The following is a 116,185-nucleotide window of genomic DNA, read 5'->3' as shown; positions in this document are numbered from 1 at the left end:
ATTTTTGGTTTGTAGTAAAGTATCAATTGGATGGATTGCCACAAACTTTGGTACAGACATTCATGTCCCTCTCAGGATGAACTGTAATAACTTAATTTCACGTTTCATCTGGCACCATAATCAGGTCAAATTTTTTAATTTATCCAACACTTCCAGGGGAACTCTGTACAGGATGTACAACTAGAAGTAATGAGACAGTGTTTTTTGTTATAATTTGTGTGAAGTGACCCTCATATCTTCTTCACTAATTCTAAAAAGTACATGTCCTACTGACCCCATGGTATATGTATTGTATCCCCCTGAGACTCACAAACTTGTCTACAGTATACATGACATTGTGTCAACTCGCACCAATTATGATGCAGAAACCTCTAGCCTCAATGCTGTTTGGCTTGGATTCTTCAAGTCTATGCACTCCACATATTTATTCAGATTATTTCTATTTGTCTGTATACAGTATGTAATGTATCTAGGGAGGTGGTAGAGTTTAGTGGGTTTTTCCATAGATGTTGTAGTAAAAAGCAGAATCATGACAGATTTTACACATACTTTGGCACATACTAATATTTGTATGGGACAGAATCCTAGAAATAAAATAATCAATGCACCAACTGCATGCCAAATGCAGCCACAAACAGAAACATTTCATTTGCCAAGCACAATCAAGGTTTTTGAATTTCTAACATCCATGCAGACAGTAATTGGCAGCTCCCAGGATTTTGCAATAAAAAGCCAGTCATGGTACAAGCATGACTGTGTAACTATTTGTGCTCAACTCTGTGTGTTTTGTGTGTATTAATCGTCTCACTAAAGTCCTCTCAGAGCCGGAGGTGACCTGATCAAGATCTGCTGTGGCTGGCTGGCTCCTCTGTGAGAAATGGGCCAGGCTGACATGTGTCAGCCATGATAAATGAGCAGGTGTTTGGGTCGGTGTTAAGTAAATGGAGTCATTATTGATGACCTCAGAGCTCCCTGTGTGTTGCTAGTATCAGTGATGACTTCCAGGCCCCCACTGCAGTAAAAGGGGATGTTGTGATTCTCTGGGTCAGGGAAGGACTTGCAGCCTCGGGGCCAGGCTGCAGTGTCTGCCATGGCAGGGTTAAGTTGAGTTACTTGGACTAATGACCTCAAGGAGGGAAGTTCACTGGCACTGTGTGGCAGCCTCTTTGTGCCTGGCTGTGACTTGCTACAGTCATGATGGTTAGAGCTGAGAGTTACATTTACATTTTACAGAGATAACCAGAAATGTAGTGATGAAAAAACATTAATATTCATTACGAGTGCACACTAAAGCAACTGTATTCTCTCTCTGAGTAACACAGAGAGACTGATGCATGCTTTTATAACTAACATGCTAGACATCTGTAACACTCCCACTTTCTGGTCTTCCGAAGACTACAATTAAGTAGCTACAATTAATTCAAAATTCTGCTGCACATGTGCTGACTAAGACCAGAAGGAGAGCACACATTACGCCTATTTTTAAGTCTTCACACTGGTTACCTGTTAATTTTCATATATTCATTTTTCATTTATTCATTTATCTATCATTATTTTACTCTATTATTATTAACATTTTACAATTTTACTATAATCTATTGATTTTGTGTAGTATTTCACAGTTTTATTTTTTATTGTATTTTTATTGCTTGTATTATCCTTTATTATTTATATTTTATTATCTTAACTATCCATCTTTTATTGTTGTGTTATTCAATCATTTTTTTCTTTTTTAATTGCTATGGTGTGCATTAGGCTCTAAATCAATTTTTAACATCCTACATTGTATCAATTGCTTGTAAAGTACTTTGAATTGCATTTTATTTGTTTGAAAGTTACTATATGAATAAAGTTTGATTGACTGATTGATTGTATTTGCCAACATACTAATGTCAGCACGCTTATCATATTCATCATCTTAGTTAAGCATGTCAGTATGCTAATATTTGCTAATTAGCACCAAACACCAAGTACAGATAGATATATTTCTATGAATCCTAATGACTTTGGTGATCTCCTCATTTTTCATCTAACGCCATCATCAGGTCAGTGTTTTAACTTATCCAGTGAAATATCTCAACATTTACTTGATGTATTAGCACATTTGATACAAGACATTCATGGTCCCCAGAGGATGTATCTTAATGACTTTTATGATCCCTGGAGTTTTCATCTAGCGCCACCAAGAGGTCAACATTTGTGGCACAGCCATTCAGGATGAATTGTAATCACTTTTGAACCATCTAGCACCATCATCAGGTTGAAGTTTGGAACCCATAGCTGCTAGCATGGCTGTAAATTCTTACTCTTGTGGATCTGATGATGACAATGAACAGTCAAGAAATCACCAAGGTTATCATTCATTCTGAGGTGAACACAAATGTCTGTACCAAATTCCATGACATTTAATCAATGTCAATGCATTTCACAGTGGTGTTAGAGGAAAAGTCAGGGGATCACCAGAGTCATTAGGATACATTGTCGGGGTACCATGAAAGTCTGTGCAAAGTTTGTCCCAATCCATCATATAGATGTTGAGATAGTTCATTGGATAAGTTATAACATTGACCTGCGGTGGCACTAGATTAGAAGTTGGGGGTCACCAAAGTCAGTGGGCTTCATCCTCTGGAGACCGTGAATATCTGTACAAATTTTCATGGTACTCCATCCAATAGTTGCTGAGATATTTCAGTCTGGACCAAAGTGATAGATCCCTTCAGATTTATGTCCACCAAAAAAATTGGTAAAATGTATTCCACAAATAAAACGTCTGAAAACTGATTTTACATGAGTGTACCCACAATTCCATCCCTGTAGATAGCCTGTTTCCATACAGGAAATGCGTATGTGGAAAACCTGGATGGATGAGATGTGATACTGTCATTACTCTCTGCAGCAGTCTCTGTTGTCTTTCTCCATATGAAAAACACAGCAAGCCCTCTGTCATTGTCATCTGTGGTAGATACTGTTATCCAAAAGGACTGAAAGTATTTATCACCTTCAGTTTGATAAGTATAAGCGTGTCACGTTGTTACACGTCTCTCAGGATAATCTGTGATTTTAATTTATTTCAATATGATTACATAACATGCTCCATCTGTTGCCTCTTCCTAGCACAGGAGGGAGACAAACATGCATATCTTTACACAGACAAGAATCTAATTATTCAATTAGGGACCGTATTGAATGAATAACTGATTCACCACAGTTTACATAATAACAACACAGATCATTACTGGCTCTGTAATGCAATTTAGGTCGACAGTGGTGGGCTCATCATTCATGGGAATGTACACTTTTTTTGCCCCCATTACCCTGTAGTAATCTGAAAGTGGTATCATTAATATAAATGACTGCAAATGGATTGGCTTTTAATATATATTGCATGGCTCATATTGATGAAATCAAGGAATCACATATCATTTGCATTCACTCACCCATTAAACAACATATCCTTTGTGACATAAATCTTGCTCCTGACTCTTAATGGACTTGATTAAAGAAGTCTTCATGTTCTGGTGTGAGAAAAGCTTGTTGTGTAAGTGAGCGCTTGGTAAAAAAAAAAAAAAAAAGGTGGGGGTAGCCTGTAGTTGGGAGGCATAGAGGTGGTGGTGGTGAGGGGGAGTAGACAAAGCATGCTGAGCTCCAGAGGTTAAGTCCCACCACCACCAGGCCCACAGGAATGTGTGTGTGAGAGAGTCCTGGAGGCTGCATTGTTGTCTGTGGTGCATCCTGCTCTGCAAACACTGCAAAGCTGCTCCTCCACGACTCTGAGGCTTGGACTTGAGAAGGAGCCTGTAACTTGGGAGGTCTGGATAACAAACAGCCAAACAAGGCATCATGAGATATAGTGTTGCTGTGTGTTGTGTGAAAGAGAAGATAACTTCTGTAGTGCAGTTGATAGTCATAGATGAACTTTTTCACTCTTAAGAGAAAAAAAATGCTTTGATTTTATTTGAACAGGGTGAACACAACAAACCCCCAGAACAAATAGAAACTAGAAGGCTAGACCATGGCAATCATTGCATTTTAATTATCCTCCTTCCCATCTTCATTGTCTCCAGTTTTATTGAATCAAGCACAGTGTTTTGAAATCCCTGCTTTCTACATCATTGTCTAGACTTGTCTGGTTTGTTGGTGTTTTTCGTTGCTTGGTAGTACCTGAAGAATTAGGCTGCCAGGCTGCCATACAGAGCATCAGTGAAAGAAAAGATGTTAACAGAGATGTGATCAAGACTAAAAAAATGGAGTGAATGAAGTGAACCTGAAAGCCTATCTAAAATGAAAAAGATTACATATTCCGCTCTACCATACTTAACAAACTACAGTCTTTAGGTCTGGGGTGATGTCGTACTTGTCCTGCAGGTATAACGTTTACCATGTTCACCATCTTAGTTAAGCGTGCTAGCATGCTAACATTTGATGTTGAGCTCTGAACACACAAAGTACAGTACAGCTGGTACAGCTGAGGAGAATGAAATTGGTTTCCCCAATTTAGCATTACACCTCTACAACAGTTGTCATACAGTCATAAAAAACACAATTGTCTTTTTTTACTCTACATGCTCTCCATCCTGGATGAAAGCATAGATCATTACATGAAGCGTTGCGTCCTTGTATTTAAAATAAGTCCCACTAAAACTGAAACTAACACAAAGCAGCCTGTAGAAGTCTAAATAAGTTGGTTTCCAGAACTGAACATTTAAATATTTGTGAAATTCATTAAATTGTTAAATTCAGACACAGGGAAAAGCTAGCTTGCTGCAGCCAGTGCTAGCAAGCTAGCTATTACAGGCTAACATTAAATTGGGATTTCCTTGGCTTTTCTATGTACTGCCCTTTCAATGCAGCATCAACATTCACTACTTTGACTTTTAACACTAAAACTGTTGACTTTAGCATCATTACCTAACCTGTGATGAAGTGTTTGCCACAGACGTACCCCACAGTTCACCATTTTCATCCTCTCTGGCCTGAAGCTCCAGATCTCTTCTTTTACTGTCCTTTGCTCTTTGAGGAAGTAAAGGAAATCGTAAACTGGTTGTTTGATATGCCAAATGCAACATAGCAGCTTTTAGGCATGTTGCCACCAATTATTCCAATTTGGCGCCAGCACTTTTACATAGTGACGTGATGTCTGCTCTCATGTATACAGTTCAAATCAGTGAGCCATGCTTCCAGAATAAGGTTGGGTTTAGTGGAAAAATCTGATTACTGACCTGCTGCATGTACAAAAGAATTTACACTAACCGAGGTTACAGTGAATGTAAACACACCGATTGATTAGAACATAATAGGCTAATGTTGAACAGCACATTTAAAACCTGACCATGTCTGGTTGGATTATAAATGGATTTTTATCTACATCATTTATTCGTTATTCAGATTGAGTGGCTGCAGTGTGTCATGGATCAGTTAAACTGGTTCTGGGTCTGTATGAAGATGATAAATTATTCAGATATTACTTCTATTTGGATAGACCAGAGAGATTAAAGTGGGGAGTGTTGGATGTTAGGAGTGACCTGGTGAGGACCAAAGTGGTAGACCAGCCAAACGCCTGGTCATCTGACATTTCCATCCATGCCATAAGCTTGAAAATCAAAATAGGCTTTCTGTATAAAGGTTGTCTGTCTTTTCTCAACTGTAACACTGTTATTCATTCAACTTTTATGTTTGCATTTGATTACAGAGACATTCTGTATTGTCACACTGTCCCATCATTACTTCAGCAACTATCATCAAAGTGCACTACGCTTTGATAAATGTCATACTCATAACTGCTCTCTGTATCACAATGGACTTCCTTACTGGCAAGGAGAAATAACCATCTTATGATATTCATCTAAAAAGCTTTATTGTTAAAGTTCCAAACTACCTCAAATCTCTCCACTCCTTTAAATCTTATACATGATCCATAACTACTTAAACTTTCCAAATGTACCTTTGAATGGCATGGATGGTGGCATAGATTTTTAGATTGTAAAGCTTTACTATCAGATTTTTTTCTGACTCTTTTGATTATTTGTTAATTTTGTCACTTTGTTGTTGGTTGTCTGGCTTTGAATGATTAAAGTTACCTTATAAATCCTGCTCTTAAACAAAGAAAACTCAAAAAAAAAAAAAAAGATGTGTCAGGGGTTTTCCTGCTTCAGCACTATCTATAACCGTGACTGGTTCCTCCTCTGCTGCACTTAATAGTGTTAAAGTCAGAGCTGTTTGTGCATGTTAATAGTCTTGTCAGAGGACTCTGTTTGAAATGTATGTACACTTAAAGCGACTGTTAACCACAGCAGCACAATTGATTTGTCAAACAGAGTAGTTCTCCACATTTCCCTCTGTGTCTCCTATGTCTGCTGTACAAGTGTACTCTGCAGCACTCTTAAGCACTTCTGGGTTCAAGTGAAGGAGGTGGTGTATTTAGGAAGAATTCAGGAAGATGGAGTTGGAGGGAGTGCAAGAGGTGTCTGGTCTGACTTTCAGCTCAGCACCGACAAGCTGCACTTCACCTTCCAGCTGCTCTATGTCCCTTTGGATTCAAGGCAGGGGAGGGAGCAGGGGCCACAGGGAGGGATGGAGGGAGGAGGGGTTTGGGTGGTGGTGGTGGGGGGGGGGCACTGGACGGGTGGGGGCATGCTCTTGGGCGGACAGGCCTTGGAAATTTCCGTTGTGTGTTTCAGCTCTTTTCAGGATAGGAGGGGTTTGGAGTTGGAGTTTGGGTTGGGGGGGTGAGTGGTTGGTTGGGTTGGGGTTTGGGGACTTGGCAAAGAGCCAGCCACAGCAGGAAGCTTGCTAGTTTCACACGGACAAAAAAAGCAGTCCTGGACACTGCCTAGCTATCTGAGCGTAGCACTCAAGTCATCACCCAAAAAAACAGGAACTCAGAAATGTGGTCTGCACGGGTGGTGGCACAGATTGACTGCCGCTTACTCACAGCTGCACTCCACATTTTTATTTCCTTATTTTATGTTGACAAAGTAAAAGGCATCAGCCAGAGAGGATGCATTTCCCGTTTTTCCTTTCAGCTGAGTCACTTCCAGACTTCCATTTGATTATGTCTGATTCTTCAGGTCTCATCAATTCACCCTATATGCACCTGACTTTTCCACTACGCAGAAGTAGCCTGAGGATTCAGTATGAGTTAATATTAAATTAGTCATGTGTCAAGTAACCTTGTTTACATTAAAAATGTCCCATTTGGACCTTTCAGCCGGACTCAATATGTAAACATCCTCATTTACTGAACCTAAACAGGCAATCAATCACATCCTACTTTAAGGGCATTTCACAATAGGGGATCTGACATGGATTTAGAGTGAAAACAACACCAAAAGCTATTTATAGGCTGTGTGGAAACCAGCCAACTCACAATTAAAAATCAAGTGGAAAAAAGAACAACAAAACAAGCATGTTAACTGTAGCATGAAATGTTTTTATAGACTGAAAGATGCCGCAAGTCTATAAGGGTTGGCAAAAGTCCAGCTTTAAACCGGAGGCAGGAAGAAGTGGAGCAGAGCAAGAGCCAGCAGGCCCAACAGCAGGCCTGGAGAGCAGGAGGTGCTGCTGTGCATCAGGTGGACGGGATATGTGTGTGTTTGTGTGTGTGTGTGTGTGTGTGTGCTGAAGAAGGGAGGGTTGCAGGGGGCAGGTGGACACTGGTGCGGCTTGCTGGGGGCTCAGGGCCCCTAGCAGGTGGATGCACAGAGAATAGAAATTAAAAAAAGGAGGGATTAAGGGGATGAAAAGAAGCCAAGGATAACTTGTCTCCTTTTCTCTGCCAAAGATAGGGTAGAGCCAGGGGTCTCATGCCAAAACATCTATTTGTGGGTGGTGGCAAAATGATTACCAATAATGTTCATTGTTCACTTTTAACATTTAGATGATCAGAAACTGTTCATGTTTGGGAAACCAATGTTCTAAAATAAGAATTGATAAGTAGTAAGATTTTCCATCATGTATGGTGGCTGTGGTGAAAAGGCTGGTAATCAATGGCCTCAAATAGATAATCATCGTAACATAACATAACATAACATAACATAACATAACATAACATAACATAACATAACATAACATAACATAACATAACATAACATAACAAAATATAAAAACTCACCATAAATGCATGTTTACAGGCTGCAACTAACTATTAAATTTATTATCAATCTATATTTACACTAATTGATCAATCATTTAGTTTGTAAAATGTGAAAAATAGTGAAAAAGTCACAATTTCCCTGGGCCCAAAGTAATGCCTTTAAATTAAGAAATAAATTAAAAACTAAAACATTAAAGTATAAGAAATTTAAGAAAAAAGCAGCAAATGCCCACATTAAATAAGTGAATATTTGTCATTTTTGTTTTTAAAAAATTTAAAAAATTATTATTTCATTATCAAAATTATGGGGCATTAGTTTACATTTATGATAACATACAATATCGTTTATGCAGCATACATACATTTTATATTGTGCACAATTATGTTTGCTGTAATATTCATACCATAACCATTTGCAACATCTTATAAAGGTCAATAAACTCTTAACTAATAAAATGTGGGTGGAGTGAAATTACCCTCCTCTACATCCCTGCCCACAATCTTGCAATGAATGAAGAAATTGACAGCACATTTGGAATAAGAGAAACTCTTCAAGTTGTGTCTCTGCCTCTTTTAATCTGACTGAAAATCAACATGATCTTATCAAAATTACAGTTAAACGTCTCTACTCCTCCACCCCCACCTTGGTTAATTTGTTTCTGTTGTGTATTGGTGAACATGGCCTCTGTGTGGATCATGGTGCATTATTTATTCATGGCGGGGAACGATAGATGTGGTGCAAGCTTCTCCTGAGTATTGTCCATCTGTTAGCTGGCCTACTGTACACACTAATGTAATATGTGAGTCCTCGGGAGGCGCAATAATAGCCGCTCATGTGTTAACACTTCACACTATTTATCTGTGTAATAACACTACCGTTAATTATACTTAGTGCCTTGTCGTTGGAAAGTGATTTATCTGCCCCTGAAGAAGTGCAAGATAAACAGTGAGTAAAGTGTGACCTTACCAGTTTTATTTGATCACCACTGTGCTGACAGCAGTTCACCCTCTCACAAGACACCTGTAACATGGGAAAACCTCAGGTCTAATTGCTCCCTATAAGACACTCTGTAATCCGTCTCCGAGGACTGCTGTACACATCATTTTACACAAAGCTGCAGATAATTTAATTTCCACCCAGGGAGCTTTCAGCATTAGCCTGTAATAGAAAAGCAAGATTGCTGCCAGATTTCCAACACAAGTGCCTCTGTATCACTATGATCATGAAAGTGAAACAGCAAAATCAGTTTTCCTTTATTGTTCTTCTTCTTAATAGGAAGAAAACTATACTAAAGTTATTCAAACTTCCCTAGAGATTCAAAGATTACAGAGCAATATGTGATACTATCAATCCCTGTATAGAACTCTGTGTTTTGAGCCATGATTAATAGTCTCTTACTTTTAATGTTGTACTTTTTTTGCAACATATTAAGCCTGAAATATCCATAAGTTGTGCATATTCAGTACAAATTACTTTGAAATTGAGCACACTGCAGATTTGAATGCTCAAATGAGAGGAACACCTTTGCTTTATGTCGCTTCCATCTGTCACCAGATGCTGTAATTTATGTTGCAATGAGAGCTGTAAAAACCCCTCCTCTCTTCAAACATAAATTATAAGGAAAAGGTGTCAGAATCAGCTGTCATTTAATGAAATGTATCAACAAAGTGGATCGACTGAGGACAGTGTATAATCACTTTTCTTTGGTGGAAAGATAATTTTCAGTTTCACTATGCATCAGTAGACTACTCTGCACAGACAGATAATAACATGCTTTATCGTGTACTGTAATGCTCCAGATAGCTACACACTGCAACATCTGATCATCTCTGGGGACTGGATCTGTGTGGCTTGCTTCCCATCTTCAGCTTAAAAAAAACACACAGCTGCTACAATAGACTGCAGTGTGGAGGGGTGTCTCACTTTGATCTTTAAATACCCTCTAACGTTAAGGCACGCTCATTGGCTTTGATTTTTTTTCTACAACTGCTGAGCAAAATGCAGACGTTCCCTTGAATCCTCTCCTATGTAGCTGTAGTACAGCAGAGAATGCGAGAACACCTATCCGCTCTTTTTTTTTTTCCTCCTCAAACACCACCACCACCACCACCACCATCTGTCCCTTTCTTCCATTTCATGTGCTCAGGCAATATCCACACCCCTCTCATAGCAACAGCACGCCGCCGCCGCCCCCACCACCGCCTTGCAGTGAATTTTTTCTTCCCCTGGATCTTCGTCTCGCACAATGCAGACGGTCCCTTGGCCCTGCCTGACGGTTCAGTGTTCCCCCCTCCCCCACCAGCCGAGCTCCTGTTTCACTCAAAGATGGCGTCGGCTCTAGAGCCTCTGGTCTCTGGCTGCATTTTTAGGCTTGTTGTTGTCTCCGTTTCGCACGGTTTTGGCACCTTCTCCTCGGCGGCTCGACACGAAATTCCGGTGAGTAGCAGCGGGGAAGCTGGACAAGCAGGGGACATTAGATTTCTGTTTTTTTACACGGTCAGCTTTACCCGAGCTTCCCTCGGAAACCAGAACCGGACCAGCTCGGGCTTTCTGGGTAAACGCGAGAGGTAGAGGGAGAGCGGGGTACGGAGGGAGGATGGTCGCGGAGGTGGGTGGGGAGGGGGGGAGCCGAGGCCCAGCCACTCCGCTCCAGCGGCCTTGTCTTCACCGCACCGCAGGCTGTAGCGTTACGTGGGAGGGCGGTTGGTGGAGGGAGGAAGTCAGCGAAGGTGGGGACCGCTTGTAAGGACGCGTCTGAGCGGGCAGAGGATCCTCGCCCATACCGACGGCTGAGAAGGAGGCCGCAGAGCATGTTATACTGCAGAATCTGCGACTCGGATATCTTCATTTTTTGCACTTGCCCGCTAGCCGAGATGGCCGTCTGCAAGTTGCATTGTGCCTTTTTTTACAAGGCCGCGATCTCACGTTAATATGTGAATGACATTCGAAATGAGATTATTGGCTGTGATTGCTGCGGTGTAATGGTTTGTATTGTCTGAAATATTAGCACGAAGAGTGAAATGTTGTCGTTTTTGTGCTGGAGTGCCGGCTAACTGTTCGTTTCATGCTGTTTACGTTTCGGGTTAGCGAGTAACGTTAGTAACATTATCGTAACGTTAGCTCGCTGGCTAGCTGTGGACGTTAGCTTGCTAAACAACAGCAGTTAGCGGGAAGGCTTGTTGTCAGATACTTAGCTGCCTAATATCACATCAGTGAGAGTAAACAGAACAACAGGAAACAGTTTGCCAATGCAGCAATTGTCTTGGCTTTGATTTTTAGCTAGCCTCTCAGCTAATGTTTGCTAACAGTCTGTGTTTTGACTGCATCATGTTTACGTTAGCAACCCAACTAGCCCCATAGTCAACTTGCTAGTGCAGTTTTTAAGATGATGTTGTTTAGCCCTTTTATACCTCATACTTTACATCGTAATATGTCATGTGTGCCATTTCTAATGGTTATTAGAGGTTATGGCTACATTTGTTAGTTGAAAATACTTGTGTATAAATGGTTGTGGTTTTGGTAGTGATATAAATGTAATCTGAAAACTGCATGAACGTTAACAAATGATAAGCAAGCTGTTTAGATGTAACAGGTGTCAGTAGGGAATGCTCCTCTTCCATATGTTCATTGTTGTTAGTGGTGTAAGTCTGGCTTTGTGTATATATCTTTGTGAGGGCACTGTATGGTGTGCCAGTGTTGTTTTAAAATCTGCACCCGCTCTAAGGTTGTCTGTGTCTCACTCAAACTACTCCATCAACTTTATTGCTTTGTTTTTTTTCATACAAATTAAAAAGTGTGCTATTAATTTGTGCAAGGTTTCACTAACCTCTGGCTCTCTGTGATATTTTCTTTTTTTTTTTCTGCAGGTTGCGTCTACCAAAGTGCAATAGGCATGAAGGTGATCAGTCCTGGCTGCTCCCTGGGGTGAGATATCTGTTCCGTCCCAGAGCTGAGAAGCCCAGACTGCTGGATGAGCATAAGACAGCGAGAGAGAACAAGTGAAGACAAGGGAACGTGGATGCAGAGAAAAATCCTCATCTTGTGGAATGTTATAATCCTCAGAAAACATCTACTGTATTGCCCTGACCTTTATCATTGAAACACTAAATTCATGTTTTGGAGACCATGTTCATCTTTCACAACTCAAATTGAGAATTGGCTAGTTTGCCAGTGACAGGAAACTGACTGAACAGGTTTTATTTTCCACATATTGGTATTTTGTCACAGACAAAGTGGGAAACACCTTATTTTTGTGAAAGCCCCTTTTATCTTTAAGATCTACTCTACCTTGTGTACTGTGGGAGTTTCAGTGTTTAATAGACCTGCTACTTCCTCCACACCCCCTACTTTCCGCCAGGAACCTTCACCTGGCTGGGAGTGGGTGGTGGGTGGACCAGATTTTACCGGGTGGAGGGTTGGCTCAGGGGGGTTGTGCTATGGTCAGCTGCTCCCTACCGTGCTGCTCATACTCAGCTTCTGAGGCACTCTCTGTGCGGCCACAGGACAAGGGATAGTAAGCAGAAAGAGGGCTAAGAAAAAGAGGAGGCGGCGCTACGGCGCAGGCCAGGTGTTTTCCTTGGCCAACAGTTCCTATTTTTTGTGTGCGGTCATTGCAGTAAGGCCCCAGGGCCCCCGCAGTCTGCTAGACCGCAGCCATGGTGAAACTGGCCAACCCAATGTACACCCAATGGATTCTAGAGGCCATCAAGAAGGTGAAGAAGCAGAAGCAGCGACCATCAGAGGAGCGCATTTGCAATGCAGTCTCCATGTCCCATGGTCTTGACCGTAAAACGGTTCTGGAGCAGTTAGAGCTTAGCGTCAAAGATGGCACTATTCTTAAGGTCACCAACAAAGGTCTAAATTCCTACAAGGACCCTGACAACCCCGGGCGCTTGGCTCTGCCAAAGCCCAAAGGTGGCAGCAGCTCTGGAGGAGGTGGAGGTGGAGGTGGAGGTGGCAGCAGCAGCAGTGGCGGTGGTAGCAGCTCTCACTCCCATTCAGGGAAGAAACCAGGACTCGACTGGAACAAGTTGATCAAACGGGCACTGGAGGGGCTCCATGAGCCTGGCGGCTCCAGCTTAAAAAACATTGAGCGCTTTCTCAAGTGCCAGGCTGATGTTGCGGCCTACTTGTCGGGCAGCGGCTCCATGGGGCCTGGCCTCTTCCACCAGCAGCTGAGGGTGGCCCTGAAGAGGGCTGTGGCCCATGGACGTGTGGTAAAGCAGGGTCCACTATTCCAGATTGTCAGCCGCAGCAGCTCCCAGGATGACGGGACCGGGACAGTGTCCCTGGAATCACTACCACCTGTCCGCCTGTTGCCCCATGAGAAAGACAAGGTAAGATCTAAGCATGTATTGCACACCACAGAAAAGTATAAAAGTGTGTGCATACACATCAGGCTCACACACATATACAAAATACAGTAAATAATAAACACTTGATCTAATTTTTGATGGGCATTGGTGTATGTTGGCATGTATCATAGATGTGACATTTACCATTTGGATATTTCAAGATGCTTTTTGAAATTTGTTAGAAAACACAACTGAGTCTGTTGCTGATGAACATCTGAGCTGTGGTGGAGATAATCAAAGTTTTGTTGACAAAAGTTAATTAGTGCAGTATGTAAACAGATAAATGGGCGTGAAACACTTTCGTCTGCCTCTGATGAGGTCAAGGCCACCTGCTGAAACAACTGTAGTTGAGGAAATGGTGACATAAGAAATCAGATGTGCTCCTTCCTCGGTTAAAACATTTGCAGCAACAGAAAGAAAGTGTGATCTATGAAAGTAACAGATTAGAATACATCCTGTCTTGGTCTTTTTGCAACCCACACAACACACATTCTACTTGCATACAAGCTGCTGCACACGCTGAATTGTCCAGATCTATCTACTGGCAATACCTGAGACATTGGCACTGTAGCTTCTTGTTCAAATTGCTTGTGGCCCACAAAGCTGTAATTTACTACATGGTAGTGAGACCTTTGACTGTGTGAATGTGAGTTTCCATCCAGCATATGGTGTAGTGGTTTAGAGATAGCACAGTTATTTTAGAAGTGGTTGAGAAGGGCAGGGCAACAGTTGTGAAATCAAGCAGATGTAAGTGTGAACATCTTTTCAGAAACTGTGGTATGTATGTTTGAATGTTCGGGCAACCAGGGGTATCATGTCAGCATTACTTTGCTCTAGTAGGTGCATGTATCTCAGGTGTATGAGCTGTGGTCCAGGCGGGTGATACAAGTGTGATGCTGCTGGGTGAGCGGTTGGCGGGCCAGTTTTCAGCAGAGGAGGAGGTCAGGGGAGAGAGTCACATGGCTCCCAGCCTCCTGCAGGGAGTGTGGACCAGCTGCAGGGCTGCTCCCTGTCAGGAGCTGTCAGGAGATGGGAGGAAGGAAGAAAGAAAGAAAGAGAGGGAGAGAGGGAAGGGGAGGAAAACAGACAAGAGCGCGCGCAAGAGAGAGGTGGTCTGTAGTGTTGCCAGAGGAAGAGGCCTAGATGACGCAAGCCACAGGCCTCTGTAACCAGAAAGGAAGAGAGAGGTAGAGACATAGAGGGAGAAGAAAGTGAGAGAGACAGAATGAGTTAGAGAGAGGGAGAGGCAGACATGCCGGCGACAGAGGAGAGAGGGAACACACCCACTTTTGTAACCTGATCAGAGAGAGCAGCCGGGTGCTAACCTCTGCTTCTAAGGGCCAGGGACATGTACACACACAGATATGAAGCCACACTACTGCATGCTAAGATAGAAACACAGACATAAACACAAACAGGTCAGTTCACATGTCCACAGACAAGCAAACGTGCATTTGAACAGCCAGCATGTAAAGTTAGAGCTGCACACTACTATCTGCCAGCCTAGTGGCCCATCATCCGGTCATCTGTCGGCCAGGTCAGACAGTAGATCTGGAGAACAATAGATTGGTCCTAAATACTGTTTTGACTGGCGACTGGCTCCTGGCTTTATCTGGCCCCTGTGTGGGTGTGTACATGTCTGTGCAGGCACAGAAGCTCCTGGTAAGGACACACACACACACACACACACACACACATATATATATATACACACACACACACGCACAGAGTAGGATTAGCCTAGAGAGCAGGCTGGAGTCACATGGGGTCTGCCTAACACAGTGACCTGCTTGGCTGCAGATGGTCCACCTCTTAAGACATCCAGTGATCAACCTCCTCCTCTCTTGACTCAGCTACTGATCCTGCTCTGCTACACTGCCCCACACAACCAGATGAAAACACAAGTAATGCGTCCCTCAAAAAGCAAAGCAATGCTTCTTCACAGGTGAATTAGTTTGTTTTTTATGTAATTTCATATTGGCTCCAGAGAGCATCAAATCCTGTAAATTGAAACTAAATTCTGGCAAAAGTGAATTTAAGCAATAGTAATTCCGCTGAAAATGCCACCAGGTTGCAGCCGGGATATTATTAATTGTTAGATTGTGAATTAACAGTTTGGACATGAGTGGGGAGTTTTTTTGTGAATCCCCTCTTCATGGAACTGCTACTGCAGCAGTGAAGAAGTTGACATTTATGTCTGTCGTCACACAAACCTGTTTACTCTTCTTTCCTGCTCCTCCTTGTGATATCACTTTGATAAAACTCCACCCTGCATACAGCCTTATTGCTACTCATTCACGTGTGTTTTGTGTGTGACTGTTGGTGTGTTCTTGATGTATGATAGTCTGTGCCTGCTTGAGTGGCGTATGCGTCAAAGAGATAGAAACTGCGTGCATGAAAGACGTAGATGGCTGTTGCATGATCACTCTCCTCCACTCTCCTTCGCCTCCACTGGTGCATCATTGCCATATTGCCCCGCATGATTGCTAACAGTTATGATTTCCCAAGGAGAGGGGTAGAGAGAGAGTGTGTGAGTGAAGGCAGAAGGGGGAGGAAAATCAAAACAAATGGCTAAGCACCGGCTTTGACCCCATTTGTGGGGAGATTTGTGTACTCAACGCCCTGATATTTGTGTCAGAGCGCTCCATTCAAACAGGATCCCAGACCCTATTTCTGTCTCTCTGTCTCCCCCCTCTCACCCTAATAGGGTGCCATTGCCAGGTCATGAAGGGGGAGGTGATGGGGGAGCGAAGTCAACCAGGGGTCATGGATATATAGATGGCAAACCTCATTGCCTCCCTGAGCGCCCGTTAGCACTATGAGGCTATGGCCATTAGGTGGGATGGGCTTGATGCTGAGCTTTTGTGTGTATATCCGTGTGGGTATATAGTTGTGTGTGAGTGTGATGTTCATCCCGTCATAATAGGCAAGAGCAATCTCCCTGCCCCGCGATTGCCCTCTCCTCAACAGCTGGAGCGGAGTGAACCAGAGTTCTCGATGCCGACATGCAGTGTCATGGCGAAGATGTTTGAAAAAGCGACTCATGAACAATGTACACACACACACACATTCTCTGTTTGTACACAGTGTTGTGGTTGCAGTGATTTCCCTCCAAAATGTCCCACTGACCCCTTAACTGGTTTGGCTAATGCTAGTATGCTGCATCTAATGGTTATTTTGCTGGTAGTGGTAGTAGAGCTGCTACATTAAGCATCGCTTATTATGTACCCTAATGGATATATTTATCCAGTGTAATTCATTCCACTCTGCCCATATTGGATCGACCCCCACCTGTCTTTCTAACATCACACACATTACCTCTTCCTGTGTTTGCTCAAGGTGAAGACATCACGTAGCGTGAGGACCGTGAATACAAAATGCCCCCCCGACATGCCTTCCTCTTCGTCTTTTTCTCTCTCTTCCCCTCCCATCCCCCGTCACTGCTACATCATATTATGTAGTCACAGGAGAGGATTTTGTGTGTTCGCTGGGTGGATGGAAAGATTCTCTTCTCACCACAGGAATGCTGGGAAAGTGACTTAATTGGGTGCCATGAAATGGCCTCCTTCAAGTGTATTTACTTTTCTTGAATTTCACATTTTTGACTGATCCATGTTTTCAAGGAGGAGGTGAAACTTGTATAAATTCTTCATTTCAGCCTCTAATTGCTTGGCAGGCATCTGTTGTTTGCGTTTTGCCAGAGTCTTCTCCTCAGTTGACCCAACATTAGTGTCTTTAAGTTGAAAGGTTTGCTCCACTCTCTGATGGCACTGGCTTTAACCTCATGCTGCGCAGCTACCACACTCCCTGTTATTGTTTGACATTTAGTGCTACACACCAGCAGAGAAATGGATAAACTGTCTGAGCATTCATTTATTTAAAGAGTCAGTTCACACAAATCATAAAAGACTCCAAACGATTAATCGATTATCAAAATAGTTGGCGACTAATTTAATAGTTTGCAAATAATCGATGAATCCATTAATAGTTGTAGCTCCAGTTAGAATAATTTTCTCTGGTTGCTGCTTCTCGCTATGTTTTGACTGTTTGTCAAACAAAGTCATTTGAGGACATCACATTTGGCTCTGGGAAGCTGTGACAAACTTTTTTTTTTTTTAATTTTCTGACATTTTATAGACTAAACTATAAATAAATTGAGAACATAAACTGCAGATTAATTGATAATGGATCTGCAACAATTAGTCTGTTAATCAAGTAGTCAATCGACAGAAAATTCATCAAGTATGTGATAATTAATGAATTGTTTTGAGTCAGTTTTTACAGTAAAAAAATCAAAATTCTCTGATTCCAGCTTCTCAAATGTGAATATTTTCTAGTGTATTTAGTCCTCTATGATAGTAAAGTGAACGTCTCTGCGTTGTGGACTGTTGGTAAGGACAAACCAAGACATTTGAGGATGTCATCTCGGGCTTTGGGAAACAATGATCAACATTTTATTGACCAAACAATCAAGTAATCAAGACAATAATCAACAGATTTATCAGTAATGAAAATAATTGTTCATTACAGCCCTTAATGATAATACTGTATCTGTAGTAGTATTTTAGCCATGCAGATACTTTTTGTTTCATGTTGCAACATTTTGTGATGTCCACCTTGCAGACTTCTGTTGCCAGCCCAGTAGAAGTGATCAGAATGGAATATTGTTTGTAGTGCTTAAAGTAGTGAAAGATGACATTAAAAAACACAACAAAGTGTCTTTCTAGAAACAGTGTCCCAGTTACTTAAGATGATCCACAGACGTCTCTGTCAACATTTCAATTGGACTATTTCTTTAGGTGAAGAAATGCCAATAAACTGTCTGCAGTGATGTCTGTGTCTTACCTTGCGTCACTAGCGTCTGCTAGCAATAAATGTCACACACTAAGTAAGTGCAGTGCAGCGTGTGAATACAATGCCAGTGTTTTAGCATTATGTAGCTCCAGCCTTGGCCATCATTTGTCTTTCAGTGAAGGTGTGCCACTGACCCTATTGGCTGCAGAAGAACAACCAGGGACAGAAACAGCCGGCCAACAGTCTATAGAAACAGCATTAGCAGTAGTGTCTGCGCCCAGAGGGAGCAGTTACCTCAAGCTCACCAGTGACTGTGACGTGAATGGCATTTGGCACAGGGAGCGTAGCTGTGTGAGGCCTTGCGTATGGCTAACCTCACCACCCCACAAATAGAGCCAATGTGTTGAGCAGCTGTGGAAGTGACGGCTGGAGCACGGCCAGCCTGCTCCGCTTGATGCAGTGATTTAGTTCTGTGCTCTCTGGCTAACCTCGATTTTTAATGGAGGATGATGCTTGGCTGAAGGGAGGGCACGTTGGCACAACACAGGGTCTTCCTCAGGCTGTCTTAGTAAATTCACATCAGTTCATTTAAAGTGTTTAATTCTCAGGGGCTACAGCGGTTTCAAATGTATTCTTTTACCTAGCGCTCAGTGCATCTAGTGACTTTTGGAAGAAGTACGTATGCGTGATAGGGCTGAACAATAAATTGTATTTTCATCTTCATCATGATACGAACATGCGCAATAAACACATTGCAAAATGCCTGGAACATGATGAAAAGTCATTTTATTTACACGTGCTGTGCAGGCAGAGTGCTCCATTGTGTTATGAACATCATGTCTCCAGCAGTGGAGAGCAGTCTCTCTGCTGCACTGTTAGCTCTGGGGAAAGATATTGCTGTCCAAGACGCTGAGCGGGTGCAGGGTTTTTGAGGTGAAACAAACTGAGCACTTTCTTTTCCTTCACCTCAGAGTTGGTTTAAGTTGTTTAATGCTGCAGTGTGTCGGTCAGCTGGTCTCATTTGTTACTGCTGGAGTTTGCTGTTCCACTAAAGTTAGTCTTTGAGTGACGGCATAGAAAGTTCACAATACACCTCACGTTTGTCTTGCAAATGTAATTATTGAGTCATTAAATCAAAAAATGCTTGCAACCACTTCATTTGCAAGATGAACTCTAGCGTATGCTCGCTGTAGACTGTCTAGGTGCAGCTGCCTTTGCAGTCGACTTCTGCCTTTTTTGTTCCGTCAACATCACGTAATTAACTAACATTTAGAAAATTGATTTTTGACAATTGCGAACCAAAACCTGGTTGATATTTTTTTTCTGATTTTTTTTCTAATTTTCTCTTGATTTAGTGGCCTTATTCTATTTCAGTTTCCCCCCTCATACTATAGATCTCTGCACCTTGTTTGGTGGAGTCGACGGCCTTGATGATTGTAATGGGAGACGTTACAGTTATTATAAATTGCCATGTTTAATTTATTTCAACAATGTATGGTAGGGCTGGGCAAAACATTGATATCATATCGATATTGTGATAGGAGACTACATATTGTCTAAGATTTTGGATAAACCTAAATCCCCGTTTATCGTCTTTTCCTGGTTTTAAAGGCTGCGTTACAGTAAAGTGATGTCATTTTCTGAACTTACCCGACTTTTCTAGTTGTTCTATTGTTTGTTTTTACCCACTTATTATATCCACATTACTAATGATGATTTATCAAAAATATCATTGTAAATATTTTGTGAACGCACCAATAGTCATCCCTACAATATTGTCACAATATTGCTATAGAGACTTTTTTGTTGAGTGTAGAAGAAATTAATTTAAAGGGAGCAGGGGAAATTAAACTTCAATTTCTTATAGTTATAATGCTTGAATCAAATTAATGTTAAATTTGTTTGTTATTCATGTGCAGTTCGTTCAACAAAAGCATGTTCAAAATAATTTATTTCATTTCGTTATTCAGTGGGCATGGACTATTCAGTGTTTGGGGTCTATGTTAACAGTGTACCTATTAAAACAGAAAGACATAGGAACTGTACAGCTAATACGCACACTTCAATATTTGTCTATTTATCGCATGTCGGTAATAATCATCATTGCACTATTGAACAACGTTATCGCACATCGCAGATTTTCCTCATATCGTGCAGTCCTAGTATGTGATTGTGTGTGTTAGTGTGTTGTCTCTGCTTGCATGGCATGTCCTGTAACAGTGATCAATGAGTTTGCGTTTGGGGTGGGGGCGTCCATAAAGGAAGTGCGGTGTTGCTGATGGTGATGGTGGGGGGGGTTGCTGAGATTGGGCTCCCATGTTAATGAGATCCTTGACTTGAGACGAGACAAGGACAACAGCAATGCTTTTCCCTCTTTCTCTGTTCTCTCATTGCCTTACATCCTTTCTCCCCTCCTCCTCCTCCTCCCTCCATCTCTCCCTCTCCTTTCGTCCTTCCTCCATTGTTGTCTCCTTCCTGTCTCACTCTCCTGTCCTCTGTCTTTGGATAACAGGGGCCAGTTGCATAAAGGGAAAACTGGGCCACCTCTTTAAACTATTATCTCCCCATACAAGGTCTCAGACAATGCAACGTGTTGCCTCAAGTGTTAATTTCGACCATTTGAAAAAACAAACCGAAGAACTAGGCTAACACCGGAGCACAGTGCTACAGGATATGGAGTGTGTTTAACAATGTTGTGCTTAAGTGATCCTTAAAGCGTGGGTGGGTGTGTCAGCTGGGTCAGACCTATCAGAGTATCTTTGCCTGTGTGTGTGTGTGTGTGTGTGTGTGTGTGTGTGTGTGTGTGTAGAAGAGCCTGTAAGTTATACTTGACATGTTAGCATGGACTCAAAGGTGGCATTTCAAGTCCACCCAGTCGATGCAGCTTGCCACAAGGCGTGTCTATTTGGCTCGGAACATCGTTTTGTTCCTGAATCCTCCTTGCGTTGGAAAAAGAAGAGCACATGCCAAAACGTGAACACGCAGGGCTTAAAATAGACAGTGCACACACACACGCACACATCCCAAGTCAAATGTCGGCCATGATACTTCACTCAAACAGCCAGTCGATGTGAGAAATTTCTAGAGCGACGCTGTGCTGTAAGAGCAGTCCTGGCAGCCAGTGCTGGCTGAGTCAGAAAAGGCTGAAACAGGGAGGAAAAACCTCTCAGGAGGAATTTGAGGGTTGTGTTTTGCTGTTCCAATATCCCTGTCATGGAGGGAGGATTAGCTTTTCGTTTTTTAGTATCTGTTGGGGATTCATTTACAGTGGCAGCCAGTAACTGAAGCCACACTGTAATGCATGTCTCTATACAAGGTGTCTGTGTGTGTGTGAAAGGCGACGCTCGTTCTCGGCTTGTGTTTACTCGAGCGCTGGCAGGGTGAGCGGGAGCAGTTGACCTCCTCCAGCGGGGAAGGAGTTAAGCGTCAGGAATGATTGAGGTGTTGGTCGCACGCAGGCAGCTCAGAGGACTGCTGCTGCAGATTTTCTTTCTTTACGCTTTCCATTTCCCTCACTCTCTTGCCCTCTGGATTCTTTATTTTTGTCCTCGTTCTGTCTTTTTTTCACAATTCTCTCCTTCTCGTTTCACTCTGCTTGTTGCTGACTTTGAATCCTACTCAGTTTTTTTTTTTTTTTTTGTCAGACCAAAATTGCTGTTCAGATCATGTAGAGATTATTGATGATCAGTTTGAAATCTTCTAGTAAAGGCAGTACGTGATCACCATTTTGTTATTTTCACCCTGAGAACACGTAAAATGAGAACACATGACATTTATCCACAAGTACGGCTCTATCTTCCTCTGTCGACCCTACATGTCTATGCTTACCCCTCTCTCTCTCTCTCTCTTCCCCACTCATTCTTAACAACCTTCTTCTCTCTGTTTACCTCCTTCTTCCCTTACTCCCTCACTCCATACCTTTGTTTCTCTTTCTCTCCCTGTCCCTGTGCTATGTTGGGTGGGTGGGTAGTGGGGGGTTAGTGGAGGGTGTTGGAAGCAGCCTGAGTCAGAAGGAAATGAACCCAATAAATCAAGCTCCTGTCCCTGTCTCCTCCCTGCCAGGACCTGCTGCCAGCCAGCTCTCTGCAGCTATGTACATTTACACTCGCTAACCAGCAGAAAGCGCTCAATGAATGCCATGTTGTTGTGTTATCACATAAATATAAAGGATTAGAATAGTTATAATGTTATGACCTTGGGTATGTGAAAGCATCCTACAAAGTTTTTTTTTTTTCATTTTATGATTTCAATGGGATCAGGATTGATCTAAAATATGTACAGATTAGTACTTTGTTGTAGTCTATTTGTCATGATCACCAGGGATGAGCTTGAGAATGAAGTCTTCCTTTTTAATTTTTCATGCACAGTTAAATAATTTTCAGCTGCTGCCTTGTAAATTCATAATAAGTGCTGATGGAAGTTATGCGCACACATGCACTCACATTTGTGTTAATGACCAGTGGTTAGATAATGTTATAAGCTCATCACCACCACAGAGTAAAGCCTCAAAATTGAGTCATTAATCAACACCTGACTGACAGTCTCAACAAAAAGTAAGCATATGTTCACAGCGTTTGTTGCAGGACTGTTGTGTATTAACAACAATGTTGTGAGTAAAAATCACTCCGTCAAAAGAATATTTGAACTTGCTGTTAAGGGGTTTCCCTTTATAAAAAGAGCAACTTATACAAAAGCTGTTTTATTATGAAATGAAAGGCTTTCTACACTTCTCTTAAAAGGCATTCACAGTCCTTTTATTTGCTATTGAATTACTGTGGATTCATTAGCTTCCTTTTCGTCAGTGATCAACACAAAAAGACTCAAAGTCAAATCAACGAATAAAAGCACAAGCTCAAGTTCAAGCTCTGTAAAGGAGGACTGAACAGCGGTTTATGCCCACAGCGTTGCTACCATGCAGCGTTTGTGAATCACACCAAACATAAGAGTACAGTATGATGGCCAGAAAGCTCCAGCATGTGAAGGTTCCTCACTTTGTTTCAGAGTCTCCCACATGCCTGCTGGCAAACACCAGCCCAGATGTCATGTGAGTTGTTTTCAACAGTGGCTTTCTCTCTGCTGCTCTGCCATAATACTGCAAATGTTGAAGCACTCAGGCAGCAGATGTTGTGTTCACAGCGTCTCCCATCTCAGCCACAGAACCTTGTCGCTCCTTCGGAGTCTGGGTTTTCCCTAGGTGGGAAAACCCTGAACCCTGGCGGGTTTAGGTGCTGTGGTTGCAGTAATTTCATGTTATTTGACTAAAAACTATGCATTTTCACATAATTTTGGACTCTTATCATTACGGTATTTAAAAAAACAACACAGCTTTTCACAGTACACTCAGACGTTAGCAAAAAGAAAATTGAAACAAATATGCTCACTGATAAAGAATGTGCTCTGGCCTGAAGTAATCCCTCACATTTTTGTTAGTGTGCCATAAAAATAATAATTACAAAATAATTTTGGTAAAACAAGGCTTCTAGTGAAGGGATTTGAACTGATCCTCCCATAGCCAGGGTCCATACTCTTATCAGTCTGGTTCTTTATCAGTTCTCTTACTTGTTCTTTTTCATTACTAAAGAATACGTTTTTTTATGATTATTTAAAAAAAAAAAAAAAATCAGAACAGGATTAGAATTGGTTTATATTTTAGATATAACTAACTATTGTTTCTAGAGCAGCAACAGTAATGTTTACAACAGCAAAATCACTATATACTATAAACTCAATAACTCATTGGAAACAAATCTAAAATGTCAATAAAATAATATTTCACAGAGCACCCTGGTAGCTGAATCATTACTGGCTCTACATGCCAAAAATTCAGCCAGTAGCTAAATTTACAAGAATGTGAGTAGTTTTAACATACGTCAGGAACTAAGCTAAACAGTTAGGCTACATGCAGACAGCTTTTGTTGTAGCTTGTTTGTAACAATTGGCTATTAGCTTAATCAGTGAGCTGTGGTCGTGTAAAACATATCGGCAGTGGATTGGAGACTGTGAGCAAGCAGATGAAAATATCGCTTTTCTACATGTTTCTGCTTGTTTTGATAAATTACTAAGGAGCATTGAGTCGTCGTCAACTCAAGTAAAATGTTACCTTCACCTGATTCACTGTGTCCACCGCGGCCTCTCTGCTGTGCTGTCCGCTCTGTGTGTGTGTGTGTGTGTGTGTGTGTGTGTGTGTGTGTGTGTGTGTGTGTGTGTGTGTGTGTGTGTGTGTGTGTGTGTGTGTGTGTGTGTGTGTGGACAGTTAGTTAGCAGCAGCAGCAGCTCGACATGTGCAAAGCTGTTAACCCAGCTGTATTCTTGAAGGATGCAGACTTAACTAGTTAACTGTAGCATAGCTAACAGTAAAAGCTAATCCGGCCAACAGCTCATGTTATATCCAGTCATTAGGTGAGGAAATATGTACTGTCAGGCTGTAAATCAATAAAGTGAAGTCAAATTTTATTTCTTCATACACAAAGCAACACAAAGTGCTTTACATAAAGTGACAATACAATTGCAACATAGTTCAGTCATTCAGTTATTTATTTGTCAGAAAATATTTGGCAATTAAAATATTTGCAGTGGAGCACCTTTATATGTGGTATTATTTATTAATTACTTTTTTTTAACCTCCCACCCCACTGGTCAACTGCTGCCACAATTAAAGTGTAATTCTGTTTGATACCGCTCAGTTGTAAACTATATGTTTGTTGAAAATGACTTGTGGTATACTCTGAGGCAGCAGTAAGCCACCACTTCCCCTCAGGGCATCCAGCCTCCAGAAACTTTCAATGAGAATCAGCAACAGCCCCCTCCCTCTTATGTTTTTGCCTGTGTGAAGAGAAGTGCACCTGCAGTGCTTCAGGGATGTGATCTTTCAGCTTTATTGGACACACAAGTCCTATTTGATGTCTAACAACATGTTAGGTCTTTTGTTTCCTGGATACAAACCTGACGTAGGCTTGTGCTTGAGCGCATATCCGATAATGTGTTTGTTTTGTGTTTGAATACACACCTTCTGACAAGGTTTGTGTGTTCGGGGACACAATAAAAGATTTATGCAGCCCCAGAGCTCAATGTCTGATGGCATGTTTCAGAATGAGTGTCACAATGGGACACATTGCAGTGGAATTAAACTGGGAAGTCCTCTGCCAGTACAACCAAAAGAAACTGAGTTACAGCGTTTGATCAAACAATGCAGGAGTCAACAGAGACATTGAGGCATGATGGCAGCCTCTAACATGACATGTCGCATAAATTATACAAGCTCACTCATCACTGCAGCTCTCATGCTCTTCATTATCCTAAACACTCATTCACAGATCCACATGCTCTGTGGTGTCATTGTAGTTTTCAGTCTGCTGTTAGCTTGTTAATACACACAGCAACAGTCATCCACTATGGCAGGACACACAAGGCCACTTTGTTGTTTTCATTTGTACAATGAAGCTGTTAAGTTGACTGACAGTCTCCACTTTCTCTCCTGTGTCCCCTTTCCCTCCTCCTCTGTCCCTCTGCCAGCCGGTGGCAGAGCCCATCCCCATCTGCAGCTTCTGTTTGGGGACCAAGGAGCAGAATCGCGATAAGAAGCCGGAGGAGCTCATCTCCTGCGCCGACTGTGGCAATAGCGGTAAGTGTCCATTTGAGGAGAGCTGGAAAAGGACAAATTTTTGGACTATTTCAGCCATTTGAAACAGTTTAAATACTGAAAGAAGTTGAAGTGGAAGCCAATATAAAGTTGCAGTTAAAAAGGCAGTACTAAAAGAAGTTTTGTTTAAGTGTAAGCACTGATTGAAGTTGAAGTGACCTGAGCTTCTTTAAACTATCTTAGCACTAGTTTGGATAAACACTTCCAGTTTTGTGGCAGAAACAGTCACAGAGGAACAGAAGCCAATCAACTGCTTGCAAAACATAGATTTGACTGGTTTAAATGTAGTCTGAAGTCTGTCATCTTAGCATAATTGTTTTTAGTGAAAAGGCATTTGCAGTGTAAAAAACACATATGCACATATATATATCTGGAGCTATACAAAGACTGCTATGAAAGTAATTTGAGTAAGCTGCACACTTCGACTTTCTCTGGTGCTGCATCTTCAGCTGACATTTCCATTGCTTTCAACTCTTATTCTTCAACTGCTTTTAGCACTTACAAGTCAACTGACAGTTCAGTTGCCTATCTTATTGTTTAACTGAGTAAGTCTCAAGGCTTAACTTTCAAGTCTCAAGCAAGTCCCAAGTTACTACGGTGAGAATCAAGCAAGTCGAGTCCCTGCCATAAGTCAAGCAAGTCACAAGTCAAGTCATATAAAAATTGTGACGATCTACCCCAGTTTCCACATTTGAATCAATTAAAAGTTGAGTTTTCTTTTCAATATCAATGACAAACTGTTGCAGCCTGCTAACACCTTATAAATCTTATTGATATTTGACATTTTGTGGCAATCGATAACAAGCTTCCTAAATGAACAACTACAGAGAGTTGGGCTCTGAAATTATATATTGTAAAATAGCCTTAGTAACAACGTAGGCATCAGTAACTATGTACGCAGGTGACACAGCTTTCCAACAAAGAAGCATGAGAAATGGAGATCCATCATCCCCCCAATGTGCCAGCAGACAATTTATTTCAGCGTCTGTCCATGGACTGTTGTTCTGTGTTGGCCTCCATACCGCTCTGCTAGTAGCAGCATGGATTCTGCTCAGCCACTCAGATGCACTTTGTCACTCTGCATTTGATGTCATCGTTGTGTGTTGCGCTGCAAGAGATGCAGAAGACACTTTGAAATCCAATTTGAGAGGCCAGCACATCTGGACTGAGACACATCTGTAGAAATCCTATTGGAGTCACATTTCAAACCATCTCCAAATGTGGTTTGGATGTGATTTACGAAATCATTTTGCTGTACAGACTTTCTAAAATCAATCTGGATACAATCTAGATATGCCAAAAAAAACTGATTTGGGCTGGCAGTCTGAACAAGGCCTGAGTTGAGTCTCAAATCATGAATACAAAGTCAGCTCTTTGTCTTTTATCAATGTTAGTCAAGCAAGTCTCAAGTCCTCAAATTTACGACTCGAGTCTAGTCATGTGATTCAAGTCCCCCACCTCTGCTGATTACAGCTGACACTTCAGCTCATTTTCATTCAGTTTTTAATTCCTCTCAGTGCTAGCACTTCAACTGACTCTTCAACTCCTTTCAGCAGTTTCATTTCAACTGATACTCACACTTACATTAACCTCACACTTCAATCAGTGATTACACTTGTAACTGAAACTTCTTTCAGCACTTCCATTTTAGCTGCCATTTCATTTTTTCACTAATTGCATTTCCACTTCAACTTCTCTCAGTATTTAAATAATTTCAAGTGGTTGAAATAGTCAGAAAATGTGGCCTTTTCTACTTCTTCTCAAATTGTTCTTTGTATGAGTTTTAGTTCATTATTTTGGTTATTTTTCTTTCTGCTTTTGGTCCAGGATACCATGCTTAAACCTGCAGTGTGGAACTTTTGTCTCCCCCTTCTGGCAGTGAGAGTAATGACTCAAACACTGTCAGCATGTGCTTATGACGTATACCCATCCCTCATCTCCCCTGTGCCCAGGAGTGCTCTGCTGCTGTAGCCTACTCCGTTGCCACTGTTGCTCCCCCCGAAAGCTCTGGCAAACCAGTCATTGCTAGCTGACATAAAACGCATCACTACCGATACGCCAGCGCGGGAAAGTTGCCACAGACACCAGATTTAAAAACTCTGGTATACTGTGAAATACTGAGAGATTTACCTGGGGTAATCAGGCTTAATCAGCAGTGTGGGAACTCATTCGGCAGGGGCTTGAATGTAACAAATGTTCATTTATATGTAAAAGTCCTGCTCTCCAGCTTTAAACAGATAGTTAAGTAAGATAAACACAATTATTGAACACACAGATACTGGTACTGGTCTATGTATTCAGAAAAATCAGAATATAATGATTATTTCCCTATAAAATCTTGTTTTCTCTACCAAGAGTCTGGCTAACTGGGAATCCACATAGGAAATGAGATGTGAGCGGTGCGTAAGTGCTTTCAGTCCACATCGACTCAGACCTGTGTTCAGCGTCTCTGTCCACAGAAGCAGCCGTCTGTCAGCTGCAGCTCCTGGGGAGCTGAGAGGACAGCGGCCATCCAAACTGCCTTCACCAGGCTGACTGACAGCAGAAATTTACTGAACCAAAATAGCGTTCATGTTGGCTCCACGGGAAGAAATTGACAGTGTTTGTATTTATTGATCCATTGATTTTATTTCCCCACCCACTGTAGCGAGTGAGGGGAATGTGCCTGTAGTGAAACAGGCAAGCTCACAGACAGTCCGGGAGTCCTGATCAAGCAACGTAGATACGGTTAATAAGTTCAAAACACATATACAGCGGGATATTAGTGTGATTTTAAACAGCTGTCTGTGCAGATTACACTTCACTAAACGTGACATAGAAACAGACTCGAAGTGTAAAAAAATACGTGGGGGTCTCTAGGAGATGTGCGCTCACTCGTGCATGTCTTGGAGTCAGTGTGGATTGATACATTTAGTAAAATGGATGCGTATCTGTTTTAGGAGGTGCGTGACGAACATCAAAAATGCTTCTAAAACATTTTCTATGAGAATTTTGCCACAAGACCAGACACTGTTTAGCGAATGCAGAGAAGAGATTGTGTTCCTTTTCTTCCCTCAATGGGTTTGTGTCCCAGACAAGGCTGTCTTGCTTGCTGCTCTTCAGACATAGCCAAAACAGAGCTCTCTGAGATTATCAATTATCTTTGAACACTCTCTTTGCAACCAGGTTTGATTCAGTGAGGGTTTTCAATTCAAAAAGGAGCTTTTTTTTTTTTTTTTTTTTTTTTTTTTTAATCCTTCTTTAATGATGCAAGTGGGTCACGGCTGTCAGTCACCAGCCACAAAAATAAAGAGTGTGATGATGACGCACTTGTTTGTGTATGCGTGTCTACCTACCTGCAGGCCACCCGTCCTGTCTCAAGTTCTCCCCAGAGCTCACAGCGCGAGTCAAGGCGCTGTGGTGGCAGTGCATCGATTGCAAGACTTGCAGCAGCTGTCAGGATCAAGGAAAGAATGCGGTGAGTGGATGAGTGAATATGGCGGACTGGCAGCTGAACAGTGCCTGTGAACGCGCTCTTCTCTGCTTAAGTGCCAGATAGAGATGCTGATAGACATATCTGTGGTCCTGGGATCGAGCTATTTTAGTCAGCCTCGGCATGTTTTCCCTGTTTTCTTTTACTTGTCAAGCGAGGAATCATTGTTATTCAAATGTTTGTAGTGAGGTTGATAGAAAATGCAGAAAATACTGCTAAGATGCACACTGATAAAAATACATTTATGAGGATTGAGAATAAAATAAGGAACAAATAAGTTGTTCAATCCAATTGTAGTGGATTTTTTCAAAGTATGCTTTAAGTAACAAATTCATAGTGAATAAATTAGAACAGCCAAATATTTAAATACATTTTTATTTAGTTAGGAGGGGGAAATATCAGTAAAATGTGTGAATTAGACTCAGAGTTTTTATCAGTTCTCCAATAAATGTCTCAAAGTGCATTATATGTATAAACTTATGTTCATGATTTACAGTGTATCATTATTTAATCATGTTACTGAGAATATGTCTTGTCTGAAACCCATGTAAAGCCTTTGGTAATCATCAATACGTGTGTGTGTCTGTGCTTTACAGGACAACATGTTGTTCTGTGACTCGTGTGACCGGGGCTTCCACATGGAGTGCTGTGATCCTCCCCTCATGCGAATGCCAAAAGGTAAATAAACAGAACTGCTCCTTTAACTCATAACCTGCCTCTTTATTACCTATTTACAGCCCCTCATAAATTCAACTTGTGTCTGTTCTACCTCTGTAAGACTTTGCTAGGCTCACGTTTCTGCTCTGTTTAACCATTACAGCCACACTGATAGTTGGACAAATGATTAAACCATCTCTTGAGTTGTTGCCTCCAACTCTAACAAAGCACTTAATGCTTCAACAATAAGTGCTAATAAATTAGATAAGTCCCAGAGCATTTCAATATCTGCACTGAAGCCTGTCTTGTCTAACTTCAGTGTATGTGAAGCTGTGTGCTTTCTCATTTTCTCCCAGGCATGTGGATTTGTCAAATCTGCCAACCCAGGAAAAAGGGAAAGAAGCTTTTACACGAAAAGGCAGCACAAATCAAACGGCGCTACAACGCACCGCTGGGACGGCCGAAGAATAGGTAAAGAAATGCTTTCAGCCAAGGACGCCTTCTTCACTGTCAGCCCAGTAGAGAGTCGCAGTACAGTGTCATGTATCAGAGTGCAGACAAGCTAATAGTTACAACACCTCATAACCCCAGAATAAGTTTACAGATTTTTACACTGCCATTTCTCTGTGTGTGTGTAGTTATTATATAGATATAATGTATGTATTTACGGATGTATATGTGTATATGTACCTACTGGGCATATGCGTTCCCAGACGTAATGCTCTCTTGCCCCCTGACAAAGTTCTAACCAGACCCCTGACTTCCTCTGCAGGCCAGGGCGGCCCTTCAAGAAGCTTGGTGGGCGCGGTCGGCGGAAGCGCTCGGCCTCAGCCAACTCATCCTCCAGCTCCTCCTGTGAAGGTTACCCCGGCGACGACAGGCTGCTTTTCTCAATGCGAGACGACGACGACATGTCACAGGGAAGCCTGCGCTTCAACAACAAGACCAAGGGGTTAATCGACGCCCTCACAAAGTTCTTCACACCGTCGCCTGAGGGCCGCAAGGCACGGCAGGAAGTGGTGGACTACTCACAGCAGTGCCGCATCAGAAAGAAAGCCAGTCGCAAAGGAGATGGAGATGACAGGGGGGGTAAGGAGTCGCAGTGTTTTTCTGCTTGTACACACAGCACCATGTAGTCAATGCAGATTGAATTTTAGTCTGTACATAAACACCTCAGCTTCAAACAGGAGTCGATGTCAAGATTATATGTATTGTATTATGACAAAAAGGTACAAGATTTATACAACATTACTATTATTATAAACATACTTTACTGTATCCTCATGCAGCTCTTACAACCAAACTTGATGAAAGGTTGTCAACTACATACTTGGCAAACATAGATACTGCCAGCTGTTGTTGTAAGAATAGACAGCATATCAGTGTTCTTTGTCCCGTTTTTAAAATGATCCACCCCTGATATTCCTTATTTGGAAATTGCAGACCGAGTGTAAAAATGGTGTGGAATTGATTTGTCATTTTCAGCCTGAGAAAATAGTTGCTTATGCATCAGAAGAAATAGCTTTGTAATTCGAAGTGGCCACCTGCAGTTCTATTTCCACTGAACTGTCTGAGGCCAAAAACACACACGCAGAGTGTGAAGTACTGCACAGCAGAGGAGAAAACAGAGCAGACAAAGCACTCCCCTTCAAGTTTCATTTGCACCGACGTGTGTTTTGACCCACTTTGAAAATTTTGTTCTACAATGGATAAGTGATATTTCAGAATCAGGTTACCGTTACGATCATGTAGAAATAAGCAACAGTAGCTATACTAGCAGGGTTATAAATGTGCATCTGTGGTGCTATAGCTAAAAAATATCCATATATCATGTTTTCCTGGTGTATTCTGAAAATACGTCAGGCACAGTAGTAGGTGGTCCGTTCACCCTCACTGATTAACATTAATAGTAACGTCTGTGTTTGAAGGCCAACTCTGAGCTAGTTCCAATTGGACTGGTAAAATCCAAGCAGAGCGGGAATCTTGGTTTGCAATTGGGAATCCATATATCACAGAGGACATCCCCTAGCTTCATGTCAGTCTGTCACCTCAGCATCAATCTTGGCACCCTGTCTAGCAAGCCTCTCACTAGTTTTGTATAAATTTCGACTCTGTGTTTCAATCCTCAGACAATCAGGAAGGCAGCGACTGGCGTGATGAAGACGACAAACTGCCGGGGCACGAGAACCTGACGGAAAAAGACATCGAACTGTTCAGACACATCCAGGAGCTGGCACTACAGGTACACAGATGGAGTGCCAAAATATAAAATGCAGGTGGGATAGGTTTTTCAGAGATGAAACAATGAGAAGGAGATGCTAAAGCTGAAAATAGGCCAAAAAATATATACTGAGGCAGCAGCCAGGAGTCACTGATATGTAAACTCTGAGTGAGCAGAGTGAGGGTTGATTTTCAATGGCGATAAAAATGTGGTTGGAAAGAGCAGTCATCAGCAGCCACGTTGTAAAAGACAAAGTTGTAGGATGTAGGCATGTTTGTGGATGTAGAAGTCAATTAGCTGTGAGAGACCATTGTGTTTCAGCACTGAAAGAAATTAATTTTCCATGGAACTGCCAGATTCAGCATGTATATTAAAATCACCCATTAACAACGATGCAGGGTGATGAATATGAGGATGAAAGGTTTGTTTTTAAATGACCAGTAGATGCAAATAACATGGGGTGATTGTAGAACAGCAGCTTCACTAAAATGTAATTGATGTGTAGTGTTAAAATTGCTTGACTGTCACATTGTATTTGTGATAGATGGCAAACTCTACTCCATGTTTAGAAGGGCAGGGCTGGTCAGTTTAACTATACCAAGGAGGCACGATATAGTTGAGTGTTTTGGGCCTCTGCCATGTCTCAGTTAAGTACATAAAGTCAGTGTTGGTGTTAAGAGAAAGTGAACAGTGTGTGTGGCCAGTGAAAGAATGTATTTTGACAGTTCCACTTGAAGCTCTTTAGTCATGTTAGCAGGTAGCCAGGTCCCTGACAATTCAAGAGTTATTAGAACGTGTAACTTTTGGTCACTAACTCTATCAATTAGTTTTCCCATACTAGTGATATGTTTTTGGGTATGTGTGTGTGGACACTGAGTGTTACCTGCCACGCTGGAGTGTAAGGCTCTAGGCCAGTAATCCCTGGTGTGTAATCTGTCTGCTGCCCTCTGATCTACTAATCCCTCCAATAGTAAACCTGGACTTGACCTTCTGTGTTTTCCTCTCCTTATCTTCTTTCATCACTCTTGCTCGCCCAAACAGAAAGTCGGGGTGACAGGTCCACCAGACCCTCAGATGCGCTGTCCATCAGTCATCGAATTTGGCAAGTTTGAAATCCAGACATGGTACTCCTCTCCCTACCCACAGGAGTACAGCAGGTAAGCAAATGCACCATAATGAAACATATAGCACAGTATAATGTACTTAGCTCACATTTCTGCATGCACACTTGGAAATTACCACCAACATAATGGTGCTTAATCGTAATGTCGTTTACAGTAGCACCCACTTTGGCAAGTAAGCAGCCATAGCCAGATACGGGTTTTCTAAGGGTGTCTATTACATTTATTCTATTATGTAACATTTTGTACTGCTATTCTAACCAAATCTACTTTCCTTAGATATTTCAGAACTGTAAAAGATAACAATTATTAGAAAAACAAAAGATTTTTGACACATTCACAAAAAATATCTATCAACCCTAAAAGTTAATGTTGCTCAGCGAGAAACCACATAGCATTATTTGCCTGAATTTGACTCTTTTGTGAAAATCTGCATTTATTTGCCCTAAACAGTTGATGTACCAGTTGTACAGACTTGGAAGATCAGCCTCTGGCAGATCTCAGAACTCACCAGGAACTCCTGTTTTTGTTATTTTCCATACAGTCTCTCCTTTTTCCTCTTGTCTCTATGTTTATGAAGTAGATTTATAAAGGGGCATCAGGAATTTTTCAACTCATGCAGACTAATCTATGTGTCAGTTCAAGCTGCTCCAGGCAAATTCACATTTAATCGTGCTCATTCGCGTGTGTCTATCAACTTTGGATGCAGTTGTACCGCCTCTAGAATTCACCTTGTATTCTGTTTGAGCAATCTTTCTAGACAGGCATTATGAGTGTTTACAGCTCTTCTTCACTCTTCCATCTTTGATCATACTCCACCTTTTATTTCCTTTTCAGACTACCCAAGCTCTACCTGTGTGAGTTTTGCCTGCGCTACATGAAGAGTCGCAGCATCCTCTACCAGCACATGAAGAAGTGCAACTGGTTCCACCCACCTGCCAATGAGATCTACAGGAAGGATGAGGTCTCTGTATTTGAGGTAAGGAACTACCCAGAAAGATGGCCAGAACGATGGTGATGGAGTTGAAAGAATGAATGAACTGAAAGACCAGAGGGATGATAAAATGGTGTGAGTGAGTGATGAGGGATGATGCTGTGATGGAGAGAGACAGGCTTGTGCTTAACCCGCAAATCACAGCGCAATATATTACCAAAGGCATTTTCTTCTTCTTCTCTTTTTTCTGGCCTCAAAATTGCACCAAGTGTTCCAGTTATTATCCTGGTTATCACCTCAAGCTACACAGACTACCCCCAGTATTGACACAGTACAAACCATTTAATACTTTGTTACTGTCCCTGATCAATTTCCTAATGGTGATTAATTGTTAATTGATTAATCACTAACATCCCCGCTATAGTGGAATCTCCTTTTAGGTTTTTGCACCAGGGAATGGCAATGGTGTTATTAGAAAAATACATAATTACCAATCTACAGTTAAGCTGCTCTTCTGGGTCTAGTACTGCAGTGTTTTGAGTAGATTGTTGTCTGCAGGCCATGGCCACTGCAGCTCCTGTTTCCCAGCTCTGCAGTCCATCCTCACTCAGAGGAGAGCAGAGATAACTGGCGAGCTGCCAACCTGAGCCTCCCTCCTTTTTCTTTCTCTTTACAGCTCTTTGTTTCTCTCCTCCACCCCTCTTTATCTGCTAGGGTCTCCAGAGACTTGGCTGAGATCATTGCTTGACACTAACTTCTACTCCATTCACCTTTGTTCTGTTCCACAGCTCTCTAACAGCAGCTGAAATACATACTTCCACACAATAGTGTTCCTGGAACTGAACAGTCATCATTTTGGAAATTTGCTATCATTTTGTTGCACTGATGTATGCTTTCCCTCTACTCCTTCCAAAAGGTTGATGGAAATGTGAGCACAATCTACTGTCAGAACCTATGTCTGCTGGCCAAGCTGTTCTTGGACCACAAGACCCTCTACTATGATGTGGAGCCCTTCCTTTTCTACGTCCTGACCCAGAATGACAGCAAAGGTTGCCACCTCGTCGGCTACTTCTCCAAGGTACGGCCATCCATTCAGTCTGAATTCTGAAGATGTCTCAAGTCCACACCACCACTGTGACTTCATTTTTAAGGAATGCATACCAGTGATTGTTGTAGTTCAATAAATTTTAGGTTCCCTGCATTTGCTCAGTGTATTATCAGATCTTGCTGAAACAACTACCTGAATCAAAATGTAGAGAAAAATGTATTCAAATTATTAAATTAAAATGCATTGGCAGTAGCCCACATGGTGAATTCCTACAAACATACAAATGCTTGATTTTGTGTCCCAGATGAACACCGGGTGCTGCAAGCACTGTTGCCCTTCTGGTGTTTGCATTTGCAGGTGCTCCCATTAACATGCCACCTTGCTGCCAAAACACAGCAGTTAGTAAGCGGATGCAGCACTATCAACACCCGGCTGTACGCCCACACAGGCCTGCTCCATTATGCAGCTCCGTTATTTCTCCGTTTTTTTCTAATGGTGGAATGTGTGTCTGTGTCTTTTCCCCCTTCTTCAGGAGAAGCACTGTCAACAGAAATACAACGTATCATGCATCATGATTCTTCCACAGTATCAGCGCAAGGGCTACGGACGCTTTCTCATCGACTTCAGTAAGAACCTCAGCTTTAAACAAACACATACACGCAGTGACAGCAGCAAAAACTGAGAACTACTATGTGTCTGTTGATGCTTCCTCCTTTGGCTAGAAACTGTAACTAAATTAATACATTTATAAATTTAAAAATTACTGTGGTGTGAATTTGTAGTTTTTTGCTGAAGGTGTCTATAATTGGTGTATTTTTCCCTCACTGCAGGCTATCTGTTGTCCAAGCGTGAGGGCCAACCCGGATCACCAGAGAAGCCTCTGTCAGACCTAGGCCGACTGTCCTACATGGCCTACTGGCGCAGCGAGGTGCTGGAGTGTCTCCATGAGGTCCGCGATCAGCAGATCACCATACGACAACTCAGCAAACTGACTGGGATCTGCCCGCAGGACATCACCACAACCCTGCACAGCCTCAACATGCTGGAGCAGCGAGGAGACAGGTCAGAGGACAGGACCTGCATACACACAGACACGCTTAATTATCTAGTCTCATATCAAATGGGTCAAATATGCACTCAAATGGATCCCACTGTTTGTTCCACATAGTTGGAAGTTCCTCATAGATTCTCGACTAACCCAACTCATCTAACCCAACTGTAGCCACACCAAACTGTTACCTAACTGCAACCATTTGCAACTTTAAAGGGGACCTATTATGCTCATTTCCAGCTCTGTATTTTTATTTTTGGACTCAATTAGAGTAGTTTTGCATGATTCAGTGTTCAAAGAATTCCTTATTCCTTCTTATACTTGCCCTTTATGCACCTTAGGTATAGCCTGTCTCCTTACAGGCAGTCTTAGCTCCTGTCTTTTTAAGGCCCCCCTCCAGATGAGCCCACTCTGTTCTGATTGGCCAGCTTTCTGGAAGCCTGCCAAGGGGCAGCCGTATCAGAGTTGTGTTAAGTTACCACTGATGCAAACCCAACATTTCCTGCTTTACTGCTTCAATTTAATTAAAATTAAAATTAAAAGCTTTTAAATGACTAAATATAGGGATACTTTCATTGTGAAGGATTTACAGGTAGTGAAATGTGTTCCTCATGAAGTTAGCAGAGCTTGGTTAGCAGCGCTAAAAACCGGTCAACACAACAACATATGCAGATATTTGGAGTTATTTGTTCAGCAGATCAGTTAGAAATAATGCAGGGAGGAAATAGTACAAGTAAAAACAGCCATAGTGAGAAGTTTGATGAAGAGATGCAGACGACCAGCACACCTCCAACAGGTAAACCACTTATTTTACTTTGTAGTGCTGTGTAATGGAGTCATGGCTCGGTGTGACTACCCCCAAAACAATGCAGAAATGCCATAATGTTAGCAGAGCAGAGCAGTGAATTTGCGCACTGTGCGTGGAGAAGAAGACCACATAAAGAAATCTGTCACAAGTAGAGAAAACGTTGGAAACTGAGTGTTCAAAGAAGTCTGTAGCTGGTGATTTTTTGCATGCAGGAATTATTTCTACATACGTTTATTTTTTTGACACGTTGCCCACTTTTAACATGAACATTTGACATTGTAACGTTATATATATATATATATATATATATATATGACTGAAAATGAGGAAAAGCATGATAGGTTCCCTTTAACCTAAACATACTTTTAAACTAAGCTTACACATCTAAACATGTTTAATCTTATCATTAAAACAAATATTCCAGTTTGGCAGGCTATTGACAATGATTCTACCATAAGCCTGACAGGGCCCATAATGGTGCATCAGTGGCTAGCTCTTTTCCTCCTTTTCTGATTTTCTAATAAAAATATTTTCATCATTATTTTCCCTGCATTAATACACCATATATCATAGCACATGAAACTGAGTATGACCAGTAGCCAGGCAAACCCTGTATGTAAACATAGCCAGTGAAAAGCTTCTAAAGTAGACTTGTGTTGGATTATAATAGTCCCTGTAATGTCACATAAAACCTGACCATCAGTCTTGGTTTAGTGTCCTACTGCTGACTTCTCAATTTTTTTAAGAAGTCAGCCTTTTAACTAATGAAAGATCTTTAATTAATGCACATGTTCTTGTTAAGCTTTTTGAAGCAGAGATTATTTATTTATATTATTTATTCTATTTGAAACACTTTTTCTGAATAAAATTCTTTGTTACAGTGAAATTTTGGTTTTTGCTGGAATTTTTCATCGAAAGCAGTCATAACATCTCGAGATGAGGTAGCCTGGTGTTCACATAACACTGACATGCTACCATGTCTGCCTAATATTAAGCCAAATTTCTGCAAAGGATTGAAAGGGAAGCATAATGGGCAATTGTCTAATTGTAAATAAGCTCTCTTTCAGTTTACACCAGTGAGTAGTAGTCTGACTGTATTGACCTAAGGTTTTTGTCTCGCAATATAGAAAAGATAACAGTTGCAAGATGTCACTAACTGGTGGCCTTAGGAATCTCTAAAACACTCAAATGCATACAGACATAATAAAATAGACAAAAAGACATAAATACACCGTCATAATGCTGTTGTTTCCTTTTGTCAGGCTGGTCCTGGTGCGAAGGGAGAAACTGGTGTCTAGCCACATGGCTCGTCTCAAGGCTCGGCCACGGCAGCTGGAAGTCGACCCAGAGTGTCTCCGCTGGACTCCTGTAATTGTAACCAACACTGTGGTCTCTGACGCTGATGGAGATGATGACGAGGATGAGGACGAGGACGAACCAGGGGAAGACAACCGCAAGGAGGTAAATATGTTGAAATTGTATATTATAGTGGAGGTGATGGACTGGATTGGTCTCAAAGTTGCCATTCATTCTTATTGAATAATTATTGATTTTATTATACTTTGTAAATAGATCAAGCCAAGTCACAAGGTCCCACCAATGTCCTGGCACATGCGCCAAGGAAAGAAGAGGGAGGAGGAGGAAGATGACGATGATGAAGAAGAGGAAGATGAGAGAAAGTGCTTCCTGGGGTTTCCCATGAACCAAAGCTCTCCAACATCCCCTCCTGTCCGCTGTCCACCACCTGTCCCAGAACCACCACGACCACCTCCCCCAACAAATGGAGAACGCAGACCACGGGGGCGCCCACCCAAAAACTGGCCTTGGGGTAAGGTGAAGGACAGCCAGCGGGTGGGACGGCCACCTAAGATCCGCCCAGCAGAGGACGAGGACGATGAAGATGAAGAGAGGGCAGAGGGAGGGAAAACAACAGGCTCTGCCAGCAGCCCACCCTCCCTTTTCTCCCTGGATAGACAAGCAGAGTCCACAGCCTTTCATACACTGGACATGGCCAGGCACCCCTCCATAACCCCCACTCGAAGAGGGCGCCCCCCCAGGAAAAAGAGAGGCCCCAAGCCAAGACGAACGGAAGGTCCTGGAGAGGGGCTGGCACAGTTTCCTATGGTTTCCAGGCTGAATGATTCTCCTCCTCTCAGGAAGAGCTGCTTCAGTGAAAGCAGTGAAGAAGAGGATGATGAAGATGAAGAAGATGACGAAGAGAGGAGAGCATGCTCTCCCCCCATCCTCACCAAGCCTGCCATGGGGCTCAAATGCAAGGTAAGAAACTAAAAGTGTTCAAATTTACTAAAACTGACATAATGTTAAATTTAGATTGTTGTCCTTATCCTTAAGATAAAAATTACTGGAGCAAAATATAAATGAGCATTTACTTTACATGGCAGCACACCTAATTTCCCATCCTGTTTTACCTAGAAGCCCTTGAGGAAACGTCGCTTTCGCCAGCGCAGCCACCCTCACAGCAGCGTGGTGACAGAGACCATTTCTGAGACCACAGAGGTTTTGGACGAACCCTTTGTAGACTCTGACTCTGAGAGGCCCATGCCCAGGCTGGAGGAGGAGACGCCACTGGGCCACCCTCTGCGCCGCTACCCCCCTGCCCGCTCAGCTCTGAGGTTGTCAGACCCAGCACCGAAGAGGGGCCGGCACTCCAACATCACAGATTCAGAGGAAGACGGTGAGTAAACAGGATGACAAACTGATGATGAAACACACAATTTAGTGAGTACTACTTGTATATACCCAGGTATGTAGGTAGCTTTATGTAACACTTTCTTATCCTTGTGCCTCTTGTCAGAGCTAACTCCTGTGCTGAAGCCTGTGGCTGCACTACCAGCAGCTCCCTCAGAGACCCTAGCGGTCGACCCTGAGGTCCCAGTCAAGAAGAAGAAAGGCTGGCCCAAGGGAAAGAGTCGTAAACCACTGCACTGGAAGAAACGAGGACCTGGAAGACCACCTGGCAGTGGGCCCAACCAGCGAGCAGCCGCAGATAGCCAGGCCCAGAGTGGGGATCCTCCGCCCCCCAAAATTAAGATGAAGCCTGGGCGCAAGCCTCGAAGCTGGTACCTGCAGCGGGCTCAAGAGGAGGCAGATAGGCAGGAGCAGGAAAGACAAAGGCTGTTGGAGCAACATTTGGACAAAGATCCTCAGCTGCTCTCAGCAGATGACCGTAACAGCAAACGAGTCTGCAAAACCAACACTGACAACAAACAAAAAGACTCTGATGAAGAAGACGACTATCTCCCTAAGCCTGTAGAGCAGAAGGTCCCCAAGAGGCGAGGGAGACCGCCCAAGAACCCTGCCCTCCGCCAGCCACCCCAGCCTGCACCCAAACCACCTCCCACCTCTGAGCCAGAGGAGGAAGAGGAAGAGGATGAGGAGGAGGAGACTGAAAGAACCTGGGAGGAGGACAAACCCAGCCGTCCACCGTCCCGTCCCCTGCTGTCCCCTTCTTCCTCCTCTTCCACCTCAGGGCCCCGGGCCCCACAGTCCCGGCCTCAGGACACAGATATGGGTGACAGGGAAGAAGACGATGACGATGAGGAGAGGGAGGAAGAGGAATGCGGCAGCTTGGGCAGCGGTGGTGGTAGTATCAGCAGACGAGCAGCAGCAACACCAGGTTCAGGAAGCAGGCGCAGTGAGGACCACGATGCAGATGATGAAGGTGACGGACACTTAGAGGAAAAGAGCAACAACAGTAAGAAAAGAAAAAGTCAGGAGTCTGAAGATGAGGATGATGATGAAGATGAGGAGGAGGAGCCTGCCTCCCGTGCAAGCTCTCCTCCAGTCAAAGAAGAACCCCAAGGCGGAGAAGCTTTTTTAGACATGGAGAACAGCGTGGCCCGGGACTATGTCAGCAAGCAGGAGGAGGAAGAAGAGGAGGAGGAGGAGGCTGAGGAGGAGGTGCAGGAGGCAAAGTGTCGACCCTCCTCAGCTGACTCACAGCAGGAAGAGAGGCGGCGCAGGGAGCAGGAGGAGTCTGCTGCAGCAGCTGCGGCAGTGGAAACAGTAACGGCCATGTCTGTTCCCTCTGAACCTATGGAGCTTCAGCCTCTGCACCCGGAGGACAAGGATGTCACGCTGTTAATGGAACCCCAGCACACACACTCACACTCCCACCCTCACCAGCACTCTGACTTCAAAGAGGAGCTGGGCCACCATCACCCACACCATCCCCATCACCACTCCAATGAGCTGGACCTGGAGACTGTGCAGGCTGTCCAGTCCCTGACACAGGGAGAAGCCCAGGACGAAGAGACTGAACCTCACCCACACCACGGGGCTTACCAGGACTGTGAGGAGACCCTAGCTGCCTGTCGGACCCTGCAGAGTTACAGCCACACGGGGGAGACAGAAGAGGAGGCCCTGGCCTTAGTGGAGGAGTGTGGGGCCTCCCAACACAGCAGCCCCCTCCCTAATCCCCCAATGCCCCCCCTGCCCAGTCAGTCTGTACGATCAGTGAACAGCCCAGGTTTGCCCTCGGGCATCATGGACACAACACCGGCAGGGCAGAGGGGAGGGACACCTGGCCCCACTGGAGCAGGGGGAAGTGGTGGAGGTGCTGGAGGTGGGTACACCCAGATCACCCCAGAGCATCCCAGTTCTCTGTCAGCACCCTCCCAGCAGAACATGGAGACATCTCCGATGATGGACGTGCCGTCTGTGTCAGACCACTCGCAGCAGGTGGTGGACAGTGGCTTCAGTGACCTGGGCAGCATAGAGAGCACTACAGAGAACTACGACAACCCCAGCAGCTATGATTCCACCATGGGTGGAGGGGGCAATGGAACAGGGAATGGGGGGAATGGAGGGGGAATGTCAGCTGCTGTAGTGGCAGGAGCGTCCACAGCTTCCTCATCATCAGCCTCCTCTTCCTCCAGCTCGGCCACCCCATCCTCCTCCTCCCAGTCCAACAGCTGCTCCTTCGTGCCAGCCCCCAGCCTCACATCTTCCACAGGAACCGGAGGATCCCAGCTAGGGATGGGCAGCTGTAGCCTCATCCAGCAAACAGGACCGGGGCCCAACAGTGGACCAGGTGCCAGTAATGTAGGCAGTGCTGTGCCACAACCCCCACCACCCCCACCACCGTCCAACACTCCCAGCTGTGGTATCAAGTCTCCCCAGAGCTGTGGTGTGATTGAGAGGCCTCCTAGCACCAATCAGCAGCAGCAGCAGTCCCAAAAAAAGGTTCCACAGCAGCCTCCTCAACAGCAGCAGGCCCCCAACTCCCAGCCTCCACCCTCAGCTCCACCACCTCCACCGCAGCAACAGCAGCAGCCCCTTTCTCAGTGTAGCATGGGCAATGGCTTCGCCTCCACACCCATGATCATGGAGATCCCCGAGAGTGGAGGCGGCGGAGGGGGCCGCACCCTGTATGAGCGCATGGGTCAGGACTTTGGCACAGGGGGCTACCCCCAGCCCTCTGCAACCTTCAGCCTGGCCAAACTCCAGCAGCTCACCAACACCATCATGGACCCCCATGCCATGCCCTACTCTCACTCAGCCTCCGTCACCTCCTATGCCACCAGTGTTTCCCTCTCCAACCCTGGGCTGGCCCCTTCACCCCACACTCCCCTCCCTCAGGGCCAGCCCACTATGACCCCTCCTCCCAACCTTAGCTCTGGCTCCATGAACCTAGGCTCCCTGCAGCTGCAATGCAACATGCCCACCACTAACATTGGTCTGGGTCCCCCACCGCACACGCAGCGACTGCAGGGCCAGATGGCTACAGTCAAAGGCCATATTTCCATCCGGTCCAAAGCCACTCAGCAGTTGGCTCCAGCCCCACACCAGCAGCAGCTCTATGGCCGCAGCTCAGGGGCCGTGGCCATGCAGGGCACACCTCGCACCTTGGCTGTGCAGCGTGGTATGATGCCAAACCTCATGCCAACGCCGGCACCATACAATTCCATGAACATGACACCGCTCAATGCCATGTCAGCTGGCTACCGAATGCCCCAACCCATGATGAACAGTGGTTACCACGGCAATCCCCCTTACATGAATCAGCCAGCTCAGTACCCCATGCAGATGCAGATGGGCATGATGGGAGGGCAGGGTTACCCGCAGCAGCCTATGCAGCCCAATCACCATGGCAACATGATGTACACTGGTCCCTCCCATCACAGCTATGCTGGTGTACCAAAACAGTCACCTTACATGAGCAGATGAGCAGCAGGGAACTAAAAAAGGAGACATGGTGCCAGAGATGATACTCGCTGTACTCTAAATGTCCATTACTCCTATTCACACTCTCCAGTGCCGCAGCAGGCACCAGGGAGAGGTGGTGATTGGAGGCAGAGCGGGTCTTTGGGTTTCCTGTTTTTCTATGTTGTCATTTTGTCCCTTTTTGTTTTTGGGCTCATGTCCCTTCCCCGCTGGGAGCAAGTCGGGAGAGATTCGGGGTTGGGGTGTGTACACGGACCTCGGCCATCCCGTGCAGCTTCAGGCCAGGCCTACACAGTCCTCTGTAGACAAGCCCAAAAGTCTCCTCTTCCTCTTGATGTGCAGGAGGAGAGTGGGGGAGGACAAGGATAACGAGGAAGATACACAGAGAAAGACAATACAGGAGTACCTTGCTTTGTCAGACTGTGAATGAAAAAACAGTGGTTAACTGATTATATTCAACCATGCACACAATCTTTTAATTGATATAGGAAGCCTTACCTTGAAAAAAAGAGACAATGAAACATTGTAGGCGGACTCTCATTTTGTTTTGTTAAACTTAATGTTGAACCTTATTTTTGTTGTTGCTGTTTTTGTTGATTGTTTTGAAATACTCGTGTGCAGTCCGACCTCTTATATGCTTTGGTCTTTATATGTGTGGCATTCTGAAATGGTGATAACACCCTCTTGCTCTCTCAGAAATACCCCAACATCAGACAGCTTTTCACCTAATTCCAGAAAAGCATAGGAGCGGGGCCTCCAGTATTCAAGGTGTTGAGCCGTTTCCAGAATCTCTGTCTTCCCGGATGGACGGTGTCAAACCAAAAACACAGCAAAGACACAGTGGAGACGAGCGTGTTACTGTCTTATATGTCCATGAATAAAATGAGTAGCATTATTTTCCAGTTTGCCACCACTCTGAAACGTTTGGATGTAAATATTCTGGTACTTCCCAATATCCAGCAGCACTCACTCACACACACACACACACACACACACACACACACACACACACACACACAGACACACACACACAGACACACACTGGCTAGCTGTCGCCAACTGGTGGCTAGCTCAGGAAAGTACAACATTCAGCTGTTCTTGTCCACACTCCACTGACAGTGTACAATGTCAGCCTTTTTTAGCAGTTTAGGATACAAATGGTGGGATTGCCATTTAACTGCTTTAGGGAAAGTCGGATAACTATTAGCTGACTCCTCCTTAAGTGTTAATGACCCAAAGAGGTCGAGGAGTCTGCTTTTGAATGGTGTATTTTGTTAAAACTGTATATTTTTTCCTTTCTGCAAAATTCTGCACTCACACTGGCTAGAAATACGGCAGTAGACAGTTAGCCTTTATAAAAGGTGTGCCTAAATGCCTGATCTAGTGCATGGTTTGGCCCTCACATAGAGGCACACTCGTATAGAAGCAGGGTTGGAGGTGAGGAAGTGTTTGAGGTCCTGTTGGTCATGGCGTTCAAATGGCAGAGGTGAAACAGTTGACCCGGTTGCTCCATGTACCAGTATTCAAAGTCAAAAGAGGAGTTTTCATTTTCTTACAGACCTGACATTGCATACTTTATTTGTGTGTGTTGTTCTGTTCTGTACTTATTTTTTTGTTTGTTTCTTTCTGAATTTTATCAGACTGGGCAGCTTTCTTTTATGACACAAGCTGACTCTTTTTGGACTTTAGAAAACCTATTGTAGAGAAAATGTTTTTTCTATAATATAAAAGGAAATTCTGACATTGATATTGGTACTGTCATTTTTTTCACTTCTGTTTCAGGAAAAAAAACAATACATATTTTTTAGCTCGCCTCTTGGGTAATAATTACTAAGAAATTCAAAATTTAAAAAAATTACCACTCACTTTTAGTGACTTTAAGATGCCTTTAACCTCTCCATTCCATCTCATCTCTAGAGTTTTTCTATCTTTGTGTAGTATATTAATGCTATTTTAAACAAAAGGACTACAAATATCTAAAGGTCACTTGGCATTCTTTTCTTTTTTTTTTACTTGTGTGTGTATAGGATGACTTCCTTACATTTAAGAGGCATGTAAAAATGAGCTCAGTATATTTCTGTCTGTTTATATCGCTTCCCTTTTTGTATCCTTTGTAATTGTACATGTTGCGTTGTATGCTAAGAGAGAGCGCAAAATAAAGAGAGGAGTGACAGCTGGGCACACAGTGAAGGTTGATTTGCGCTCAGCGGCCTCAACTCTCTACTCTGTCCCTGTATGTATTTCCATTTATTCGTTTGTTTTTGTTTTTTTTTTTCTTAGCAAGTACTTTCAAAGAACTCTGTACATTTTAACATAAAATGAAAATAAATTATGTTGAGCCATTCATGTTTCACTTGAGCTTTTTAAAGTTGCATCTGATTCAGTTCTACATTTAAATTGTTGTAGTTATCAACTCAGTCCACTCCCTCAAGATTTACTGTAAAGGGACATTTATTGTTCAAGACTGTGCACATTTACCCACCTGAAAGAGCCTTCTTCCATTATCTTATTGGAAAACTCATTTTTACACACATAAATCAGTTTACTAGTCACAGGGAGTCTAAGAAATTATGTCATGATGATGTCATCAGGGTTATCTCTGCTTGGGCTTGGAGAATACAGATTTATTACAGAAAGCCTGTCTGCAACCTGGAAATGGGGAATTCAAAAGACAGTTAAGGAAGGACTCAAGAAAATATGCTACTGGTTGCATTATGGGAAATGTAGGATCTGTATTTTTTGGAGCTTCATCCATGCTAGGCACTCAAAATCATATCTTGGCTTCTGCCATTTTGATGTTGAATCCCGTTTCTTAGAATCTGTCTCTTGTGAGTCCCTAAACTTTATGAAAGTGCAATTCTAAATCATTGTAAAACCTCTTTGATGTTTTAATTGTCAACCAGTCTGAATTATACTCCAAATATTTCACATAATGTTCAGTACAACATGCCAATGTTGCAACCTAAGTTCAGGACTAATTGCAACAACATAGCCTAAAAGAGAAGATAAATAATGCCAGTTGGTGCGAATGCATAGTCCAAATCACCATACACACTTCAAAAGCATTAAACTACACTGGACAATTCAGGCTCCTTCACTACCAGTGAGGATGTCTCATACCTGAGCTGCTGTATTGATGAAAAGCTTTCTCTGGGTGACACTCATTATGATGTGTAGTAAGTAGATCAGGGGATGACCAACCGTTTTATTTTAAGGAAGTCTTTTCCACAAGGCTTAATACCACTATGAATGAATTGATTGAGTTTTACTCCATATTCACCACACATTGATATTGAACTTTCAGGCATCACATGCAGTCACTACATGTCACTGCAGTACATGAGCAAGTCATGTCAAAATCTGTCAAAATCATCTTCAACAAAATCCAAATCTGCAGACTTTACCACCTTCCGTTTTGCTGGATTGTGAATGAAAGGGACTTGTTTCAGTGTAATATCTCAAACTCCCACAAGAGTCACATTTATCTAACCTACGCAATGTGAAACCCAGTCATCCATTCACTGATGTCAGTACAGTTGGTGAACACCTCTTAATTGAACCACTATACTGAATCCTCTAAACATTTCACCTAAAATACATTGTGAAAACAAAAAAAGAACATCATATGATCGCTCAGTCACTGACCCTGACTCCCAGTCTCATGTTTCCATCTTGTATAATTTAACTTGCTGTAAAAGGGAAAAATGCTGACTGGGTGAGTGCATTTAAAAGTGACCTCTTTGTGTCACATCAGCAATATGCATATTAACAACCTGTGCTGATAAGTAGCACTACAATCAGCTTCACTACACTGTATTGTGCATAGCATTTTCAGACTTACAACCAGTCACCAGAGTGCACCGTGAAACTCTATGATCATACCAGACGGATACGTCTATTAACTGTCTGTTGTCTCTTGCCTTTTTCTGTTCCACTAACATTCACTGTAAGGGTTTAACCGGATGACACTGAGGGTAAGATTTCTCCTGACTTCATTGTTTACATATGTGTTGAAACTTTGTCTTAAGGGTGTGGACTGCACTTGAAAAGGTTACTCCCAGACCTTAGAGACTCTGAGACAAGTTATTCATTGTGCACCTAGTTTACATAACCTGCTTGTGAGTGAAATAGGCCTCTACTGGTTAATGGTTTTGCAGTTTTTTAATCACTTTTTTTTTTTTTTTAAGAATAGAAGGCCTACATGTATTTTGCATCTTTGTATTGTGCTTTTGTTTTTGGTCCAAATAACATTTGGTCATTTTTACACAACAGTTACTAAAGTGGTTAGCAAGAAAAATGCTACACATATGTAATTTTATTATTCATATTTAGGTATGATGTACTTACTGTAATCAAACTGGACTTTACATTTCACATCCCTCGTTTAATCCCTGCACTTGCACTTTCATGTATTTCATCAAACTGGACTTAACATTGTACATTGCATTCAACCTCCACCATTACATAATTTTATAATCTATTGCACATGTCACATTTAAGTTTTGCATTTGTCAACTTCATATATTTCATACACTTCATTGCTTGGTCTGTAGTGAGTCCATATTTCCTTTGTACAGTCAATTTCATTTCAAGTTTTATATCCCATTTCAAAACAATTACTATTCCATTCCGTGAATAGATTTTTTATATATAGTATTATATATAGTTTATTTCATTATTACCTCACTCTTGTTATATTTTTATTCTTCTGTGTTGCGTTTGTGGGAGCAAACGCCAAGACACATTCTGGTATTCTTGGATACTTGGCTAATAAACAGATTCTGATTCTGATGCCAACATCTTCAGATTGATCCACAGAATCAGCAGCCTCTCTCTCTTGGTATTAGCCTACATGCATTTTGCATCTATGTGCTGTGCTTTTGTTATTTTTACACAACAGTTACTAAAGTGGCTAACAAGAAAAATGCTACACATATGTAATTTTATTAATTATATTTAAGTATGATGCCAACATCTTCAGATTCATCCACAGTATCGGTTGCCTCTCTCTGAATATTTGTACAATCTTCATGTTTGCCTGTGGTATTTAATTACAATTTCTTATTTTGGAAAGATTTTTTTTTTAAAAAAAAAGTAGAGTTGGTGTTATATTACAAAATGAGGAGTCTAATGAATTGTATGCTGCAAACTGATTTTGAATGCTTAGACTGCTATTAGACTGCTCTCATATATAAATCACCTCTCCTGTGTGTGTTTGCTGTGAATGAAGAGGAAGCCCACAAGATGAAATCTGATACTAGAAACAAAATGTCAGACCAGCTAGCCCCTTAGGCCAATCATCGGACAGTTTTTACTGGTGTTTACTGAAGCTCTGCCTCCCTGCTCCAATCACAGCGAAGTCACGAGCACCAGCTTCCCTATTGTTAACCTATGACTCTACTGAGTAGGCGGGGTTTGTCTGTTTTCTCGGCTTCTGATTGGTCGGCTCTACTCATCTGTGCCTTCTCACATCAGGATCTGATCCACCTAACGGGAAGGAGCGACGGCTGCTTAATCTTTCATTGGGGAAAAAAGGGTGAAAAGGCGAGACGAAAACGCAACATTTGTCTTCGGTGAGTCCGTTTTAACTTATAACTGTCTCATATATGACAAAAAGTAGGTTTTAATAAGAAAAAAACATCGTTATTTTGTATGTATTTTCATTCCTGCACCGGGTGACACGGCTTTTCCTCTGTCATGAGACTGAGAGGCAGCAGGATGGACTGATGTAGCATCTTTTTATTGCACTTTATGGAGATGGAGGCCTTCAACTGCTATGCGATATAGCTAGCTACTAGCAAGTTGGTTAACATAAAACGTGTTAACACGGTAATAATTATATGTAGCTGCAGTTTCCGCAGGGTCCCGTAGCTTTGAGTTGTAGTCGTTATATCCAGGCCGAACTCGATAGCTTTGCCGCATATTTAATGAATATTCCGGTGTCATCTTTCTCAGCCACCGCAAGTTAGCTAAAGAGGACTGAAGTAATATTGCCTGTTGAGTTGTTGCTCAGAGTAGCACAAATGTCCACCACCACAACTATTCCTCGTCACCATTTAAAGATTCCCTCCAGAAATTTTGTATATAAAATACTCTCCTTTGAATAATAATTTGTGTCTGATATGGTTTTTCCGCAAAAACAAAAGTTAAACTATCTCCCTTGAAATTACATATCTTCCTTCTTCCTCATTAAAAAATCCAGTATCTATAAATATGTAAATATATTTAATTTCAAAAGTTTAACAGCAGGACACAAGATGTCTCCTACTTCACTGTAAAGTTCATTCTCAGTGTTTGTGCACTGGAGGCTTCAAGTTTCCACATCACACTAAGTTTAATATTAGACTTTTAGTTTGGATTGGCTTCCAAACTATATGTGATGTCACCAATCATGCTTGTAGGTCCAGCACTTATAAATTTGATTTTCAATGAGCACAGAGAAACTTTCCACTTTCAGCAGATGAATGTGAAAACAAACTCTGCACATACATCATTCTGCACAGAGAAGCTCAAACATTCAACTGTAGGAAGAAAACATCTTAAAGTGGAGGACTTTAATAATGATGTGTAGGCCAAACACCACTTAGATAAATATGAGTTTTATGTTGACACATTTACGTAGACACACAATAATGAGTGTTTCATTGGAGCCATTTCTTCACATGTTTGTACATATTGTTGTTTTATTTCATATTGTAAACTAGATTTTTGATTGTGAATGGCGTCTGTGTGTTTAATGGGCAAGGAGGATTCAGACTGAGAAAGCATGTGGAACATTAGCTTCACGTATAGACTTGTGGAGGAAAAGAAATACAAGGCTGCAGCAATTATTGCTTTGCTCTTTGGCACATTATTTAAAAAACTGCGCATTTACATTGTATCTACATGATTAAGATAAACATAGTTAAGATGTTCAACCGCATTCTCTAATACAGAGGTATGCACATTGTATGACCAGTCTTTGTGAATTATCCAGAGCGTGAAACTGTCTTTTATCCACCAAGAAATGTGTCATGTGAGGGGAGAGGGGGCGGTCTGTTCAACAGCCCACTAGTAGACATAGATAGAGTAGCATGGTATGGAGTTATTGGAGGCTTTTTGTTCTAACACTTCATAAAGGTGAGGCCAAGTTGAGTTGGAGTTCATTCATTCATTCATTGAATTATTACTTTCCACACATTGTGTACAATTCAGGCAACAAGTCAGTAATTACTTTATTCTTGATTCGTAATTAGAAGCTAAACATTTAGTATATATTCAGTTATATTCAATGAATTGTTGTTTACGTCTCATAATAGCAGTGAACACAGAAAAAAAGTGATTGCATCAAGTTTTTTTGCTTGAAACATCAAGTAATTACATATTATTATGTCATATGTGCAGGTACAATTTGAATTGAAGCAACCTTTCTTATAGTTGATTAAAAATCCAAAACCTCTAAATTTAAATGCGTTGGTTTTCTCTTTTTATCTTTTGCCTTTAGCCAAAATGATCCACAGCTTGTTCCTAGTTAACGCCTCAGGGGACATTTTCCTGGAGAAGCACTGGAAGAGTGTGGTCAGCCGCTCTGTGTGTGACTACTTCTTCGAGGCCCAGGAGCGTGCCACCGAGCCGGAGAACGTCCCACCAGTGATCCCCACGCCACACCACTACCTTATCAGTGTGCTCAGGCACCGCATCTACTTTGTGGCTGTCATCCAGAGCGAGGTGCCGCCGCTCTTTGTCATCGAGTTTCTGCACAGAGTCGTCGACACATTCCAGGTCCTCCTATGTCTTCTCATATACTTGCTTCCTTGCATTTTCACAGCCCACTGTCAGATTGATGAAATGTTAATGCTGTGGTCTCTGGTTTGAGTGTACATCCTCTGTTCTCGTCTTGGTTTTCTTCCTTGTTCCCTTCTCAGTCCTCTTTTTGAGACTTGTGTCTGATTTACAACGTGCTTATACTGCTTGTGTTCTTTGTTATCAGGACTATTTTGGGGTGTGTACAGAGGCTGCCATCAAGGACAATGTTGTAGTGGTCTATGAACTATTGGAGGAAATGCTGGACAACGGCTTTCCCCTGGCCACAGAGTCCAACATCCTTAAAGAGCTCATCAAGCCCCCCACCATCCTTCGCACAATGGTCAACACCATCACAGGTACAATACACTGACATGTTTCAAAATACATCAGACACTTTGGCTATTTATTAGGCATTAGATGTTTAGAAAATGTTGTCAGGCCATGATAATCATATTAGATACAATCCATCACAATGTGTTGGACACATCAGTCGAGGTTATTTGTGCGTAAAACATGAGGGGAGCCATTAACACTTCAGTCACTAAAGATTGAACAGTTACCAAATTAAACCTGCAGTTAACATATAAATGAATGTCTGTTACATTCAAGCCCTTGCCAAACGAGTTCACACAATGCTGATTAAACCTATCAGCGCCAGATAAATCACAGTATGCAGTTTTTAAATCTCATGTTGGGGGTGACGTTCCTGCTCTGGCCGTTAATTGTGTGGCTCTTCTAGACTTTCCAAATGTTATGAGACTAAATGGATCAAATTCTGATAATCAAACGAGTCATTTTATGGGGATTGTATGACGCTCACATTAATTAATCCACCGTTTTACAGCTGCAACAGTTTGACTGACCATCCGGCATACTGGGACTGTCAAAAAGTGGATCAGTGGACTGTCAAAAAATAAATTTTTGGGCCGGTGGACCGTCAAAACATATCTGTTTTAACCGGCTCTCTCTGTGTGCCTGTCATTTGGGGTGTGCTTGAGAGCGTGCTGCATGCCTGTGTCTGGCAGTATTCAGACCAAATCAGGCGTTGTGGTGCACCACTGCAGGGTTGAGCGGAGGTGTGTAGAGCGTGCGGTTGTGTTTGTGCTCTTGAATGTAACCGCTGTGAAACAATCACAAAATAACATTTAATTGATCTGATTCACCGACTTTCTCTTTACCACTATTCCCTCTCTTCATTCACTCTCTAGCTCACTCGCTGGTGCTCTCAGCTCTCTCTCTCTCTCCCCCTCTCTTTTTCTCTCATCTTTTTTAAAATGAGTTGGGAAGCCAACAGAAAAGTCTAACTTTACTTTCAACATTATCAAACAAAGAGAAATGTCCTCCCCTCGTCCTAGTAACGTCTTTGTACTCAGGCAATCATAGCCGAGCGCTCCCCTTTACTCTCACTGCCAGAAGGGGGAGACAAAAGTCCCGCACTCCAGCTTTCAGTTATGCTTTTATTCATGCCATGCTGTGGTTATGGTGTTGAGGTTCCAAGCTTTTAGGTTTGCATCAGCCTTTTATATGCAAAATGAGTTAATTATAATGTCACTTGTTGGGAAAGAGTATTCTTGAGTTATCAATTTTACATTGCCTGTTGTCAATATGATGCACTGTGTATATACTTTAGAGACAAATCTCATTCCATTTGGCTCATGTCTGTACCAGGCAGCACCAACGTGGGCGAACAGCTGCCTACAGGCCAGCTGTCAGTGGTGCCATGGCGACGCACTGGAGTCAAATACACCAACAATGAAGCCTATTTTGACGTGGTGGAGGAGATCGATGCTATCATTGATAAATCAGGTACTGTTCTTAGTCTGCACTCATTATTTAGACATAGGCAGTCTGACTTTGTTAGAAATTGAAAGTCAGCATAAAATATCAATTTTACTCCAAAAATAACAGCATCTACCTCAAAAATTAATTTTGGTGAAACCCTTGTTGGTTCTCCTCAGGCTCCACTATTACAGCAGAAATCCAAGGAGTTATTGATGCCTGTGTAAAACTGACCGGCATGCCCGACCTCACTCTGTCATTTATGGTAAGGTTACAGACTGTTTTTCAACACTTTAAAGCATCTTGTGGATTTAAGCTCTCAATGGAACTACATTATCAATCTAGTACAGAACATTAGCAAATTGTATATACATGATTACAAGTCAGCCTAACCCAAAACTCTAACCTAGAGTTAACAAAACCATTTTATATAGAGAAGCTTAAGAATTATGTTTATGAGACTTGATTGAAATAATTTTATCCACTGTGCTCAGATATCACCTGAATGGAGAAACTCAAAAAAAGTTTTTTTTCTATCAGTGTCATAACTCTAATAAATATATATATATAATAAAATAGTTTAAAGAGCTGGTAACACAAAGAGCAATGGCATGATGAGTAAGCACATTTTGTTTGACTCACCCCCCAACCAAATTTTCCATTTTCCTCCCTCTCCCAGAATCCACGGCTGCTGGATGATGTCAGCTTCCACCCGTGTGTTCGGTTCAAGCGCTGGGAGGCTGAGCGGATCCTCTCTTTCATCCCCCCTGATGGAAACTTCCGGTTGCTCTCGTATCACGTCAGCTCTCAGAAGTAAGTATTTTTCATTCTAGCTCTGTTCATGTCACACTGTGACAAAGCCACATAAAGATGAAACAGCCTTCATTATGTTAAATTGTGTCCTCTGTACAGTAGTTGCCAACATATCTGTATTGTGCGAAAGATTTGTTCTGTGGTGATGTTCCTGTGGGAGAAAACAGAATCATGAAAAACATCCTCAGCTAAGTCCAGTGGCTTGTATGACTCTGACTCAGGTTGTGTATTGTCCTGCTTCTTCTCTAGCCTGGTAGCTATCCCAGTGTACGTCAAGCACAACATCACCTTCCGTGAGGGAAGCTCCCAGGGACGTTTTGACTTGACCCTGGGCCCTAAACAGACCATGGGCAAGGCTGTGGAGTCAGTCCTGGTCAGCAGCCAGCTGCCCCGGGGAGTGCTCAACGCCAACCTCAACCCCTCCCAGGGAACATACACCTTTGACCCAGTCACAAAGGTACTTAAAAAATGTGTCCGTGTGTGTCTGTGCGCCTAAAAGAAGGGAGGAATACATAAATATAAGAATGAAAAGTGATGGTTAGAGGTAAGCTTTGTTACACAGAAGCTGCAGGACTCCAAACTGACACCAATCTCCCGTAGGAGCTTGCTTTTATTCAGGATGCCATAGTGTAATATAAGGTGTGACATTTTTCCCAACTGGTAATGATCTCACATTTGCATTTTGATGTGATGTGTGTTTTGGCCAGTTGTTGTCATGGGATGTTGGGAAGATCAACCCCCAGAAGCTTCCCAGTCTGAAAGGCACCATGAGTCTGCAAGCCGGGGCCTCCAAACCTGACGAGAACCCCACCATCAACATCCAGTTCAAGATCCAACAGATGGCCATCTCAGGTACACACACACACACACACACCACATCATCACCACTTAACCTCACAAGGTTCTTTCTTAAAGAACAGTTTTAGTGGTTTAAATTCTGTCAAACTGCAGCTGGTGTGCGTTCCTGCTTAGACCTCGGGTCATCTTCTATCATTAACTAATATATGCCATTTCCTCTTTTTAATTCGACCTCAACCTCCATACATAACAGCAGCTTTCATCACGTAGCCTGCTCAGCTGATAACCACCTGACAGTCTCATTGTGTCAGCACAGCAACACATCAGCCATTAGATGGCGCCAAATGCCATAAATTCACATCCTCACATGACATCAGAGAGATAATTTCAGGATATTCTGTGGTAGAATTGTTACATTTTGATAAACATAATTGTACTTTTTAGATTGTTGACTTGTTGATTGCATTTTACATATATTATTATACCATTTGCTGTTGATGATGATCTTCAACTTTAGAAAAATGTGGCTTAGTTAGCAGTAACATTGTGTAGCATGCAGTTATACAGGATCTTCTGGATCTAATGGGTCTGTGTACCCACTGTCCAAAGCTGTGTTCAACTTGTTTGATAACAGGATAAACAAATATACAATCCATCAGACACTTACAAAACCACTTATTTTTTGGCTTTTATTGTTATATCTATATGATCTGCCCCTACCACATCTCTACAAACACATTGTCATTGGCTGTGCGTGCTATAGCCTAGATAGATAGATAGAAACTAGGACCCTTAGAGACACTGACAGACTGACTCACCTTTCTGTATATCCCTGCTTCTGCTGAGTTATTGTTATCCTCCTCACAGTGATTTATGCTGCTTCAGTTAAAATAGGCTATTTAAAAAAAATCTAAGTAAACTGCTGCAATGTCAGAATAGTCTATATCGCATACAACAATAAAATCAGAAATTCGCTGTCAGTGCTCGTGTGATAATAGAGAAGACATCATGCCTAGGCTATGTGATGACGCAGTAAATGGAGCAGGGGTTGCCTCCTTCCCTGCTCAGAGATTTGCAGAGATGTGGGTGAAAGAGGAGTCGTATTTTCGTAGAGGTGCAACGACCAGTGCAAGCAGCCCTCTGACTGTTTGGTATTTTCCTGACATTGAAACTTGCTGTGTGCGTCTGTGTGGTATTTTGGTGACCAGCGCAGAGAGCATGGTGTACAGGTGGGAGGTTCTTTCAAATGAAGCAGTGCAAAGACAGTTGTCGTATTTTGGTTGAAATTTGGTCCTAGATGTTGCCCTGAAAACAGAGGTTCACATCTGTTTCTGGCGCAACGTCAATTGGCTGCTGCTTCGGTGATTTTATGAACAGGATCAAACTAAATACTTGCCGCAAACATGCTACAATAATGGAGTAATGCTAAATCATAAATAATTTATTTCAATGAAACACTTTCCAACCAAAATCAGCACAGAAAAAAAAAACCGTTAAATGTGGTTAAAGCAGGAAAGTCAGTAAATCAGTCTGCATTGATTTATAAATGAATGTGTGTGATTCTTACTGTGTCTGCTGACCACAGCTGTTTATACTGTATACTGCTTCTCCCTCAGTTCATTAAATCCCTGCAGCATCTGAAGGCAGCAGGACTGATATGTTGATAGTTGACTCTGATTAGAGAAGTGCTGCGCCAGAGTGTATCAGGCTGCTACAGAATAACCACACACACCTCTACACACATCAGACTGGTCAGTTAGAACTTGATATGCAGCCTCTTTTCCAACTTTCTTTTTAGCAAAAGTAGTGTCTCATTTTATTCTTGAAACACATTGCAGTGTAAACACTGTGGTATAACATTACTACTGAACTATGAGACCATTTACGAAGTAAGACGCATCAGAATTATGGCTGAAATAGCGTCTGTCTGATGTAATCACATAAATGGTTTCACCAAATTCATTTCTTTTTTTTTCTTTTTTATTTCTATCATTATATATATATATATATATATATATATATATATATATATATAATATTAGGCTAATTGACTTGTGAAAAAACCTATACATCTATCTTTAGCTTCAGATTCGTGGTGATGTGTGTTTGTTCGTGTTCATGTGTTCATTGACGCTCTGAACCATCCACACATTTCCTGAAGAAAAGCTTTCTGTTTGTTGAGCTGTCGTTATCACGTTTCACTGTGATTGGATCAGCTGTTTCAGAGCTATGAGAGCAGAGATGTGAATGGCTGAGAGAGTATTTTATAACCACACCCGATCTATATTCTCCTTCATCCAGCCTTTTTGTACTTTGCGTTGTTGCACATACATGAACTAAAATAGCAGGTGCGCATGGAGACACCCACACGTGCTTGTTGTTGCACTTGTGCAGTTAAATTAGGGCCCTAAGTATATTGATACGTCTGGCCAAGTGGCGCGATCCACGCTATTGAAAGGAGCGTTGAGGGATTTAATTCTGGCGTGTGAAATGATCATTTAACCTTTTGATTTGTTGTATATGATCACATCTCCTATGTGGACAAGGCACGAACTTCACATCACATTGCTGAGAGTGAAAGTATTGCACTAATTGAAGAATTAAATTTTTAAAAATGTATTAAGATATTCCTGCAAATTCAGTGGTCAACTTCAAGTTTCGTAATTGTTTTATTAAAGTTTGTAATTATGTTATAAATGTTACTGTAACAGCTGCAAGAAATAGCCCAATAGGCTCCGTAGTCTATATGGGCCCACTGTGGTTGTGATTTATTTTCATGAATAAAAACGTTTCAAAAACATCCCCCCTCTGATTTTTTTCACAAATCCATCCATCCAATAGCAAGCACAGCCAATGACAATGTTTTTGTAGGCATGCAGTAGAGGCAGATAATGTAGATATAACAATAAAAGTTTTGGTTTAATTTCTATTCCAACTGCTGATTTAAAGACGAAAACAGGACAAGCATGTGGATATCTGTTTTTTGTTGTTTTTTTTAATTCACATGAAATAGGAAAAAACAAATAATGCATTGTATATTTGTTTATTTATATTTGTTTATTTGTTATCAAACAAGTTGAACACAGCTTTGGACGACGAATCGATCAGGCCCAGTTTGTGCGTCTCATTACATTTGAGTTAGTTAAAGCACAAAAATTTTGTCTGCAAGATAAAAAAAGCTCTTAAATCCCTTTCTCTGTATTTCCTGTCCAAGCAGCCTGAATGTTCTGTTTTTGTAAAACTTTTCTATGAAAATATCAAATAAAGGAAAGAAATATCAATAGTTATACTAATATAACTGATATTATTATTTTTCTTTGGTTCACATTGTACAGATTTATTAAGGAGATACTATGTGTCATTTCTGGCTACCATCTTTGTTTGGTAGAGGCACAACTTGGGAAACACAAACACACACACACAAAAAGATCATGCATCCGGATTATTAGAATCTTTGAGGATTCTGGAAATACCTTTTGAAAGGTCGACAGGTCAACACTTTTAGGAAAATCAGATGCTTAACACTGTAGCTTGAATGAAATAGTCGTACATGAGAGGCACAGACTGGGCTGTGATCAGCACTGACAGGTTATATTGAGTGAGGTAGTGTAGAAACCTTATGTAACTAACCAAATATTTCTGGAAGGTCCTTAAACCCATCAACAACCCCCACTGTGATTCACCAACAATCCTCAAACATTCAAGTCAGATTTTTGATTCTCATGCTTGTTCAAATCAGATTGTGTGTATTGATAAATTATCGGTAATTGTGTCCTTCAACAGGGCTGAAGGTGAACCGGCTGGACATGTACGGTGAGAAGTATAAACCTTTCAAAGGCATCAAGTACATGACCAAGGCTGGCAAGTTCCAGGTCCGGACATAAAGACTACTGCTCTGTGACAACCGGACCAAGCCACCATGAGACTGAGGGGTGATGAGACGGGGTGAAGGGGAGTTGGTACATTCCCTGTGTATATGCATTTAAGGATTGACCTACACAAATTGCAAGGCTCCTTGTAGCAGTTAAGAACGGACCATTGCACATAGAAACCTCAGTTGAAGTAACAGCATCAAATATCCAGTAAACAGGTTACAGCTTTGACTAAGTGCAGAGTTTGAACCAAGAACATGTCCATATCTGTCCAAACTAAACCTGGAACAAACCCACCCGAGCCCAATATTGCTCATATATGTACATGCAGTATTTCCAATGATATACAGCATTAACAGCATCTTTACTGATAATTTAAGCCCAGCAGCTACCAGAGAAATTCATGCCAATTTGAAATCTTTGAGGCTCCATCACGTTCAGGCATACAAACCAACAGGCCACAGTCTGATGCTGTACTGTTTCATCCTTAGGTGTAAGCTTTGAAACTGATTTGTCCACCACCTTTCCAAGCAGTATTTTATCATCTGTGGTATGTTTGTCTTGATAGATATGTGCTGGTGACTGTTATTTACACTCCAAACAAGAGACATCGGACCAATATTCTATCAAAGTAGAGTTCCCCCTATAATAAATTGTGATAGCATGAGCTGTATAGTATGAAAGAAATTCAGTGTTTTCACACATCAAAGGAGCTCTGCAAGATGTAATTGATGCACCAAACTGAAACTAAAGTCCAGAAAAGGAACATAGAATAACTCACTGCATTTTTTTTTTTTATCCTCCTTTTCCTCTCCTGTTTAGATTCTCTTCTCCAGCGTTTATGTGTTTTCTGTTTGCATTCCAGTCCGTTCTATTCTTGTGCTCCTCTTTTCTCATTGCAATCAGTTTTTGTCTGCAGCACTGGAGTCAGCACACTGACATTTGAGAATGTGACACTGAAGCCGTCCTCAATCATGCACTTTCACATCTGCTGGTACTAACATCTACATGCAAGTGAGACAGGTGTAGAGTTACAGAAGCTGTGCAGGCTATTTATTACCATGAAAGTTTCTGGGAAGAGTTTCAAGTACACATTTGCCTTTTTAGTCAACTTAAATTATTATTTATTAAACAAAATAGATTATTTGATATTGCTGAAGTGTAATGTCTTGTCTACACTGTTTCCCATTCCTGTGTACTCTCATTACATTTTTGAAAGCTTTAACTCTACGTAAGGTTGTCATTTAACCATATTATATGGGCAATCCTTAGCAGGTTTTGTTTTCATCATACAGAAACATGTGGCCATAAATATATTTTGCTCCTGCGTCAGTGTGTTACTTAACACTGATCCAAATGATTTGCTCGGTTCATCACAACACTTCACAACAGGCAGAGAAACTGCGTAACATACATCTTAATATCTATTTGCATACATCATGTAAACATAACATTATGAATGTCACCATGGCAACTGAGCTGGAAAGCTAATGTGATACATACATGTCTCTGGGTCTCTGCTGAAATCAGCCCACCATCATACTCAGGCCTACAGTTGCCATAGAGGCTCATGGTTGTTATGAATAGAATGTGGGGAAGAAAAGAAAGATGTGAAACTGTAATGTGGTGTAATGGCCAGAAGAAGGTACCTCAGAGGACAAAACAGAAGGTTTGCATTTTGTGTTTACAGCATTTTGTTTGTGTTTGTTAAACAGCCTCCAATGGAGTGTTCTAATGGTGTAAAAAATAAAGATTTGATGTGTTATAACCGAGTGATAACACTAATTACTGAACAGGTATTCCACTGTGAATTGAAATATTATGTTACCAATCATAAGGCTCTTTGGAAATGATTATATCTGTCAGTTTCAAAGTCTGAGTCGAGGCCAAAGACTATTTAAACCAATTTTGAAGCTACACTGGCGATGAATATTCATAAAATTCAAGATGCAAAGACTTTATCATCATACACACGGAGCAACAGGCTTCACTACATGATGAAATTCTTATTTTGCAGTCAGTGTGTATTTATGAAATGTTTCAGACATCATCTATAGTCCAGTGTATTCATATTGTGAGCCTAATAATGTCTAATATGTTATCAAGAATTAATGTAAATGTATGTGGAACTGAATGTAATGATGGTGAGATGCTTTACAATGGATGAAGTACACTAACTGTTTCATGACAAAGAACCACAAATACAAGCATTGTGGGCTACAAATCCAAGATCTGAGAATTTAGATTTTATACAAAATGATCAATTTTTGTATTCTAAACCAGCAAATTATTATGACATGCAGGGACTCCTGGAAATCCTGGAAAACATGCTAATACACATCAATGGCTGATGAATGACAAGATATTGTCAGGTAAATGTGATTCAAATTTAATGCACATGACATAAAACTATCTTAGAGGGAAGTGGACAACTCATAAATACAATCTTTGGTATTATTTCTCCTAGATCCTTGCCCTCCAATATAATCTAATTAAAAAAACAAAAACATTTAGGCAGTACTCAACTCACTGTTGGATACGGCCAGAAATTACCCCAAAAACATTTATTATTGTTAGTGATGGTGAGATTGCCTTTTTTAAAAAATTATGATTAGATTATGATTAGACTTAGATTTAGACTTGAAGTTGGTAAATTACTAAAACATTTGATCATTTGTTTTGATCTCCAAAACAGAAGTCACAAGGATTATTTTGGACCTTAAAATGTGTAAATCATAAGGAGGTTTATGTGTGAGTGTGGACATCACATGGACACTATGGGCTGTTCTAATGTCCACAGACACTTGTGTCTACCAGTGTGGATCACAATACTGCCTTTTAACACTTTCTTGTGATAAAAGGCAGCTGAGATACCTGAACTCTGTCAGCTGGGGCCGCTGTCCAGCCGGGTGACAGGGCATCAGACCTTTAGGTCCTTATACTCATTCCCCTGCTGATGTCACAACATCTGGTTTAACATCACAGGAGTCTGTTGAAAACCCACTCTTTGGTATCAATTAAGATATGACTACAGCATTATTAGGGTCATATTAAATCATCCTATGACTTCAGAGGCATTACTTAAAACCCAGCAGCACCACTTTTAACCCTCACATCCCAGTTGTGTGATTTTTCACCCTCCCCTCCCCCCTTGCTCCAACTGGCGGGAGTCCACTCCATAATTTACTGATAACTTTAACCCCTCCAAAAGACACAACCCCGCCCTCCCCCACCCCCACCCTCCTCTCTCACCATCGACCAGACATCAACCAGCTTTAAGTCAAAGTTATGTCATTATAAGTTTTCCCTCCCTCTCCACTCTTGTGCAAGAGTATTTTCTAGGTATGCAAAGGTTTTCTTGGTTTTTTGTATATTACAACTTTTCTATGCTGTTGACGACTTTTGCTAGAGTTTTTTTTAGTTTTTAAACTTTTTTTAAAGACAAATTAAACGCCCAGAGTGAAGAAGAATATCGACGCATTTAAAGATCGATTCATCGCAGGTGGTAGGTTGTTTCTTCATTGTGAATGTTACTGTTGTTTCTCCTGTGTGCAGACATGGATGTTGTGCATAGTTGCCTTTAATGGCTTTTATGTATGTTTGCATGAATGTACTGATTTAAAACTTTCTGAACAGTACATAGTTATAAGAAAGTTATCCGACAGCTGAATGTTGCGTGGAGATATGGTGTCTAAGGATGCCACCATAAGGTATTTATCTCCGCCACACTGTTCGAGACTGACACGTGGATGTAGTAGCATTTTAAATCAGTGTGTGTATTCACACCCTGTGAAAGTGATGTATTTGTCACCCAAAGCAATTAGCTCACTCATAGCCCTAATGGATGTGTATTGAGTACAGTGTAGGGAGATAACAGGATTTATCTCAATGTAAATCTAAGGATGCCTGTTAGTTTTTATCTGATTCCTTTGATGTGTGTGGGCTTGTCGGGCTCCCCGCAGGGATAGAGGACAGTCGCGGAGTTCCCTGTCAGTGAGCACGTGGACGTACAGTAACACAACAGTAGCTTTTGACAGGACTGACCTTCCTGACTGGGCGCATACAAACAATGAAATTACCCCGAGACAGTAATGCTGTTGCAGATAGCATTGCCTAAGCACCTCGGCTGCTGAGTCTGGGTTTATCAACAAGCATTTATCTTCCCACAGGCTGGTGCAACTTAAACTAAATTTCCCTGCACTATTATCATTATCTGTTGTCAAATAACTGCCATCATAGTATTTCATTTAGCTAAGCGGAGGACTCCAGTAAAACCCACAGAGCATCACACTGCTCTTTTCTGTCATTTTAAGGTGTTACCTAATTATACTAACCCTAATATTTCCATTCAGGGTAATTTGTCATTAATGTCACCTGCACCTTTGCTTTAAATCTAGCGTGAAGTTACACTGTAAAGGCATGCTGTAATTCATGATTTTTGTCCGCGTGGCCGCGAGGGTCCGCGGTGGTCAAGTAGACAGGTCCAGTCTTTTCACAAAATAGTCCAAATCATAGGCTACCAACCACCATGGACCCCCGTTTGGCATGTTTGGTACCCTAAATTATACTTAACCTGTCCAAATGTAGTTAACCCTAGAGTTGAGACAACAGTGCTGTTCAGCTAAGGCTGGATAAACGGTAAAACACAGGCTATGTGTTCGCTAGCTAGCCGAGCTGCAAACAAGCTAAACTATTACGTTTAATTGAAGGCTCCGATAAATTTCAAAAGTTTGGGTAAAAAATTTAGTTGGCGTAACTACTTTGTTACATCCCAGTGTTTTTTTCCTTTTAAACCAGTGTCTTTTAATTACTTTACAAAGTTGCAGTTAAGTGTTAAACTGAATGTAACAAACATTAGCAACAAATTATTCTATTGCAATAGAACACAATTTGTGATTTTCCCGCCTCAGAAGGCGCAGCCATGTTTCTCTTTGTATCCATATCCATTTTAAAGACAATCTCACTGGGTTATGTAAGTTTAGTTAAAACTATACTAAAATAAATGAAAACACATATTTGATTGCAAATTGAATTTATGCGACTTTTACCTTCCATTTGTTTTGCTCATAATATCTCAAAAAAATATGTTCGGTCAGTGCAGGCTGTGAAACCAGGCAGCAGCAAAGAAACACTGAGTTTTCTCAGAACAATTCACTTCTTATTGACGGTTGACTGGAGCGTGTGACCACAAGACAAAGAGGACTGTCCCTGGCATCAACTTATCACCCCCCTCCTTTCATTCAGGAAGACTTAAGCCCCCGTCCATGTGGGGTCTGCTATTAAAACACAGTATCTTCTCAAACTGCTCACGTAGGCCTGTAGGGATATGAGCCAACTAGATGCACAGCACTGACAGCTGTGTTTGGGAAACCAGACAGTTACCAGACAGCAGTCTGAATAAACTCTAATGTAGGGTGAAGCATCTAGTATTATTCACATTAGACAGTCATTAAACTGTTGTTTTCAAAATTGTGCAGCAAGCCGCAATCTGATAAATTATTAATTGTTAGTTCATAAAACTGTTGCCTTAATAATATGGTGTGAAACTTTATAACATCTTGGCTTCATAATATATATACCTCATTGGGCTCACTATGTTTAACTAGCACCTCCTACAATATCATTTAAGCACAATGTCTTTTGGCCTGTTCTTGGTTGAACTCAACTGGCAGTGTAGCTGAGGAGATAGGTAGCCTCATGAAGGGTGTGCATGTGTAGGTGACATATTTAGAGAACTGGGAATACCAACAGTCCAGCTACTTCCAGCTTGTACTGTAAAATACTGTAGAATAATGGTATGTAAGTGTGTATTTGCTCAAGAAAGTGTAGACATAAAGACATTGGCAATCATACCTAAATGTTCAAATCCCTCACTGTAGACCCACAAAAGTGTAAAAATGTTTGTTTTTTTAGCATTTGAGTGTTAATTGAAAGTGTTTTGTCTCACCCTGTTTGCTGTCTCTGCACACTTCCAGACTGTGACCAGGCTGGGCAGACTTTGCTATGACTCCCCAGGCTCCACCTTCCCTGCCAAAACTGTGGTGGACCGCCAACCATCCCTCAGGGTAGCTGGGAAAGATGGACTCCATACTGGAAGTTACTACACGGATTTTCCAGGGCCACCTGGGTGACCAAAAAGACAATATAATAATTAAGTTGTCAATCTCAGAAGACCCTCTTATATCTTAAAACCCTTTGTCGTTCCTGGGGGCTCGGACTACAAAATGATGCACATTAAGCTAACTCTTTTGGCAACAGCCCACAGACTTTAGTGGATTGGGGGTTTCTCCAGCCGGTGTAATATCTACAAAATCACCCACAAACTGATTCAAGATATCTGTCTGTATGAAGATCTGGCAGAATTTGCAAGTGCAGCCAAATATTTACCAACGTTTGGCTGGTGTTGATTTTAATCTCTCAACAATACTGCGTTTATCATTGTTTTTAAATCTCCCCAATTCATAGACAGAAAAGGCATAAGTCACAATGCCCAGGCCGAGGGCAGGGCGTAGTCCACCTCCACAGGACATTTATGATTTCTCTATGGATGCAGTGGAGGCTCAGTCTCTTCCCATGCATAGGAAATCTTTAGAGAAGACGTCTCCTCTGAGCAAGTATATTGAGACTGAACACCAGCAAGCAGGACTCTTCTCTCTGTCTCCCTGTGATGCCTCCATGGACACCAGTGTTGACCTCCAGAAGAAAAGGAGGAAGAAATGTGGTGCCTGCACCCCCTGCCTCCGCAAGGAGAACTGTGGTACCTGTGCAAACTGTCTGAACCGCAAGACGGGCAAACAGATCTGCAAGCTGCGCAAATGTGACGAGCTGAAGAGAAGGCAGAGCAACTGGGAGGTGAGCGAGGTACAGATATGATAATCAATATTCCATTCATTCTCTATTGGAAGACTTCATTAATATTTGAGCTGTCGCACATATCAGTCGAAACTTGGTCAGCTTACTCTTTTTGTTTATTCATTCTTCCATCTGTTCATCCACTCTCTATGCCTTTGTACAATATCACTGTGACATTGGGAGCATTCAGTGGCCATAATTCAGAGAAACACTCTGGACAGGTGACTTACTTATGCAAAGCAACAAAGTTTGTTGTTGTATCTCTAATTATCAGTAACTGTTAAATATAGAGAGAGATTCCAAATGCTGGAGTTGACAGCTAATATTTGGAGGTTTACTGAAGTTACTGAGATTCTCTGAATATCTTTAGTGGTTTTCTGTCACAGTGAGATATAGCTTCAGCCTTGTTTTCATCCTACCTAAAACACATTATTATGTCACCCTGCTTTCAGCCACAGTAAGTTCTGGTCGTGTTGTAGAGTCTCACTCAAGGTACTTGAGCAGAAGACTGTAATAGAGCCAGGAGTGTATCCATTTATCCATCCACTTCCTAAAGTACTTACATTACAGACCTCACCAACATCTTGGTGGAGAGGTCCATCCAGACATGTTGTATTGAGCTTTGCAGCCACTGGTCCCACTGCTGGCATTCTTCAACTGTCAAGTCTGGACCTGCTTCTCCTTAGGCAGGATTTAGAGGGATACTCTGTTGCATGTGCTATATATGTGTGTATATGTTAAAGATCTTACTCTAAGTAGCAAGTGACACACACTATAATGCGAACAGATGTGACACTTCTACTGGGAATTGAAAAAAAACTCAAATGTATACATGTACAGTTTACAGAGTAATGTAGTACTACTGGAGAAAGCTACACGACGATCACAGGTTGAGTTTTGACAAGGCAACATGCTTCTAGTGTTTTGTGGTGAATACGATTTGAAGCTTTGTGAATATGTTGATATGTTTTTATTGGATTGCCTGATTCCAAATGGAATCACTTGTGAACTATTACAGTAAACTATGTGGTATTGCTTTCATAAGATGCATCACTAATAACTCCTTGAACTATATCTAGACTTATCTCAGCCTTCTGTGAGTGCACATGCTCCAGCCTATGATGTCTCCAACTGAGTGGCAGCTGTATCAGGAAGCAGCTAGTGTGGCTGCCCCCCTCCCGCACACACTGATCTATTTAAAGTTGAGTGTCTTTACAGTCAGAAACAGAGGAGCACACCCAATTATAACTACCATTAATAAGCTACAGATACAGATGTAGTCATCATGGTTATGGATGTGGTTCAGAAAATGTTTCACACAAGTGCTGAAATCTACTGATATATCCTGTGATAATAGGAAAAAAACTGTGGTCTGCCTGTTTCAACAGACTGTAAGTGGATAGTGTGTGTGTTTGCATGGTTGAGGGACTGTCAGGGCTACCAAACAGCAGCAGTGGAGAATTCCTGCAGTTGCCTGTGCTTTGTCCTTTGACCTCTGAGGCTTTGAGTGAGGGTGGGGGTTAACCTTAGGCCATTTTGTGTTTGTGTGCGTGTGTGTGGGTGTGCGAAGAAAGAGAAAGAGTCACTGCATGTTTTTAAAGTGTGCACTTGTGTGTGTTAATGGAAGTGTATGTGTGTGTGTCTGTGTGTTTGTACGTGCATCAGGGTCTTCAGTAGGGGGGATGGGTTGTAAAGTCAAGGAGGAGGACGGGAAGATGCAGTAAATGGTCAGCAGTATTGGAGGAGGAGAAGCAGGAAAAACCAGACTAAGCTAGTAAAGCATGACTAAGAAGAATGGATCCTACTGCCCCTCCAAAGGCTAATAGATAGCAAAACAAGCACGTCGCCACTGTTTTTGTTTCCACACTAACCAACTTTCTCACACTACATGATGACCAGACAGGGTTTAATGTTTAGGTTAAGCCTGAAGATTTTATAATTATATAGTGTCTTTCAAAGAATTTGTTCGGACAGATTTAAAGCCTCGGAAACAGTTTATGAACCACTATGAGACACTTAAAATGTTATGTTGGTACAAAGGTAAGAAAAATGATGGCAATGAAACATACATATCATTTGACAATTTCCAAATCCTATTTATTTTCATGCTAAAATATTTACTAAATACACTAAAAGAGACACAAAAATGCTATACTAATACAGAGATAACAATAAAAATGCTGATAATCAAACATACAGCATACTTTTGTGGAATCCATTCAATTTTTTTTTTTACAATGAATTCAGATTAAGGGCTTCTTATATCAATGTAGTATTGATTGAGAAAATGATCAGAATATAGTCATTAAACTGCATCCTGTCCATTAGTGTTTGGAGTATAACATATATCCAAGTTTCTAATAAAAGTCCAGTAACTGCCTGACTAGCCGTCATGTTCAATGTGAAAAAGCATAATTTGCTGTGGAATTATTTTTAATGTTTTGTTAAATAATAGACCTACTATGTATGAAGATACTATTTGCATCCAACATCATTAAACTAATAAATGTTTACACCTGTAAACACCTCCCCACCACTAAGAATGTCCAGAGGTTTAGATGAATTTGCAGACAAGCTGGGCCATTTTTATGATAAATGATTACATTCTGAATGTTGTAAGTAAGAATTTCCTGAGCCATTCTACAGGAACAAGATTGGGACCAACAAATTCAGGCATTTTTTTAAAAAAAGTATTAGGTAGCTGCTATAAATCCAGATGTTTGTTCCCAGAATGACAGCTGTCAAAAACCCCACTGCATATAAAAATTAGGTGAAGATAATAATTGAAGATTTTCTATCTAAATCCTGCAACAGATCAACACTAGCATCCTCTCTGTATGGATATTACCAAAAATACTATAGAACACTATACAAAATAGCTGGTTATACTTTCTTAATTTTAGAGCCATTCAGCTGTAAAACACATCTAAATTGTCTCACTAATTTTAATGCAGGCCTACAGTGTGCACTGTAAGTTCTAAAGGAGAAATGTCAAAAAAGAAATAATAGAATTTAAATAAATATTTGATCCTAAAACACAGTCTGGACAGCTGTGAGTGTAATAGACAGAGCCTGGAGATATTAATAACCAGGTTATTTTCCATATCATATCCCAAGCATAACAGGGACTAGTGTACATCAAAAGTTACTAACTGACAGATTATATTCATGGCATGACACAGATCAGAATTTGAGTGAAAGTAATTAAGCATTTAGCATTTTCATAAAATACTTTATTTAAAAAGATCAAGCCCCTCTGGGGCACCAGCAGAGGCCTAGCCTAATGCACCAAAATATCCAGACAGATAAGGACATGTTAGTGTTGAAGAACACAAAGCTGAAGTCTAGAGGAACAGGCACAAGGGTTGTTTAGCCACAAACAGGAAACCAGGATTTCCACCAGCACTGTCCAGGCCTGTTGTGTCCTGTCTGCTTAGAAGTTTACAAGATGGAGCAACAACACATGGGGGTCTCCTGCAGAGTGAGGAATAGTTCACTTGTTGTTTCATGTGACTACTTTTAGGTTTCATTGTCATTACTGTTATCTCCCCACATGCATAGTTTACAACAGCACAATTCAATATGTTATATATTTATATGGTGATACTGGTATTTATCTTTGTAGGCCAGTGCAATTACCAATATATCTGGTATGAAAATGATGTTTCATTTCTTTCATTTAGCACGCTAGAATATTGAATTTTTTTACAAGAATCAATTCAGATTAATGACTTCTCATATCAGTGTCCTATTGGTAAAATAAACAGTAGGATCAGAATATAGTCTTTAAACTGCATTATGCCCATTAGTGTTTGGAATATAACATAGCCTGGATAATAACAAAGTTTCTAATAAGAAGTCAGTGCCTGACATGCAATCATGTTCTACCTGCAAAAGCAAAACATGCTGTGAAATGACTGATGTTTTGACATATGTATACCTGTTATAACCATTGACACATACCATTTACTAGCATATTTTTGTCTGAGAATATAACACCTCCCCACCACTCAATATGTCAAGAGATGTAGATCAGAGGTGTAGATGACTTTGCAGACAAGGACATGTCAGTGTTAAGGAGCACCCGAAGTCTAAACGAAAAGGTGCAAGATTTGTTTAGCCACAAACAGGAAATCAGGGTTTCCATCAACACTGTTCAGGCCTGTCCTATCTTGTCTGCTAAAAAGTTTACAAGGTGGAGTTTCCCAACACTGAGTTCTTTATGTTATTCAATTCAGATGATCAGAGAATGCATCACTACTTGTAGATTTTGCTCTAATTATTGTCAACACCAGTATTAAATCAACAAACTATCACTATTTGGTGGCACAAGGTACAAAATGGGACACCAAGGGACTTTTACATATATCATAGACTATTGTGGGACAGAAGAGCTCTTTGCTCTCACACACATAATTCTAGTGATAATCAGTGAACGTATTCATGCACCCTGTTGCTACCGATGGGCATTGCAGTTAAAAATTTCTGGATCATGTCTATGTCATGTGAGTTCAGCAGCTGAGAGGGAGGCAGGCTTGTTCAAAGAGGTTTCCTAACTGTAAGCATTGTCTTTTTGAGAGGCGGTCTTGCTGTTGAGGGGTAATAGAGGTTTACAGCCTCCATATTTCAAAACCCCTGACCTCTGAGGGAACTCTACCACTGTTCAACCAAACCTTTTCCACCCATGTCATTCTTCATTTAGCATCTATCTAAACTGTTTATCATGAACATTGTAGAGACACAGAAATATTTGTTATGGCTGTTAAAAGTAGTAGTAGTTATACATCATTGTAAGTCACATAAGCAAAGGTTTGTCGGTCTGTTGGCCAGTCCACCACTTTGGTCCAGACTGAAATTTCTCGACAACTAATTGATATGCCCTGAAATTTTGTACAGACATCCGTGTTCCCCAGAGGATGAATCCTAAAGACTTTGGTGATCCTCTGACTTTTCTTTTAGTGCCAACATGAGGTTCACAATTGTGGTTTTAAGTGAAATAACTATAATAACTGTAATAACTACAGTGATACCCTGACTGTCCATCTAGTGCCATCATCAGGTCCAGATTTAATTTGTTGCATACTTTGGTTTATGACCAAATACCTACAAGACTAATGACATTCCCGTCATCTTCAATTGTACTTTGTGTTTGGTGCTAATTAGCAAATGTAAGCATGCTAACATGCTAAACTAAGATGGCAAACATGGTGCACATAACCTGCTGAACATCCACTTGTTAGCATGATAACATTAGCATTTCACTTAAAGCACTGCTGTGCCTAAGTACAGCCTCACAGAACAGCTAGCATGACTGTAAACTCTTGTTTAGTTCACAGCTGTGTGCTTATAATATTGGAACAACATAGGGGTGATTATCCACTATTGCAGTTATTATAAGTTGCACTCTGTAAGTAAAAGTAGTAGCCAAAATGTAACTGTAACATGGGCAAATAACACATTCTCAGTCAGTATGTTTCACTACATCTGTTTAGTCATGCAGTCATATTTCTTATTGATTATAGATCCCAACAACCCATAATGGTAGACAGTAATGCAAAGGTTATTAGGCTGAAATTGGGCTTTCTTGAAAAACTGAACATTGGCCAGTGGTGTTGTCTGGCTCTGGCACAGCCAGGCCAAGTGTCCTTGTTGCCTCACCCTGTCTCTAAGACTGTTGATACTGATATTTAATGAGATATTAAATATTGATGGGCTATCTGCGGCCTCATTCCAAAATACCACTATTGGTTCTCAAAGATTTTCATAGGTCCACTGTCTCCATTGAAGATGATCAAGATGTTTGTAGTGAGTAGAAGCATCAGGAGATGTGCAGTAGGCGTAGCTTTGCTCCATAACAGCTCTTAACCAAGTGACCATCCATCCATCAGTACCCCCCGCCCCCACACACAAACACATACAATCCCTCATCTGTACCCTCTGACCTCTGTATGGATTTAGCAGCTGAGTCCCTTATTGCGTGACAACCACATCCTCCATCTTCTCCTGCATTAACTGCTCTTGCAGCTCACTATTGTTCAATGAGAACATTGGCAGCACATGTAACTCCTGGGTATACAGAATATGCACTCTGAGGATTGTGGAGTATAACAACTATCCACTCTCACACAATTTTAAATGTACAATTTGACTAAATCTTTTCTGTGACCACGAAATATGTGTTTTACTCATGAGCCTACATTAACATAACCTGGCTGAATTTCTGTACTGTCTATAATCATACTGTAGTTACACCTCTTGAGGCAGGTGACTAATTGTTCTTGTGTGTAAAATTAATGAGGGTGGGCTGGGGAGTGCTATTGTCAGTATAGAGAGTGGGAAAGACCAGACCTTGACATCAAATTGCAGGTAAACCCCAGCACTCATGCTTTTCTGTCCATCTTCCTGCAACCAAAAGCAAATTTTAATCAGACCAGCTATAATGAGCTGCCCTTGCCTGTGTCCATGTGTAGCTAGTGTCCTTGTGTTTGAAATTGAAGCTGAGCAGGAGGAAGTTTCTGGGTCGGGTGAGACTTATTAAATGCGAGTAGGCAAGAGCAACAGACAGGACATGTTAATACAGTAAGGTTGAATGAAGAAATGAGTATGTCAGGATTATGATGTCCACTGAGGACTGGGGAAATCTGAAAGAGGAGGGAGGAAAGGTTTTCTCTGAGGAGCAATGTGTTAGATACATAATCTTCATAATAAATTTTCCTCCAGATTCTGCATTAGTTTCAAGACACCTGCAGATATTTCTGACAACTCTCCCATTGAAATCAGAAGATAACAACATAGCAGAATATGTTTTATGTCAGATCATTTATTGACATCACTTTACTACCGGCCTGAAAGATATGCATCGTATGTCTTCTACTATCACTGTTATTAGGCCTATTTCTAGTACTACTGTACTAGTTACTACTCTTGCTATCTCAGTAACTTTCACTATCACTTGTACTACCACTACTATTCCAAGAATTAGTATTACAAGTATTAAACTTTTATTATAATGCTTACACCAGTACTACTATTATAAATACTGTTTATTTTTCTATGGGCTGCGACTGCACTGCAGCACGTCCACTGCTACAAGTACTACTATTACTACTACTACCCTGGCCACCTGTAACGAAGCATGCTGAAGCCAAGCAGCCTCTCTCACTGTCCAGCTTACCACAAACACGCCTCTGCTCACACATAAACACACACACTCACACACATTCATACACACACGTGGCGTCTGACGTCAGCAGAGGGGATTTCCCATGCCATATGCGTCAGACAGGCACTACAAATGCTGTGTCACTGTGTGGCTGCCTCTCCTCACCACGCCACAGCTCAGCTCCCTCTCGCTTTTCGATCCTGTGTTTCTGTGTCTCTGTCTGTCTCTCGTCTGTCCGGTTTCGCCTCGATCTGCTGTGTCTTCGCCAGCCTGCCTGAACTTACGCTGACTTATTCTTGTCTCTCGGTGTCTTCCAATCTTAGCAGCCTTTTTCACTCTTGCATGTCACTCTTGCTGTTTTTCATATCTAAACAGACTGCTTTGCTGCACTATTTGTTGTGTATTTTGTTCAACTTCTCATTTCACAAAAACTGATCATGGACAGAAAAGAAAAATGCATCTAGGTAGCGGTACCCGGTTGCAGATTTGGACAAAACTATTTCCTTTTGGCTTTTGTGGTAATGTTAAGCACTCTGGCATGAATGTGCGCTGATGTCTGGTTTAAAAAAGTGCAAGCTGAGGACGATTGTTCACACTTAGAATGTAAACACTATGAGCACAACCTTCCAAAATATGCTCGGTATGTCAATCTCACAGAGGCTGTGTGAAAAGGAAGTGCAAGCCCCCGGCAGCCTTTTTCTTATGTGAAAGGTTAAGATAGTGTTTGTACTTGTGTGATCACACCTAATGATTTGTGATCTTGTGACAACTTTGCTTATGGCACTAATGTAGCTTTAATGTATACTTCTCTTGCCATTTTCTCAGTATCTGTGACACAGAGCACTTTTTCTGTCTTCACTTGCTTTGAGTCAGCATGTTGGGCTAGTAATTGTGCATTTTGCCTGTCAGAAGGGGGTTGTATGGCTGTCTGTGAATGTGTGTGTGTGTGTGTGTGTGTGTGCTGTGCAGTGCAGTCCAGTCCAGTTATTGCAGGCAGCCACAGACACAGATGGTGCTCAGTGATACCACATACCAGAGGCATTGTTTAGGGAAGGCGAGCTCGAGGAGATAATTGACAGGCATAGAGAGGACACCCCCCCCCCCCACCCACCCATACACACACACCTCCCTTCCACCTTCACTCTGTCTCTTTATGTCAGCCTCTCTTTTATGTTGCTGCACACTCACACACACACACCTACACACACACACACTCACAGACCCTTTCCCTTTTTTATTTTAACCTCCTCTTTTTAGTAGCTCCAATTCCTCTTTCTCTCTCTCTCTCTCTCTCTCTCTCTCTCTCTCTCTCTCTCTCTCTCTCTCTCTCACCGCCCTCACTCGCTCTCCTTCAATTTCACCCTAGCAGCAGAGCCCAGCTCGCCCTCTGATTGGTGGACGGACTGCCTTTGTGTGCTATCTCTAGCGTGACGTCTCTCTGGCGAGCTGTGTGTGTGTGTGTGTGTGTGTGTGGGTTTGTGAATGTGTGTACATTTGTTCGTGAGCATATATGTTTGAAGAGAGAGAGGGGGGGAGGGGGCGGTTGAGGGGGCATTCACATCATGTATGCAGAAAAAGAGAAAAAAAACTGAGCGAGTGGGAGGAAGGAGTGATAGCGATCACAGATTTTTAAAAAAATCCCTCTGTGTGTGTGTGTGTGTGTGTGTGTGTGTGTGAGCGTGTGTGCGGTAGACCTATTGGCATACTAGCAGGAGAGTGAGAGGGAGGGGGTAGAGCAAGAGCAAGCGACAGAGAGAGAGAGAGGGAGAACGTGCGTACGAGAGCTCATGTAAAACTAGATTAAAAACACAAGATGGCTTCCTGAATGGGCTGCTGGAACACAGACGAGAGAGAGAGAGAGAGAAAGAGAGAGAGGGAGAGTGAGAGAGAGAGAGAGAGAGAGACCGAGAAAGAAGAGTGGAGAGATAGGCAGATAGAAAGAGAGAGAGAAGAAAGGGATAGAGGGATAGAGGTGAAGACGAGAGGGAGCCGGAGTCTTCTGATGGGGATTCGGCCAGCGGAAGGAGGAGTACAAACCAAGGCAGCTCAGAGGCTTGGAGGGTAAATATTCATCACCAAAGAGTCCACACTTATTTTAGGATTGATAGGTGGGTGTGTGGGTGGGTGGTGGAGGGGGGAGTTGAGGTTGGCGGGACTAGGGAACAGCTCGAGACAAAACACATCATTTAACATTTAGACAGCCAGGGCCATGTAGACAAGGGGACATGCTGTGCCAAATGAGAAGATGCTATTGTTTTACAATAATCAGACCTGCTTTGAAGAACCATTTCCAAAAGGTTTCCATCTATTTAATCTTACTCTCAGCTAACCAACCCTGACACTTATGCATGTATTGTATTGCCAGTTTTCCCTTTAAAAAACTGGGTTATGGAGACTTGTCTAATGCATGCATTGGGAAGGCTGCGCTAGGTCGAGATACAGACATTACATAATTCTATAATTGAAATTGAATCCTCGCTTTGCTGTCTCTCATTCTCTGCCCCGGCAGTAGAGGGAAGTGCCGGCTCACTGTTTGAGCACAAATCAAAGAAAAGAGATTTGCGTGCAAGGCTGCTTTTTTGATGGTTGCTGAGGGTGACAGGGATGATAAGGGGAGTGTGTGCAGAATGGTATATATGTTGTGCCCCGTAGTCCCACTGTCCTTAATGACGAGTCTTTGTGAACTGGCCCTTGTCGCATTATTCTATTGATTGTTATTCTCTCCCCCTCCCATCTCTCTCTGTCTCCTTCTAAACCCCCCTCCCCACTCTCCTCTCTTGTTCTGTTGAATGGCTGTAAAGGTGGAATATTTTGAAGACAACAGTCGAGGCTGCTTGGGGAACTCTGAACTGGCAGCTGAGGTAAGAGAGGACATTGGGTTTGTATTTCCATGCTGTTGTGTGTCAGGTTTTAATCTGTATGTAATGTCTGTTGACGTTGCTTTGATATCAGCTGTTGGTTCATGAGTATAGTGAAGCTCTGAAGAGGTGTGAATGTGGCGGTTAGTAAACCCAGCAACCAGTTCTTCTACTGTTTGTGTTTGTGTGCCTGTTTGCACATGCGTTTTTTACAACCTTGCAAACATATGTGTATGTATTTATGTGAATTGGTTTAACAATGTATACCTATGATACGGAAAAGACTGTGACTGCCACTTTTGCGTCGCTAGACTGTCGTTTGACTATTTGTTGCTCACTCCGGCGAACACATGAGCTCATTATATTAGCCCTGATATGATCATAGGGTGGAATAAGGATGCATTAGACACATTTAAGCATCTGTTTTCCCATCCAAGTTGCCCTGCTCGGAAGCTGACTACATTAGATCAGCCACTTTGCCTTTATCTCCAAGCTGCGGTGAGCTGAGCGCCTTAGTGATGAAGTGGTGGCATCCTCAGTTTAAAGCGTCCCACGCTGCCCGCTGATTGGTGCCAGAGCCAGGCATGTGTAGATACAAGAGACCAGGGAGAGGAGGAGGGAGGAGGAGGAGGAACTGTACGCACTGGCTCCAGAGCCAGGGGGCCGTCCTTCTTCTCCTAGGTTCTGGAGTCAAATGAGGTAAAGGGAGTAAAAGTTAGTGGGTCACGCATGCGTACGTGTTTGATTGTCGGGCGTAGTAACCTGTGGCGTGTGGCCGCTGAGAGCTGCTGCGCCGCAGCTTGCCAAGTCGGGGCACGCTTGTGTGTGTTTATGTGGAAAAGAAGTTTGAGCGGCGAGGCTTCATACAGAAAGGATTTATTGAGCAGCAAACAGGCTGTTGTCTGAGAATCTTGTGATATCTTCTCCAAGTAGAAGAAAGAAAGCTTTGATTTGACTGCCATCAGATGCACAGCGTAATGTGTCAAAAGCCAGGCACGTGGAAGTGATGAGATATAACTTGAGGACATTTATCCTGGCAGATACTTTCACATGCGTCACTACAGTGATATGAAATATAGGTTAGTCAATCAGTTTCAAATGTTATGAATGGATTTAGTGAAGTTCCACTGACATACTCTAGTTTACCTCTAAGCCTGCTCTAATCTCTCTCCATGTGTAGATAGCCTCTTTGTCTACAAGGTATACACGACCATCTGGTTTGCAGGGAAACAATCTTTGAACTGTCCATTTGTGGGAAGAGCTGTGTGCTGTTTAACAAGTTTGTGTTCTTTGCCTTTGTTGTTGCTTTCCTGAGCTCCTGTTTGTAGAGGGTCATGGTTGCTGTGCTTGTCCTTGGTGCAGTGTTTAGATCTGTTTCCTTGCCAAACATTTCCCTAGTTACACAAAGACAAACACCCTCTACACCCAAGCTGAGGGCCTTAATTTTGAGTATGACAATTCAAATAACTAGTTACACACTATCATCAAGTATCTTCAGGACCCACACAACAGCTCCAAGATGTTGGACCTTAAAAACATTGTGTGGCAGTAGACATGGTTAAAAGCAAGTCAAGCTTTGGTTGATTTATTTCATTTTTACAGCAGAGTGTTTGCTAGTTTGCTTTGCTGTTCAGGAAGCTGAGTTAAGAGGTTACCACAACAGGTTACAAGACAGACAGACTGCACTCGTGTGATTTTCTTTTCCACGCCCCTACACAGGATTTCCTCTTTATACATCAGATGAACTTCACACAGTGGACTGGTGGGAAAGACTCAAAAGCAGAGTAGAAACACTCAAACCACTGAGTGCGTGACAGCAGATGGAACGCTTGTTAATCATATGTTTAGCCTTGCATGGAATCCCCAGCCTTGTTCACAAAGGGTTAACACTGACCTAGTTTCCGTGGCAACACTGAATGTCTGATGACATCATTGCTTTAATTTTAGCTCAAGTCCGGCATCCAAGGTTGGTCACATGACCAACTAGCCGGCACCACATGTGTGTATGCGCGTGTATTCATTTAGTAAGTGGTTTGGTGCATCGTACAGACTCAGGAAGTGGAGAGTTTGACATCACCTCTTCCATTCAGCGTTGGCTTTCAGTGTATTTACTGCTCTGTGAGGTTTCCACTCAGTCAGTAAGGACATGCAGCTCTGTTACTCATGTGCCATGACACATAACTAGGGAGCCTATGGTTGATTGATATGTGAGTCAACTGTGACCGTAGAGATACAGTTAGTCCTTTTTTCACAGATCTTCCTTTCAATCTTCAGGTCACATTATCTTGGTCCTGCTTTCGTCTTGACTCAAGTGTTTTTTGATGATGAACAAAAACATGTCTCTAATTCTTATTCTCCTGTAATGATCCTTGTTTAAAGTTATTGGATTATAATTACATTTATTTGCCATTCTTAATTAAGATCATTAAACGTTTACTTGTTGATAATATTTCTGTGGTGTGAATGTGGACATTGTATGTGAAATACTGACCGATTGTGGTATATTTTACTTCACTGTACAAGAGGTGCACCCAATAAAACACCTGCACAATATAATCTAATCTAATACAAGAGATTTATATGAAAATGTTCTGTTTTTGATATCAATCGGACCGTATAAGTACTGGTCTTCTCTTGAAGCTGTTACTTCTTCCAGGCTTTAGACTCTCAAAGACACCTCAAGGACTTGAAAACATTATATACATAAATCCTCATGGGATTCCACGTGACTTTTTAATGTATATAGTCACCAACAATTCCCTCACTTGCATGAAATCATTAATGTATAGGGAAATGCCAAGCTCTGCAGTGTTTCATGTTTCACTTCTAATTAATGGTGATTAGCAGACGCTCATCTCTGTAGTGTCTGTCCTGCCACACCGCTGATAGTCCTGAATGTACTGTACCAGTGAACATGGCTGGACATAAACCTGCACTCCTGGGCTGGATCAATACCCTGCATGGCATGAGGAGCTGTGGTTGGTGGCTTGTTGGCATCGTCGGTGGTATCTGTGTTTGATGTTGGAGGGAGGTTGTCAGCCGCCTGGTGCCGCAGTTAATAAAAAATGAATGGAAAGAGAAGGGGGAGGAGCTGTTTCTGTTGCACTGTTGTCTGTTGCTTGAGCTCTTTAACTCTCACGTCTCTGGCGGCTGCTCTGCTGCTCCCACTGGGCATGCAGTTTATACAATCCTGAATCCCACTGCTGCCAGACACTGCAGCCAGGTTTTATGTAACACAGCGCCACAGCTGTTGGAGTTTTCAACACACCATTGAAACATGCACATAAAAATATTGATTTCTGAAGCAACAGAAGCATTTTCATGTGCATTGGACTCTAGAGTAAAAATACATGGCATGAGCACCCTTTACTCAAACTTCATATTTAAAGGACCAAACATGATCTAGCTGTCATCTTTAATACACAAGCCTTTTGAATTGACCTTGATTGTAAATCTGGATGATTTAGTGTATTTAGTGTAAAACACTACATGGCTTGAAGGTTTTACTGTGTTGCCACAGCAGAGTACTGGCCCTTTAAGCCAGGCTACGCCTGACTTGAACATATGGGAAGCTAATCTTAGCCCAAGTCCTGAGAGAGACAAGGATGGCAACCAGCCACTCTGCAGGGCTGAGGAAGGTTTCTCTTGGTTTCTCTCTATCTGTTTTTCACTGAGCAATTTCTGATTTAACCCCTAAATACTGTCCACAAAATTCATCACCTAACCATTCAGGTCAAAATGTATTTCACCTGACAAAAACTGCACCAGTGAAACAACTACATGCTGTTAATGATTACATCATTGTCCAATCAGATGTGGCTGCTCAGCTATTTTTCATGACTTGGCACACATTAGCCTGGCAGGTAGTAGTACACAGTGTTCTTTTATTGTTTTGGAGCCATTTTTAACTCACTTGTTCTTCATCCATTTCCCTTCTGTCTGTTGTCTACTCTCTTTGTCTCACACCCAAAATCTTCTAACAGATTCTGTATATTGATTACATTCCTCTCCTTTTCATATCCCAAACCTCAAGCACAAAGAGCTTCCTCTTAAAAACAGCACCCTCCTCCTCCTCCCTTGTCGTTATTTTTTAGCAGCTCCACCCTGCCCAACAGCCCCCCACCCACCACCACCTTTCCATTTTTTTCCCTCCTCCTTCTCAAACCACTCCTCCCTTTCTCTTTGTGAGGAGCGGTGAGGAGGGGTAGGGGGTTAGGCCTTCCCCAGCTGGGCTATTCGTGCTGACTTGCACGTGCCGAATGTCAGGAGGTATGACTCAGACTGGATACACTACACTCAGTACTACGATTCACACCCAAACACACCCTGAACCTAACACCATTCTGCCTGGGAGCAGGTCAGGGGTTGGGGCAGAAGGCAATGAAAGTAAAGACAAAGAGAGAAAAACAAAAAAAAATTATAGCCAGACAGATGGATGGATAACATAACCAGGTGACGCCTTAAATATGCACAATATGTAAACAGCCTGCCACTCACTGTAGAAAGACAGATGGAAAGATACACTTTAAACATAGATACATATACACTCTGCATATGGTTACACATCCTTACAGAGGAAATTGTTTTATCATATCCTGTACAAAAAACAACACTGTCAATCATTTAATCAACATCAAAATCCTTTTCATCAAATCAGTGATATCCAACACAGGACCAAACCAGGTAAAGAATAAGCCTGTAATAATAATAAGAAGAGATTTCAGTAAGAAATGTGTCTTATTTGTTCAACCAGGCTGAAACACTTTGTGTTGCTTCTACTCTGTTAAATATGATGTGTTCAGTGCTACTCTGCAGCCTCTTGTCCCGCCCACCAATAAACCCAGTGACCCTCAGTGAACAATCCAATACTGTACACATACTAGCATGTGTCTCTCTGTGTGTGTGTGTGTGTGTGTGTGTGTGTGTGTGTGTGTGTGTGTGTGTGTGTGTGTATCTGTGTGTGTATCGGTGTGTGTGTCTGTGTGTGTATGCGCTCACGTGCATGCAGATGGAAAAAAAATCTTTAAATGGCTTCTTCATTTATTGCCTTGTGTGCATTTGCAGGAGCTTTTAGTGTGTTTAGCTGCATCTCACTGCCTCTGCGTGCATGTGATGAGAAACAGATGCAGGAATGGAGAAAGTTAGTGAAAGACAAAGAGACAAAAAGAGCAAAAAGAAAAGGAGAGGGGGAAGGAGAAAGAGTCATAGTGTGTCAGATCAGATGACCTTGATGCCATTAGACTGCAGGGCAATGTGGGCGGGGGGGGGGTATGGAGGTAGACGGGAGCAGCGGTGGAGAAAGGGCTTGTCAGCTGACAGGAAGAGATGGGAGGAGGGGAAATGACCCTCATGTCATGCCCGTGATGCTCACAGTCATATGAGTTGTTTAAAGGCTGCCATGCTTTGTAAGAAAAAAAAAAGAAAAATGTATATTTTTTACCCAACAAGACACAAATCCTGCTACTGATTAGAGTTGATGCAGAGATAGTGAAATCACATCAGTTCTCAGAAACTCTGTGAAAGCCATGAAACAGAACAATTTGTTCTTTATTGGATTTGTGTATTTCATACACCTAGACCTCCCACTAACTGTGAAATTTGAAAAGCTCATTTTGGTGTGTGAGAGTTTTATGTCAGGACTTTGTTGAGAAGAAAAGACAAAGATGACTCAGGCTTAGTCATATGCAAGTCAACCCAACACACACCGCTGACGATGGACTTTTGTTTTCAGTCATCCCTCCTACATGTTTCCTCTGTGCTGCTGAGAAACAGAAAGCAAAGAGAAGTGAGAGAAATGGAGAGAGAGAGAGACGATGAGAGACGACATGAAACAGCTCATTTGGATAATAATTTGACTAGATTGTGAGATGAAGTGATCGACGTGAGATCTGTTGAACCTTCCTCTCCCAATGCCGGGTTATAGCAGGTTTACCGTAAGTGCTGCAATATACTTGTTCATCTTTTCCATTTCATTTTCACTGAAAAGTTAAGGTACTTGGGTTTCTTGAGGTCTCAGTGTCATGTGAAGTGAACTCACTTGAATTAGAGAGTTGAATTAGAAGTTAACTAGCCTACATTACATGCCTTCCAGCTGTAATTTAATCTGTCACATTGTCATGTTATCTAGAAGTAACCCATTGTGTTCAGGAGGTGATTTCAGGACAGCTCTCTGGGGCATGCCTTTAATCACAGTGAAACATCGTAATGCTTGGAACTTACTTTATGCCCTTTTCAATGTTTCATATTCTTTTGTATGAATCATGACTGTGGCAAACACAAGAACTACTGAGCAGTGTTTTTAAGTGAAATGACACCAGCTTTATGTTACTGGTTTTGAGTCATCAAAGAGCATGAGTTGGAATCAAGAGTGGTCTTACTGTAAATATTTTTTATCTGCCTACATACAATAGATGGTGTCATAAATATGATATATACAGTTTGTCGTTTAGAACCTACCTCATGTGTTGGAAACAGCTGAATTTGTTAGTGTAGAGGTTCCCTCTTCTATGTAAATGTTTTTGTCAAATCGCACTTCTTTGTTTTACTCAACTCTGTATGTGGCCAGTAACATACTCAGAGATCATGTTTTTACAGTGTACGTGAGTGAGTCGGTGTACTCTGTTGTACACAAGTTCAGTTTACGTTTCTGTTCTGATTCCTTGATGTACATTTAAAAAAGTGAAAGTGTTTCTGGCCATGTGATGTCATTCATTTCTAGCATTGTTTATATTAGATCTAGTTGTGATGACTAGATCTGGTCTACTGAGGTCTCTTTTAGCCGAATGACCAAGTTAGCTTTGAAAAATTATTTCTTTTGGCTTGTGTTGTTAAGCCAGTTTTACGTTTAGAATTCTTTCCACTGAAAGGTCTGACTTTTCCAATAAGCTAGACCACAGCATTTAAAAACAGAAAAAAAGTCCTTCTTTAAAATGAGGAACTGTGTGTAGAGAGCATGTGATTCAGGGGTTAAGCCTTGAGTCAGAACTGCTGTGTCACTGCAGCCGGGGGAGTGAGCAAGAACAAGTCAGTCGGGTGAATGAAAGCGCATGTTTTCAAGTGTCCGTTGGTGTGTGGTGTTTGTGATAGTAATAGACAGAGTGGGCATGTGTCAGATGACACAGGTGCCCACCCAGTGGTGGAGGCAAGCGTCCTGGTGGGAGACACTGATGATGATGATGTTGTGGTGATGATGATGACGATGCAGCTACGTCATCGCCACATGTGTTTCCTACCTCTCTTGCTCACTGCTCTCCCTCTCGCTCATTGGCACTCCCTGGTCACATGACCAAATGCTCTACTTCTCCTCTCCTTCTCAGCTTAGGCTGCGCTGTGTTTCTCTTTTGGATTGGCACTCATCTGTGTGTGTGTGTATATACGAATATGTGTGGCAACAAAGAGACAGACAGTGTACAATTTAGAGGGCCAGAGAGCGGGTGCGTCAGAAAGTGGTGGAACGGTAATGCAATAAGCTATGCTAGAAGGAGAAAAGGCTCAGGCAACAAAACAGAGAGACAAATCGAGAGAGGGAGACAGAGGCAGATTGAGAAAGCCAGAGAAAATGAGAGATCAAGAGAGACGAAGAGAAACAGAGAAAGCTTAAGTAAGAGAAGCAGGGAAAGGCTACTGAAGTTAATCCAGCCATAGCGCAGTGTAATCGGCACATGCTCCGTAATATAAGAGAATAATACTACGCAGGAGCTGACAGCGATCTGTGTGGGGGAGACGGCCATGTTTTCCCCCCCTCCTCCTCCTGGTTAAATCTGCTCCAAAACTCCAGCAATGTTGGAGAGAAGAGAAGAGACTCCACAAGGCCGACCAGCCAGCAAGCGGGCGAGAGGAAACATCCAGCAATCATGACAACGTTGATGATAATAATGACAGTGACGCCAAGGCAGGACAATGGTGAGGAGAGAACAACAAGAGGACGTTATCTTAGGCTGGTGGACAGGAGAGGATGGAAGGCAAAGTCTTGCATCCTCAGCTAACTATAACGGGTTGATTACTTGTGGTTGCTGTCTTCGTTTGGCCACAACCTGCCGATTCTCTTGCTGTTTGTACCCTCGTCTTCTTTATTCTTCTTCCTCCTCTCCATCATCTCTCCTCCCATTACAGAATCAGTTACAAGAATAACTGAGAGACTCTGTCTTGCTTTTAACTGTTTTCTCCACAGACTTCCCGCTTTGTATCTTCCCTCTTCTCAGTGTCTTCCTCCTTTCCTTTCTCTTCATCCTGCTCCTCTTGCTTGCCGATGTCGAAGTGTCGTCCGCTGTTCCCTCTCCATCGCCCAGCGTAGTTGTCTTCCTCTTATACCTCTAACATAATCACATTGCCATTATTCCTCCAATCTCTTCCCCCCTGTAGGTGAATGAGTAGACATTATAGACTGTTGATGGATGATTGTATATCGAGTGACCCTCAGCTTCCCTCAGTCAGACACCTCCCACCTTGTCTGTTTCCTTTGGATGTTGGAAGGAGGGTCAGCAAGACAGCCAGCAAGCCAGCAACCTCTTCTTCTACCAACCTTTCTCTCTCTTGTGCACGCAGCCTTGCTATAGGACCCATTATCAGCCACAGGTGTAAGACCGAAGCTTTTTGTTTCAAGCGAGGAATGGCCAACCGATGTGAATGTGGATGAGGAAGAAAATGGAGATGGAAGAACCGTCATTGGTCGTCTCTCCTTTGGCCCAGGGCTGAGTCGAAACTAGACACTCAAACATGGAATGAAATCTCTGTAAGGAAAACCAGGCGACGGTTGCAGAAGGCATAAACAAGCAACTTAACGTTGCTTTTCCTCGCTCCTTTTTCCTGTTGATGTCGTTGTTAGGTGAGATTGTGTATTCGCTTGGCAGCCTCTGGTCGCCTCTGCACTCGCAATCAGAGAAGCACTGTCATAGCCGAAATTGCCAATACTGGGCTTTTGTGGATAAACAAAACACATAACATAGCCTTATATGTAACATCATCTAATGCAGTAGAGTAAGTAGTGTAAAAGGGCGTGGATATAGACAGAGAGAGGTTTTCTCATTGGTAAGAGCTCTGCTGCACTGTGCTGTTTCCTAGGCTGCTGCTACCAGTGACTATCCCCCACAGCTCTCTCTGTTTCTGCTCACTGCACACTCCTCCATTCCATCGTACGTGCCCGCTGTGGCTCAGATAATGGCCTCTCGCTCTGTAACACACTGAAGAGAGAGAGGAGAGGAGATGGAGGGAGAGGCTGCGTGAGAGGGAGGGGAATGGAGGGAGGGAGGGAGAGAGAGAGAGAGGGGAAGGTGGGGGCTGCAAGAGAAGCCGACTGCATGTGTAGCCGAGAGAAAGAAAGAGGATATTGAAAAAGGGAAGGGAGGAGCAGACAGAGATAATAAGAAAGGAAAAAGGAGAGAACAGAAAGCGTCGGCCATAAGAAGAGGCAAGAGAATGAGAAACGCGTGTGCTGTGCTGGGGGGAGGTGTGTTGTGTGAGTGTGACTGGCTGTGTGTGCGTGTGTGAATGCATGTATGTGTACTTCGCTGCTCGGTCTGTCTGTGCGCTGCACAGACGTGAAGACATAAAAAGGAATACAACCCAACAAGGCCGGATTGCTTGTGAGCTGCTCTGCCGGCAAGCAATTCTCATGCTCCTCTCTGTCTCCTCTTCTGCTTTCTGCTCTCTGACTGGCGGCTCTGTCTGGACGTCTAGGACCACGTAAGTATGCGTCGTGGTCCTCGGGCTCTCAGCCGGCTTCATATTGTTACGGTCTCTGCTTCATGTTCCTGCTCGGCACGGCAGCAAAGGAAGGGGTGGGGGAAGAAGGAGGAGGACAAGAAGGAGGATGGGGGGTGTTGTGTATCTGGGATTTAGGTTCAGCTGTCTACTCACAAGCTGAACTTAACCCCCTCACCACCACCACTATTATCTTTACAGGCTTTGTCTCCTGCCTCTAGCTGTTTTTTGCAGTGTCAGTGTTAAACAGCACTTGCATTGCTCTGCTACAGAGCTGTAAAGGCTTATATTATTTAAAGGGCTCTCAGACTAAAGTGTCCGGTCTACCAGGTTCCACAAGGTCTGAACCTGTTATGTGTGTTGATGTTTTTGGATGCACTTTTTGGTGTGTGTCAAGTTTGTACAATTGTGTGTGCATTTGTGTGTGTGAAAAAGAGTGACACAGTAAGAGAGAAGAAAGAGATTGATTCATGATAAAAGAGTAGGTTCTGTCATGGTGTAAATATTTTTCAAAGCACGTGGTCTGTACAGTGTGAGGCATTTGGATAGGCATAAAGTGGCTGCGGGTATCTGCACAGTACAGTATTTCCATCATGGACCGGCATATAGATTGACAAAAAAGTCAACCACGGTGAATCAAAGCTTAGCTAGATTATGTATATGTGGCTTCAAAGAACTGTCATTTTGTGCGTGGTGCAGTATTTGATATGTGCTCTCCCAGCAAAGCAGACTAAAGTCCATCTGTTCTAAGTGTTGAGCTGGTGGTGCTTTAAACCCATGTGACTTTTTGTGTTTTGCATATGTAACTTTGATAAAAAAAAAAAAAAAAAGAGGAAAAGAGAGTGTCAGTATGACTGACTGTGATTGTGGGTGTTAGGTTGGGCAGTGTTGCAGGCATTCTGTTTCAACACACTGCAGTTCTCATAACTGCTGTGCACAGTCGTCCCCCCCCCCCCCCCCCCTCCTTCCTCTTTCCCGTCTGATGCCACTGATAGTGCAGACATGGGGCCTCTCACGTATTGGATGCCGGCTGTTCACTGCCACCCCCAACCCCCTCCCCTCAAACCCCACAGCATCTCTCACCAATCCCACTGCCACCCCCTGGGACCCCCACCAGACACCCGGCGCAGAAGGTGGATTCAAAAGACCCGAGCATACTGCCTGTCCAGTAATTAGCCACTTCAAATGCTCATTTCAATAATATTCAAATGATGGGGAAGCTGGATGTCAGGCTCACTTCCACTGTCATAAACTGATGGATCTACAAACAAGAGCCATCTTCTCTCTTTTATTTGGCTGGAGATGATAGAATACTGAGTGTTTCACATCTATCTGAATCAGTAAGTAGTTCACAGTTATGTTGGGGTGTATGACCAGCAGCTGGCTTGAGGTTAGTTTGTGTGTATGTGTAATGAATGATTTATATTTTCGTCATTCTGTCTGATAGCAGCTTTTGTAATGTATGGAGTGCACTTTTGCAGGGAAGGATTGTACTTGCAATCAACCTTTTAATGCATTGTGTTATCCTCTGCAGTTTAGGCTACTGTACAGTGTGAAGCATACAGTTGGTGCTTGTTTGTTGTTGGTGTCCTGTCTGTTTCTAGTAAACACACACAGAGAAGACTGACAGTAACAAAGTCTTTAATACAGCTCTTTTTTTCTTAATATACCTCTTTCAAAGTACTACTACTAAAATGTATTTATATGGTGAGTCTGCCATTGTTTTCTACTCACAAGGGCTAGTAGTGGCTGTGTTGGAGTGTGTTACATTGTTCAGCCACAACATGAACTCTGTCAATGATTTCTCAGGCTGCCCTTGGATTATCTATGTTTGCTCCTCCTCTCTAGACTCATTTAATCATAATCTATGAGCAGCTAACCTAGGCTGAATACTGTTTGAAAGTAATATCTTAGGATTCAGGTGAACTGAAGAACCATAAATGGCTTTACCATATCAAGATCATTCAGATTAGTAGTCATTGAGACAAATATAGCAAATAACTTTTAAACTGTCCACACCTTGTTTACACGATTGTGGTCAAACTGGTGCTTCAAGAAGGCTAAAATACACAGAATGCTTTGAAATGTAATTTGACACAGGATCAGGTGATGTGTTTGCAGTTTTCAATGTGTGGTAACTGTCCCAATTTTGACTTAGAGAGGAAGTGAGATATGTGGCTACACTGATCAGCTTCTGATTAGTGTTACCAAATGTCTCTCTTTAGACCCACGGAAATGACTGATAAGGAAGTGTTTTTAAGACAAAAGAAGCAATTCCTCACTTACTTCTGACTTTTAGCCAGCATGTTTATAAAACAATTTTATGTCTCCTTATATTTTATACTGGGATGCAATGACTGCAAGGAATACAGTAGTTTAAAAAATGAGCATCTGTGAAAACAGCCCATCTAAACTACAGATGCAGTTACGTTGTCACTTTTCAAGTCAGAGGGAGAGCAGAAAGTTGAGCCTATCTCAAATATTGAGAGCAGTCAGTTGTTGCTTACATTTTGTCTTGAAAATCAGCGATAGGAATGACAAAGATTTGTTCTCCAGGATCCTTACAAAAGTGTTAAGCCAAAAAACCTGTATTGAAAGAGGCCTCTATACAATACAGTACATGGGACATACAGTATAAACAACAGGATCCAGGATTGAGTCCTCTTTGCTTCATCCTTTGCCAAAATAAAGAAAAGTTTATTGTAATTGTATTTCTGTCTATTAAATAAGTTTTCATTAATGTACAATAGGTTAATTAGAGTCACACCCCACACAGAGTCTGTTGTGCTCATCACACATCATCTGTGCAAAGTTGTTTGAATCGAAAAACCAACTAAATGAATGACACATTGCAATTGCTGGAGTCCTATGCTGTCAAATCTTAAATTTTACAAAAGTCAATATATCTCTGCCCACTGTTTGCCTTTTAATTTGAGCGTGCACTGTTTCTGTCACCAGTTTTACAAAACTGCAAAACCTGAGAGTCTACATCATCTCCACATTTAGAACAACCCATTTGGTGCCTTGTAATGGTATACTTTTATTTTTATAAAATATTTCCAAAGAAGTTCAGTCAGGTTGAGGTATTTTGACTGCTGATGAAAGGCAATGTAAGTCAAGTCACACCTGAATATTTTCTTCACTGTTAATCACTTCATCAACTTCTCGTGATTGCTTATCATAAGGTCTTCAATAGAGTTGTGGTTTCTTAGGCAGGCACGGAAGTTTTCCATTTACCCTAGAACCATATATATCTACAACATCTCTAACACCAGACTGTCCATGTAGACATTTGTCAGTCATCCTGTTTTCATACGCTAACTCTAAACTCTGCATCCTCACTGCTACACCACTGCCTGCTTTCAGCATTTGAACTCCCTTTATGTCCCTAGACGACTCCTATATTAGCATTTAGTTGTAAGTTAATTTTGAGTGTATTAAATATGTGTTCATGTTCATCAAAAGCTGTGTATCTCGGGTTCTGCTGAGGGGGTTTGCTCCAGAGCATCAAATGAAATGCATATTGTTGTAATAAACAGTTAAACTCTTAATGTCAGTGTCCTGACTAGACAACTGTACTGTTCAAACACCAATTCATGTTCAAACCAGACTTTCCTTCACTCTTTCAGTATTATTTTCTCCATACTTGGTCAGTAATTCTCTCCAACCACTTGTCTTTGTTCAGTTGGCTTTGTATCTTTGATGCAGTGTTGTCTATTACAGATTATCTTCACAGATAATACTGTGAATAGACATACTGTACTAGATGATATGGTCATTTTAAGTCTGCCATTATGGTGTTGTCTCCATGAGTTTTGCACTCAATGGTTTTGCACTGTAACCTCTCAGACATTGAGTTGAGCTGCAGTTTGCTGCTGAAATTGTTTTCAGTACTCAAGAGAACACTTTGGCTCCAAATAACATGAATGTAACATGAAAGCCCATTATGAACAATTGAAAAAATCTTTCAATAGAAGCTTTCTTTCAAAGTGAAAACAGTAGCAATTGCAACAATAACAACATAAGGAGCATAATAACTCAATGGTTGGTGAGACACAAAAGCAATTCACATTTTATATTACAAGCAACATATGCTGTAATTAGATGCAGTATATTTCTATTTCTATTGAACCTTTCTAAAATATCTAAATGTTTGGATTAGTTAATACTTCTTCTGTAGTTAAAACATAGTTATTTAGTATTTTAAATGATGAAAATAAACAGTTTGGACCAAGTATTTAGTTTTCTTCACTCCTCAGTGTGTATTTAATGCTCCACCTCTGCCACACACAGAGTCTCCCAACATTATGATGACATGTGTTAACTCCATCTGCCTGTTTTGCATAGCCCAACTGATCTGGAGCAGAGTGTCCATTTATAAACAGCAGTGAAACTATGTCACATGACATGACCTGTGAGTTGCCTGACAAAACAGTTGCCTGTTGTGAAATCACTCCACTGAAGCAATAGTTAATTCAGTTTTCCTTAGCCCTACTGACCTGACCCTGCAACACTGTACTGTATGTTTTGTATGTGGTAGAGGTGGGAGGTAAACCCTGGATAAGAGCTGGGAAAAGGGGAATGGAATGTGATAGTACTTTGATGATTGTTATTTATCTCTTTGTCAAATTATTGGAATGCAGATGAAAAATACTCATTTATTTTGTATTTTATTCATTAAATCACATAGGCAACACTGGGTGATTATTCAATGATCATGCCCAATGTAGAGTGTATAATGGGTTTTTTTTTATATTAGACCTGGATTAATTGACTTCTTAAACCCCCCTAACCTCACTCCATGTTTGTCTTTCAGACTGTTTGCAAAGTCACTTCAGTGGATGGCCCCAGAAGTGGAGGCCAGATGGAAATTGGGTCACATGACCGCCTCCAGGAAGGCGCGCTGAGCCTGGAACTGGCCAATGGGGTGAGTCGCTACCCTAATGATGATGAGGCATCTATGGAAACAGAGCAGCAGAGAGCAGGAAGCGTGCCTCCAAGGCAGTGCTGGGTGCCAGGACATGGCAAGGTCAGTGACACCCAACAACACCAACCATGTTGGAACCCCAGCAGTAGTACAACCCCTGGTGAACCTGTCCACCATGCAGACATGGAAGATGCCCACAATCTGGTGGCTTTTTCTGCTATTGCTGGCTCCTTGCCTCCTTCTTCCTCCTCTTCCTGCCTCGTTGTGCAGTCTAACACAGCCCAGCTGTATGAGAACTTCACCCGGGATATGGGTGCTAAGGGGGCTCAGGCCAGACTCTCTGCGGGGGCTCCTGAGGGAAGCTGCCAACCTCCAGAAGACCTGAACGCCCTACAGACAGCACTGAGCCAAGCCAAACATGGACATAAACCCCCTAACTGCAACTGTGATGGGCCTGACTGTCCAGACTACCTTGAGTGGCTGGAGAAGAAGATTAAGTTGGCAACCAGTGAGGATCAAGGTACCTGCAAAATGGCTGATGCTCCCCCACATTCACAGCCTCACCTACAACAACCCCATTTGCAGCATCACCCTCAGTCCTATCCCCAGGTGAATGGTGGCCACCGCCTGTCTACTTCATACCCCCAGCAGCAACAAGGAACTCGAGGCCCTCGCCCAGACCAAGTGCCCTGCCTGAAACCCCCAATTCCCTGCTCTCCCCAGGTGCTCTCCATAGCCAAGGAAAAGAACATCAGTCTTCAGACAGCCATTGCCATAGAAGCCCTGACCCAATTATCTGGTACTGGTCCGCAAGCTGCTGGCTCTCCAGGTCAACCCCCCTATAATAGTAACCTCCATCACCACCAACATACCCAGAACCTCCCATCTCAGCCCCCAAATGGCACTAGCTTGATCCCGTCCTCTCCTGGCACCTACTCATCCTCCTCACGCTCTCAATCCGTCCCTCCAGGACTACACACCAGCCAGCAGGCTCCAGTGCCCTGTGAGCACCACAGGCCCCAGTCACAGGGCCAGCCTCCCCATGCTGCCCCTCTCCCATCCTCTACCTCTCCCTTTCCAGGTCAGGGAAAACCTCCAAGCTTCAGCCCTAATCCCCAGCAGTGGCAGCAAGGCTCAGGCAGAGGCTCTGAACAGAGGAACCCATGGATGTGTATGAAGTCTGAGCCCCAGTCTCACTATGCTGCTGCACCTCACAGTAGTTCAGATCCCATGTCAGAGCTCAAGCAGCTGCTTGGTGACACCAGTGGCAAGTTCAGCAATGCTCCTTTCAAGCTTCCAGTCAGACAGCAGCTCAGCTTGAACCAGAATGGAGGTATCCAGGTCCAGGACAACCCAGCATTGGCCAGGATAAAGCGAGAGTCAGACTCTGGTGAGCACTACCATCACACTGCCTCCATGGGACATTACGGCATGGCTAATGGTCAGCAGCAGGGTCAACACTACCCTGGCACTCCCCTTTCCCCTGGCCAAGCATCCATCAGCCACTCCACTCAGGCAGCTCTGCAACAGCACCTTCACTACAAGAGGAACCTCTTCTCTAACCACTCCTCTGGCTTTGGAGCACCAGGCCCAGGTGCACATACGGCTTGCCAAAACTTGAAAAAATGGTGGCCACAGATGGAGGTAGAAGGTTTGTCACATCTAATTAAACAGGAGCCCAAGGAACCCAAGAAGAAAAAAAGCCAAGGATCTCCTAACATAAAACCCATGAGTGAAATGCTTACAGGCCCTCCCCTGCCCAAACCCAAACAGATAATCATCAAGAAGACCAAGCAGAAAGCCTCCATGCCAACCTTCCTGCCTCAAACTCAGATCACCATACAAAAACCATCAGTCCTCATGATGGACAGAGCCCCGGCCCTGACCAGTCTGCAAATAAGTTCTCTTCCCCCTCCGCCCCACCACAGTAACTCCACTCAGGCTGCTGCTGCAGGCCTCCCTGCCCCAGCCCAATCTCAGGTATCCATTTCCAATTCCTCAATGACTCCCTCTTCCACTGTTTCTGCTTTGTCAGAAAACACTCCAGCCCTCATGGGCCCTCTGCCCCCACCTGTGGCCACTGTAGCCCATGCTAAGCCAGAGGGAGTGGGCAGCATGGCCTCCAGTAACACCAGCACCACCGCACCTCTGACCTCCACATCTCCATCCAGCACCTCACAATTACCGAGTCTTGTCAACATAGACCCGAAGTACGAAGAACTGATCCGCCAGTTTGAGGCTGAATTTGGGGACTCAGTTGCAGATGTACCTGTCAGTCAGCCCACGGAAGAGACTGCTATGGCTCCTCAGTTGAAGAATCAGTCCCAGACCAGTCCTCAGGACCTCAGTCCCACATCAACACCCACCTCCCAGTCTGCTCCCTTAATTCTCACCACTCAAGCCAGCTCCACAACTCATCCAGATGATCAGGAGATGGAAATTAACAAAGATGAGTCAGGGACTCAAATTGAAACAACCTCGTACCAGGCATCCACAGAAATCCCAAAGGAGGAGCAGCATAAAGGCCCTCCCAATGTCTCTCTCCTTCAGGAGGCCATCCTGGACAAGCAGCAACAACCCCGTGTGTTAGAGGATACGTTCAGCATGCCATGTTCCCCGCTGCCTAAACGCATGAAGATCGAAGCCACGGGTGATGTAGCTGTACTTTCCACCACATGCTATTCTGAGGAGGACACACCCACTAAGGACAGTTTGCCCTCCTCTCCATCTCTCAGAGGCTTCCTAGAGTCTCCTCTGCGCTACCTGGACAGCCCTACCAAGAGCTTGCTGGATACTCCTTCCAAGGATCTACAGGCAGAATTCCCCACATGCACCTGCGTGGGTAAGTCAGTGTGTTAGTGTGTGTCTATGCTTGTGTATAGGCCTGTGTAGGGGGATTAAGTTGTTGTCCTTTGACATACATTTATGTTTTAATAAATATCACACCACTCTAAGCATTATCATTTAATTTCTGAGTGGAGATAAATGTAAGTAGGTAAATCTGTAAGTACAGTAAATCTGACCTGTGTTACATAGCAAATGTTTTTTTTTTAAATGCCTAATAGCAGCAAGGGCACATGCATATTTTAAAGGGTGACTCTTTTGAGAAACCATTTCCTAAATCTGGAAGTGTTAATGTTTTGCTCTACCTATTGAGTTAAACATTAATTAACCCATAATGCTACTAGAGTAAAGCACTAACAGTGCTTTACTCACTGTTAGTGCTTAACTCTACTTGTTGAACTACACAGGTCCACTATTAGGTTTTTCAGTCCCCCTCTGTTCTAGCTTGTCTGTGTGGATCCTTGTTGAATGTGTCTAAGAATGTATGTGTTGCCAGGGTGTGTGGCTGAGACCATCTAGACTGTGACAGTGTGAGGCACTAAAGGCAGCGGGCAGGAACAATAGCAGTGGTGGCAGAAGGAGCCTTTTGTGTGGGTTTGGGTCTGGCAGGCAAGCAGAACAGAGCCTTTGTTAGACAGAAGGGGGTTCAGTTCCATGGTTTGGATTGTACCCTGCTCATTTGTTTACAAAGGAGTAGGTGATACTATATTAGAAAAGTAAAGAAATTGATAGATTAAGTTATATATTATATATCCCCAATAAATAAAAAAAATTGTCTGAGGTAGATAAAGTTAGTCTAGGTGGATTTACTGTTTGATGCACCCACGTTATTCTTGCCTGAAAGGTTGAGGCTTCATTGTTAAAACAGATCCTCCCTGTTTATTTATTGAGTCATTAATTAATTACTCAGTAAATCAAAAGATTACTGTAGATAAGATTAGCTGTAGCTACTATGAGCAACGTTACATTAATGTACTGCAATGACTGAATGATAAGAGATTTTGTTCTCAGAGAAGCTTTCAAGACATTCCAATCAACTTCTTGCTGTAACTCGGTGCTAACTGTAAGGCTATGAAGAGTTAAGTCCTGGTAAATAGACCTTTGCTGTCCCTAAACATTAAAGAGGGTGCACAGCAGGGAGAGAGCAGCTGCAGTAAAACACTTGCTAGCTCAGTGCTGTAACTAAGAGTAAAGAGCAACAGACAACAAGTCTTCATAGTAAAGCTTGGTTCTACACTGTAATGAGACTGCCTCCAATACACACATACATACACACAGCGGTGCACACACACAATTTCCACGCAAGAACTCCAAGAAATCCACTTCCTGCCCTGAGCCACGCCCTGGTGCCTCCCTGCACCAACAGGGGAATGTGACCTCATATTGCCTCTGAACCGGAGAGACACACACACAACACTGAATGCATGTGCACATTTTAGATAATCAGCTGATACTGTGGAGCATTTACACATAAGCAAGATTAAGAGCAACAGAGTATTAGTTGCCATACAGTCCTGTTTTTAAACACACAGCAAGCAGCTGCTAAGGTAGGCCATGCAAAGTCCATTAGAGTTTAACATTCAATATAAAGTGCATTTAGCTCCATAGTATTACATACAGGGATTAGCAGTGAAGTCATAGGACGTGGTTTACTACCACAGATGGGTGTAGACTAATGGTCAAATGGATTCACACACACACACACACACACACACACACACACACACACACATACACACACACACACACACACACAGACTCATACACAACATAAACACAGATGTATACAGTGTACACACAGACACGCCCTTACTCCCTCTTTGCACTCACACATCCTGAGTCATTCATTACTACCTCAAAAAGCTTCTGCTTTACAAAGTGTCTCCATATACACACCACACCCTACAGTCACAGATCACTGTCTATGCGTGGGAAGGGGATTTCTGTTTGTGTGAATGTGATGGTGCAATCAGTTACACATTCTCACGCTTCTCATAGATGATTTGGCTTCATCTACAAAGAGGATGTCTTTGAGTTTGTCCAAAAATACACCAAAATACATCAGCAGTACCTTTGACCTTTTACAAAACTCCACAGAAACTGAGTTGTGATCAGAGGCAAGGACAGAGCTTCAATCTTTACTGAGGTCAAGGAACTTTTACTGTTAAATGTTTTCAGCTTGAGTTAGACATTTACTCACTCATTAGCTTCGAGCAGGACTCTATGGAAGCAGTAGTAAATTAGTATTTGAGGCAGAGAAATGATTATGATCAATGCAGTGTACCAAAACATGTATAAAAGCTAAGTAGCTTTCACCACAGAAGAATTTGATGGTTCTGTTGATAATGATGTAAATGTCAGTATAGCAGAATAACATTTAATGCAGAAGCATAGTTTAAAATAATTTCTTTGGTGTTGTTGTTCGACTAATTGAGAAGAGATCTTAGGAGAAATATCCAATAAAAAACAGTATGTGATAATGACTGTGACCATAGCCCTTGCCTCTCTCTTTTGTGGAAGGTCATCAAATTTGTCAACATATGATTTTGCCAATTTCACTGTTTTGTTTAATTTGAGTAACAAAACACATGCTACTGAAGTGAGTCAAATATCTTCCTCAATATCTCTCTGAGTGTAAGATATGGAAGTTGAAAATGAATCATAAATTTGTGTAAACTTTAGACGTAATGCTTATATTAACTCATATTGACAGAAGAACCAGACCAAATGATTGCTATACTTAGATAGACTCAAGTGTACTTCACAAGTTATGATATATAATACATCCTTAGTCAGAGAGTAAATATGTTGAAGTGTGATATTTGCCATAGTGCTTTTAAGGTCCAGTTATGTACTGTTTGTTCACTTATTTACCCTTTTTTCCTAGAACAAATCCTGGAGAAAGATGAAGGGCCTTACTACAATCACTTGGGATCTGGACCCACTGTAGCCTCCATAAGAAACCTGATGGAGACAAGGTGAGCCTTCTCTTCTCTTCTCTTCTCTTCTCTTCTCTTCTCTTCTCTTCTCTTCTCTTCTCTTCTCTTCTCTTCTCTTCTCTTCCTCCTACTTGCTCTCACTCCCTCTGCCTCTCCCTCCTCCTCCTCCTCTCTCTCCAGCTTCCTTCCTCCTCACATTTTGTCCTCAGGGAATCTGTGACCCAGAATCCAGTAGGAGGAACAGGAAATATCAGCATCATCAGCATATCAGCGGCAGAGCAAGAGGCACAGGGGCAGCAGCAGATGATAGCTGAGAATGAGAGGAATGAGGGAGGGAGAAGGATAGAAATCAAATCACAGAGAGAGATGGCAAAAGATGGAGACAACAGAGAGAAGGGAGGGAATGAGAGAGAAAGTACATTTTTAGTAAGGAAGTGTGCATTTTTTGTGTACTAATACCAGGTGCAGTTATTTATATTATGTAACACAGCCCTCTACTGCTTATTAAGGTGGGAATCTGGTGTTGAATCAATTTTACAATGTGCATAACACACATACGAAGCCAAATTCACTCAGTTTTAAACCTCAAATGTATCTTTACTATGAATTAAGATGGAAAATATTCTTACCATCAAATTGAAGGTAAATTATAAGTTCTATGTATTTTTTAAATGAGGAAACCAAATGGACAGCCTCACTAAAGTAATCCATTAAGCTGTTGTCTCTTGGTCTGCTAAGCATCAGCAGACTTGGTGATAAAAAAGACAGATTGAAGATTAGAATTTATTCAGTTTAGGAATGAACACCAGAAAACTCCCCTGCTGGTTATTTTAATAACCAAAGCAGCTGCAGCCCCTGTGATGAAACTGTTGTTGGCCTATCTTGATTGACTGTTTTTAATGTAGACATACCACATTTTAATAGCTTCATTCTTATGCTGTGTTGTGGTGTCTGTTGGGAACCTCAGAATGCCTTGTATCATACATGGTATTTGGTTTAGCAATCTTCTAAAACTAGATGTCTAATTTTGTCATGCTTCATATGAACAGTACTGAGCATTGTACTCAGGCACATATTTGGCTGTTATTCACAGAGAGGCTGCATTTAAATAGGACCAATGAGTCATTAGTCCCTGGAGAGGACAGGTTCAGTGGGGGATGTTAGGCCTTAGCCCACTTTCTGTTGTTTGAGAGATGATGCAAGATGTTAAGACCCCATAGTCCCTGGATGACCTATGACCCACCCCTGACCCCAGCAGGCCACCCCTGTGGTGATAGAGCTTTCTCCCCTCCCACTCTTTCAGCCACCTCAGGGTGATTCCTATTCAGCAGGAGCCCCTTGTGTTCACTGCCATGTCAAATCTGCTCAGGGCTGAAGTTTTCACAATGGCAGGTATCAAGCTGCCAGGAGACCTGATATGAGCCATGAGCCGACATCTGACAAGTTCTGATGACCTACTCCCACCCAAACACGATCTCTGACCCCAACCTCCTCCTATACATCTCCCCACTCTACCAATAGACCTGCAGAAATGAACACATGCCCTCTATTCTTAAACTACCTCCCAACGCTCACATCACACATTATTTGCTTTGCAGATGTATCCAGACCTATGCACACAAAACAAACAAAAATAAATGTACCCAAAATAAGCTCACACTTGCATATGTGCACACAAACACCAACACAGAAATAGCTACAAGAGAGGGCCCTGTGCCTGGCATTGTGCAGAGGCTAGTGGGTTCTGGTTTACTCTGCCATGCTTGTGTGAATCTCAGCAGAGCCTTGTGAACAGTCCTCTCCAGCCAGTACTGCTGAGGTTGGCCTGTCTTTGTCAGAGTTGATATTTACTATAACTCCTATAAACCTGTGTAGGCACACAGAAAATACAGTATTTGGAACAAAAAGTAAGAGAGGTTCCTGTTGAGGTAAATCATGAAAAAAATGAATCATTGATGAACTTCTGAATAACAGGATTGTGTATCCTATAACAGCCCTGTACACCAAGCCAGCAGTCATCAGCTGCTGAGGTGCTGTTGGACTGTGGTCATTTGTTGCCCATAGTTTTGCTGTGTGGCACCATTGGCACTAGTTGAACTTCATCAGCAACCATTTGGCCAACTGATCATGTTTAATCAGGGCTGTCTGATTGTTCAGCACAGTTAATTAGTAATTTTTGTCTTTGTTATGTTGATCACAAGAAACATATGCAGTTCAAAACAGGCTAGTTTTGTTTGTCTTTGTAATGTTTTTTGGATTGTGAATACATGCACAGAACACACATCCATATTGGCAATCAGCTGGCTGCCAGTTGTAGTCTTTATGGTGTGCAACTTTTAACAGAACATGTGAAGCCACAAGTAAGTCAGCTTTTGTCATGTCATAGTTTTTTGAGGTTGGCTTGGTGGCTCTTAGGGCGCTGACACACAGAAACTTTATGTCACAGCCATAAAGTTAGACATCAGGGTTTGAGGCCATTGTGGCTCCCAACATCAACTGCTGAAGATGAAAATAACTTAACTCTCCTCCTGTGTAGGTATGGAGAGAAGGGGGATGCAATCCGGATTGAGAAGGTGGTGTACACGGGCAAAGAAGGAAAGAGCTCACGAGGATGCCCTATTGCTAAGTGGGTAAGTAGCATCACATCATATCACATCTGTCACACGTCCATGTGCATGTTTGAAAGTCTCTCATAATATATGAAAAGAAGCAGAGGCCTGGGCAGTATGAGTGTCTTATTTTTTTAGTATCTCATTTTTTGTGCTAGATTTTGTTTTTTAAAAGAATGACCCATAACTTTGAAAGATAATATTTTTGAGTCAACTCTCAACAACTCAGTGAAAGCCTGATTATGTTCATGTGAGACTGGGAAAAAGAAAGGGAGAGAAAGAGATATTTTGGGTTTTTGTTCCACCTGACACCAATGACAGCCAATCAGCCACAGATTTATGCAGTGTGTGTTTGTATAATGAGGGGTCCTGGGGAGACACCTAGCCAAGATTTTCACCCACAGTGAGTAAATCAGTAGGTGGTCTCACTCTGTAACAACAGCCCAACCTCCCCTCCCGTGTCACCCCTGACACATCCTGCTAATGACTTTATGGATTCAAAACAGCCATCCTGTGTGTGTTTGTGTTTGTGTGTGTGTGTGTGTCTGTGTCTCTGTGTGTCTGTGTGTGTGTGTTGTAGACAGAGAGAGATAGGGAGTGTAAAAATATTGCAAGCAAAAGAGAGCAGGCTTGAACATATTAAAAAATCTTCATTTTCTCTGGTAGAGAAACCAGTTGTGAAGAATCTAATATTAAGTTTTGACGAGTCATCAAAAAGTTGGATATTTATAATCATTGTCCAATAGTAAAGACTACTACTCATATAGTACAATATGAGCATATTCTTATTTCTCATAGAAAATACATACTAGTATGTGCAATGTGAATGGACTGCAACTAAATAATTCACCATTTAGTATCATAAGCAGATGAAGCAGGTCAGATATCAGTACAGATATCAAATGTCATTCCAAAAGGCTTTATAAGCATCAACTGTGTTGCATTGTTCCTTGCACTGTATTTCAGAAGCATGTGTGTGTGCTAAATGTTGCTGTTTTGAAACCACTAATATTTATTAGTAAAAAATACAGTAACTCCAATATTAGACAATAATATGTTTTGCAAGCATTTTATGGTTCAACTGCCATTTCATTTAAGTTGTATGTACTTTTGTATTGAATGTTCATTTGGGATGATGGTAGCTTCAAGTGCAAGAACTTTAAATAAAGCTGTTACTGTTAAAGTGCCCTGGATGAGTAAAAGCTAAAATAATAATAAACTCTGTTTCCTGTCAGGTGATTCGTCGTGGCAGTGAGACAGAGAAGCTGCTGTGTCTGGTGCGTCAGCGTGCAGGCCACCACTGTGCCAACGCTGTCATCATCATCCTCATTATGGCCTGGGAAGGTGTCCCGAGGTCCCTGGCTGACAGGCTGTACCATGAGCTTAGTGACACCCTCACCAAATATGGCAACCCCACCAGTCGACGCTGTGGCCTCAATGATGAGTGAGTAGCTGATGGGTACTCTCCAAAACTCCCCCAAAAGTTTTAGGGACAAATTCTTACAAGGTGGGAGTCCATGGTCTAATTTGTGCCTGTGTTTGAGTCTGTGTCATGGAAAAGTTTAAGAATTCCAGGGGCTAAATTCAAGACAAATGATTTGTTAACACTCAAACACAAAATGATGCATCTGTTACCAGCTGTGTACAAATTAATGTATACACATTGTCCATGTCATACATCCCCCTCCCACAATTAGCCATGAATGGATGTTGACACACCCTTGTTTAACTTGTTTTAGACATAACCACCATTCAACATCTGGGATGAGAAAATAAGTCTTATTCCCTTCTTTTATACTATAAACTGTGTTAGACTATTTAATGATGGCACTTGGGTAGGTCAAATTTTATGTTTGTGTTATACATATAAATGTAACATTAGATAACAGGATATTTGTTCTATGAAACCTCTGACAGGCTGGGATGATGTGCTGTAAACATTCATGCTCCAAATACAATTTCTCTGTCATGTTGTTGTATATCAACATATAGTGTGCACATGATGTAAAGCATGCAGGAGCCACCTAATTTATACATGACAACTGAGTATGCTCACTGTCTCCCCCTGCAGTCGTACCTGTGCGTGTCAAGGCAAGGACCCTGACAGTTGTGGTGCTTCTTTTTCCTTTGGCTGCTCCTGGAGTATGTACTTTAATGGCTGTAAGTACGCCCGAAGCAAAACGCCGCGCAAGTTCAGGCTACAAGGAGATCGCCCTGAAGAGGTATTGCTTGTCTTATGGAATTATACAGAAAAAATATATTAATGCCAATAAATAACTAGTTTAGTAGTGTTTTTCACCATTGATATAATGGAGATGGTGCCTGATTGACATCTTTATTTGAAGCTATCTTTGTTTTTATGAAGCAGGGTTTAGTCACCTTTGTAAGTTTGAATAATTTTAAGCTACCATTCTGGAGCTCTGTCACTCTGTATTTTGTTCTTACCTGTGATCCATGTTCTTACTTGTCAGGAGGACAAACTCAGGGATCACTTCCAGCATCTGGCAACTGAGGTGGCTCCTTTGTATAAGCAGCTGGCCCCACAGGCCTACAGTAACCAGGTTTGTGCACAAGCAAATACCCATCAATATACATTTACTTAAAAGCATGTAAACCCTCACACACATAAGTGGAGCAACCGCCCCAGGGCCCATGCTCAGTAGGGGCCTCACTGGAGACATAGTGCACAACCCAACTGGGCAGTGCAGCAGGAATAGTAGAGCTTAACTCTCTTAACTTTTTCTATTCATTCTCTATTGTAGTTCTTATCAACACAGATGTAATCCCCCCTCTGACCACAATGTGGATTGTGATGGCAGTCTGTCTGTATTTCCACTCCTTGACTGTGCAGGAAGTGAAGACTGCAGAAGTAGCAATTCAAAGTTTATGACTAACTTTGCTTAAAACTTTAGTCAAAATATGAGATATTTGTGTCCTCTTATGTTTGTGGTGAATGAAACTGGCAAGATGAAGTTTCAGCCGTCTGAGGCTCATTAAGAGCTATTTGCATTCGTGCATGGATGAGGCCAGACTATCCAACCTCACTTTGTTGTGTGAACATTGACAAAGACAAAGTGGTTGGCAAGTTTGCCACCATGAGGGAGAGGAGAATGAAATTTTAAAAAGGGACCAATTAGTGAATGAAACATCCATAATTAGTCTTTATTAACTTAAATTTTGGTCATGAAGAAATCAGACAGAATGTTGGATTAATCTGTTGTTTAACTCCACGCTTACTGCATCTCGGCACCTGTCTGTATTACTGCCTGTGGTGTTGTAGACTGTCTACTTCATGTTTGAATGAATAGGCCTTGTATAGTGTTGTAGACTGCCATGTCTATTTTATGTTTATGTTATTACTGTGTAAGAAAGACATGGTACTGAGACAGTGCACCTGGCCAGTCGCTGTCTGTCAGCAATAGCGCTGAACCGTTCGTCAATCTGATGCTGCCCTCAGTGCTGAAACATTTGAACGCAACTGGCAACCTGTTGTCTTTTTTTGTTCTTCTCAACAAGCTTGTCTGACAAAGTGGCTTAACTGTATGTTTTCTGAGACATAGGCTTGCTTGGCTCAATAAGTGACCATTTGTGTACATGGATAGGATAGGATATACCAGCTATTTACAGTTGTGAATTTTAAAATGACTTTATGAGAAGGGACCCTCGAGAATGCTCTGCCCCCTCTGTGCTGAGGGACTACCTCCACCCCTGCTTGCTCACTGAGGCCTATTACATAGCAACAACCTAATGCAGCCACCAATTACACCTTTCATGTTTCTCACACACAATACTTCACACTGGACACTAGACCATCGAGACCTCGGTTTTCACATGATATCAATTATGCCTCTTAGAGAGAGGGTTAAGAAGTGCTGCCTTTAACTGATGCATGTGTTTATCTTGGATGAATACACGGAAATTAAATTAGTTCCCTGTTGTAAAGTCATTTCTGTCCTCCACCTCAGTGCCAGTCAGAGTCCAAAGCTCCAGAATGCAGACTGGGTTTGAAGGAGGGCCGGCCGTTCTCTGGAGTCACTGCTTGCATGGACTTCTGCGCCCACGCTCATAAGGACCAGCACAACCTCTACAATGGTTGCACAGTGGTAAGATCACTCACCGTAATCTTTAATTTGTATTTGGGATCGTTTGGCACAGTTTATATTTCATCTTGCCCCCCCCCCCCCTCTCTCTCTCTCTGTTAGGTGTGTACTTTAACTAAGGAGGACAACCGTGTTGTGGGGGAGATCCCTGACGATGAACAGCTCCATGTGTTGCCTCTTTACAAGGTGTCCCTCACTGATGAGTTTGGCAGTGAAGAGGCCCAGCGCCTCAAGATGCAGACAGGAGCCATCCAGGTGCTTCAGGCTTTCCGCCGAGAAGTACGGAAGTTGCCCGAACCTGCCAAGTCCTGCCGACAACGCCGTCTGGAGGCCAAGAAGGCTGCCTCAGAGAAGAAGAAAAGCAAACTCCTGCAGCAGACGGGGGGGACACCAGAGAAAACATTGGTCAAGGCTGAGGTCTGCATCACCGGTCCCCCACAACACCAAGGCAATAAAGGTTAGTCATTGTTTTGTTTTGATTTTATTTCTCTCATAACATACCTTAATTGTGTTCACTGTCAATCAATATCCATCTAACAGTAAGATGTTGCAAATTATATTAAACAGTTTGACGTTGGACCTTGTCTGCTAGCATAAAATGCATTTGATAAGTAAACTCTTGTTTGTAATTTACCTTCCTTTGTTTTAAACATTCAGCAATTATAAAACAAGAGGTGAAGCCCAACATCAAGAAGGAGCCCTTCAATGGATCAATAGATGGATACCCTGTGCAGGCAGCAGACCCATTCAACAACATCTATCCACACCCTGCCTACTATGCAAGGGGAGGCCTCCCCCCAACTGGCCAGCCCTCTGCAGCAGACCCAGTAAACGGTTACCACCACAATCTGCCCACGATGCACTATGGCTACTACAACTACCCCCCCAATGCACTTTTCCCCCCTAAGCTGAGGACCTATGAGGGTCGAAATGGCAGTAAGGCTGTCCAGGTAGACAAGAAACCTGACATTCAGAGTCTTCAAAGCCTTCAAGCCAGACTGGCTCAGTCCTATCCCGGCCACCCAGAGCAAACCAACCAAACAAATCATGGCACTTACACCCAGCCTCCAAACTACAACCAGTCCCGTCCTTCCTCTGTCTCCTCTGAGACCTCCAACAGAGGCACTCCAGTCATCAAACAGGAGCCTATAGATGTGCCAGTCTATGAAGGCACGGTGCCAAGCCAGGCTGGTGCCAACACACCTAGCTCCACCCCCCAGCCTGCTGCCTGGCCAGGGCACAAGCTTAATGGAAATATTATTCCCACAAGCTGGGACAGCCATCTAAATCCTAAACAAAACCCTGAAGCCTCATCAGTGAACCCAGACAAGCAGCAGTTTCACCAGCATCCCCAGCAGCGGCAGCCCTCTCCTTACCCCCAACAGTGGACATCCTACCCTGGCTCAAATACCCCGATGGCTTCCCCTGCCCCTTCACCATCCCTTCAGGTACCTCTCTCTCCATCTCCCTCTCCTCACCTAGGCACAGCACTCCCAGGTAACATACACCAAGGCTCCCCACGCCCTCCCACCCCACGCCCAAGCACCCCTCACCCAGGTACACCACAGCCTGGTACCTCTCACTCAGGCTCAGTTACACCACAGCCAGGCACCCCCAGGCACTGGGCCAGCCCTGCTCCTAGCCACCAGATGAATGCGTGGGCTATGGGGCCTGCAGCATATAGCCCTGGTTTGAAGCACAGCAATCCTGCAGGAGCCTATGCTGACAAGATCTGGTCCAAAACTGGTGAGAGTCGGTGTTCTACTCCCCTTGGGCTCCAAGAGAAGGCCTGGAGGTCTTGTGGAGGTTCAGTGGCAGGCAGTACCCTGTCCCCTGCCCCTGAGGGCCGCCTCTTCCCAGATGCCCTGCAGCAGTCAGATCAGGCCTGCTGGGACCCCAGCCGAGCTGAGAGTGATGCTGAGAGCACCAGGGGTCGTGAAGAGGATGAGGATGAGGTGTGGTCTGACAGCGAGCACAACTTCCTGGATCCCAACATTGGTGGTGTAGCAGTAGCACCAGCCCATGGCTCCATCCTGATTGAATGTGCGCGTCGGGAACTACATGCCACCACTCCACTCAAAAGGCCTGATCGTTCCCACCCCACCCGCATCTCCCTGGTCTTCTACCAGCACAAGAACCTCAACCAGCCCATGCATGGCCTGGCTCTGTGGGAGGCCAAAATGAAGCTACTGGCAGAGCGAGCACTCCAGAGGCAGCAGGAAGCAGCTCTCCTTGGCCTCTCGCAGGAAGACATCAAGGCCCTCAGCAAGAAACGCAAATGGGGTGCTACAGTGGCAGGGGCCAGTCCAGGACCTGGACAATCAAAAGACAAGAGGGAGGGGCCAGTGACGCGGTTAGCCCCCACGTTCCACACCACCTCTATGGTTACTGTGTCTCCCTATGCCTTCACCCGCCTCACTGGGCCCTACAGCCACTATGTCTGAGGTCAGACAGACACAAACAGACCGATAGCTACGGAGTGGTGCAGTGGAGGGCTGGAGAGAGCGTTGAGCAGGATGAATGTCTCTCAGCCGTCCCGCAGTCTGGCATCTCTCCATCCTGCCCCCTCCGCAGTCCACTTAGAGGAGGGGACATTTTTATTGTTTTTTACCTCATGTCAGGCAGTGGTTTGGGCTTCAGACACACTGCCTGTGGTGCTCTTCCTCTCTCTTCCCTGGAGAGGAACTCCATTGCTTTTTCTTGTTTATAGAATTTTAATGATTCTAATTATTGCTATTATTATCAATATTATGATTGCTATTGTTACTGTCAATGTTGTTATTACAGGTATTATTATAATGAAGACTTGTTTGTTTTTTATTATTGCTGTTTTCATTAATGTTATTATTAATGATGTGATTGTTTTTGGTTATATATTTTTTTTTTAAATCAATTAGTCTGAGTCAGTCAGACTCAGACATTTCCTTTTTCCATGTTTGGAAAACGTGTACCCTATTTTTCTTTGTTTTTTGTCAATCTTCCAGCTGTAGAGGAGGAGTCATTATCAGCCTGGCAAGACAGCAAATCAATACTAATTATCTATATAAAAAGGCCTTTCATGTAGGCTTGCCTTAGATATTTATCTCTATATTAATAATATACAGATATGTATCTTTTATCTCTAAAAGAACAGTTTAGGCCACCATAAAGGACAATTCAGTTATTACCAACCTGGGCGTTAATTTCCTAGTTTTGGTCATCATGAAGATTGTGTTTAAATTGTCATTGCTTTAAGGCTGACATTGCTTCAGTTTTCTAGCAGCACTGCTGTCTAATACACAAAAGACAGTCTGCTGGAACATCCATTTCTATATATTCTACCAACAAGGACCCACTGAAGTCAGTTGTCAAAGCAGTATAGTGATATAAAATCATCCCTTGAATTTTGCACTGTAACAATCAGTAATATTTTTTTGATGTGGCTACTCTTCCAAGTTGAGCTTAAAAAAATCTCCCAGAAGCGCACTGCTTGGTTTCAGCTGTTGTGTGTTTGCTTTGTGGCTGTGTACGATACAACAGAGTGCCAGGAGAACTGAAACAGGTCATCTCTAATATTTGAACAAAAACACCATAATGCTAAAAGTAGGAAAATAATGCTCAGGTTCAAAATAATTGCAGTTGCCTTTTAAGCCACTTTGGAAGCAAACTTTGCTGCTTCTCTTGGCATTAGCTGATGTGCTCCTCCTCCTCTTCTACACCCCTCCAGCTTTTGACTGGTGTTCAACTTCCAGCTCTGATTGATTTTCATTCCACCACTCTTCATGGCACTCAATGCTGTACTTAGGTGCTCTAACTCAAATCTAGCTCATGTAGTATTTGCAAGTAAATATTTCTTGTTTGACCTAGGTGGAGTAGCAGAATGAATTGATTTATTGCATTCAGATTAGCCACAAAGGTGCCGGAAATTTGCCATGCAAAGAATTATTGCTTTTCTTTGTTCATTGTGTTTTCCAATGTGGCAAACTGTATGTTTCTAGTACTCCACAGAGGCTAAAACAAGTGATCAATACTGCTTGCAAATGCACTTTGACCCAGATCTGCTATTACCACATAGAGATGGAACAGGTGGCACTCGATATCTTCCTACAACAGTCAAGTAGGGGTGAGCACTTCTCAGTGTAAACTCTAGAGGGCAGCAGTGTCTGCCATTTCATAGTTGTGTGTACAAACAAACCTACAAACAATTATTGAAGATCCATTTAGAAGACAGTAAAGCCCTGTCTTGCTGCTTTAGCCAGCCATGGCCAGTAGAGGGGGATCTTACACCCTGTTTGCTGACCATAGATGGGCCTCACCAAAGCAACTTAAGGCAAAGTTGACGTTTGTCCCATTGAGGCACAAATGTGAACTAAGTCTGGAGTTGCCTTTGGGAAGCCCATCCCAGGTTAGAGCAGAAGAAGCAGTGTTGGGACAACAGTGCTTTTGATGATCCTACACACACTCTGGTGCTCTCCTATTACACTTGATTTACTGTGAAGGGCCCACTCCTCCCTCTGCATGGTGCTGTCATCTTCAAGCAGAACGAGGTGTGTCCTTCTGCAGACACCTTGTCACATCAGAGCCAGCCAACTCAAGAACTGGTTCCTACTGAGGTGCTTTTGCAGTTATTGTTGCAAAGTGGTTTTGTCTCAAACAAAGTACACTGTAAAGGGCAGAGAAAGCACAGTCATTCAACGTATTGTTGGTAACCCATTAGCTGTGGTTTTTACAGACAATATATTGTATTGAGAGATAAAGGGAGATCTTGGAAAATTACTGTAGCTTCTGGGAGTTGGCGTCAAACGCAAAGGCATTGAATCAATGAATCTCTCACTTTGTGTGTGTGTGTGTGTGTGTGTGTGTGTGTGTGTCTGAAAATGACACAACTGCATGTGTGTGTGAAAGAAAAGAGCCAAAGAGAGAGACTATTTGATAGCCTGGATGGAGTCCCTTAAATTACTAATTTTAGTTCCTCTCCACCAACCATGTGGCTATTTGATTAATACAATTCAAATGGTGATGTGATTTTGTTGCAAAATGTGGTGAAAGTGAAAATGAATGAGTCATTTGAGTGGATGCAGGCTGACTCCTGGCTGCTGGGTGGTTGTTTGGGTCAAGGCCCTGGTCATCTGTGAAAGACCCTGTTAACCTCTCCCAAGGGTCTCCAGCTCTCTACCTCACGCTGTAGAGACACTGGTCACAATCACAACTTGCTACTGAGGGCAGAGAATCATGCATATGTCCCTTTGTGTGCTCTAGATCTCCACATTCATTTTAACCTGCTTTTTTTACTCTTATTTATTACTACATGGTGATGATGATAATGATTGTCTTTGATGGGTTATTTTCATCTTTTTTTATATAGCTAATACAAATTGTACATAGAGAAGAAAAGATTTATAAAAGCACTTTTAATCTTGATTTTAATGACAAAAAGAAAGAGCCGATTATTGACGACTTGAAGCTTAGTTTTTTTTTTTGTTTTGTTTTGTTTTTTAATTTTCTCAAGAGAGAGATGAAAATGTAAATATTAAAATATTTAGGTAAGATTATTTAACTGGTGAGGATAGTAACTAAACCATGAATGACTAGGGGGTATTTTGAAGTCTTTGACAGCCCTTAACAACAGTAAACAACACTTGGTCGCAATGTGTTGTGTGTACATGTGTGCTTAGTGACACTGCTGTTTTGCTTTCGTAAGTACTGTACCCCCTGTCAGTAACTGACAGAAATCTGTCACTTTCTAAAAACAAATTGATTAGCCCAATTATATGACATGAAACCACACTTTTCTCACTCACTTAAGACAGTCCACATAACTAGGGAAGCCCCCATTTTATCTGTAAAAAGTAGGAATTTTCACAAAGTGAAATTTTAATTGAAGGCTGAAAAATACTAAAATTGTAACGATGTGGTACTCAGCATCAGTGGTCTACTGCCTGTACGCTAAGGAAATATCTGAAACAGTAGCCATTAATTGGATGTGCTCTATGTCAATTAAAGGAATAGTTTGACATTTTGGGAAATATGCTTATTTGCTTTCTTGTTATATGAGAAGATTGATACCGCTCTCATGTTTACATTAAATATGAAGCTAAAGTCAGCAGCCAGCTAGCTTAGCTTAGCATGAAGACTGGAAAGGGGGGAGAAGCTAGCCTAGCTCTGTCTAAAGGTGACAAAATCCACCTATTAGCGCCTCTAAAGCTCACATATTAACATATCATATCACCTTTGTTAAACATTTACAAAAAGCAAAAACATGAATTGTCGATTTTAGACTTTTGTTTTTGTACAGATTAAACAAACAAGATATAATGTGTTAATTAGTGAGGTTTAGAGGTGCTAGTTAGTCAAGTTTGTTACCTCTTGAACACAGCCAGGCTAGCTGTGTCTTTATGCTAAGCTAAGCTAACCAGCGCTGGCTGCAGCTTCATATTACTGTACAGACATGAAAGTGGTATCAGCCTGGGCAAGAAAGTAAATAAGCATATTTCCTAAAATGCATTCCTTGAACAGGACTTATGAGTAGCCAATGATAGTTAAACCATGATCATGTGCATAACCCCGTCCAAAAGGGGGATGTTAAGGAACATACTGGTAGTTGCAGGACCAGTCTGAAGTGAATCAGTGGGAGATGTTTAGTGAGTATTAGCCCAGCAATCTTTGTCAGTTGTGTTAGACTATCAGGTAAGAGACTGCCTCCCTGCTTGTTTCAATGTATCTCTCATTATTATCTACTCTAGTTCTCATAATAGTAAGTATGCACTTGGCAGAAAAATTATGACACACCTGTGAAAGACACCAGGTGTTTCATTTTGTAATGATTTCTTTATCTGACACACACATCATGGCCAACGGTAGATTGGCTGGGACTGGTACAGTACGCCATAACAGGGCCATCTCTTAGGTTTTTGGACACTATCACATGTCCAGTTGAGCCCATTTTACTTTTTAACCATAATGCATGGCCCACATTACACACATACACACACACACAAACATACACACACACACACACACACACACACACACACACACACACGCACACACACACACACACACTTGCCTAAGAATGGGTGCTGAGTATACAGTGATATCTTATTAACTTTGTAAATTTCTAAATGTGTCACGAGTTTGGTGGATGGTTCTCATGAGAAGCGTCACCTCCCAAGCACGTACCGAGATGGGGGGGTCGGTCTGCTGGTGCTATGATGCTACACCTTAAATTCACTGTGTAAAAAATATGAGGGATAAATGATTAAGACAAATATTTTTCTGAGCTCTTAGAATGTCAAGAGAACTATACTTTTGATTAAAGCAGTTTCACAGGATTAGAAGCTGCCGTGGTGCTGACTTTATGAAAAGTCTTTTGTTACAACGCTACAAATTTACATCTCTTTTTGAGGGCAGGGGGGCACTCAAACAGTTGATTACCTTCTCTATTAATATTCATTCCACATTGTACTTGAACTCATTTAAACTAGGATGAGATATAGAGTCATATTATATGAAGACTGTTATCTGGGTCTCATGGTTGGTACAGTGCAAGTACCAACGGCTATTGAAATTATCTTTTGAGTATGTTGTACCTGTTCATGTTATGCGGAGATATTTGAACAATACAAGAATAGCAATTGTGTATTGCCTCCCTCTTCCTCCCCTTAGTCATGCACTTCCTTTTCTCAACCCCTCTATTTCTCTTAACTCATATATATTTTGTCTCTCATGCACACACACACACAAACATAGACATAACATATGCATCTCACTGTGTATGGCCCACTTTTAGAAGTCTATTAAACACCTAATTTAATGAACACTCTAAATTTGGGATAGAGACTTGGACCCTGGTCCATACAAAAAAAAAGAAAATCTACCTACACAACTGGCAGCTACATTCCTTTTTGAGTTTTAGGATCGTTCTTGGTTCTTTATTTTTCATGTCAAGGATGCAGTATGTAAAAAAAAGTGTTTTTGTTCAGTCTCTCTCTCTTTGTAGCTGTATGGTGTATTATGTGAATACATAGTGTATGTGGTAAAAAACTCCACAATATTGTTTTATGTTGCGCGATAAATAAAAACATTGAAGTGAAATATGTTTGGTTAAGTGACTTTATTTTCTGGTCAACAGATTCTGATTTTGATTACAGTGGTGCAGTGATGGCTCACCATGCACCGCAGAGTTCTGAGAGTCTGTAATTTGTTCCATTTACAGTAATTGGCGCTGACCAATTACTGTAAATGCTATCCTCTTTTTTCCCCTCTCATACCACTCACTCGCTATGATGTTAACTGGCAAGGTCAACATGAAGACATGAAGAATGCACTGACATTCAGAAGAACACTGCACAACAGATTTGTACAATCTCAACAATTAGCTTGTGACCCCTTAGTAGTGCTTTTAACCAGGGTCAAGCCCTGCTCATGTAGAAGGCCTGTTCACTCTTGAGAGGGTTCCCAGCAGTTTGGGACCCATTTTGGGACCCATATCAGGGTCTCTGAAGACATGAGTGGGAGCAAGGACAGTGACACCAGTTTTCAGACTGACCATAACCCTTTAACATCCACCCTTTTTATAGAATTTTCACCTATTTGGCACACCCAAATGGAAAAGCTTATAACAGAAGAACTGTAGGGCCACGGTACATGTATTAGGCTTCATTTGACAAGTGACATCTTCTAGTTTCTGGAAATGTGTTTGTTTAGCATGTGGCTAAAACACAAACTTACATCAGTTAAAATAAGGCTCAAAAAAGTGTTTCTGGTCCTTGTTTATAATGAATCATATTTGAATAACAATAATTAGGACATCTTTATGCCAGAATCATCCAAATCTCCACATACCTTCTACATCTTGTCAACCTGTATAAAATTCCAGACCTCTAGGCCTAACCTTATGGGAGCTAGGGAGTTTTTAGTTTGTGGTGTCACTGTTGTCCCCGAACCTCTCCAGTTATCTCCAATTGGCCAAATTGTGCCAATTGCTTGTACTCATTACTGTGTGATGCTACCGCTTACAACTGGCTTAAGCGGGTCGCCGGCAACCCAGTGGATGTTAAGAAGTTAAAGCAAAGATGTGGATGTTGTATGGTATGTGGGAAGAGTGTTTCAAAGATAAAGACCACAAAAGCAAAATGCCTTGAAATCACTGTTGACTTCTGTGCATTCGAGAATGGATAAAAAAAGAATGGTATAATGAGGTTTGAAAGGTAGCCAGGTGCAGGTCCATTTACTGTTTTGAATGCCAGGATAAGTGCTTTAAAATTTGCTCTCATGTGTATGAGCAACCAGCGGAGAAAGATTAGGGTAGAAAAGCGATGTGACGGTGCTCTGAATGATGTAGGTGACAGGGGTCACCCGGAGAGGAGAAAATTACAATAGTTGAGTCTGGAGGAAAGGAAATCAAAGTCTGATGGAGAGAAATGGACAGATTCTGGCTATGTTGTATAGGTGTTGAAAAGCTGCAGACTAATTTTTTCAGTTCAACTAAAAAATACTTTATTCGTCCCTCAAGGGCAATTTGAGGCAAGCAAGTTTACAAACAAGGACACAATACAATTCATTTACACACATAATAAGAAGAAAGAATGCAAAGATGAAAATGTGAGAAAGAGTTTAAATAAACAAAGAATAATGGCAGTGGCCGATCTGTAACTTGAAAACAATATCCAACACCACAAAGGTACATATTATGTCATAAGTGCCAAAGTGCATTTATCAATCTATACACAAGGTAAACTGACCATTTCTTGTACTGTGGCTGTTCGCAAGTCTTATGGCCTCTGGAATAAAACCAAACTTCCTCCTGTTTGTTTTACATACAGGCAATATAAAACACATTCATAATCTTATATGCTTTCTTGAAGACTTGTGCAGTATTAAGTTGTACTAGGGAGTAGTTCAATCAGGAGAGATCAATAATGTATAACAATATTTATTAAAGAGCAAAAGAGAAACACTCTGGCAATTAGACCGCATCAACCTGAAGCCCTATATAGGACTGTATCCCCCGGAGTCAGTAAAGCCAGCTGATGGATGATAGAAGTTTTCGGTAGGGGTGGCGGATCAATGTGTAAAGTATGTGGGGTCAATACCAAAAAATGGATCATCTCAACTTAGATCCATTCTTGGCATTAGCTGGAGATTCTGGCCCCAGTACTAATTGGTATCAGATTGAATACAAAATTTTGTGGTATCGCCAACCACTACTTTTTGGTAGAATCTCCCAAAACATCCTGAAAGGAGGTGATGGCTTGTTCAATAGGAGGTCTGAACACAATCATATTTGAAGAACACCGTCCAATGAAACTGGGTTAGCGGATTGTAGCTTCAACAGTCACCAAGCAGAGCAAAAATAAATACATTTAGGAATGGAAATAAACAGTGAAAGTAAAAGAGTTGAATTGAATAGTGTTGAGAGCTGAGAAGCTGCAAGTAGCACCCATACATATCAAGGCTGTGCTCCTCCACAAAACTTTGTGTTGAGGGACACTTGTCTGTGCGATGTTAAGAATTATGGTTTTCTGTTATGGCACAATAGTTACATAAAGAAAATAAATAGCCATTATATTTGATAATGGAAATCTTTTCTGGCACTGTCTGTAGAGCCTTGATGATAATATTATTTATGAATGTTGGTATCTGGGTAGGTTAGTGTGTGCTTCTGTATGGTTGTGTATATATTTCTTCATTCTGCACTACACGTGTCAGTTTTTTTGTCCTGTCATTTTCTTTTTCATTTACTTAGGTGTTGTTGTGTTTATTTGTTCTTGTTTATCTATATTTTATTTTTTCTCTAACAAGTTACTGATCAATCAATACTCCCTGTACCTATGTTGTTTTTTTATTGAATTTTTTTACAGAATATAAAACAAAACACAACACAAAAGACAGCAGAGAAAGATTATAGCAGATCACAAATCTTAAGACATGAGAAAAAAAAGCATGGCATGTGGACCTACACCAGTGGCGGCTGGTGACTCAAAAAATTGGGGAGGACAGGAGGAAAACCAACATGGAATCTTACAACAAACCGCATCATACAATATCATTGTCCCCCACCTGATGAAATTGGAGGGGTGGGGGGCAGTTTCATATGCCAATAAAACAATTCGCTTTCAAAAACAAAAACCCCTGAGTGGTGAAAAGGCTGCTCCTTTAAAGACATTTACCATATACATAATGTCTCTAAACAAAGAAGAGCTCATTTTAGCAGTGGAGTGGTTCAGGATGTGTAATTTTACCAACAAAGTGAAATTCAAATTTATAGTTGGTTCAATTGAAACAACAGATTTATGTTCTCATCAAAAACAGAAAACATATCACATGATCTACACATGTTTCCTGTGTATTTTCTTAGTAGACAGACATATATAAAGCACCATAAAGCTTATAATCTGATACAGGTTCAGATCAGTGCTGAATACTAGAAAGACTGAACACTAAAAACATTCACAGATCTAAAAGTGTAGGTTCACATCAGAAAGTATTAATGCATGTATCAAATACATGACTTACACACTCTTATCTATATGCATGACATACAAAATATAGTCTACAAAGTTGACATGTTAACACTCGTTATTCTAGTTACTTTAAGCTATTGCTCAATATACGACTCAGCTTAAAAACAAACTGAGGAAATTGTCACAACAAGCAGCTAAACCTCCTGCACACTCATTCACTAATCACACAACATCAACAGGTGACTGAACAACCACTCAAATAAAAACTGGATCAATTCCACATGAATGAGTGAGTCCAGACAGCTCACTGTAACTTCAACAGGCAAACTACCTACAGCACACTATATGATCTCTGCTGCATTCTTGTTAAGGAGATAAATTCACAAAACAGCCACAGAGACATTTAACCATCAGAGATGAAATTAGCGACCAAAGAGACAGAGAAAGAGAAGCTGTATCTGACTCACATTATCTGATGTCTTCTTCTTTCTTTCATGAAGATGAAGTATTCATGTCCATTTGTGGCTGTTGGTCATCTGGTTTGTTAGTTAACAGAACTTTGTGGCTGCTGGTTAACCAGTCTGATATCATTAGCAACAATGACAAACAAGATAACTCTCCTGATTGTTTCATTTAAATTATGTTGTTAACTTTCTATTGTTGTTGAGAGGAGCTCACCTCAGAGCAGTGGTATGTCAGGCCGCAGCACATTACCGTAGTCCCACTGAGGGTCCAGCCCAGACAGCTGAGGCAGTGAGGCTGCGCCAACAGAGCAGAGCTCTCCAGCCGCTGCCTGGTGGCGTCCTGCTGCTGCTGCGCCACCCAGTCCAAATTCATTCTCCCATTAGCTTAACAACAGTCCTTAACAGTCCTTCAGGGCTGCTACAACAAGCTAACTGTTGTGTTGGCAGCAGTTAGCAACAGAAGCAGCTATCTACTACTCCATATAAGAAGTGAAACATAACCTCTAAATCTGAAAAAAGGAAATTTGGTTGTTGAAAAGGCCTAACTAAGATGTAATATTTTTCTGATGTGTTTAAAGTTTAGAGTTTGCAATTTGCACGTTAGAGTTTATTTTCAATATGCTACTCTATCAATTTATCTATATCTTACTGGTCTTCTTCTCTTACCAGTTCGTCACACTCACGTATGTTACAGTGGTAGAGAATTGAAGATGAAATCTGGAAACTATCATTGGACCAACGCAATGTCAATACTGCATTCTGGTTGTTGATTGGTTAGGGAGGACATCCTCCCTTGGAGTGTCATTTTACGTGTCTTGGCCAATCATAGATTAGCATGAAAAAGACATGAAGTACATTAAATTGATGTAAGAGATGAGATTTGGTAATGGTTTATCTCAACAAAATATTCTTTGTTGTTGCTATTGTTGCTGATGTTGTTTGTTGTGAATGCTGGAAAGCATTCACAACAAAGCTTCAACCCAGTCTTTCTACTACTAAAATTGTATTCATCTTTTTGATATCTTTCATGGTTTTCACACAATCAGATTTCAAGTTTCATGAAATTTTCAGCCCTTCTCAGGTTTTTACATTAGTGTGTATTGCACGGAATGTTCAGACCCAGAGTGCGTGATGTCACTCCTGACAAGTATAGGCCTGAAAATTTTATCAAAATTGTTCAAGACATTACCACTTTACTCCCACAGCTTCCACTCTACAAGCACAATTTATACAAAAAAATGTAGACAAACTTGTCCTCTCTCATTCAGTGTTACTTCCATTAAAATATGTCACACAGTTTTTGAATAAATCCAACAAAAGCGCAGAGAGTGCTGTGTAACAGTCTCATAGACTCCCATGTAATCTGAACTGTTAATCTTCTTGTTAAAAAGAGGGATGATGGTTACATTTGAATTGTGATAGCTCCTTCATTTTAAATAATACAAACACATATCCTACATGAGTATCACCAATGAAGTCTCAGGACTCATACTCAAGAAATTTTTTCGATGTGACTCTTTGTTTTTGAGTTATACAAAGTTGGTCGAGGCTTGTTTGTTGCTTCTTTGGCTGATTGTCTTCCCCTTGCCACAGGGCTGCAGTGTCACCATAGCAACCTGTGATTGGTGGATTGATGTTCAGGACCTCTTTGTGCTCCTCTTCTCCTGCTCCTCTTCCTTCTCCCCCTCTGTCTCCTTCCTCCTCTTTCTCCTGCTCCTCTTCCTCATCTCCTCCATTCTTACTTTTTGAAACTATTCAACACAATTGCCATTGTCAACTCTTATATACTGATTCATACTCCATTCAAAGCTTAAAATGTTGCACACATTTTCATACATTATGAGTTTTATTCAACCTTAACT

General features: G+C 42.1%; 3 protein-coding genes and 1 long non-coding RNA gene across 10 annotated transcripts; 3 read left to right on the top strand and 1 right to left on the bottom strand.

Annotated features, from left to right (window-relative positions):
* Positions 1 to 3,042: 3,042 nt before the first annotated feature.
* On the bottom strand, positions 3,043 to 5,394 carry LOC122971008. 2 transcript variants are annotated; one of them, XR_006399382.1, is made up of 2 exons: positions 4,914 to 5,394; positions 3,043 to 3,811 (listed from the first exon to the last, which is right to left on the bottom strand). It is a non-coding gene; the product is annotated as an uncharacterized LOC122971008 (long non-coding RNA). The 2 variants fall into 2 exon arrangements; XR_006399387.1 differs by having other exon boundaries at positions 4,943 to 5,394.
* Positions 5,395 to 10,337: 4,943 nt separating this feature from the next.
* kat6a (K(lysine) acetyltransferase 6A) lies at positions 10,338 to 45,722 on the top strand. 4 transcript variants are annotated; one of them, XM_044364783.1, is made up of 17 exons: positions 10,338 to 10,529; positions 11,960 to 13,429; positions 25,754 to 25,862; positions 29,222 to 29,337; positions 29,949 to 30,030; positions 30,366 to 30,480; positions 30,782 to 31,098; positions 32,139 to 32,251; positions 33,272 to 33,387; positions 34,189 to 34,330; positions 35,202 to 35,363; positions 35,866 to 35,959; positions 36,164 to 36,395; positions 38,455 to 38,653; positions 38,765 to 39,469; positions 39,629 to 39,887; positions 40,008 to 45,722. In XM_044364783.1, exons 2-17 carry the CDS (start codon positions 12,749 to 12,751, stop codon positions 43,379 to 43,381), a joined length of 6,816 nt encoding a protein of 2,271 aa, XP_044220718.1. In that variant the 5' UTR covers positions 10,338 to 10,529; positions 11,960 to 12,748; the 3' UTR covers positions 43,382 to 45,722. The 4 variants fall into 4 exon arrangements, with proteins under 4 accessions (XP_044220718.1, XP_044220715.1, XP_044220717.1 ...); XM_044364780.1 differs by having other exon boundaries at positions 10,339 to 10,529; positions 39,626 to 39,887; XM_044364782.1 differs by lacking the exon at positions 10,338 to 10,529 and adding an exon at positions 10,759 to 10,822 and having other exon boundaries at positions 39,626 to 39,887.
* A 3,107-nt stretch (positions 45,723 to 48,829) lies between these two features.
* Positions 48,830 to 60,197, top strand: ap3m2 (adaptor related protein complex 3 subunit mu 2). Its single transcript, XM_044364778.1, has 9 exons — positions 48,830 to 48,951; positions 50,862 to 51,139; positions 51,348 to 51,519; positions 52,832 to 52,969; positions 53,122 to 53,207; positions 53,622 to 53,755; positions 54,005 to 54,212; positions 54,463 to 54,607; positions 58,337 to 60,197. The coding sequence occupies exons 2-9, from the start codon at positions 50,867 to 50,869 to the stop codon at positions 58,435 to 58,437; spliced, it is 1,257 nt and encodes a 418-aa protein (XP_044220713.1). The 5' UTR covers positions 48,830 to 48,951; positions 50,862 to 50,866; the 3' UTR covers positions 58,438 to 60,197.
* A 1,515-nt stretch (positions 60,198 to 61,712) lies between these two features.
* On the top strand, positions 61,713 to 108,484 carry tet3 (tet methylcytosine dioxygenase 3). Of its 3 annotated transcripts, XM_044364775.1 has the most exons (12): positions 61,713 to 61,930; positions 64,401 to 65,277; positions 75,241 to 75,300; positions 89,813 to 92,765; positions 95,655 to 95,745; positions 98,243 to 98,336; positions 99,551 to 99,759; positions 100,387 to 100,537; positions 100,787 to 100,876; positions 102,281 to 102,418; positions 102,518 to 102,872; positions 103,073 to 108,484. In XM_044364775.1, the coding sequence occupies exons 2-12, from the start codon at positions 64,912 to 64,914 to the stop codon at positions 104,857 to 104,859; spliced, it is 6,294 nt and encodes a 2,097-aa protein (XP_044220710.1). In that variant the 5' UTR covers positions 61,713 to 61,930; positions 64,401 to 64,911; the 3' UTR covers positions 104,860 to 108,484. The 3 variants fall into 3 exon arrangements, with proteins under 3 accessions (XP_044220710.1, XP_044220711.1, XP_044220712.1); XM_044364776.1 differs by lacking the exons at positions 61,713 to 61,930; positions 64,401 to 65,277; positions 75,241 to 75,300 and adding an exon at positions 82,579 to 83,199; XM_044364777.1 differs by lacking the exons at positions 61,713 to 61,930; positions 64,401 to 65,277; positions 75,241 to 75,300 and adding an exon at positions 84,557 to 84,978.
* The last annotated feature ends 7,701 nt before the right edge of the window (positions 108,485 to 116,185 follow it).

This window comes from Thunnus albacares, chromosome 2 (assembly GCF_914725855.1).
Source record: "Thunnus albacares chromosome 2, fThuAlb1.1, whole genome shotgun sequence".
Lineage (NCBI taxonomy): Eukaryota > Metazoa > Chordata > Actinopteri > Scombriformes > Scombridae > Thunnus > Thunnus albacares.
The sequence above is the reverse complement of the archived record's forward strand: the minus strand, read 5'-3'. Positions and strand labels throughout refer to the sequence as shown.

Coding starts and splice junctions, on each gene's coding strand:
- tet3 (XM_044364775.1), top strand. CDS start 64,912: ATGCCCAGGCCGAGGGCAGGGCGTAGTCCACCTCCACAGGACATTTAT. Junction 95,746..98,242: donor AGAAACCTGATGGAGACAAG/GTGAGCCTTCTC, acceptor CCTCCTGTGTAG/GTATGGAGAGAAGGGGGATG. Junction 102,419..102,517: donor TCTACAATGGTTGCACAGTG/GTAAGATCACTC, acceptor TCTCTCTGTTAG/GTGTGTACTTTAACTAAGGA.
- ap3m2 (XM_044364778.1), top strand. CDS start 50,867: ATGATCCACAGCTTGTTCCTAGTTAACGCCTCAGGGGACATTTTCCTG. Junction 51,520..52,831: donor AATGGTCAACACCATCACAG/GTACAATACACT, acceptor TGTCTGTACCAG/GCAGCACCAACGTGGGCGAA. Junction 54,608..58,336: donor CCAACAGATGGCCATCTCAG/GTACACACACAC, acceptor GTCCTTCAACAG/GGCTGAAGGTGAACCGGCTG.
- kat6a (XM_044364780.1), top strand. CDS start 12,749: ATGGTGAAACTGGCCAACCCAATGTACACCCAATGGATTCTAGAGGCC. Junction 29,338..29,948: donor AGGATCAAGGAAAGAATGCG/GTGAGTGGATGA, acceptor TGTGCTTTACAG/GACAACATGTTGTTCTGTGA. Junction 32,252..33,271: donor TCCAGGAGCTGGCACTACAG/GTACACAGATGG, acceptor TCGCCCAAACAG/AAAGTCGGGGTGACAGGTCC.